General features: G+C 40.4%; 6 protein-coding genes and 1 long non-coding RNA gene across 11 annotated transcripts; 3 read left to right on the forward strand and 4 right to left on the reverse strand.

The window, feature by feature from the left end:
* Nucleotides 1-802: 802 nt before the first annotated feature.
* Nucleotides 803-33,425, reverse strand: LOC309695194. 3 transcript variants are annotated; one of them, XR_014273056.1, is made up of 5 exons: nucleotides 33,227-33,425; nucleotides 29,154-29,356; nucleotides 28,570-28,723; nucleotides 11,057-11,174; nucleotides 803-980 (listed from the first exon to the last, which is right to left on the reverse strand). It is a non-coding gene; the product is annotated as an uncharacterized lncRNA (long non-coding RNA). The 3 variants fall into 3 exon arrangements; XR_014273057.1 differs by lacking the exons at nucleotides 803-980; nucleotides 11,057-11,174 and adding an exon at nucleotides 23,121-24,010; XR_014273058.1 differs by lacking the exons at nucleotides 803-980; nucleotides 11,057-11,174 and adding an exon at nucleotides 26,092-26,177.
* LOC309696153 (nanos homolog 1-like) lies at nucleotides 20,279-22,096 on the forward strand. Its single transcript, XM_082517281.1, has one exon. It carries the CDS (start codon nucleotides 20,440-20,442, stop codon nucleotides 21,124-21,126), a length of 687 nt encoding a protein of 228 aa, XP_082373407.1. The 5' UTR covers nucleotides 20,279-20,439; the 3' UTR covers nucleotides 21,127-22,096.
* Nucleotides 23,998-28,558, forward strand: neff2 (neuronal intermediate filament family member 2). Its single transcript, XM_082515658.1, has 3 exons — nucleotides 23,998-26,216; nucleotides 26,685-26,809; nucleotides 26,965-28,558. The coding sequence occupies exons 1-3, from the start codon at nucleotides 25,209-25,211 to the stop codon at nucleotides 27,023-27,025; spliced, it is 1,194 nt and encodes a 397-aa protein (XP_082371784.1). The 5' UTR covers nucleotides 23,998-25,208; the 3' UTR covers nucleotides 27,026-28,558.
* A 53-nt stretch (nucleotides 33,426-33,478) lies between the features above and the next one.
* On the forward strand, nucleotides 33,479-35,211 carry mrps26 (mitochondrial ribosomal protein S26). Its single transcript, XM_082515663.1, has 4 exons — nucleotides 33,479-33,870; nucleotides 34,143-34,289; nucleotides 34,403-34,526; nucleotides 34,612-35,211. Exons 1-4 carry the CDS (start codon nucleotides 33,650-33,652, stop codon nucleotides 34,741-34,743), a joined length of 624 nt encoding a protein of 207 aa, XP_082371789.1. The 5' UTR covers nucleotides 33,479-33,649; the 3' UTR covers nucleotides 34,744-35,211.
* A 2,621-nt stretch (nucleotides 35,212-37,832) lies between these two features.
* loxl3b (lysyl oxidase-like 3b) lies at nucleotides 37,833-70,036 on the reverse strand. 3 transcript variants are annotated; one of them, XM_082515647.1, is made up of 16 exons: nucleotides 69,572-70,036; nucleotides 63,164-63,514; nucleotides 62,284-62,447; nucleotides 60,893-61,110; nucleotides 55,717-55,782; nucleotides 53,158-53,214; nucleotides 52,024-52,231; nucleotides 51,764-51,944; nucleotides 45,293-45,447; nucleotides 44,380-44,550; nucleotides 41,846-42,005; nucleotides 41,359-41,602; nucleotides 40,208-40,323; nucleotides 39,934-40,070; nucleotides 38,702-38,813; nucleotides 37,833-38,595 (listed from the first exon to the last, which is right to left on the reverse strand). In XM_082515647.1, the coding sequence occupies exons 2-16, from the start codon at nucleotides 63,504-63,506 to the stop codon at nucleotides 38,522-38,524; spliced, it is 2,406 nt and encodes an 801-aa protein (XP_082371773.1). In that variant the 5' UTR covers nucleotides 63,507-63,514; nucleotides 69,572-70,036; the 3' UTR covers nucleotides 37,833-38,521. The 3 variants fall into 3 exon arrangements, with proteins under 3 accessions (XP_082371773.1, XP_082371774.1, XP_082371775.1); XM_082515648.1 differs by lacking the exon at nucleotides 53,158-53,214 and having other exon boundaries at nucleotides 69,572-70,035; XM_082515649.1 differs by lacking the exons at nucleotides 53,158-53,214; nucleotides 55,717-55,782 and having other exon boundaries at nucleotides 69,572-70,033.
* A 1,407-nt stretch (nucleotides 70,037-71,443) lies between these two features.
* pank2 (pantothenate kinase 2) lies at nucleotides 71,444-77,482 on the reverse strand. The gene is made up of 7 exons (XM_082515655.1): nucleotides 77,076-77,482; nucleotides 76,192-76,544; nucleotides 75,391-75,644; nucleotides 74,419-74,595; nucleotides 73,942-74,065; nucleotides 73,241-73,366; nucleotides 71,444-73,145 (listed from the first exon to the last, which is right to left on the reverse strand). The coding sequence occupies exons 1-7, from the start codon at nucleotides 77,290-77,292 to the stop codon at nucleotides 73,095-73,097; spliced, it is 1,302 nt and encodes a 433-aa protein (XP_082371781.1). The 5' UTR covers nucleotides 77,293-77,482; the 3' UTR covers nucleotides 71,444-73,094.
* Nucleotides 77,483-78,133: 651 nt separating this feature from the next.
* Nucleotides 78,134-87,363, reverse strand: mavs (mitochondrial antiviral signaling protein). Its single transcript, XM_082515076.1, has 5 exons — nucleotides 87,265-87,363; nucleotides 84,548-84,670; nucleotides 83,840-84,020; nucleotides 82,033-82,766; nucleotides 78,134-81,038 (listed from the first exon to the last, which is right to left on the reverse strand). Exons 2-5 carry the CDS (start codon nucleotides 84,668-84,670, stop codon nucleotides 80,418-80,420), a joined length of 1,659 nt encoding a protein of 552 aa, XP_082371202.1. The 5' UTR covers nucleotides 87,265-87,363; the 3' UTR covers nucleotides 78,134-80,417.
* Nucleotides 87,364-102,577: the final 15,214 nt, after the last annotated feature.

Consider the following 102,577-nt stretch of genomic DNA (forward strand, 5'->3'; position numbering starts at 1 on the left):
ATAAAAGCAGCATATGTAGGGAAGAGCACTGTGTTGTGATTTATGAGTTGAATCATCATCAATTGGCAACTTCCTTACACATTTTAATGTCCTCTACATCACTGTGATTTTTACTTTCCACAATATTAGGTGAATCCAAGTGGAGAAAAGAGCAGAATAAAGACAGTATTCATCTTCTGAGGTAAGTCATTAGGATATCCTCAATCTTTCAGCTTTTCATGTACTTTGAAACTGAGTTTTATGGAGACCTGAAATGGAAATGTTCCTGCCTCTAAAGCACTTTAGAGGCAGCTTTAATGTGACAAAGACTAGAAATAAAATTGACTTCACAGTCAACATAAAGAGGTTCAGGCATTTTTGTCATTTCCAAAATAATTTATTATCTCAACTGAGTGGGCTACATACTGAACTTAGAGGACAGAAACAAAGTATCAATCGTATTGTTCTAGCATTGAACCAATACCAGCTTTAATAACGAACACCACAGATGTGGTGGAAAGGGAGAGTTGCATTACTGATGTGCAGCTAACAAATCTGCAGCAATAGAGTGATGCTATCATGTCAAAATCTGAGGCATGCTTCCAGCACCTTCTTGAATCTATGCTACAAAGAATTAAGGTTCTGAAGTCAAAAGGAGGCTAGCAAGGCTAAAAACGTGTCCGGTGAGTGCATACTGTTATAGAGACAGACGTTTTTGTCTTACCTCTATACCTTTATGTCATAGTAAGACATTTCAAAACACTGAAAAGCATTTTAAGAAAATACTAAAATGACTTGTTATTTTAAAAAAGAAGACGCTTAACATGCTTTAATCAAAACAATGACAACACGTGCATTTGGACCAATTATGTTGGACAAAGCCATTGTTTCACTCCTTAATAAACATGATTCCTGAGATCAACATAATGTTGTGATGGTAGCTGCACACCGTGGAGAGCCATCTGGTTGAGTGCAGTCTTTTTCCAACCCTTGGTGGATTCCTGTGAAATGAATACAGTAACTGCCACAATGAGAAATTGACCTTCCCTTTAATCTAGACAGAGGCCCCCTTAACAAGTTGAAATAGTGCAAACCCAATTAGGGAATTGATTGCTTGCTTTCATTTCCCTCATTTGCATCAGGGTCATATAGGGAAGATAAATTAATGCCTGGTCTTTTGTCCACACTGTCGTTGCTGCTTGAGAACTATTTATTGCTAAGAAATGAGCAGGGGGGAAAGTCTTTTGTCTCCCCTTGACAAACTCATCGGTGATAATCTTCAGTTAAACACCAAAAGAAGGAAAGACCTGCTGAAGCCTGAAGGTCCTCACAAGTTTTAATGTTGGGACAATTTGATGGATCATTTAAAGGACAATATGAGCCTTTGTGATTGTTTTAAAAGCTTATCCACAACCATTAATCACAAGACTATTCAAAAGAGGTTTATAAGTAGCAGAGGCTTAAAGAGAACCCTTTCTTTCTGCCACAAAAACAACACATTCGTCCATTTTTTCCACTCTCTTCTACTTCTTTTGTCTGTCTTTTGCACTCGGCTTCTAGCCCATTAGGCCCATTAGCTCCCATAAATTATGTAAACCTTTGGACAAGGCTTTAATTTAAAAAAGGCAGCTATTTCCTAAAGCAGCAGGGCCACTGTAGATTTTACACTTGCACACACAAAAGTAAAGAATGCATTTGTTTGTTTTGCTGTGGCTCAATGCACATTGAGTACCCTGTTAGTATTAATAGCTACAGCAGGTAAGTCTATGTTGGAATAAACTATAGAGCTTTGCCCTGTGGTAGGTTACTGTTGTAGTAAAGGTGGCTGACTCTTTAGGTTTTGGACACCAGTGGAGCTGAATGTTATAGAGACAACTGTTGCTTTTTGGCTTTTTCATGGGAACTCTTCACCATAAGAGAAATTTAAACCTTATCTGACATCATGTGCATATTATCTGTAGGCTTGTTTGTGGTTCCCAGAGGTTCAAAAAGTTGAATAGGAGACAGACCCTTTAGCACCTTTTTTACTTTTAAAGTGAGACTTCAAAGCTTTTTGATACAGTTAGAGATGAATCGGGGAATTGTAACAATCCCTCAGTTATGCTATGACACGCTCAGGATCCTGGGAGTCTCCCCATGATACACTGACGACTTCCCCTCTTCCTCTTTTCACTCTCAATGTGTTTATATCTTACTAACCTTTGTCTTCTCTCCCTCCCATACTTTGTTTTGTCCATCTTTGGTTTCCTTTTTTCTCTTCTTTTTCCCCTCACCACCCCACCCAAGTCTGGTGCTACCGGAGGGCTCTTGATAGAGGGGTGCCAAGCGCTCACTTATGGGGGGGAACATGTGATTCTGGAGGTTTTCTCTCTAATACTGTAGTCTTTACCTTCCAATGTAAAACACCTTGATGTGACTGTCGTTGTGAGCCCTTCTTGCTATGAGGCAACAGTGCTAAGCACGTTGTAATGAGTTTGTTCTATCTGAATAAAAACTAATTGGAATTCCTTTTTTTCAGGAATTGCCTGGATTGTTAGAAAAAGCCTCTAACAGTGTCTTTAATGTCTCTAAATGATATCCAGTAATATAGAGCTTCTAACGCATGCTGATAATGGGTAATATAAAAAAAAAACTGTGACATGGCTTTTATAGCACCCAAGTTTTTATGTTTCTGCATTCACATCTGTAATGCCCACTCCTGTTTTATTCATCTAAATAAATTATTCAAGTGTGCAGGCTTCTTTGTGTATATGTGCATAATCTGTATGTTTACACACACACACACACACATGCAGACTACAGGCTGCCGGGGAGGATAATGCCACTGACTTCCTTTGTTGTCCCCTGCTGATAAATGACAGTTTAAAGGTTGAATCTCACATCTCTCTCATCCCTTCCAGACGTGCGCAGGCACAAATTCTGAGCTCGTCACTGTGTTTTGGTCTTTGTCGATGTGATCGATTGAGAGATGGCAGGTATGGGGAGCGGGGCGGCATTAATACGATTAGAGGCTTGTAAACAAAGAAGGCCGCCGGGTTTTTCAAGGCCCCGCCGCTCACAGCGTGATGTAAAGCCGGGCATGCCTTCACCTGCGTTCCCTTCAAGTATTTACGTGACTTAACAGGGGCAGAAATATGTGGCTTCTGTGGAATCATTCAAACATGCAGTCGGGTTGTATTTCATCCAGCAATCGACCTGCATATCCGGAGGTAGCATGTTCAAGGCCATGAAAAATGTCACGGCCTGTAAATCCTCCCATTGTGGCCTGAAGGAGTTTGACTGCCAATAATTGATGCCCACTTCCATACATCACCAGTTCTCAGACCTGTAAAACACGAACGCTTCAAGTCTCACACGGACCTCGTCCAGTGGCTGTCTCCTGTTTTTTGTCAAAAACCAGAGATTAACGTGTACAACGGCGAGCAAAATAACGTCACCATTCATTTGCGGGTTATTCCTTGGATAGTGATTTATAACAGGAGACACTTGTAATAAAATGTAGCCCTCCAGGTTCCTATTTTTTCTTTTTTTTAACCAAACTGCATGCATCCTGTGCAAATGAAACCTGTTTCCTTTAATATAGATAATCCTGAGTGGCATGTCAGATCAGTTAAAGGCTTTCATTAACGAGAGCTGGTGTTTATAAAACCTGCACAGAACAGTAATTTCCTTCTGATGTTTTTCTCACTCATTCCTCTAAGACATCAATCTAGCCAAACCTATCCCGCCACCACACTAAGCTTTATTGTTTAAACACCTTGTGCAAGAAAAGTCAAACAAGGCAATTTGCTGTGTAATGTTTACCGCCCAGTTAAGAAGCACTGAGGAGGCTTGTTTATCTCTCTTTTGGTTGTAGAGCCTGTGTAGCAACCAGGATGTCTGGGACGATTTAAGACTTCCTCCTGCCCGCCTGCTCGCTTTGCCTGGTTGAAAATGCTGCAGAGGTTCCATCTATTTCTCCCGTTGTAATGAACCTCCCTGGGGGCCCCGGGCACACCATGTGAAGACGTCTTAGTACCAGAGCGATTCATTACCTTGGAAATGTGAGCTTTTGTTCCGTTTTCAGCAGAGCCCCATTAATCTTGGGCTGCCTCCTGGCATGCAGGCCAGGTACTGCTTAGGTAATTACAGTTAATCATCATTCAGACGTGCACATGGACCATGGGATCCTCAGCGGACTCAGCGAAGGAGCACGTGTCACCCTCCCCCTCGCTCCGTTGTTTACCTCTAACTGTAACCCTGCATCTCAGCTCCTTCTGTAACCAAATCGCCAGAGTTTTGATAATTGTGTCCAGTAAGATTTGGCTTTGCGCAACACTAAACATCCCAATCTCCGCTTTCCCACCCCCCACCTCAAACATATACGCTACCCAGCTGTCACTGCTGCACGAAGCCTACTGTTCACCTGCCGTTTGTGATTGTGATTAATGGACAGATTACAAGAAGGATGATTTTTCAGGAGCAACAAGCAGAAAGAGGCCATCTGTATTTTGGCTTCCTGCAGCCGAAGGACGTGCAGACGACTTCATCACTCAACATTATCGCTGTCTCTGAAAACTGCAAGAACCGTGGTAGATAAAATGTGCTTTTATGTAGGGTGGGAGGCTGATATGTATATTACTCAAAAAGCTGATTTGCACATAATCCAGCTGGCCATTGGATTCAAACCCAGGATATGTTATCAGTTTCTCTGATGACTATGATGATCATCACATCAAAATTTGTCCAACACTTTGGTATTTGATCATACACTTGGCCATTATTAGAAACATCTTTGGGTCATGGTCTAATTGTTTGGTTGCTTAAATGTTTTCACTTCCAACCTGAAATATCGTGGTTGAAATTTAAATCATTAATCCTGTTTATGCGACTTGATCTTGATGATGAAAGATTCATTCATCACATCACAAAACAACATAATAGGTTTCCTGTGCTGCTGTGAGTCATTTTCTACAAGTAAGTGTTGCACTTTTACAAAAGGTTACTATTTTATTATTTTACAACAACAAAAAAACACTTCATATGGTGCTCATTCCCAAAAGAATATCCATTCAAAGGCTTAAAAAAACCCTCTGAAGAATCTTTATCAGCTCACTGTCACATATTCCTCTAAAGAGCAGCCACAAACTCTCAGGGTATTGATTAACATTTTAGATGTGAGCTAAGAAGAGAAGCAGTGTGTGCTGTTCTGCCAGTAAAACATGCCCCAAATGGTTTGTTGTTTGAAATTTGAATGAAGATAAACTTGGCGATTAAAAGGCTTCAGCAGCAGAATGAGATTGTTCTATAGACTGGCTGACCTCCTTCAAGGGAACAAAAACGAGCCTAGACTAATTCAAAGAAGACGGTGATGTTGTTTGCTTTGCTTGATTGAAAATGTTTTTAAAAAGTAAACAAACATATGAGCAAAAAAATAAAACCCCAAAGAAACAACAAGCAAAAATACCAACCCCACCCGTTCAAGATTACAATGATCACAAAGTAGGCTGAGGACATTCAGGTCCCGTCTGCTGGAAATGAGAAATGAAAGAGGGCAGGGTCCCGTTATAAGATGTCAAAGGAGACGGGGGAAAAAAGCTTTTGTCAGGGCTGTTTCACACCTGTTGGGTTCTGTGTAGCGTATGCAAAGGAGGAAGACGCTGAAGATTTCCTAACAGTGTGTGTCTCTCCCATAGAGCCAAAAACCTTGTTGGATCCGTGTCAGATCAGATAACGCAGAAGGACAACAATTTGGCAGACAATGCCATTGAAAGGTAAGTATTCTAAACATCTTTTTTGCCTAGGTGCTGAGTCCAAACTCTGTTTGATATCAGCCACTGTCCCTTTAAACCTTCTTGTTCATAACAGTAAAAAGCCAAAGAAATGGCTCTTAGCCAGGTACAAAGACACTGATACTCGAGATGCACCGATTATATCAGAATAACAATTTGGCTTAAACATTTCCCCCCTTGTGCTTGCAAACAAAAGTCTTTATGAAGTCTTTCAGCTATTCAGCATTTAGTCATAGCCAGATTAATGTGTCAGACTATGAATGCTAGCGGTATCCAACTACCCACTGCACTAAATGACATGCTCTTTCATTTCCTCTCCACCAGGGATGTCAAACACATTTTTGATCTAAAGTGTGCCGGACCAGTGAAACTACATGATATCCATCCATGATAACCATTCACACTCTTCTTCACAAATGAGAATTACTGTGTGTCTGTGTAGTGAACTCACTGCAAAATCTAATTTCTATAGGTCGATAGTGTCATTTAATTGTTTAACTATTACTTAATTACTGTGGTAATTAGTGGTATGTCTTTATCAATAGGAAAACATGCAACACTTTTGAAAATAAAATGAGAAGTTTAAAATCTATGCACTCCAAATCTGTCTATGTGAGCAGGATTGGAGTCTTTGCTGGGCTAATTCCAGCCCCCGGGCCTTTTGTTTGACACCCTGCTCTCCACCCTTATGAGCTTACTAAATTCATTATAAGTCACTATTCCAGAGTTTCAAAATGTTCCCAATAAAGTGTTTAATTCTGTATGAGCAACACAGTAAATAACTGGACACCATATTTGTGCCCCATTCCTAAACTTGGTTTAAAAAACTCTTATGGGGCTTCCTGCTTTTGGATGTTTTGTGGGATTTATTCAGCGGGAATGATAAGGAATAACACGAGCCCATATCAGTAAAAATGTGAAGTATATAGAATAAGAATAACATAGAATAAAGACATTATCTTTGCTATTAGTTAGAGCGATGATTATGTAACGCTGTTTCAGCTTCTTTGACAGATTTCAGGGTTGAACGTTACAGGAAGGACAAGTTAAGATAACACCTTTCTCAGTGAGGCCTCGCCGGCTGTTTACTTTTGTGTCCTCGCCCCTGCCGCCTACAACCGCGAGACACCTGTCCCTTTGTGTGGCACTTTACACACACACACACGGTGTGCACACATATCCACTGAAACCTATGGGGGTTTCTGCCCAGTCATTTGGCACATTTTTGATGTTGAATCAAAAAAAAAAAAAGACAAAATGAGCGAACGAGTAGGGAGAGGGAGCAATCTAGGCTTTCCACTCCAGTGAAAGGCACTCTTTGTTGAGCACCCCCACGCACACACACACTCACACAACCATCCCTCCATTTCCACCCTTCAACCCCTCCCCTCTCTCCCCTCCAAAGCCTGGGTGGATTTTTCATTAAATGCTATCAGAAATGTGACTGGTCCTATTCATGGGCAGATGGAGGGCTGGCTGTGCGGCTGGAGACCAATGCCTTCACTGGAGAATGACAGGAATCTGGCCTGTAGGTGAAGATCCGGGCAGACTTTAAAGGACCTGATAAAGGAAGAATAAACAGCAGGAAGCTGCTCTTGTTTGCTTTTTATTTCCTCCTCACATTGCTATTTCCACTGTTATTTTTCTCTGTGTACGCAAGAGGTCCTTTTCCCAGTGCTTAATATGTTTGAAATATTCCTTCAGACTGACGTGTTCTCTCTCCGATTTTCTCCACTAAGTCCTCTTTTGTTTGCAGAGACAAGACAAACAACCTCACCTCTTTTACATTAAGTGGCAGGTCAGTGTTTTACTTGGCTCCTCCAAGTAAGACCTCCTCGTCCTCGTCCTCGCTTTCTTTTTTTCTCCTTTTAACGCTACTTAAGATTTAAGAGCACTCTCCCTAAACAAAACAACATATTGTCCCACTGTCGGCTCAGACAAACAAGGTGACTCGATCCATCCGCTGTTCATTTCTCACCAGAGGAAGCAGATGAACCTCTCATTATTGTTACAGAGCGCTCGATTATGTCACATGACAATGGGAGGCAGCGGGTTGGAAGAAAACACAAACAATGATTTCCGCAACAGCAATTTAATCCTCCGCCGTTAAAACCTGACACAAAGTGGACAAAGGCGAAGAGGCTGGCACGAATAAACCCCAAATCTGAAGATTAAGAGGGGAAAAAAGGGGGGAATCTTTTGTGTAAAAAGGCCCTTTATCTGCTTTTGAAGTCGGTGAGACCTGCCAGCCCATCCTCAGCTCCTCTTTGTAACCGGCCCCCATGTCCCACAGCAAACCACCGCCTCGCTTTCATCTGCCCGTCATCTTAGGGGGCAATTAATGCCATTCAGGTCTACATGCAGAGGGAGAGAGAGAGCGAGGAAGAGGGTGGGAAAGCTCATCTACTTGTTGAAGCAGGAACTTGACAACAGTTTAGCCTAGCCTAATTCGCTGCATACGAAGGAAGGCAAGGGAAGTTTCATGATCTGATCGAATTCCGCTCCCCTCTCCTCTCTCCTGTTTTTATTTATATTTGATTGGGGCTTCTGTTTACAGTGAAGCAGCGTGGAAGTCAGCCAGGCTGTTGCTTAATGAATATTTCACTGCCTCCACACAATAAGCCTCCCATGATAGCCCCGTGAATAAGGTCCCGCTCGGCTCTGCAATTCTGCCATGCAGTGTGCAATAACTCCGACTCGCGCTTGATGAAGCTGCGCGTGAGGAGAAGCCTCGGGTTTTACTGTTGACCTTTCTCGCTCTCTGCTGTAGTTCCTTTACTCTGGGGACTCCCACTGTTTCTCCTTTTGCTGCTCTAATGCAGTGGCCTGGGCCCCGGCGTCTCCGAGAGGCAGGGGAAATAAAGCCTCCATTTGCATTACGTAATTTCATGCATTATTCAGAGCTTCAGAGAATCATTTCACCTAGACAACTCCTCAGAGGGCAGTGAGGAGATAACTGTTAGTGACAGGACTGGCTCATGAAATGCAGTGGCTTAACCATGCAATCTGCAGATATTACCCTGGCCTCGATTGGAAACAGACACCGACACGCTTGCACAGATGCGCTCTTAGAGAAATACACACTGGCTCAGTTTCTCTTTCTTTCTTTGTTTTTTTTTTAATCGCCGAGGAGGAACAAGTGATATCAGATGCACATTTTCCTGCTATAGCTGTTTTATGGTGTTGTTGATGTTTCAAGGGGATTTCAAAAACCATGGAAAACTACAAAAGAGATAAGCAGTGCTATCTTTTTCTTCTTCTTCATGAAAAGAAAGCACAAAAGAGGGAAGGATTTTGAATACTGTTAGATAATGATGTTCTATTTCTGCTCGGTGCAGCTCTTCTGCAGCCTATTATGCGGTAGCCTTGTCAAAACGGGGTGCATGTAAAGATTTTATTGTCGTAATCTGTCTTTTTTTAATAGGCCGCATTAGTTTGAAAGTGAAGCTCACAGCAGCAGTGAGTCCATCACGAGGCAAAAAAGACTGGAGACAAGCCAATTAGTGCAATCAAACAGCCACTGGAGCTCGCAGAGCAGGCTGGATAGCGGAGCTGCTCAGAGAAACTGGACATAGTTTCTTTATTGTGCGTCGCTCACAACAGCACTGAACAGAGCCGCAGAAAGAGCTCGTAGCTCCAGTAGCTCTGCAGTTATCACAGGCAGAAAACACTGCAGCACAACGCTGCTGAGACATAAAGCCTTCCCCTTCTAATCATAGACAATAGAGTGTATTTCATTAAGCCAGATAATGGTGTGTGCATTTCATTACCATAGATAACTAGGAATATTTAGATGAGGGATGAGGTGCTCATAAAGCGCCAGTTGGTAGCCATGGTAACCTGGATCTTGGCAAACAAAAGAGTCGGGTAGAAATGTTTGCTAGGGGAAGGAAAGAAAAGGGGAGAAAAGAGGGAAGGAGGCAGACAGCGAGGAACCTCGGAGCTAAACACGGTCCCAGGCCAAAGCAACCAAGCCGAACGCTTCCATGTTGTTTTTCCTTCCTCCTCTCTGAAAGAGACTCAGGTGACCGCCGTGATCCTCCCTTTGTTCTCAAAAGTTAAATATTCTTCTCTCTGTAGGATACCCTGGATAATTACATGCTAATGTAGCCGCAGGCCAAATAATAAACTTAATCACCCAAATGTGGAAATCAATGTGCGGTAAGAAAACCTACCCATCCATCGAGCTCCGCTTCTGTGGTTATTACAACCCCCACGTGCCCCGTTCGCACTGCCAGTCAAACCTGACTTTATTTCGAGTGAATTTCAAATGGAGATGCTTTCAGACAATAAGAAGGGCCTTGGAGCCTAAATCAGTCCAAACCATGACCTTGACCTTGGGAGATGGTTTTTCATTCATCCTGTTTCAGGGCTGTCAGCTTGAGAACAAAAACCAGGATGGTTTATATTACTGTGGATGATGCTAAGGCAATAGAAATTCATTTCTTTTTGGCAGCGTGCAACATTAAGCTCTGCTCCACAGATGCGAGTCTATCATTGTTAATGTAGAAACATCATTTGGCAGCTCGAAAATTAAAGGTTGGAGTAAATGACAGCTCAATGCAGCTGATTTGGCACCGGCAAAATAAAACATTGATTACAGCCGCTCACATTTTTCATCATAAATTGCCCAGTCGAGCTTCTATACACTATAATTACAAGCTAAGTCACCACTGTTTCGAATAATTGAACAGATTAAAACATTCATTTTACGCCATCCTCTCACATATTCCTAAATGAACATTTTTTTTAAATGTGGCATCAGAAAACACGTACAGGAAAACTGCTTTAGTTCTAGTTGTTTTGCCATTTTTAGTTACTGCTTTCATTTACAGTACTGTGCAAAAGTCTTGAGCCAAATCTCATTTCAATATTTCTTCCAATTAAATGTAAAAACAAACAATCTTGAGCAGCAGTTCTCCAGGTTCTCTGCACAAACAAAAGAAGTCGTCTCAGCTCCAAAAAGCAATCTACAGCAGATGAACAGCATCTGAAAGTCATGCACTTAAGAAACAGGAAAACATCCAGTAAAAACCAAGAGATTCATCTGAACTGCCTTCTACATCAAAGCCTCATTGCAAATTGTCATACCACAGGACTTACACTGATACACTGTGATATTTTAGCACTTCTTCTCCACTCACCACTTTTCACTCCCCATGTATTTATACAGCATTTTGTATGGGACTAAAGTCACTAAAAGTCCAGGTCTAAGAAATACTGACTGTATATCAGTCTGAACCTGACACTCCTGTGACCAGAAACACTACAACAGATGATGCAGAAAAGAGAAAATAACTACACACCAGCTACACATGGAGTTCAGCCATTAGGTGAAAGCAGATAGGACTCCATATGGTGGGCGATCATTTTCTTGTTACCCCAGCACTCCACATTGGCAGGAATGTAGCACCGCTGTCAGACCTAAAAAAAAATCAGCTTTTTAAACATTTATTTATCCTGGGAGATCTTTTGGAGAGCATACTGAGTATGATTTCTCTAACACCCTGCTTCACATTCAGCTGCACTCATCCATATTTGGGGAGCCTGACTGCAACCTTGATCTGAAAAGCTTGAAGAGCAAATTCAGTTTTTGAGCTGCTATCTCTATTAACGTTTTAAGATCTCATAAAAAAAGGATTTGCATTCTAAGTAGCCTCATCAGGATTATGCATGATTTTAAATTGTATTTAATATAAGACTGGAAATTAGTTTAGACTGAATATGAGTTTCCAGATATGACGCTATGTCATCAAAACTCACTTTATAAATAATATTCACTACTAGCCTTGAAAAACACATCTGAAAATATGGGCTGTATGATGCACCAACTTGCACAGGGAGTATTCGCCCATTGTGAAAAAGCAGGGAGGAACCATTGTCCTGAGATGAGAAAACGATTTTCTCAGATAAACATGGGAAACCAACATGAAGTCTGATATTTCCAGTTAAAACAGGAATGAAACCACAGGTGAAAACACACACACAAACCACAATGAAGCCAGCCTGTGATAGTCAGTCATGATAATGTCGATTCCCCTGATGAAGTATGTGTGGGTGTGTTTGCAGCACCACACTCCAGTCTTGGCCCAGAGTAATAAGATCAGCCTGTTTGGGCCTGACAGGCTGAGCCTCTCTCAGGGTGGCCCATCTGGCCAGCGCCCAAGCCTCGGCGCCAGCCACCGGCTCTACTGTGCAGGGACCCATCTGTGGTCCTGTGTGGTATCGACCACAACACCACCAGGCCTGTTCTCATCTGCACATGGGTCCACCAGTCTGCATATACATGTGAGCTGCAGATGGGATCGTAGGTAAACTAACAACAGCAAATTGCTCTTAGTGATTGTTTTAACCTGAGGTTTGATAAGTACAGCAGAAGAAGAAGAGGAAAAGAACAGCGAAATGAAATGGGTAAATTTGAACCTCGAACTAGCATTAAGGTCACTAAAACATTTAAAGGTACATGCAGAAAGTCCAGCCTGCCATAGGTTTGAAGAACACGAGAAAGTATTCAAGATTACAAATTACAAGCTCCCACAACCCAAAGAACCCTAAAATGTCTGTGTACCTGACACCACAACAACACCACGCCCGGATGGATGATTCTGTAGATGTACCTACAGACAGGTGGATTTAATGTTGTGGTATATTTCCATACCATGAATAACTGTTTTCACATTTTATTTGAGTTGAGTTAAACAAGGGGTTTGTACCTCTTTAACTACTGAGATAAGCAAACTTTAGTAAAGTCCCAAACCTCCACCTCAATATAAAAGCTAGATCAAATGTGACTATGAAGTATCACATGATAGATGTACAAACCGAGAATGACTTTCCCATTCAGCTATTTAAGCCACAAACCCAAATGAACCCAAAGCTGTTCCCTTTAAGTTTACAGTTTCTTTGTAATTCAGTTTCAGGAAACCAAATGCAAGATGAGAGAGAGAGAGAGCACTGACATGACAGCAGCTGCATAGCTGAAAGATCACAAGAGACAGCCGAGCGTGTGCTGATAGGGCCAAGACACATCTGCCTCAGAGATCTAATGGTCTGGAGGTAGGAGGGATTGAGTTCACTGCATTTTAGAGCTAAACTAAAGGGTTTAAGCACGGAGCAAACAAAGGACAACACTTAACTTGCAATAAGCAGATAATCTCACAACTTCATACACAGTGCACTGAACTCACTTTTACTTTACACTGTAGATGCATGCATATGGCATTGTTAGCGGTGTAACCAAATTTATGTGCTTAATCAGTTAGCTTCCAGATGTAATGGGAATATCACCAAAATACTGGACTAGCTAAACAGAATGATAGCGCTAAATGCCTGAAATAGTTTTGTATATCACCCCCCAGCTGTCAGTTCACTACACTGAGTGGGCAGCTTGAAACAGTCTGTGTTCACCATATGTCAAGATTTTGAAACTGGTAAAGGAAAACTCTGACCTGCTAGTTGTCCTAGGTAGGGAAATTGCTATCATATTAACAGCAATACGCTGCAGACTATGATGAAAGTTTGTATGAAATTTCACGTTAAGCTATGCAAAAGCTCCTGAGGGTTTCTAGCCTGAACCAAAATGATAGACTTGGCTAACCAACTGCTTTTGCCACTGGCCAGTACACCAATTCAATTCAATTTTTCAGTTTAATTTATATAACACCACCCACAACATGAGTTACCTCAAGTGCTTTGTACTGTAAGGTAAAGACCCTTGAAAACCTCAACAATCAGACCACCCCTTGTGACCAAGCACTTGGCGACAGTGGGGAAAAAACAGGGGGCAGTTATCTGTTATCTCTGTGACCGGTTGGGGGTGAGGTGAGGGAAACAGGGCAAAACACATGCCATGGAAGAGAGACAGAGATTAATAATAATTAATGATTAAATGCAGATTGGTGTGTAAACACTTAGGTGTCAACCATCATCAGCAAGGAAAGTGCAACACAGACAAGACTTATTATTGACTCTAGTTCAACTCTTTCTGAGGCATCAGTTATTCATTTTTTTATTATCATGACTGTTTTAAAAGCTTTTTCTGAAAATTAATCTATGAGAAAAGTGTGAAACCAATATCTGTGCAGCTACTTTTTAAGTTTTAGGTCAATTGCGCTGACAATTTCTCTGCAGATCACCTCTGCAACTGAGAAATTCATTACTAAGACTTCAATCTCCACAGCACTGGAACCACAGGATATTAAACCTTTTACCTTTACAGTCTCACCATCTTATAGTGCTTTGTTACAAACCATTAAACTCAAGACGGCTGCATTTATTTAAAGCATCGGTGGCCACAATGGCAATTAAAGCCCAGGCATTATGCTCCAACCATAAAATAGATGTAAATATCAGCATTGTTTTAGCGGAGGCTCTTTCTAGCCTGGCTAAAACGCTACAAACGGACTTCAATCACCACGCAGCCCACTCGCCTGGCTGCACAGTTTAAAAGCTTGACACGATGTGTGGGACAATGGTGGCTCTCGAATGCATTGTGAAAATCAGGGCCAATGGAATTTTCCCTGCATCATTAAAAAGGGATTGGCCTGCTTACTGCGTCCATGGAAGTGCCGTTAGTTAACCCAACAAAGGTGCTCTGGCTGGACCCTCAGAGATGAAGGGCATCGCAGGGGCTCAGTGAATCCACTTCTAATCCCCTCTGCCCCATTGTACCGATACACTCTAAGCCCTTTGACCACTTCCCGCTCTAATCTGCAGATTTGGGTGAGTTAAACAAGTTTCTGATCCATGCCCCACAACGTCCCTTCTTCTCTTCCTCTGCTCTCCTTGTGGTGTCATGTTTAGTTACAGCCAGTGACCTCAGCAATGGTCCCTTATTTATTTATTTATTTTTATTTATATATATATTTAGGCAACTTTAAAATGGTAAATGGCCTGTATTTGTATAGCACTTTACTTAGTCCCTATGGACCCCAAAGCACTTTACACTACATTCACATACAGGTGATGGCAAACACAGCTGCCCTGGGGCACACCGACAGAGGCTGCCAGACACTGGCGCCACCTTGCCCTCTGACCACCACCAGTAAGCAACTGGTGAAGTGTCTTGCCCAAGGACACAACAACCGAGACTGTCCAAGCCAGGGCTCGAACTGGCAACCTTCTGATTACAAGACAAACTGCCAACTCTTGAGCCACCATCGCCCCATCATGGAAGGTACTTTGCAAAGCAGGCACAAAATGAAAAAGCTTCATCTGCCATTTTATATCATATTGTTGTTTTTACTTCATCTGCCTTTGTTTTTTATGTGGTGACATAGTAACACACTTTTGGCTTTTGGTCAGACAAAATTAGCCAACTGTAGGCTACACAATAGGGTTAAGCAAGCTATGATTTGTTGCCAAACAAACCCTTAATTTCAATTCAATTTCAATTCAGTTCATTTATACACCGTCAAATCCCAACAACAAGGTGCTTTATATTGTAAGGTAGACCCAACAATGATACATACAGAGAAAAACCTAACAATCATATGACCCCCCCCCCCCCCCCCCTATGAGCAAGCACTTTGGCGTCAGTGGGAAGGAAAAAGTCCCCTTTAATAGGAAGAAAACTCCAGCAGAACCAGGCTCAGAAAGAGGCGGCCATCTACAGAAATGACCTGGAATTAGCAATAATCCCAGCCTTTCTTTGAAGATGTGTAAAGTAAAAAAAGAAGAAAATTTGCTGATCTGCTGACTGTTTTATAATTTATCAATGAATCATTTTGCAATATCTGTATATAAAACAAAGAAACTGCCAAACTCCATTGGGATAAGGTGGAACCGTCGTAGGTTTGAGGTGTATGCCAGAGATATCGTTAATTTTAAAACACAATACATGGAACTGCTGATTAATTAGTCCAGCTCTCAATTTTAAGGAATGGATTTTAAAAAGTGTATCGTGGAATCAGCTTTAAATAAAAAAAAATGTCCACCAATCTCAAGGTGTACATGCAGATGAACAGTGCTTTCAGTCATACCACTTCAGCCATGTTGAGAGGGTATTAAGTACATGTGTGTGAATGCGTGAATGCGTGCTGTTGAGGGGAATGGGTGGAGTCTTGGGGTAAGTAATAGCAGGCGGCATTCAGCGAGTTGGTGGTCGTGACAAAGCACTTGACAGGGCGAAAGACACCCCCTAATTTCAGGCTGACCTTGGCTTGTTTAGCGCTCCCTATTGCTGCTGGTGACATTGACACGTGTCTGGGGTTGGGCTGAATCTAGGAGCTGGGGGTCTTGGGGGTGTGTGCAGATGGATGACCGTTAGGGGCGCAGGCTTATATTCCCACGAGAGGAGGCAGAGGTCAGGGATCAAAGCCCCAACTGATTCCCTACCCTAGTCTGTGTCTGGGGACAGACAGAGATTGGGAATGAAATGAAGCTCAGGCTGGCCACATTATGCAGTTTATGTAATTAATGCAGCGGCAGGAATGGCAGGGGTCGGCAGGAGCGGTGGGTGTTTGTGTGCATGTGTATGTTAGCATTGAAGGGAGTGTTGTGTGTGTCTCTTGTGCCAGGCTGCTGTAGCTTGCACAATGAAGCAGTGCAGCTGGCACAAGATTCACACACACACACACACACACACACAAACACACTAGAGTCTAGAGAGGTCTTTTAATTAACGGATTTGTTAATTTTCTATTCAACTTGACAGTGATGAATGGGGATGCAGCGGCTGCCCATCTCTGCCTCGGCTGTAGAGCAGACAGAGCTGCCTGGGAGGCCTCTGGGTACCATCATCTCACTCTGGAGCCGTATTTATGCATGAAGATTTTTTTTAACCCATTGCAAGCCAGAGTCCCTGCATTTATTGTAGCTTTATCTGTGTAAAACAAAGAAGAAAAAACACTAGCTGTGGCTCGCACTCCGCAATGAGCCTGTGTGGAGGCCAGACAGGGCTGTGAAGTAAACACAGTTAAACAATGGCCATATTTTATGTGAACAAAGCAACATTTGTTACTGCTGGTTGGCTACAATGGAAGTAGTGATTACTTATTGTTATCTTGGCCAGTTACCAGTTTAAGCTTATCATTCATTGTTTTCAAGTGACTCTTATTGCTTAAAATGTAAATGACACATTGAAACCTAGTAATTTACCACAGCATATTTCTTATCAATGACGTCCATTTAAACGCAAAATATAGCAGTAACAAAGGCAACGCCCCTTTGTGTTTTCCTTAGGAGCATATTGAATGTAAGAAAATCACATGTGCACAATGTTCGTTAATACGATAGGATATATCAGAGGTGACGATAGCGTTTGATCGTATTACTTCTGCTCTGACGTTACACTTTACACTCACGTTCCAAAAAACATAAATCAAGTACCGTAGGTTTATTCCATCTTTCAGAGAGCAGACCAGCACTGGGCTGCAACTATATTAAAGCTGCAGTAGATGACTACCAGTGATTTAAAATATGTTAGCTTCTCTTAAAGACGTAACATTTAAATCCACAATAAGAGCCACCTTGTTTTCTTTTGTCTTGCTGTGTGGGGTTTGCATGGCTTCACTGTGCCTGCTAGTGAAGCTGCTTCCTCCCACAGTAAAAGACATGCTCTGTGGTTAATTGGTGATTTCAAACTGGCCGTAGGTTTGGATGTGAGTGTGTGTGCTTGTCTCACTTTCTGTGTTGGCCCCATGACAGCTGGGATAGATTCTGGCAGCCCCGTAAGCTTAAGCTAAGAAAATGGATGCAGTTAACTGCACCATGACTTACTAACTAATCAAACATTTCTCTTCTTTACTGCTTTATTGTGTGAAGCACCTGTGAGCTGACCTGTCTTTTAAAAGGCTTTTTATAAATGAACTTGCCTATTCTCCTCTCATGCCAGAAACCTTTCTGCTGTTGCCCTGCTATAGTGTGAGTCTGAAATTAAATCTTCTAATGTAAAAATAAATAAATTTCATATTCATTATCAATACTTCCTTTGTTGCTGCCAAACACGTTTTGCATTAAGAATAATAAAGGGTAGGCCCAAAGCAGCAGAGCCACATGTCATATTGGCCCCCGCGCAATTTATCCATTGTGATATGGCAGCCATTCATCTTTTAAATGCTCTCTCATGATTTCCTTTGTGCATGCAGAGCTGGAGGTGACCTTGAAAAGAGACCATGTGGTGTATTCTGATGATAATTTATTCTCACATACAAGAAACTGTCTCGCTAACATGATTTTCTTCATGCTTTTGCGCCGTCTTACACTCACTGGAAACTTTTGCAGCAGCAGCGAATGTAATCGCTTTTAAAAGAAGCCTTCCCAGGATTTATAGGCCCGTGCAAATTTTGGATGCACGCATATTTTCTTGAAGATTTTGGCATGATTTAGAATGAAACTCACCCCCCCCCCCCTTTTGTGACCCAAATACAGGTCTTATTCCACAATATATATACCCAGCGGCTGAACATGAACCTATAAACAAGCACATTTATAAGGCGCACCAAAGTGGCTTACAAAACGACGCCGTTTCTGTTTTCCTGTAAACGAATCGCAGAATCATATCCACAGACTAAGTCTTAATCTGCAGCAGACCGTTACGGGTTTTATTTCATCAATGAAAACCACAGTCAGAAAATTAATCTGAGCTCCAATTTGAAAATATAAGACATGCAAATGACTTCTGTCTCAATTTTCACTGTCCTTAATATTTCACTTGAGGGTGTGACAAAAATAGTAACACTGTCATTGTCCCAGCAGTCGGGCCAGTTATCAAGCTCTTTTTTTGGGCGCCCTCCTTACAGGGCTTTGACTGACACACACACACACGCGTGCACACACACACACACACACAGATGTGGCACACTCCTTTTTAATGCATATTAATGAAGTTAAACGGCCTGCTACAGGGACGAGACAATGGAGCAGAGGAGGACTGGTTGTGAGCACCAAGCCGTGGGCTCAGGGGAAGCAGAACATGTGCAGCTTCATGCAGAAGTGACAGGTTCATCATCGGTGAAGGATGGAATCTGCTACAGTGGTCAAGCACAAGATGTTTTTTGTGTGTGCGCACTTAAAGGTCACTGCTTCTTGAGGCGTTACATGACTATGTCCTACACTTTTTGAATTTTCCTAGTTCCACTATGTGGCACTCTTTGATTTTTTGTCTCTTCAGCTACTGATGTATCCCCAACTCATTCAAACTAGAAAGTTATTGTCATTAAAGTTGTATAAGGCATTGCAAAAAACAAACTTTTGGGACTTTTAGTCTAAGGAACAAGCATTAGATCAATTCCCATATGCCCATATGCACAAAAGAGGTTTTGGTTGCTGTAGCGATTCCTCTATCCATATTGGTTATAAGACTCATTCATAATGTGATTCCAGTATGAGATATGGTAGGACAAAGTCTAATATGACCTATTCTTTAAGACACATCATAATCTATTGTTCAGGGCTTGTGACCTCCCTCCCTCCCTAAATCAAAGAGTTCCTACTTGTGACACCTTGTGACAGTTTTGGCATCTTTGTGACTTTTGCTTTTCAGGCTATGTTATATTGATATTAACAAGCCTCGATTCACAAGATGAAGATTAAAAAAGAAGCTAAACAAATATCTTATTTAATGTCATCAAAAGTGCAATAGAGCGCAGATGGAAAATTCAACCCTCCTGCCACGATTCTGTGGCTGTGGAGACAAATCTGAGAAAATAAGTCAAGTCTGCTGTGCTGAATTGAGTCTTTAAGAATGAAAATATAAGCATGTATCATTCAAATGTAAGGCGGTTTGTCGATTGGTGTGACACAAACAAGGCGAGATTATTCTTATGACTCTTGTGTTGCCCTCGGGATTCCCATATATTTGTTTGCCATTCACCTAGGGGTCATTTCTGACCCGAGGACAACACAAGGGTTAAATATGATGCTGGTCTGAGCAGCACTGTTATTAAAAACCAACCAACTACACAAATCCAGTTTGACAAATATCACAATATCTGCATGGATAACAACTTCACCAGGCTGCACTGTAAATCTTTGGTCAGAAAGATCATTCACACTGTTTAGAACCACAATCTGTACTCTCGGTGTGAACTGTTACCATCGGGAGGATGATACAGAATTCTGCAGAGCAGAATGACTTTTTAAGAACTCCTTTGACCCTCTATCACGTAAAATTTTAAAAAGCAGCTTAGAAAAAGTTGTGGAAACAAAAAATACACTGGAAGACAGGTCAAATCCACTCTGATCTATCTATCTATCTATCTATCTATCTATCTATCTATCTATCTATCTATCTATCTATCTATCTATCTATCTATCTATCTATCTATACTAAAAAGCAAAAGGGGGAAAGTAAATTGACAATATGTCATAAAACCAGTCACATCTTGAGTTCAACAGAGTAACAGCTGATTTCTTTCAAACCCAACCAACAGGGTAGCTTACTTTCTTTTAACACAAAGAGATTTCGGTGCTAATCGTCATATTATGGGAGGGGAAATGATTTCCTAGCTCAGTCACTCCCTGCTCTGTAGACCCTCCTATGGGGCCACAGAGAAAATCAACTTGAACCAAACCACGCCCCCGTGTTTTATTCTGGGCAACTTAACAGCGCCTGCATGCTCAATGTTCTGCAAAGTAGACCCAGCAGGAGCAGAGAGAGGAACCCTCCACTGGATCCTCATGCTGACAGCCATCCAATCCAAAACGCCTATTCACTAGTGTGGACGTTAAACTGTGCGGCTCTGACAGGATGGATTTCTTAGACCGCGGTTACCTGGACGCGCGGTCTCCTTATGATTACACCTTTAATTTTTGGAACGACTACCTCGGGCTGTCGACACTTGTCGCCAAAAATAAGATCAACAGTCCGCCCTTCAGCCCTAACTCTATAACCGAGTCTCTTAAAGCGACTTTGGGACTGGAGGACGATTCCCCGGTTTGCTCCTGCGTAATTGGGCACGGCAGGGACACCAACGACGGACCCTTGGACTGCTACTGCGCGGCCCCGAGCTCCCCGCCAATCTCTATCTATGATCTCAAAGAGCGCATCTCGCTTCTCAGGCCATACGAACACCTCGCTAGTGATTCGCAGCTGGGGGACAGAGATACCCCCTCGTACAAGGGAAGCTTCTCTGGCTTCGACCTGCTCGCCATGGACCGAAGACGCAAACAGGCTCAGAGGGGCAAACCGGAGCCCAAAGTGTGCGTCTTCTGTCGGAATAACGGCGCACCAGAGGAAGTTTACGGCACCCATATCCTGAAGACAGTGGACGGCAGAGTGCTTTGCCCCATCCTCCGGGCGTACACCTGCCCCCTCTGCAGTGCCAACGGTGACAATGCGCACACCATCAAGTACTGCCCGCTTTCTAAAGACCAGCCGAGCCAGAGAGTGGCAAAGGGGGGCAGAGCGATTGGCAAACGGCTGAAAATCTTCTGAGCGAGCAGATGAAGTTAATGACGTTTGAGTGGCACTGTCTGAAATTACTAATGTCTGTGGCAGTAAAATCGCTCCATTTGACGCACAAGACAAGTCTGGAAAAAGAAAGAAACGATCTGAAGAAATACGATTTCTATTCTTTTTTTTTTCTTTTTGTACATGTAACAGCTTCATTTCCAATGTTTCTGTCTATACTGTAACTGTGGGCACATAGTTTACACTTGGACGCACTGCGCGTAATATAACCCCCAGCACTCTTTAAAGACTTGGTGATTAAAAAAATGAACCAAAGTACTGTACAGATCGACCTGTGAATGATCGCCTTCATGCTATAATCAGAAGTTGCTGTGTTTCAAGTAACGCAGTGCCAGTGCAAACAGCCCAGCAGTCAGCGGGCTGCTCTTGCCAACATAAATGAATATGCAGCACTCCTGATATGAGGTGAATGTTTAGTCCCACAACCCATTGGCCCCATGGATGTAAGAAGTGTGACAGGCCGTGCAAGAGATGCAAGATCTACTTCTTTATGTCCTGCACATGTTTTTTCTCCCTTCCTTGAGATCTATGTTTTCTACCAAAGGAATACACTTTTTGTATTGCAACTTAGCCTAAAGGTAAATTTCTGTAGTTTATACGTCGCTCATGTCTGATATTCTTTATGTGATTTCGTGTAAATAGGTATCTTACACATTTCAAGTGAATGTAAAACACTGGAGGTGAGATCTGACTTTCATTTCTGTCATATAGTTCAAGTACACACACTGACTTGTTTTTGTTTTGTTTCTTTAAACGTGGAAATGTGCACCTGCAATTCTTGTAAACGTACAAACGATTTTAGCAATGAAAAGCCTGACATTCCAAAGTCTATCTGTCAACTAAAATGTTTTATGTACTTATTTTTACCTTATGTACCACTGGGAAATATATTCGCTGTAAATGACCTCTGAATAAACATGGGATTTGCAGATTTCTTTGACTGTACGAGACTCGCTGACACGATCATGATTATGGTAGCTGTAGGCAGAGCCTGCAGCAGGTGATGACAGCATCTTAAGTTGAGCGTATGCTGTCAAAGGTAAGTGGGGAAATACATTTATTCACAAAACTATTTCATCTGGAACCATCTACAGCTGCCACACTGACATGCAGTGCAACTGCGCCACCTAGTGCTCAAAGCCTTGAACGCTTGAATGCAGATATCACTAAAAACGTCTTTAGACAAAACTTTAAGTCATTCTTTCTCTTTTTATTTTTTAAATTTAGGGTCTATGTGTCTCTTTTAAAGTCCGCTCTGGTTGATAACATTTTTTAAGCGCTGATCTTATTACAGAAACCCCCTAAAATCTTCATTCAGATGAGTATGTTATTGTTTTCACATCCGCCAAGTAGGTCATGTGACCGGCTCAGTTTTCTGCCTAAGCATCTTTTTATTCATAGAATTTGTAAAAGAAACAAAAAACAAAAGAATAAAATAAAAAATAAAATCGGAGTTTCAAGTTTTGATCCAGGAATTTTTTAAGGGATTTATTATCGTCATGAGATGAGGTAAAATCATATATTATCTTATATGTACATGTAATATCGTCACAAATACATTAAATTAAAAAAACCCAAAAAACTGAAAGACGTTCTCTTGATGTTCTCAAGAAAATATTCCCAGCTCATCTGGATCCAGATATCCTACTGAATAAGGACTGGATCTAAGTTCATGTGTGGTGTGGAGGAATGCACTCTAGGACTGGTCTTTATTGCTTAAGTGAATATGGTACTTTAAATATGGAATTCACCCTTCCACACCTGAACCATGAAAGATTTCCCAAAAAATCTTTCAGGGGGGGCGCATGTGATATCATGTCATGGTTGAGGAAGCAGATAATATCACTTCACCCTCCACTGGTCACGGCAGATGGTTGGACGTCCCTGAGCCTGGTTCTGCTTGAGGTGTCTTCCTGTTAAATAAGAGATTTTCCTTCCCACTGTTGCCAGGTGCTTGCTCGTTTGATTATTATGTTTTCTTCTTTCTAGCTCTTTAACTTACAAAAACACTTAGAGGCGACTGTTGTTGTGACAACTGAATTATATAATATCATTAATGGCTGTGTTCAAACATCTCAGTGAGACATGACAGGACACGGAAACAAAAGCAGCATAAGGAGTCTGTTATTAAATGGTTTACATTTTAAAGCCTTATGTTTTCTTCTAAATCAAGACTATATTTTGTTCAGGATTATTCACAGACCCTTTTAGCCGAGAGCATTTTCATTGCAAAGAATTACAGCTGGTATTTGGCAGAAACTCCTAAATAAAACTTGTGCAGTAAAAGTCTATAGATTTCTGTAATAACTGTCACATATTTTATGAAAGATATTGGCAGTAACATTTTTGATATATAATGTTGTTTTTACAAATCAATTTGAATTGAGCTAACGCACTGACCACAGCAGAGACTTAGAAATTTAACACATTTTGCTTCTCTCTAATATAATAACACTTATGCATTTCACACAGAAATATGTAAAACAACAATCCAATAGCCTCTATTGGGGACTACAGTAAACTACAACGTTACCAATAATGTTACTTCCATGCGGTATAAAGGCCGAATGCTGCCACCTAGTGGCACCGTGTAGCTTATCAGTGTTTTTTAAGGTTTAAGTTAAAATGTGACGTTTAAAATACTCATAAAAGCACCAAAAAAAAAATAGTTTTCCCGCCTAATAAAAAAAACCCTTTAATATAAGCAATAAAGCATGGCACTTCATTCTCAAAATGTTTTGTGAGTATCTTGCCTTTCACAGGATGCTGGATGGATTCTCAAAGTTGTAACAGAGTTGTCTTTTTTTAAATGTTTTGCAGACCTTGCTGACATCTGTAGAAACATTTGCTGTGAAAAACAGAGTAAAGTGTTTTCTTTAATGGCCAATAAACATGAGCAGGAATTGTAACCATTCGCTAGATCAGCCTGATGCCTCTTTTTAAGTAAATACTAAGGCTGATTAGGCATAAACTCTGACTCATCTCTGAGTGTTAAACAGCCGGAGGGTTTCTGTGTGTCAGCACATACAGATACTGTAGCACTTTCTTCTTCAGTGGTGTCTCCCACACACACTGTCAGAGTCAGGACAGCTGAAGAACATCCCTGACTCATCAGTTTGCATTAATTAGATCAAACAGATATGTCTACAGACACTCTGGAAATAAAAGTAGTATAAGGGTAATTGTAGGAGGGTGTATATCTACAAAGATCTTTCACAGCAGCAGCACAGATGGCAGTTAAGAAAGACGACAATCTAGAGGAAACGTGAATAAGTAATTGTTTGTTAAATACCTCAAAAAGCAATAACCAACAATGAACCATGTGTTCAGTTCCTATTATTATTATTTTTTTAAATGTAGTACACGTCCACCACAAATCCATCTGATGTCATCTATGTATTCATCTCTGTAGTAATTATTAAATATTGTTCCCTGGAGCATTAAATGCTTTAAATAACTGTCTGTTCCTTATGGTATATGCCCTTATTCTCTCTATTACTAGTACTATTGATTTTCTCTGACTGGGTTGGGGAGAAGTCTTTGTTTCAAGTCATTTTCATATGTTCTATCCCAGGTTTCTTTTATATTTAATCTAAGCAAGTACCCTGCTTGATAATGCAATTGAGCCTGTGCTGAGCGTATAAAGTAAAATACCACCTTTGGGAATTTATAGAGGGATAACAATGATTGATTTCAATGCTATTTTGGAGCACATTAAATAAAAATCTGCCCTACTGCACATTCACTGCCTGCTGTGGCTGAAAGTGAATCTCCAAACCAAGCTGCTCTCGCTTCACTGCAGCAGCCTGCTATTGGCCTGGTGAATGCTGACAGCGCTGATGTTTCTCTGTGTTGGAGGGGGGGAGCAACGTGACTCTATAAAAGCTCAGGATCTGCAGCATCACTGAACTGGTGCAGTGCAAAAGCGCTCACTCATCCACACCGATGGTGTGCAGAACAAGGGGGACATAAAAAAAAAACCTTCTGAAACATACATTTCCTTTTCTTAAACAAACAAACAAAAAAATCCACAACAAAACTTCATCATGAGCTACGATTCCTTCTTCTCCACCCGCCGCCCTTGGGACAGCTACAAAGGCTCCCGAACCACCACCAAATCCTCCGTGTCTTCATCTCTCTACCCTTCTTCACGAGCTCCTCCATCTGGTAAGAGGATCCTAAGGACCTCCTCCTCTTCCTTTCCAGATGGATCTCAGAGGATGAACCTGGCTCAAGCCAGCTCTCTAAACACAGAGCTGCTGGGCCTGCGCTCCCAGGAGAGGGCACAGCTTGTGGACCTGAATGATCGATTCGCCACCTACATTGAGAAGGTGAGGCACCTCGAGCTGCAGAACCGAGCCCTACTGGCTGAACTAGATGCGCTGAAGAGGCGGCAGAACGATCCGTCCCGTCTGCAGGCGCTCTATGAAGGTGAGGCACGGAGTTTGAGGGCCATGATTGACTCAGAGAATGGGGAGAAGATGAGGATGGAGGCAGAGAAGGACTACCTGCGCGATGTGTATGAGCAGATGAAGGAGCGCTATGAGGAGGAGGCACAGCGGCGCATGGATGCCGAGGAGGCCCTGCAGAGGGCCAAAGAGGAGGCGAGCAGGGCCGTGGTCTACAACTGTGATGCAGAAGCCACTGTGGCCTCCCTGTGCGATGAGATGGTGTTCCTGAAGAAAGTCTTTGCAGAGGAGCAAGCAGAGCTGCAGGCCCAGCTGCAGGTGGCCAACATCAGCATAGACATGGAGGTGTCCCGGCCTGATCTGTCCACCGCGCTGCGAGACATCAGGGCTCAGTACGAGCGGCTGGCGCACAAGAACATGCAGGCCGCCGAGGAGTGGTACCAGAGCAAGTTTGCAAGCGTGGCAGAGATGGCCAGCAAAAACAACGAGGCCGTGCACGCCATCCGGGAGGAGACCATGGAGTACCGGAGACTGCTCCAGTCCCGCTCCTCGGAGATCGAGGCACTCCGGAATGTCATCGACTCCCTGAATAAGCAACTGGAAGATCTGGAAGAAACACAGGCGAAGGAGGTGGAAAAGTACCAGGTGAGGCAAAGAACCAGGGAAATTAGAGCCTGCATAGGGAGAATGGAGCTCAGCCTTATTCTCCAACATGCATTTTATTTTCAGACTTACAGCCTTCTTCCTTTGGCTATTTTTAGAGTCTTTCTTCTGAAATAGTGCTGCAGAGAACTGAAAAGGTGGTGTTTACATGGTTAACCAGCACAGCTAAAAAGGAAGCTCAGAAAGCAGCAAGAAGAAATGATGTTTCTTTCATCTACAGGATGACATGTAGATATATTCTCTGCAGCAGCTAACCCTCCCTGTGCTCTACTGCACAGCAGGAAATAATGACAGGCTCACAGTGCAGGTGAACGTCTGCAAAGTTAAAGTCGAAACAAACTGGGAGAGCACACCAAAGCAGCTACTCTCGCTTACCATTGCCCTGCTTGAAGCAGACTGTTGCTAACTGTGACACTTAAACTGAGCTGAAGTGGTTTTTTACTTTTACAGATGAGGATAAGTGAGCTGGAGCGCAATATTGCTGAAGCTAAGCAGGAGATGGCGCGCTACCTGAGAGAGTACCAAGACCTTCTCAATGTGAAGATGGCCCTTGACATTGAAATAGCAGCATACAGGTGACACACACCCTTCTTCCTGCTCATCTACACCGACAGTGTTTGTTTTCAGTAAAGTTTCATGATCTTTTTTCTTACTTTATCTTAATTTGTCTTACTTCAGCTATATATAAAGACATAAACAGCAAACAATCTGTTTTCCTTTACTTTCACAGGAAACTCCTGGAGGGGGAGGAGATTCGTCTGGCGTACCCTTCCCTTCCTGCTCTAAATTAAAACCCTAAATGCCACCGACCCTGGCATAAATCGAGTATATCTTCTTACCCGTTCATCTTTAAGCTGAACATCCTGAGAATTCCTCCCTAACATGACCTCTCTCCCTCTTTCATGCTCTTCCCTTCGCTTTCCCTGCAAAATTTATTTCATCTTTACCCAAAAAATCCCAAACTACAAATCAAAGCTCACCTTTCTCAAGACCGCTGTGCCCTTGTGCTAAACAAGAGGTCCACCAGAAGTCCCCCTTCTTCTACACACATTCTGACACTACACATCAAGTAGAAGGCAAACTGCGAAGGGCAGAGTGGCTGCACTGCATTAGTTACACGTCTGCGTTGGACAGCAGCGTTGTTTTGGTGGAGTTCCTCTCAGTCAGACACGTATGACATTCAAGACAACAGTAGAGTAAACCATCTGACCTTTCCGAACCCTCGTTGTGCAAACACCTGACCAATTGTTTGTTAACGAGGATGTAAAAAACCCAACCTATAACTCTCAGTGCTTGGATTTTATATGTGTTTGAGCTGATTTTCCTCAAGGAACTCTTCCAATCAATGAATGTCCTGCATCCCTGGTTTTGTAGTAGTAGTAGTTGTATTAGTAGTCAGTGAACCAGTAACCTTAAAATTTTCTTTTCATTATGTTATCGAGTCATTTGTGTCCTTTTTAGTTTGTCCTCCTCTGCATTGACGTCTACACAAAAGCTGTAAGCAACAAATCAGAGTGAATTTGGGCCTTCCTACTTTTCAGCAAAAACCAATCTGGACATTTAAATGCTGCAGAAGACTAATTGTTACTGGTTCCACCTTATGATCACGTACTGTGTCTTTGAGTCTAACTACACTAGATTTGTTTTGTCCTGTAAGTTCATTCCCAGCTAACCAGTGAAGCCAAAAGATAACTGCAGGAGCTCCTTGTTGTTTGTCTGCTGATCGTAGATCTATGTGGTGCTTTACATCTGTGAAAGTAATACAAAGTCTGCACCTGTAACTGGTGTACCTGTAACAGCCGGCAACAAGCTGAATAAACATATAACTCACCTGCAGCATGTGTCATATTTTTTAGTTTCATTTCACACCTTTAAAGATGTTTAGGAGACAAAAAGCTAAAGCACACACCCTGACATCAATGCAGCCTAATTTTAGCTCCAGATGCAAGTTAATAAACTTACCTGTTAGGCATTAGCAGTTGAATGACACCTTCTAATGTCCAAAATACATATTAAAGGTAAAAAAACTTTTAATCACCAATTTACAAAGCTCAACATCATTCCTTAGTAACACAAATGTGTCCAAAATAATGTCTCATTCAATCATATTTGGGGTTTTGTCAAATATTAAAGACATTCTGGGAAATTAGAAAATAAAATGTGCAGGAATGATAAAATAATTGCAACTACCATTTGATACCTGAGACCAGGTTTGTTTTTTTTATTTGTGTTTAAGGCTGCTGTAAATATCCTACTTGAAAATCCCATATAACAGTAACAATGGTGCCATTTTGCTGTTTAAGATTGCATTCCCACACAGTTTCTTTTTACTTACAGCGCTCAATGTCACCGACCGACACACAGCGGCACTGCACCATTTCCCATCATTCCATGCTGCTGGTAAGGCGTCTCTACCTGTAATGTGTTGATATATTGCCTCAGCAGGATCATCAGTCACCGGTCTGACATCAGGCGTCAAGCTGCTCAACCTTGAAAGAAAGAAGAAGAATCACGAAGACAACAAATGTATACATACAGCTATATTTCCTCTTAAGTGGGCTGAACTAATGAAGCTATTGCCTAAAAAGCTTTCAAAATACACATCAAAATTTGTTTCTTTCAATGTAAAGAAGCTTAACTACACATTTAATCTCTCAGATCTTTTTAAAGGTGTAATTTCAATAATACTTCCTGCAGTAAATTAAAGGAACATGTCAGCTGGGTTCACACTTTAAAGGAAATAAAGAAATGTAGGACAATTATTTGTGAATTCACAGAAACAATTCCATTACTTTTTAACAACTAGGAATTTTTATTGTAAATAGTGAACAGGAAGGAACGTTTCTGTTATTAAAATGAATACCACGAACAGAAAAACTAATTTTCCTGTAATTAACCTTCATCCAGAAGTCTACTTACTCTGGTGTATGACAGGTCATAAGTTATCTCTTCTTCAGTAAAAACACTAAAACCAAAAATTTAAAATACAGTTTAAGGTTCACCATAAATGGCCTCCTCCTCTGAAAGTTCCACATTTTCCACAAAGCTATCCACGGGCAGGACTGGACCCTTTTTGTCCATTTGACACCCCCTCTGACTTATAATTATTCACAATTCTTACGCTCTTTGGAAGAGCAGGTAATGGCCTTCTTTAAAAGCAAAGGTATAGAAATGGACAGTAAAAATATTGAGGGATGCCATCCTCTTCCGAGAAAAAATCAAATACCTGCCATTATCATTCGTTTTGTTAATAGAAAACAGAAAAAAGAACTGCTCAAGCAAGGAAGAAAGCTAAAAGGTACAAATGTTTATTTAAATGAACACCTAATCAAGAAAAATGCAGACATTGCAAGACAAGCAAGAATATTAAGAAAACAGAAGAAAATACAGTCAACTTGGACGTCAGACTGTAAAATATTCATTAAGTTAAATGGAACACCAGAGCAGGCTAAGGTTCTAGTCATCAAAGAGATGACGGAACTAGAAAAATATAACCGATAAATGCAAAGCAGTGCTAAATATGATGTGACCGTCCAAGTGCACAACCAACGCAGATGTCTGACAATTTTCAACTAACAACTCATATAGATATTGAAAATAAGACATTGATGTATGACAGCAACATAGATCCTGATTGTAATTTCTTTAACAATAAGACAAATGAATGCAATTATTATACAAATGAGCAACTTAAAAAGGAATTCAAGGTAGAACAGGGTATAACAATGGTTCACTTTAATAGTCGAAGCTTATATGCAAACTTTCAATCCATCAAAGACTACATAACACAGTTTGAACAGCCATTCAATGTGATAGCCATATCGGAGACCTGGATAACTCCTGGAAAAGAAGAAGACTTTAAAATAAATGGATATGAATTCCTTCATGTAGACAGGATCAACAAGAAAGGAGGTGGGGTGGCACTTTACATTGATAAAAACCTAAAGTACAAAAGAATGGGAAGAATGACAACTGTTATTGATGGAGTGATGGAATGTTTATCAGTGGAAATAATTATAGAAAAAAGGAAAAACCTAATTGTCAGTTGTATATATAGAACACCAGGATCTAAGATTGAGATATTTAAGGATAATATGGAGGACTTATTTACAAATATAAATCAGAAAAGAATGTTTATTTGTGGGGACTTTAATATTGACTTATTGAATCCAAATCATAATAAGAGTACAGAAGAATTTATTGATTCCATGTACAGCATAGGTTTATTTCCACTGATAACAAGACCGACCAGAATAACATCTCATTGTGCAACTCTATTAGATAATATATTTACAAATATAATAGAAGGAAAGATAAAAAGTGGGCTGTTAATCAATGATATAAGTGACCATTTACCAGTCTTTGCATCGTATAATTGCCATTATAAAGTGAACAACGATGGACATAAGATTATTTACAAAAGAATAAGAACAGAGAAGACCTTAAATTGTCTTAGAAATGAACTTTTAAAGCAAGATTGGAATATTGTATATGAACAAACAGAAGTTAATAAAGCTTACGAAGGATTTTTAAGAACATTTAACACATTACTTGATAAAAACTGCCCAGTAATTGAAATCAATAGGAAACACAACTATGCAGGAAGACCATGGATGACAAAAGGACTACAAAATGCCAGCAAAAAAAAGAATACCTTATATCGAGAATTCATAAAAAAGAGAACAATAGAAACTGAAATGAAGTATAAAACTTACAAAAATAAATTAACTAATATAATGAGATCCTGTAAAAGAGAGTATTACATTAAAAGGTTAGAACACAATAAAGATAACACAAGAGATATCTGGAATGTATTAAACAGAATAATCAAAAATGAATCAAGGAATAATGATTACCCTGGGTACTTTATAGAAGGGACAAGAAGTATTAATAACATGGAGGAGATAGTAAATGGCTTTAATGAATTCTTCGTAAACATAGGGCCAAAACTGGCAGAAGAAATAAAGGTTGATGGAATAGAAAGGGACACTGGTGAAAATATTGAAAGGAATAGTAGCTCAATGTTTTTAAGAGCAGTGGAAGAGAAAGAGATTTATGACATGGTTAGAGGACTTAAGAACAAAACCAGTACAGACTGGAATGATATTGATATGGTAACGGTAAAGACAGTTATTGATGGTATCGTAAAACCATTAAAATATATATTCAACTTGTCGTTTCAAAAAGGAGTTTTTCCACAAAAAATGAAAGTTGCTAAAGTTATTCCCATTTACAAAACCAGTGAAAGACATAATTTTACAAACTATAGACCAGTGTCAATACTCTCCCAGTTCTCTAAGATACTGGAAAAACTCTTCATAAAAAGATTTGATAGTTTTGTGGAAAAATATGAATTAATGACAGATAGTCAGTATGGGTTCAGAAACAACAGATCAACAGCTTTGGCACTGATAGATTTAATGGAAAAGATAACGGAATGTATGGATAATAAGAGGTATGCGCTTGGAGTTTTCTTAGATCTAAAGAAGGCGTTTGATACTGTTAATCATGAAATTCTATTAAAAAAACTGGAAAAGTACGGGTTTAGGGGAGTGGTTTTGGAATGGTTAAAAAGCTATGTAGGGAATAGGCAACAATATGTACAAATAAATGAATATAAATCTAATTTGATGGATATAGCTTGTGGAGTACCTCAAGGTTCAGTACTGGGTCCAAAAATGTTTATTATGTACTTAAATGATATCTGCAGAGTATCGGAGATTTTAAAGTTTGTAATATTTGCAGATGACACAAATATACTGTGTGCAGGTGGGGAATTGCCACAGGTTTTGGAAATGATCACACAGGAATTAACGATATTAAAGAAGTGGTTTGATATAAATAAATTATCATTGAATCTCGATAAAACCAAATTTATGTTGTTTGGAAACCAAAAGAAAAACATCGAAGTAGAAATATGTGTTGACAATGTATATTTAGAAAGAGTAAATGAAATAAAATTTCTTGGGGTGATCATTGACCACAAGCTCTGTTGGAAGCCACACATTACTTATGTTCGGGGGAAATTGGCACGGGGCATTGCCGTCCTGGGAAAAGCAAAGCATATGTTGGATCAGAAAGCACTGCACATTTTATACTGTGCTTTACTACTGCCATATATGAGCTACTGTGTAGAGGTCTGGGGAAACACATACAAAAGTAACACACAAACAATAACTATAATACAGAAAAGGGCCATTAGATTAATAAATAATGTAGGGTACAGGGACCATACAAATGCACTCTTTGTCAAAATGCAAGCTATTAAATTCCAAGACTTGGTGAAGCTTAAAACAGCGCAAATAATGTATAAAGTCAGAAATAAATTGCTTCCCAAAGAAATCTGTAAATTGTTCATAGAAAGAGAAGGTGGGTATAACTTAAGAGGGAAATGGAATTTAAAAATACAAAGTGCTAGAACAACTTTAAGAACTATGTCAATCTCAATTGCAGGAGTTAAATTATGGAACAGTCTAACAGAAGAAATAAAAGACAGTCAAAACATAAAACAGTTTAAAGTAAAATATAAAAACCTAATTTTAAATAAGTATAAGAATGAAGAAAACGGGGTTAACCCAGGACGGTAATGTTGCTGGTAATGGTGTTGCGGTTCTTTTTTGGTTGTTTTTTTGTTTTTTGTTTTGTTTTGGTTTGTTGTTTTTCCATAACTTGTGTATCTGCAAATATACACATTCTGTATTTTTCATATGAAAGAAACTATACTGTGGTGGGGCTTGCTAATTTCTTGTTTTTGATTTATGTATGTTATGTTTTGTTTTACTTCATATGTTTATATGTTTCATATGTTGTTTGTTTAATTTAAGACAAAAAAAATTAAATGAATGAGAGGTAAAACTTGAGGGGGTAGGGACAAATAAGTAAATACTTCAGCCTACTCCTTTTCAAACAAATAATGGAATGATATTTTGTAATGATTGTGAAGGCACATGTTTGAAATGTTTGAAATAAAAATGAACTGAACTGAACTGAACTGAAATACTCCACAAACGTGAAATTATTATCCCACTGAAAATGTCAATCCGAGAGATATCAATAAAATAATATAAAATATTTTTCGTAGAAATGGCTTTACTCTTGTGTCTCACGTTTAATATATTTAGAAAACAGCGTGTATTACGCTGTTTAACCTAGTTTGTTATCTTGATAACTATTGATAGCTTATTCTGTACCTAACTAACCTTTGCTAACCTGCAGGAGGCAGTCAAGCATGCGCAGCTCGTTCGTTGCTAATCACTTCCGCTGGTCAGAGGGCAGCAAAATGGCTGCCGTGTTAGGTCGATAACATTTGTTCCCTAATGTTAACCTAGACCGCAGATTTCAAACTCAAATGCTCTCATTAAGCGTTACATTTAGCATCTAGGAATCGGCACCTGTTCCCATATTTAGACGCTGACATGTTCCAGGTAATCGGCGGGAGGAGCGTGCAGGTGGCGCGGCTCTTAGCGCCCAGGAGTGCCGTGCTCGTGGAAGCTGTCCGGGGCCGAAAGTCTCGCACCGACCCGGTAGCCAAGTCCAAAGAAGGGCGAATCAAAGTGCCTCCCCCCGTCGATCCGGTGGAGATGGTAGTTCTCAAAGAGAGATACACGGAATACAAGCTGATCATGAGGGCGCTCCGGTACGTTTAAACGACAGTATGTCAAAATCAGTTTCCCGTGACAAATAGTCACTCCAACTTAGTGAGCTCCCCGTCAGTCTTAAAGATATTCTGTGTTGCTTTAAAAAAGCTGAACTCGAACACGACTTCGTAAACAATTTCTCGAACCTCTTACACACAAATCTGTGACTAAGAGTGTCTCAGAAACATGAAACGATACATGCTTGGTGTACTTTAAGATTTGGAGTAAAGACAGTGTGATTGGAGTATTTAGTTTTCTTTATGTGTGTCAGTTTGGAGTTTAAGGAGGAGGTGCTACGAAAGAAGTACGAGGAGGAGACGGGCTCCCAGGCGGAGGAGAGGGCGAGGCAGGAGGCGGAGGAGCACCGAGCCCTGATGGGCTGGAACAACGAGGAGAACCTGCGCATGCTGAAAGCCAGGTGAGCAGAAAAGATGATGACATGAATACACTCTTTGTGTCTTTCTTCCACTTGCAGAATGGAAACTGTCTCATTCTAAAAGTGATGTTTTTTGGGGGGGGAAATCATTTCAGAATTCTGAGGGTCCAGAAAGAAGCAGAGGAAGCTGAGCGCAAGAAGATTGAAGCTGCCATTCAGCGGGAACAGGAACAGCAAGAATTCATCAAAGAAAAAGAGAGGGAGATTTTGCAGCTGCAGGTAGGGGTTGTTTCTGCATCCAAACTATGCAAGTAGAGCAAAGGGAACATAGTGATAAACTGACAAAACTTTCATTTTCTTTCAGGAGGAAGTAAAGAACTTCATCACCACGGAGAACTTGGATCAACGAATCGAGGAGGCACTGGACAATCCAAAGAATTACAACTTTGCCGTTAACAAAGAAGGGAAAGTCATCAAACAGACAGTCCTGCAGTGAAACGACTGGATGCACAGACATGACTCTGTTGTGGTCCGGACTAATCCGGCAGTTCAGTGATCCAACTCCCTCTGGAGGAGCATTTCAACACCTTTAAGCTGGAAAAAAAATCTTCTTTTAAAAACATTTCCGGCGTGGCATCATCCGCTCACAGCTGGACCTAGTAGTTTCACCTCAAGGTCACACAGCCTTTATTTTCCCCATGTGTCTGCTTCATATGGTCCCTTATTTAAGTCATGCGTCACCACAACATGTAATCATTGCTGGCATTTGTCATGAGTTTTAGGGTAAATTAATGTAAACAGCATTGAAACGGCTGCTGAAGAACGGGACTTCATTTTTCTGCTTCATTTTGGAGGCTAAGGACCATTACACACCTACATGGTCAGGATCTGTTTATATTGACTTCATGATGATAACTGGTCTTTATGTTGAACCATGGTATTAAAATGCATTTTCTTACCTTGATTGCACATGAAATTTAATCTGATTTCAATATGCACAAAACTTAGGCGGGTCTCTCCCTAAAGGTTCAAAACCCCGATCTGTGCAAGTACAATCTGAGGTTCAATGTTAGCTCTACATTTCCTGTGTCAGGGATTATAGTCCAGTGAAATAATTAGCACGACTCAACAATGGTGCATTCTGCATGCTGAGTAGGATATTGAGTCGTATTATATACATGCATGCATCCTCTGGTAACACTGAGCAAGAGGTCTCATCCCATGTACCGCCATTCTGAGATAATGTTACCTGAGAGAACTTAGATTAAATCGGCTCAAAAGTAAAGCTCAGTCGCACAAGTAAAAATAGGACAGCAGCTTCCATGTAGCTACACAAACTATAAATGAATACATTAGTGGCTTGCGGTGACTAAATGTTTGTTCACGATCCGACTGAGCCTCTGTCAGTGACAGCAACTCCAGGGGTTTCGACTCAACTGGCTACCAGCTGATTGTATTCTGGTTATGTTCCTATACAAGAGGAAGGTTGCTGAGTGGAAAAGTAATCGTTACATGTGAATTTCTGTCTATGCAGACATCAAAAATATTGGATTTTCGATAATTTTTCACAGTTATTTGCTTTACTATCACAAACAGATTGCATGTAATTGCCAAATTGTTTGCCAATAGAAGCTTGATTCCATCTTACAACAACATTCATGGCAGTTTTGGTGACAATCTTATTTGCCATCCAAAATAAACCCCCCAAAACTGAAGTGAGATAACGTTATGTCACTGGATAAAACAGATTCTGACTAAATTTAACCGAGGACATAATTTAAAGTTGAAATTAAGGTGATAAATCATAATATATTTATTGCAATACTCAGCATATTGCAAAATGTTGAAATTTGCAATAATATATTGTGAGGTATCTGGCGAGTCCCACCTCTAAATGTTAAATCTGAACAAATTTTCAGATGGGGAGGTGTGTAAAAGTATCCCCAGTGACGCTCAGGCTTCAGGCTTCTTTTTAAAGGCTCCCTTTCAGCTTTTCAGCTTCCTTTTTCCTGCTTTTGGCTCCTTGTGATGTCAGTGAGAGTCCATATCCTCTCTTCTCAAACACAGCAGCCTCACCCACCTGCTGTTTACCCTTAAAGAGAGAGATGAGCTAGTATGGCTTGTTTCAGATAGATGACAGACCGAGGGGCTGCTCCAATAAGGATTAGTTTGAACTGTGAATGATGTAGAGCTACCCTAGTAAACCTTAGAGGGGGGAAAGAGATTGAGGCATCCACTTGGAGTGGATGCACTTTTAGCTGCAGCCCTCTGGGTGGCGCCCATCTCTCTGCATGGGCCTGTCTGATTACTCAGTAGAACATTAGCCAGCTTATGTGTGTGACACCGCTCTGCTGAAGCGGCGTAATCCTCTTCTGTTAGGCCAGGTGTGCAGGCTGATGAGATGATGATGACAGGCAAAAACCTCAAGAGAAACCCAAGCAGCCAGCAGCAGCTGAAGCAAGAAAAGGCCACCAATAACATTACATATAAACACAGAGTGTTCCTTTATTGTTTAGTAAACCTGGAGGATTTTCCTTGTTATTTCTTTTCATTTTTGGTCCTCATGCTGCATTGATAGAGTGCACAAAATGATTAGGAAATTCTGCATTTATCCTGTTATTCCCAAATAGCTTCATTTTTAAACCACGTTTCCATGATATCATACATATTAACCTGCTCTAATATGTAAGCAGAAACTTTCTATGGTTCCACCTTCTTCAGTGGATCCCGTACATTTTTGTTTCATATATTATGTATCACTGTACATTAAACATTTCTGTTATTAAGCAATTTCAAAGTGTTAGGAAGCTGCGATGGCCTTTTTTTTGTGTGTTTTCTTACACTATAGACACAATTAAGTGATTAATAATCACATTCAGATCTTACAAACAGGTGCATACCAGCTCTGCTGCTGAGCCGCTGCAATGTTGCGCACACGGTTGATGTGATTAGTAAGGGAGGTTAATGGGATTGTTCCACCGCGGGCAGTGAAGACTGAGATTAACAGTGGATTGATTTGAACTCTGGGCTTAGAAGCACACAGCTGACAACTGGTTTGAGAGCTCTGTCTTAGTCAGCCCACCTGATTTTCTTTTAATTTAACTGAGCAATCAGCCCTGTAGACCTCTTTGTCTATCTGCCAGATGGGTTGGAGGATTCCTGCCTGTCTTTATAAAATAGGCTTAGGTTAACAGATCATCTTTTGAAAAACTCATATATCTATCATACTTTAAATCAAAATGATCTTTGACCATAATCTGACTCTTTACTGCTGCAGTAGGTCATTGTTGGATTTGTGCAGTCAGCTGCTGGCTCAGTGCGAGGAACCAAAACAAAAGTGCTATTGTTCTGTTGGAGCATACCGTTGGAGCAGTGGTCCACATGACCACAAAATAATTGCGGGAAAAGTAAAATACCAGCATGATACAATACCAGAGACCATTTTTTTTGTAACACCAAAGTATGCTGCTTTTTTTCCACCGGTGTGGCTGGTATATCTGTAGCAGACTGTGTTTACAGGCACTGAAAACAGCTGCTTTACAGCTTCAGTATTGTTGCAGTGAATCATTCCCGGTCAAACGAGTCTCAGGAGGTTTTTCTCTGTTTTATTTGGTGCAGCAGACGTGATTACATCAGAGTAAATACAACAAATCTAACTGTAACTGTAGCTTTCTTTGGCCTTTGCCCATTAATCTCTCAAAGATTATTAAAGTACGTGTGTGCACTAAAGCTAACGATGGCCTCAAACTGGTCCAAATACTGCTGTTGACCCAGAATGATTCTTTAGTGCCTCCATGTTGGCAATAAATACATTCACAAAATACTGTAAACACAAAGGCAGATGTTATTACTTAAACAAGCGGTTTAAAAGCATCTCTGTATATATATATATCTGCAAAACATTGAAGCTTTTCTCTTTATGGTGATTTAAAAAAATGTAAAAAACCCAGTCATAACTCATAAACAGAACAGAATATAAAAGGTCGATCATACACAGGAGACTGTCTCACTGACTTTATAAAATTTTAATTTGCAGTAAAAATATAGCACGCACTCACCTCAGACTACACGAAAAATTACCACTTGAATATTCAAGTAAAATAATTCACACGTAGAGCACACGCTCGCTGCTTCAGTGACTACAAATCTAGAGATATGTGGCGGGGATCCGTTTTAGCACCTGAAGACAAAAGGTTTGTGTCTTTCTTTCTGAGTTAGTGAGGTGTATCTTTATTCCCGCTTTGGTTTCTAAGTTGCTGGGAAGTTACTGGCGATTAAGAAATCTTGTTATTCAGCTGTCCGGGATATTTCTCAAATCTCCTCTCTGCCTCCTCGCTCAATGCATCCCCTGCAGGGAGATCAAATAATCAGTAAAGGTGGTCAGAGATGCCAATAAGAGTACATTTTATTATCATTATCATTATCTGGTAGTCTCACTGCTTTCCACTGCTTACCAATGTGGCAGTTGTGGAACCAGATCCGATGTCCGTCGTACTTGCAGTTGCACTTCATGGCGTTGTTGGTGAAGTCGCTCTCAGCCACTTCATAGTTTGGATTGATTACAACCTGAACAGAGGAGAAGTATTAGATAAACTATTCCTACTCTGTTGGTTTTATGGTCAGACAAGCTGTGTGACCCAAAACTAAGTATACTAAGCACACGAAAATGCAGAATATATGCAGAATTGAGTATAAGAGAAGTTAAAGAGAAGAGTTCCCCATACAAAAAGAGCGATGAAGCTGTACTTTATTCCCTGGACCTGAAAACAGGACTTTCAAAGAAATAAAAAAAGAAAACTATGGAGATCAACTTTCTTAATCTGCCCTGTAGGTGTTATTATGTGTGGAGCTCTTTAAAAAATTAAGTACTTTTTTATTTCCTGCAGAGAAACACTGAGATTCAGTCCTGCGAAAAACAAAGGTAAGAAGCTAAGTATACCCCATGATTCAGTAGCTTGTAGAAACCATTTAGCAACAATAACATGAAGCAATAATCTGTGACTTTATCAGCCTCTCACGTCGTCGTGGAGGAATTTTGGCCCAATCTTCTCTGCAGCATTGTTTCGGTTTATTGAATCGCATGCACAGCACTCTTAAGGTGACACCACAGCATCTCAGTCAGGTTGAAGTGTTGACTTCTTTTCTTTGTCAACCATTCTGCTGTAGATTTGCTGCTGTGCTTGCGATCATTGTTCCATGACTCAGTTTTGGCCAAGTGTTAAGTTGTTGAACAGATGGCCTCACATTTGGCTCAAGATAGGCAAAGAGTCAAAACATCTCCATTTATAGAGATTGTCACACTTTGTTCAATCAACTCTTTGTACTACAATTAAATTCTGAAGAGGACATAGCCGTGTTGCCATGGCAATGCTTTGTTGTTGATTATGGCAATTTGTTTCTAACAGGTATAAGTGCAGTGGTAATAGATCTGCTGGCTTACTGAAGCTCCAGTATTAGCACGATAAACTGAAAGACGGCAGCTGAAGTACAATCAATCAAAGCATCATCTATCCTTGTTTGCCTTTACTAGCACTGAAATATATATATGAATCTGCCAAAGAGCTCTGAAACTGGCCTCATGTGGGTAAAACCAATCTGAACGTCACCATTTTTGCGGTTCTGTGCTTTGAATTTCCATTATAACTCTCTCAAATGGGTTTCTACACACTGAGTCCCACAGTCTCACCTGCATAATGTAATTTCCAGGTTTGATGTCTGTGATGTCAATCCACTGGCAGTCAATGTCATGACGGTACAAATCCCAGCAGCCCACGGTGATGCCCTGATCGCCAAAATTGGCGCACTCGTATCGTTTAGAAATGCCTTAATGTCCCAGAAGAAGAGACAGATTCAGTGAGATATGTTTGAAAGACTAGCAGCAATGCAAAAAGGTCGTTAGGGAATTTTCTGGTCATGTTTATTTGATAATAAATTCATTAAAAGGAAATCATCATTCTGACCTTCTTGACAGTCTGTGTCCTCCAGACAGAAACTGGCTTTGTGTCCCTCTGCCACTTTGGTACCGTTGGCATTCAGCAAATCATAGTGGGTAAATATATCCATACTGTGGTAGTGGCTGTATTTAATATAAAAAGAAGTAAATGTTATCTTTTATATCCTGTATTTCTCTTTTGATGACTGACCACACACTGATGTCCGTTATGGTATTTGCTTATATCTGGAATCTACATGGTGATAACAGGATGACTTTACAGGAATTTCTGACATGTTGTATATTTGGCAAAATGATAAAAACCAAAGATAACACAGGAAGTGCATTAGGTTGATGCCCATTCTAACAATGCAATACTAGGAGATGTTTTTAATAGATATACTAACGCCTCAAATATATGACCTGTGAACACTTATCCCCAAAGTCTAAACACTCAGTCAGTTCATACCAGTCATGTTACTGGATAAACACAATTGGTCCTCTGCTGTTATCTGAATAGCAGACATAAGCACCCTTCCTACCTTCTTTCCGCCAGTCTGAGCACATTTTTTGTTTCTCACAGACTAAACAAAAACACATAGACTGGAGTTATACTAGACTCTAGTCCTTTTTAAATGAAATAATAATAAACATAGTTATCTCCTATGTTCATTTGGTCAGTTTATTCATACCTACTTTTCTGCTTCAATGGTGAATTTTGTTTTAACACGATTTTGGGAACAGGAAGATACTCCCAAAACTGATTTACCAGTATGTGTGGATCACCTAACGTGTTATAAATATTTTTCTTTTCCTTTTTCAAATAAATCCAGATCAACTTAAGCAATTTGACTTTAATCCCAGACCTTAAAACAAGTAGGGAAAACCCCAACAACACATGATCTCATATGAGTGAGAAATTGGCGACTGTGAGGAGGAAGAACTCCCTTTTAACAGGATGAGACCTTAACAACGTGAACCTAAACAAAAGTTTCTTCCTTTGTCTTTCCACTGAGACTTTGAGAGTCAGAGACCTTCTGAAATTTTTGCTATAATAAAAAAAATTAAACTTCCACAAACTTATTTTGATTGAAATGCAAATCACTATTCGGGGTTTAACCTTTAATTCTTTAATCACATATTGAGGTTATTGTTTTCATAATAGACCTGGTTTCTTACCCGTGACAGGCGTGCCACACCCACGAGTGCCGTCCAGCTTTTGGCTTGAAGTCAGCGCGGCCGATGTTGTGGATCTGAGAGGAGAAGCGGAGCAAGCGGCGGTGTCCGTATGGCCAGTTGGCCTTCGCAGCTGATTTAGACAGGCAGTCCTCCTCTGCAGCGCAGTAGAGCATGTGCAGAGGGCGATCCTCGATATAAACTGTCTGCTCAACCAGAGAGGCATTCAGGACGAGGTCAGAGGCCGCTGGATAGAGAAGGAGGGTTAGGATTGAGATATGGTCCTCATTCTTTTTGTGGTAATACATGTGGTCTTTAAAGCACATCAAAGTCTTTCTCTTAATTTTAAAGAGTTATCCTTTCTTTTCTCTGCAGTTTGATGATTGCATTAAGGCTACTGAGTTTCATGAGGTCAGCAGAAGTTTAATCTTGCTGCAGATTTACATAAATATGAACAATCAAAGCTTTTGTTTGTCTCCGTGTCACTCACTCTCTGAGCAGATTACTCCCGCTGCAAACTTTGCTGCCGCTCTCTGGCAGCTGACAGTTTTGTGGTACTGGCACTGACTCAGAGCCATCTCATTTCCCATGCACTTCACACCGCTCATCACCATGTCTGTCACATTACTGCTGTCCCAATACCAGGTTTCCTTAAAGAGATATAACAAAACAGGCACACGTGCAAAGACAAAAAAAACAAAAAACACGGTGCGTCGATCAGGACAAAATCATTCGCAGACTGCTGCAGAGTTCAGTGCGCTATTACGTTCTGAAAAACAGATGTTCATGACTCATTTTTGGCCCCTGAATGAGGACACAGTGTAATGCTCACTTTATGACCACTTTGTTCAGATGCTAAGAGACTCAATAGTCTTTCTGCAAGGCTTCTCAACCTCACGCAACAATAGCCTAATCGAACCTTTAAATATAACGTGCAACAGTCACTCTCTAGTGATCAAAGTAGAAATCTGCCTCATTAACTGTAGTGGAAAATTCAATAGCACATCCTTGTAATTGTGCACATCGTTGTCCATTCTACCCATTTTTTATACTTTAGCCAGTGAAGTTGCACATCTGCACATTTTGCTTGGTTTTCTGCTTGGCTTCAAAATATCAGCAGTGAACTGGGATTCAAATTCTGTTGCACCAATAACTATGATCTACCTAGAATAACATTTTTAAGCAATATTGTTTACAAAAATTGGATTCTGCAAAGTTCAATTTTGAACTTCTACATATTTCTTACAAATAGCTTTTTGTAGGTTTGAATTGTTCACTTTATATCAGTCACTGTGACAAATATGAGGGTCTGAAGAGCTTCACTAGCTTTTAGAATTTTCTAAATGCTGTCAGTTAAATTCAGCAATTTGGGGGGGTTTTTTGGTCAGTTTTCCTGTGAGCTTTCCTCAGTTTTTACAGAAAGAAAGACAAAAGTTTATAGTAAGAAATGTAAAACACAACATACTTGTAATTCAAATCTATGTTTCTTCAACTTCATAGTGCTTCTACTGCAATCCTGAATATCACATCAGCAATATCACAGTCTGTGCTATCATTACTTGTGTGCATGTTTTGTTCATGTGTGATTTAAGTCTTCATTCCTACTTACAGTGATGGCATGCATGGAGTAGCCGAGCCCTAGCTGCCTGCAAACCACCATGGCTTCCTTTGTGGTCCAGCCTGTGCTGCACACTGTGCCCCACTTGGACCCAACCTGAACCTCCACCCGGCCCTCATAACTGCTCCGGCCGCCCACTATCCGGATCTGCAGAGTTTTCCTGCTGGGAGTCAGTGAGGGGACACACTTCCTGTCCTGTCTCTGAACTGTCTAAGCTAAACCTGTCAATGTTCATATCCAGTCCTCCCACAGTAGAAAGTGTGTTGTCGAAGCAGCAGTTTGGTTAGTCTTTTCTAGGCGATGAAAACATCGACATGGTTTCCACATGAGGTCACCACATCACTTTGGTGGCGAGCGGTTTTGGGTCAGATTAGAAGCTTCACTTGCACGAAAGTGTTTGTTTTGTTTTTTTCCCCAGACAGAGAAAGAAACATCTACCCATATGTAAATTATAATATGCTGTCACATGTTCATGAATGCATGCTCAAATATATTCTTAAAACATATACTGCAACAATTTAAGTCTACGTTAGTCATTACTACAAATGTTATATATTTGAGCATTTATGCACCAAAAGAAAAAAAAGCTGCACACTCAGTGGCCGTTTCATTTATTGCACTCTGTGGTGCGTGTGCCTGTGATGAGCTGAGTGCTTCATGATTATGTGCCGGTAAACATGCCCCTGCAGCTACTGCCAGAGAAGCTGGATTCAGCATCTCAGAAACAGAAAAACAGCTGCAACTTTTTTGAGGATGTCGGCATCTGGAGTTTACTACACTACTGTCTTTAAGGCGACAGAGTATTGGTGCCCGGAAGAAAATGGAAAGTCTCCTGTCCTCTTAGGCAACATGACCTACACAGCTAAAACTTCGAGTTTCATCAGAACGTAAGAAGGCAATGGAAAACTACCACATGAGAAGAAACAGGATTTTTTCTATGTATCCATCCTGACTGATTCAAGCAGTTAAGGATGATTTTGGTGATACAATTACAAAAATAATGGACTAGTACTTAAATGACAGCAACCATAGATCAGTAGTCCATTAGAAGACTGATTGTATGATTTCAAATCTAAATCTGCTACCACAGAATCCACCATTGCAGACCACATTTTAAATGCACCAGGCTCATGTGAGGCAAAATCTATGGCGTGAACACTCCCCAGTCTTAGATTCTGTCTATTTGAGTACACTGTTGCCTTGAATACAGTCAACTGCAGATACAGTCGTCTAAACAAGGAGTTTCTTCACTTTTAACAACACTGAAGCCTTAAAAACAAACTAAAATGAAAGGCCATTGGGTGTACATGACAGTATATTATATTTCCATATGATTTATATGTACCAAAAAAGACAACAGTTTACTCTGTTGCAGAATGTTGTCCTTGGCGGTGTTAATAACCTACTTGCAGGCCCTGGTTAGCGTAGCCCAAGCCCAGTTGCCTACAGGCCACCATGGCCTCCTTGGTGCTCCAGTTTTCACCACAGATCAGACCCCAGCTCTGTGTCCCATTAGGGTCCGAGGTCAGCACCTCGACACGGCCCTCATAGCGGGTTCGTCCTCCTGTGATTCGGATCTGTGCGGGACCAAGGGGTTAGGAACCACAAAGCAAAGTGTAGATGCACAAAGAGACGGGTTTTCTCTTGTGAACAACCTCTAATTATGTCTAAAATATTACAGGCTACTTCATGAAAAATCAATACATGTTTTACTACAGATGATAATTAATGAGATTACATTTTCTGAAGGTTTATTTTGATGATAGTATCTAATTTCAGGAGGTTTTAGCCCGCCGTCTGTGTGTATCTACACAAGGAGAAGTGTAACCAGAAATACTCGGGTTTCAGAAGAGGTCACTGCTGTCAGAAAAAGCTTTAGATTTTTTTAAAACATTTTGATTTGCTTTTTCAGCAACTCAACAAGGAAACTCATTCAAAGCAGACAAATGTGAAACTCAAACTGAGGATTTGGCCAGTGAGCTTTTTTGTGACAACAGTACCGAAGGATTATTGGTTGAGAACAGATGTGAGATTGTTCTTACTGTTAGCTCTAAATCTCACATTTTTGTGCACAAAGACGACTAAAGCAGCTTCTACTGAAGGCCAGAAAAGATATTAAAATAAACAGCGTGAAATAAGACAATATTTAACTTCTTTCCTATCCCCCCTGTAGAAGATAGAAACAATCTAAACATTCGAATCATTCAGCCTGTTTAGAAAAGTAAGTCTATTTGCTATGAATTCCATATAAAACAACAAGAATTTCTCAAATTAACAACTTTTAAATGAAACATTTTAGTGAGAAAGTTCAGGTCTGACCGAGGTCTCGAGGCCCATGTAAGGCACGTTGCAGCGAACAGCAGCGTCCTCTGAGTGCTGGCAGTTCTCTGATGTGATGTTTTTAACGGGGCAGTCCCAGATGGACCTCTCCTGCCCGAGGCACTTCACCTCATTCATGTAGATCGGACCCATTCCTGGACAAGCAGACAGACAGATGCACTGACAACTTTGAAGTTACTTTTGATAGTCTTTCAAGGTAAAATGATGAGACACATCCTACAGTATTTAAGAGCTTGGAAACACAACACATTTAGAGCTTCTGACGTAACAGATTTCAGTTATGGATGTTGTAGTTAATTATGGGGAAACCTTATCTGAAAACATTTTTTGACAAAAACTGAGGGTTTCACAAAAGTTTTAAATGGTACAAGATCTTTAAGCTGTATGTGGCGGCAACTGCAGTAATCACTGAGCCCCAAGGCAGTTAATTAGGAGTTTAAACCGATTTAGTACAATCCAGGTCACGACTGCTTTTTGGACCTTTCAAAAGGCTCAATCTGTTTTTGAGAAGCTCAGCCAATAAAGATGAAGAAGCACCCCAAACTAGCAGTACTGAAATTGTAGTCTTTGGATTTTATGGTGGTTATTATAATATACTTGATATGCTACAATATGCAGAATTAAAAGGTCTCTTTTTGCATGGCCTCCAAACTGTATGCAGTACTGAAACGAATACCGAGCTCACTTTTTAACATTGGTCAGCACCACCCTGCTTCATATTTACTCTCTAAACTCTCAGTCTGTCTCTGCAAGTCATGGCACCATGAGGTGATTGTGATGCGTAATTTCTGTGAAAGGAATTCCTTCGGCCGCACTCGTTTCCGACTTCAGTGACGTTCAGGAATGTTTCTTGGACTCGCTGAGCCAGGTGGTGGTCGGACAGGAGTCTGAACACACAGCAGAGGTCTGTTCCAGGAAGCATGACTGACAATGTCCGAGTGTAACCCTGCTCTGGATCCACAGCAGCTGATCGGAATGAATTTAATGAAAGAAGTGGCATAAAATATATTTGGAAGGTGCTTATCCCACAGCAGTTTTGCTATTTGAAGCCTCTATATAGACCCCAAGTAGGCCAGCCTGTGTTTGACCCATCACAATTTTGCCTTTTTGCTAAGAGGGAATTTTGCGAGGACCCCACAGTGGCCAGGCCACTGCTGAGGGTTGTGTGGGTCTGCCTATAAAGGCCTCAAACTTGAGTGACATTCCATTCTTAATCCATAGGGTTAAATATGATGTTGGCCGACCCTTTGCAGCTATAACAGCTTTGACTCTTTTGGGGAGGCTTTCCACAAGGTTCAGGAGTATGTTTATGGGAATTTCTGAACATTTTTTCAGAAGTGCATTTGTGAGGCCAGACACTGATCTTGGATGAGAAGGGCTTGCTGCTGTAGTTTATCCCAAAGGTGTTCTGTTGGGTTGAGAACAGGACTGTGCAAGCCAGTCAGGTTCTTCCATAAATTCTCCCATCCATGTCTTTATGGACCTTGCTTTGTGCACTGGTGTGCAGTTATGTTGGAACAGGAAGGGGCAATCCCCAAACTGTTCCCACAAAGTTGGCAGCATGAAAGTGTCCAAAATGTCTTGGTATGGTGAAGCATTAAGAGTTCCTTTCACTGGAGCTAAGGGACTGAGCCCAACTCCTGAAAAACAACCCCACACCATAACCCCCCTCCACCAAACTTTATATTTGGTACAGTGCAGTCAGACAAGTATGGTTCTCCTGGCAACCACCAAACACAGACTCGTACATTGAGTTGCCAGATGGAGAAGCATGATTCGTCCAGAAACATGTCTCCGCTGCTCTAGAATCCAGTGGCAACAGGCTTTACACCACTGCATCTGATGCTTTGAATTCTGCTTGCTGATATAAGGCTTGATGCAGCCATGGAAACCCATTCTATAAAGCTCTCCATCTTCTGTTCTTAAGGTAATCTGAAGGCCACATGAAGTTTGGAGGTCTGTAGTGATTGACTCTGCAGAAAGTTGGTGATCTCTGCACTCTATGCACCTCAGCATCTGCTGAATCCGCTCTTTGATTGTACTTGAGTTGCTGTTGTTCCCAATCGCTTCCACTTTGTTACAATACTACCAACAGCTGACTGTGGAATATTTAGTAGCAAAGCTGCACGTCTACATGCTTGATTTTACATACCTGTGGCCATGGAAGTGTTTGAAACAACTGAATTCAATGATTTGGATGGGTAAGTGAATACTTTTGATAATATAGGCTTTAAAATATTCCAGAGCCGGTGCTACCAACATCACCTCCAACAGAGGCAGACTGAGAAAACGTCTGCTGCATGTAATATTTTACAGGTAGAGTGCTGTTCAGATAAAAATAGTTATTTAAACAAATCAATTTGTCTTCACATTCATATGACAGATAAATCTTCTTTTTTTTCAGTACCGGTACTAGTTTTATTTTGTTGTATTTTTCCGCGACACCTTAAAGGCCGGTCCGTGGCGCAAAAAAGGTTGGGGACCGCTGATCTAGAGTACTGATCAATCATTTGGTCAGCAGCTAATAAGACAGATCTGAACAGACTTCAGTTAGTCCAGAACAAGGTGGCCAGATTAGTGTTAAGGTGTTCATACTATACAAATATTGATAAAAATGCATGATAAACAAGCTAAATTATACTATGGCTTACTTGTATTTTTGAAGAAAGCAATACTGGTAAACACACCATATTTTTTTTCTGCTCAGTTGCAATATCCAGATGAAATACATAACCGTAGTACACGATTTTCAACAAACCGCAATTTAGTAACTCCTCGAGTTAAAAGCAACTTTTTGAAAAACTCTGTTATATTTAGAGCAACTTTTTTATGCAATTAGAGAATTGGCTTCTATTCATAATTTTAAAAATCGCTTAAAAGCCCAATTAGGCAGCTTTTAATTCATTGTAAATACTGTAAGAGGGCAATGCCATTTGTAATGGAAATTTGTGTATTTTGTTTTGGTGTTATTGATATTTATATGCTTATATTTTCACAATTGTAAAACCTTACTGTGGATGTAAGAGCCAAATTATGTGGATATTTGGTATCCACTTTATTGTGTAACATTTTATTTGATTGTATTTGATGGTTTGGGCCCCATGAAGACTAGCAACCACTGCTGTGGAAGCTAATGTGGTTCCTTATAAATAAACAAATAAACAAATAAACATTGATCATGTAAAGGACATCCTGTGTCTTAAAAGTTGAAAAATCAAACTCAAGGCATGAACACGTGCCAGTGAGAAGAGCAAGATTTCAGAAATGAACCCAGAGTTTGTGTTGCTTTTCTGTCTGGAATGGAAAATCCAGAGTTTATCGCAGCTCAGGGTTAATGAATTCAATGTTTTGACTAAACCTGCTTTCTGGAAGACAGCCCAGGCCAACTTCTTCTGTGGTAGATATCATAATGTACACAAACTACAGCAGACATCCCCACCCAGCATTTCTGAGAGCGGGTGTGACGGGTGTGTTCTTTATGAAGCTGCAAGAAACTAATTGTATTATCTATGTGCAGCTGTTGTGTGTGTGTGGATTGGTTTTAGAAAATTCTTCGAAATTCAGCACCTTAAACGACCTAACAAAGGCGCAATTTGTTCACAAGGACATGCATTTCTTCACACATATACACAAAAAACTGCTTCATTCAGGATTCCCAACCTGCCTGCTCTAAGCCTTCAGTGAGGCTTTTGGAAGTAGATCAGCTTTTCAGCCAAATTTCAACAACTTTAATATTTTTCCTACAAGCCAAGGAAATGGACAAAGTGCAGACCAGGGAGTTTAGCTACAAAAATTATTACAATTGTTATTTAACAACACAACTCACCATAATCTATGCATATATTGTCATAGATTACATTTCTATATGTCTTCAGTGTACACACATCTTTGACTCTATGCAATGTCTTCTACACCTTGGCAGAAAAAGTCATTCTTGTTGCTCATGTGGAGCCCAGGTGGCCCAGACACATGCTGGCCTTATAAAACTGACTGCCTCGTCGTCACATGAAATGATCCATAGCCCAGCTGGAAAAAAAATACTTTTCTGCTCTAAAAGTGCCTGACCACCACTTAGGAATCACAAACACATAAAAAAAAAAAAGCTATTTAATGAATGGGGCACTCAGTCGGAGAATTAATGGATAAAACACACTATGAAAGGCCCATTATTGTAATGACTTCATCAGAAAATGCACAATACATTTACAGCTCTGTCTCTCATGTCCTCCATTCCTTCATTTTTATCTTTCTACAAGTGTAGCATTCCTTTACTTTTTCAAAAAGCTTCAAATGAGGATCCGTGTAGGAATGTTAAAGGCAGATTATCAGTTCTGCAGGTTGAAGCGATGATCTGAGAGATTAGAAGGCCAGAGACGGACAGCTGGCGACTGAAGTCCTCTCTGAAGACAGTTATAAACACATCCTGGCTTCAAAGAGATTTAATGCAAAAAAAAAAAACTCAAACAGAATCCACTCAATGATCAAAGTCTTATAAAATAATTTTTTTGAATCTGTACAAACATTTCTCTATAAATAACCTCTTCAGTTGAGTTAGATATCTACAATGGGGCAAAAAAGTATTTAGTCAGCCACCGATTGTGCAAGTTCCCCCACCTAAAATGATGACAGAGGTCAGTAATTTGCACCAGAGGTACACTTCAACTGTGAGAGACAGAATGTGAAAAAAAAATCCATGAATTCACATGGTAGGATTTGTAAAGAATTTATTCATAAATTAGGGTGGAAAATAAGTATTTGGTCACCTCAAACAAGGAAAATCTCTGGCTCTCACAGACCTGTAACGTCTTCTGTAAGAAGCTTTTCTGTCCCCCACTCGTTACCTGTATGAATGGCACCTGTTTGAACTCATCATCTGTATAAAAGACACCTGTCCACAGCCTCAAACAGTCAGACTCCAAACTCCGCCATGGCCAAGACCAAAGAGCTTTCGAAGGATACCAGGAAAAGTATTGTAGACCTGCACCAGACTGGGAAGAGTGAATCTACAATAGGCAAGCAGCTTGGTGTGAAAAAATCAACTGTGGGAGCAATCATCAGAAAATGGAAGACATACAAGACCACTGATAATCTCCCTCGATCTGGGGCTCCACGCAAGATCTCATCCCGTGGGGTCAAAATGATCATGAGAACGGTGAGCAAAGATCCCAGAACCACACGGGGGGGCCTGGTGAATGACCTGCAGAGAGCTGGGACCAAAGTAACAAAGGTCACCATCAGTAACACACTACAACGGCAGGGAATCAAATCCCGCAGTGCCAGACGTGTTCCGCTGCTGAAGCCAGTGCATGTCCAGGCCCGTCTGAAGTTTGCCAGAGAGCACATGGATGATACAGCAGAGGATTGGGAGAATGTCATGTGGTCAGATGAAACCAAAGTAGAACTTTTTGGTATAAACTCAACTCGTCGTGTTTGGAGGAAGAAGAATACTGAGTTGCATCCCAAGAACACCATACCTACTGTGAAGCATGGGGGTGGAAACATCATGCTATGGGGCTGTTTTTCTGCCAAGGGGACAGGACGACTGATCCGTGTTAAGGACAGAATGAATGGGGCCATGTATCGTGAGATTTTGAGCCAAAACCTCCTTCCATCAGTGAGAACTTTGAAGATGAAACGAGGCTGGGTCTTCCAACATGACAATGATCCAAAACACACCGCCCGGGCAACAAAGGAGTGGCTCCGTAAGAAGCATTTGAAAGTCCTGGAGTGGCCTAGCCAGTCTCCAGACCTCAACCCCATAGAAAATCTGTGGCGGGAGTTGAAAGTCCGTGTTGCTCGGCGACAGCCCCAAAACATCACTGCTCTCGAGAAGATCTGCATGGAGGAATGGGCCAAAATACCAGCTACTGTGTGTGCAAACCTGGTAAAGACCTATAGTAAACGTTTGACCTCTGTTATTGCCAACAAAGGTTATGTTACAAAGTATTGAGTTGTATTTTTGTTATTGACCAAATACTTATTTTCCACCCTGATTTACGAATAAATTCTTTACAAATCCTACCATGTGGATTCATGGATTTTTTTTTCACATTCTGTCTCTCACAGTTGAAGTGTACCTCTGGTGCAAATTACTGACCTCTGTCATCATTTTAGGTGGGGGAACTTGCACAATCGGTGGCTGACTAAATACTTTTTTGCCCCACTGTATATGTGGAACCAGATCAGGTAACTTTTAGATATGCACTGGTACTTTTCTATTAAATTTGAGCCCTCTGAAGCACTTTCTTACTACAAGCCTCATTCACCCAGTCACACACACAGGCACTTTTTATTATGCCAAAGTACTTGAAACCTAACATTCACACACTCACACTCTGATGAATGCATAGGGGGCAGCTTGGGTCTCAGTATCCCACTCAAGGATACTCTGACATGCAGATTGGAGGAGCCAAAGATCACCATTGTACAAACTTTTTAATCATTCCTGACCTTGACCCATGCGGGCACCGGTGAGAGCCTCCTTGGCGCTGCCAAAGCCGAGCTCCCTGCAGACAACGCTGGCCGACAGCAGATTCCAGCGGTCGTCGCACACAGTCCCCCACACGTTGTCTTTCAGCACCTCGACCCGACCCTCGCCTACCTTGGCACCTCCTTTCAGCCTCACATTGGTCTAAAGAACAAAGAGACACTTCACGTTATTCAACTATGCCAGCACATATCTGTGACCACTTCACAAAAAAATACTTTACCGAAATTTTCAGTTTCTTTTTCAAACCGCTGTTTTGCATGAACAGTGGCCCCGGCATGCAGCTAATGACAGCCGGCATGCCCCCTGCGCAGGAGGATGTGGCGTTTGGCTTGTTGAATTCCAGCGGACAGGCGGCCAGATGGACCTCTGTACCCGTACATGCCACAGAGTGAAGATGGAAGTTGTTCTTCTGACGTTCCAAATACAACCTGGAGGGAGCAGAAGCACGGGCAGGGACTGTGGTGAATGAAATACTGAGCGAATCAATACCCTGATTGTATTTATGGTACACAGAAAAAAAAAAAAAAAAAAAAATATATATATATATATATATATCACACACACACACACGCAATAATAAGAAATGTTGGTGTGGTTTGTTTTAAACACAAATAAAGATTATGATTATCACTTGGGTTAACAAAGATGTCACATTTTGGAAAATATTCATTACTCTGTCCTGCTGAACATTTTACAAGAGGATGTATAATCCATATACAATATATAGCTGTAGTTGGTTAGTGTAGCAACAAAGACCACCAACAGGAAACTTAAACGTGCACAAACTTAAATAAAATCTTGGCAAAGGTCTCTGCTTGGCTGAGAAAAAAAGTCAGGTAACCTTTTATAAAATAGCAAATGGTTTTTACATTTGCATTTTTCTACTGATTCACTCGATTCAGAGCACAGAGAACAGATCAGAGCCTGCTATTTTTTAGTCTTTGTGCTAAGCTACGCAGACTACCTGACTCTATGTGACAAAAGCTATTTCATCAGTATTTCAACACTAAAATGCTCTTTATAATAACAAATCTTTGGACATTCAACAACACAATCACATATACGGTACGCACACACATCTATGACAATTTCAATATTCAAAATTTTGTTGATTCTACTTCATTTTTTTTCATGTCAGTATGTCAGAGTTATTCTCTATAAGTATTCACATGCATGGGACAGGTTGTCATACTGGAGAGAATGAATCTGGTTTAGACAGTTTTTCTATTTTTGAAGAGGGGAAAATTCAATATTTTGGCTGCTTTTAGGCTAATCTGGCTGACTTTATTAGCATGTGTGTTGGTCTTTGCAGACAGGTTGAATTTCCCCACTTCGTTGTTCATTCTCAGATTACCTTTTGCCAGGGCTGCTCTGTTTAGACTTATTGATAGCTTTAGCTTTGGGTGTCTGCCTGCAAGGTAAAGATGGGTTAGAGTGCACAGTTAGGTGAAGAAAGTGATGTGACAAAGTGAAAAATCATTGTAACAAAGACTGCGTAATACATTATAGGGTGTTAGTACAGATACACTCTTCAAAAGGATGTGCCATATTCAACATAGAGGCTAAGCAACTGTCGTTACACAGTTATAAAACACTGTTTTACTGATGTAATGCAGAGTAAAAATGCACAAAAAGCCCACAGGCTAGTTGAACCAAGCACATCCTTCTTAGGTGAATTACAACAAAATTTCAACAAAAATAGACTGAAAACAAAACACAACAACATACAATGTTGGCCATTAGGGCAGAGACCCGACAGGTTTAATTAGCATTGACATAAGTAGATACACTTTATGGACAAAAGCATACTCAGATTTCGCCTTTCCTTTGTATACAGTTGGTGTGACGATGGTGGCCAGGAACAGAATAAATTGTGATACAGTTGGTATGTCCATATGCTTTGGGCCATAAAGTGTATCACATGTTTAACACGATCACTGACACATGGTTAGTACAAACTAAGCTACTGTGATTGATGTACTTTTATGTCAGTGTGAACTTTAAGGGTTTTTTTTTTTATACATGGTATGGCATTGCTTTATGTGTGGATGGGCTGCAAACAAAAAGCAGATGTGTCAGTTTCCTGCAGGTCTAATGGTTAAAGGTCACATGACAGTCCATACAGGGTCTGTGGGTAAAGGTGATCTGTGCTTTGTGTTGATGGATTTTTCTTTTAAATGTCAAAGAGTTTCTTACTTATCCCAAAAACTTCAAATGTCAAGAACTGAATCAAATAGAATCTGGAAATTGTAAATGTATTGTTTTAACCAGAAAAAAAAAGAGTATTTCAATGTTGCTCGATTGCCAAACTAATAAGAGCACCTTCACTGCTTCAATGTGAAATAAGAGTACGCAGCTTCCAGGTGGTGCTAATCAAAGGTACTTGATTAACTGATAGTCAGCGAGTATAAAAGTCTCTATAAAAGCAGAAGCTGGGGCAGGTTGCTAGTCCTTTGGACAGATCAGACCACAGTGGAAATGTCTGGCCACGATGCGCCATGTTTGGCAAAAACCAACCACAGCATATCAGCACAAGCGTCTCATACCTACTGTCAAGCACAGTGGTGAAGGTGATGATTTGGACTTTTTTGCAGCCACAGGACCCGAGCAGTCATTAGGTTCATGAGATCCTCTGTATACCAACGTATTATAAAGTCAGTTAAAGGTTGGCCAAAACGGGGTCATGTGTTGGGACAACAATCCCAAAAAATCTACAACACAATGACTGGAAAAAAAAACAACTATTTCAAGCTTTGGCATTGAAAACCACAAACTGGAAAAGGACAAATTTATTTATTCTGATCGTTTTGAGGGATTAGCTGACTTGAAGAAAAAAACCAGCATGGTCATTTAAGGTCCCCAACGCCCGGGCCACGGAGTTGTTTGGTTCCGGGCCACGAGAGTTGAGGCTCGGGTGTGAAATTTATGGTTTCGAGGGTTTTTAATCAGTTTTTCGTGTTATTTTTTTATTGTTTTTATCATTAACTCAGTTTCCCTGGGTCTTTTCCCGTGTGTTATGAGTAAATCTTCTTTTTTTTGGTACCGGTACCGGTTTTATTTTGTTGTATTTATCTGCGACACCTTAAAGGTTGGGGACTGCTGATTTAAGGTATATTCCTTCACACCACATTTATCTGTTAAGCTTAGCTATTCACTGTAATAATTCATTTTCCTCAGGAGCAAAAGTTTAACCTCAGGACACCAAAAAGTATCATGTAACACATCCAAAAACATCTGTGGTGCGACTTCCTAATACTCACATACCAGGATGAAACAGGATGAACTGGATAAAACAAACACTGTCAATTATTTGCAGATTCTACCAGATGCAGGTCACTTTCGGTTATATGAACTCTGCAGTCAAATGTCTGCGACTGCTTCAGTGTAAGAACCCAGGATGAAAAGTTGCTGACCTCCTCCAAAAAGCAGGCCATAATGAAGAATGGGATTTCCAGCTGTTGCATTAGATTTGGAGGACTAATGCATTAAAACAAACAGGCCTCTGACACTGCACAGATTGACAACATCTGTATCATCAAAAGATTCATTATGTGTTTTGTTATTAATACTGTGGAATGCTAAGAATTTTAGTAAGAATGGGTTTGTGCTGATGATATAAATATATAAAATTTAAGTAATATGCTTTGACTTAGGTATCATTCTCAATCTGTGCTGTCAGCAGACATGTTAAAAGACAGAAATGGGAAGAAAAGTACCTTAGCACAATGTACCACTACCCCTTCATATGCTCCACACAACATAATAATATGAGATTAGAGAGGGGAAGGGACAACTAGCTAAAAAGCAGGCACTGAGTGGTTATTTTCTACTCCAACTGGAAACCCACTACCAAAACTACAGTAAACAAGAGTGCAGACAGACATGGACAGCGGATTTTCCCATGACAGTGTACCTTCCACCGGCTGAAACATTAACCTTTGGCCTGGAGACCTTCTCAGCTGCTCGCTTTTTCAGACGTCTGTAACAGTGAGACAGCCAAATTCCATCACATGCAGGAGAGAAACGACATCCAAGCACACAATTCACACTAACACATACACAGGCTGTCTTTGGTCAATACACACATTTAGTTAAGCTAGTGAAGAGACAGTGGTGAGTAACAGTTCTAGCATTCTGTAAGTACACATACATACACAATGCGCACATGTGTGATAACAGCTGAAAGCAACTCTAACCGTTGAGAATTCATTAGTGCAATGGACATCCTCAGTAAGCATTTATCAACACAGTATTGGTTATTGACTAATATAGCACAGTTATATTTCATAGCTTGAGTGATAAAACAGCCTTGGCATGTCACAGATGTGTTACTCTACATGTGACCGTACGAAAAGATAATGCAGGGAAAAAAAGCTCGAGGTTGTGGTTATTTAGCTTGTCCAGCAGAGCGTTGCTGACTGCACTTTTTGCAATACTTAGCACCATGTGCAGCACATGTGGCAGAGCATGCATCCCAGCTGTGTGGCTGCTGTAACGCAGAGGCTTTACAATAAGTAATAAAATGAGTTTGTGAATTGCATAATGTAATTTATGTTTGTTTTTTTAGGGTTTTTTTACTCACTATAAATCAAAATCAGCGCCGGCTCCAAAAATCCATTTTAGTAAGGATTACCACTGAGAAAGGAATTTATTAGTTACTAGTGATTGCAGTTATTTATATTTGATGGTAATCTCCTGTATTTTGACTTCCACACGCTTCCACACTCATGGCCAGGAACCAACCAGTGCAGAGGCTTTGGAGATGTCCTTGCATGCAGGGCCTCAAAACAGCGCGTAGGCTGATGTGGCAAGTCTAATACTAATCAGTTTAAAATTTGGCTTAAACAGGAAATGGAGTCACAGCAAAGTTCACCACAAGGGGAAGAGCAGGGTTTGTTTTTTTACAGTTACAGCTGCAACATATAGAGACTGGTTTGCAAAGCTCTGCACAGCATATAAAGACTACTGGGTACTTGAATAGCTTGCAGACTGCCTGAGCAAAACAGATCAGGTATCAGTGACATCACACGTAGCACTGATTAGGTCAGCGTGAAAGGAGGAGTTTGAGATTTTCCAATTGGAAATGTAGAAAGGTGGTAGCTAAGCCAACAGTTAATGTGAGTTGGACCAGCTGTTATTAGCTTGGACCGGAGGCTGAGTTTTACTTTGCTGATCTAATCTAACGCTCACTTATCGCCTCAGCTTCGTTGCCACATTGTTTATGACTACACACAACTCAAGGTATTTTTAAGTAGTGAAGTATGACTACTGGAAGCTCTTTGTTCCATAAAATATCACCAAAAAGATGAACATTGTGACTCATTTCATGTCCTGGTAGTCTGTTCATTATCTTACCCAGACCCCCTTTCTATGACTCCAAACCTCCCCCCAAAGCCTCAGCCTTCACACGTGTCTGAGAGAAAACACACATTTCCCCTCGTACTACTGTGAACCGTCTGCAGGGGACGAATAAAACGTCCTTGAATGGAGTGCAGCCAGGAATGTCTGCAGTCGCTCTGGAGGGAATCACTGTTCTCATATAACACAGCAGGGTCTGCTCTATCCAGTCTACATAGTTTTAAAACAAAAAGAAAGGCCTGAAATTTGGCTTGATATATGACGTTGGAAGCAAAACATAAAAATCACAAGATAGGTTATGTTTTTTATTGCAATCATAAGACATCAACACTCCAGGTAAAATCTTAACTGGTAATTGTTGTGATAACACAAATCGGACTGTGGTTTCCATTCATGCACACAGTTAACAGTCACGTCAACTTCCTTTGCAAAGTACTGAGTACAGCCCAAGAAGTTTTTCAGCTTTGCAGTCTATCCAAAGAACAACAAAAACATCCTCTGAATGAAGAAATAGGAACCAGAAGAGAACAATCAGACACTCGTACAAAATGCTGAAGCTTTCCTCACACGAGCTGTGCTGCAGACAGCACATGCAGCGTTGGCAGGCGAAGTCTACACGCATTCCCTGTCACAGCCACAGTAAACAGCAGTCACTATAATGTCTGCTCTTTACTGTACACAGATTAAGATCTTGCTTGAGGTTTGGTCAAACTGTTGCCACTTTGGTTTACACACTAAAAGTGTGGGAATAATGTCAGAGAGGCTGCAGCAAATATCCCAAGTGAATGAGGGAAAGAGCAAGTTAGAGCCGCTGTTTACAAGCAGCCGGATTCCCACTGCTGGCACTGAGAAATAAACTTGGAAAAAGAAAGTCCGCTATAACTGAATTAGGGCTGCCACAAACGATTATTTTGATAGTCGACTAGTCACCGATTATTTTTGCGATTAGTCGACTAATCAGATCATCATCCATTAGACGTAAAACTACAGCTTATTGCACCAGCAGCATCTGCTCTTATATAACTATCATTAGCTTACAGCTTTAAGTGTTTAAGGTCTGTGCTAACTAAAAATAAAGACAAGATGATAGTTTATTAAATTTTAATGAAATTTGCAGATTGTTTCGGTGAAGTTTAATAAACTCCTTGCTATCTAAAATATAACAGGACACTGGAGTATATTCTGGAGCATCTCACACTTCTGATAATCAGCTGTCTGCTTGACGTTTATTCAGCTGTGTAAAAACTATAACTTTAATCTCAGACAAACTGATTTACTCAGGAACAAATAAAATACTAAAAAAAAAGCCAAACAATAACATTTTAAGTTATCTAAGTGACTCATATATATTTAACCTGAGTAGCGAAAGACGGCGGTGGGTTTGAAAACAATTTGCCGGGAGTCCGGTGTTCTCACGGCGCTAGTGAGCCTAGCCCCCGGCTCGCTAACGAGCTAGTGGGTAACAGATGTCTCCGAAAACGTCGGAGCGCTTTTGAAAATATGTGGTGTCCTGATAAACTGAGCCGATATTTGAGGTTTACACAGCTACATTCTCGCCTGAAAATATGTTAAACGTTTATTTTGTGACCCAGAAAGAATAATAAGAGTAACATTAAAACTAACTAGCTGCCGCCATTGTTGGAAACTGCGCTGGGCCGCGCTATGAATTCTGGGACACAGCTGCTTCTTCTTCTTCTTCTTCTTCTTCTTCTTCGGGGTTTAACGGTAGCTGACATCCTTGTACATGCAATGCTGCCATCTTCTGTTTCAGTCCGTTATTACACTCTTAAATCCTGCCACTTATTCCTGCGTCTTTTGTGATTGTACAAAGTTTCAAACGACGCGTCGACTATTAAATCAGTCGTCGACGATTTTGATAGTCGACGTAATCGTGACTAGTCGACAAATCGTGGCAGCCCTAAACTGAATACATTTTTATAGGCTGTGCAATTGGTTTCTCTTTCCTATCAATTTAAAAGAAGAGTTTGGTATTTTAAGAAGTATACATCTTCTTATTTTAGGGGGTTTGAGATTCATACAGTGGGGGAAATAATTTTTTGATCCCCTGTTGAATTTGTGACATTGTTCACTTGAAAATGAGCAATTTCTCATTTTTATGGTAGTTTCCTTTTAATGGAGAGAGGCAGAATATCAACCAAAAGTCCAGAAAAAACACATTAAATAAAGGTCGTAAAATGATTTGAAACAAGAATTTGATTCCCAAGCAAAACATCACTTAGTACATGGTGGGGTAGCCTTTGTTGGTAAGAACAGCAATCTCATGAGGGATTTTGTCCCAGTCCTTTTCACAGAAACCCTCTAAATCCTTTAGGTTTCATGACTCCACAGATTTTCTATAGGACTGAGGTCTTGAGACATTCTATGACCTTAATGTGGTTCTTCTTTATCCACTCCTTTGTTCACTTAGTGATACTTTTTGGGTCACCGTCATGCTGGAAAACCCATCCGCTACCTATCTTTAGGGTTCTGGCTGAGGGAAGGAGGTTCTCATCCAAGATATTACAGTACATATCTCCATCCACTGATCCCTCAATGCACTGAAGTAATCCTGAATCAACCCCAAAAGCATGTTTGCACCTCCGTGCTTGACTGTGAGGATGGTGTTCTTTGGGTTATACTCGGCATTTCTCTTCCTCCAAACATGGAAGGCTGATTTGTTGCCCAAGGGATCAGTTTTGTTTTCTTCTGTTAGCAGCACTTTCTCCCAAGCCTTGTCTGAATCATTTAGATGTTCTCTGGCAAGCTTAAGATAGGCCTCTGCATGTGCCTTCTTGAGCAGGTGAACCTTGCGGTCAGGCCAAGATTTCAATTATTACAGCACAGCGTGTTACCAATGGTGTTCTCAGTGACTGTGAGAACACCAATGCCTCCTCTCTTGGTGGTGAAGAGGTTGGAATTGAAGGAACTGATGGACAGGTGCTTCATACATATGCCAAGTTCAGATCTGTAATTCAATGATTGATTGATTGAAATCTATGTGCTGCATGGGCACAAAGACAATCTATGAGAGAAAGAATTTTGGCTGCTTGAAGAGGATCAAATACTTATTTCTCTCATTAACCTAAACATGTATGACTTTTATGTAATGTATTTTTTCTGGATTTGTGGTTGATATCCTGCCTCTCTCTGTTAAAATGAAAATACCATCAAAATAGAGCCTGTTCATTTCATTGGTAGTGAGCAAACTTACAAATTCAGCAGAAAATCAAACAATTATTTCCCCTACTCTGTCTTGGTCTTAAACATGAAGCTACTGCCAGCAGCCTTTAACATAAAGACCGAAAGTAGATGAAAGTAACAAAGGTGGAAGAACTGAAACAAGCGTCTAGGTCAAGCTTCACATTTACTATACAGACATGTGATCGTCTCATCTGAGTCTTGGCAACAAAACAAATGTCTTTCTCGAGATTAGTTGAAGATTATTATCAATAAATGGGGGATTTGCTTGTGTTTTTGCTGGTTTTTCTCAGGATCTTGGGTTTCTCCCACTATTAAAAAACATGCTAGTTTAAAATGGCCTATCTTGGCCTAAGACTCTCTCTCTCAAAAGACACCCTTTGTCTCCAGAGTTTCACTTTCTTGCTAAATAAAGGTTCCAAAAGCAACCAAAAGAAAAACACAAACATGCTTTCCCTTTTAAAGTAGTGTGGGGTCTCTCTTGCTGAAACGATATACACAAACAGCCTCATAACCTGATGCAATTCACTTACCTGTAGAAGTTTTTGTTGACCTTCCTCTCATGAGGGAACCCCAGCATGCCACAGACCACGTGGGTGTTTTTGGCTGTCCAGCCTACATCGCAGATCTGTGCCCAGCCATCTTTGTATTTCACCTCTACCACACCTTCCGTGATGGGCAGCTTCTTTTTGGCCACGCCAACCACTGGCCTGAGTCGCACCTCCTCGACTTTGTTCTCATCAACTTGTGCCTTGCAGAACAGGAATAAATAACAAATATATTTATTTATACAGGATCACAAGTTGCTCTTGGAGCTAAATTATATGGATGAAAGCTAAACTATTTATGAAACTTGTCCTGCATGAGAGGACCAGACTACACACTGACTCACGTCTGTACCGGACAGTATTTTTCAGGTCTCGTGCTCTCACTAACAGCTCACGAGTGGTAAACGTGACTCCGATTGCCAGCGATGCACTGACTCACTTCCGCTGCTGTTTATTTGGAAAAGAAAAATCTGGCTCTGGTCGTAGATTAAAGTCTGGATGCCACATTTAAGCAACCCTCACTCACAGCAACAAAGAAAAAGAGGGAAGATGGTCATGTATCTGAAAATCCACTCACTTATTCCTATGAAGCTTTTTGTATTTAATGCAATCTTCCTGTGTCATCTGCTCATTCAGTCTGTGAAGACGAGTCACCAGAATAACCTTGTTCACCTGGGACCATTCAGTTATGCAAACAACATCAAAGACAGAGACCGACTGGAAAAAAATCTCAGCCAGCAACCCACCTATGTGTGTGTCCTGAGAGGCTCTGAGTTGCACATCTTTATTTATTAAATGAGGGCATGGTTTAACTTTGAGCTTGACATTCATGTATTCTGCATAACGTAAGCCGAGGTGTTAGACGCAGAAGTCCTGCCTCAAGTACAGAAACTCATAAATGAACTGGTGACATCCATTTTTTCAAAATGCACATGAGTTTCACTGGCAATTGGTACGAAACACTTTTAAAACTACAAAACTACAGAGACCTAGATGAATGGTCAAATTAAACTACTTTACCTTCAAGCCTACGAAAGCATCATAGCCAGGAATTTACTGGATCAACAACAAAACAAGTGTTTTGCCCGGCTATAACTGACTGTAGCTGCTAAGTTTATTACAATTTTACCTCAGGAGTTTACACTTGGAGAAGCTTTTGCTTTCAGCAGGTTAGACACGTTATAGAAAAAGAGCTAATCAGCACCATGTGCACTAGCCACAGGTGGAGCTGCACAGAGGCGTTAGATTTCTTCCATGTGTGTAGTCCTTATATATCAAGTCTATAAACTGTGAAGAAAAAGGATTGTTTATAAACAAGTGACGGCTTCTTAATCGGCTCTAACTTAATCTCTCTTAAATATGTTTCGGCAACTTACATCAATAACATTCGAGTCCACGAAGCCGGGTATCCTCTCATCTTTGCAGACAACTCCGGCATCTTCATCGTGAGTGCAGTCGCTGTTGCCCCAGCCACGGGACTTGCAGAAGTCGATGCTCTTCTCACCTCCGTGACACTGCACGTTGTCCAGCCAGATTTTTCCTACGCAGGCGACAGACTGTTAGGGAAACTCCACCACACTCCCAGGAGGGAGAAAGCAATAAACCCAAACCTGGAAGTAGCACTTGTTTGCAACACTGGTGGCTAGGAAAAAACGTTTGCAGCTGCACTTACGATTTCGGTGGTTATAGTTTTATTAAAATCACTACAAGACTCTACAAGACTTTTTAAGGCTAGACACGGCGGCTTTCTAAGGTCGATCTAAATGCTAACATTGACGTCGTTACTTACACACAAAGGCAATGCTAACATGTTCATGGAAAGTACAGCTAGAGGTGATGGGAATGTTATTATTTTACAAATATTTATTCATAAACATCTGGAAACATACTGTTTTTTTATTGTGTAGGACCACAAAAAATTGTCCTAATGCACTTCCTAAAAAGTAAAGGCGTTTCACAGTTACTACAATTTAGGTAGTATACTGAGGTGAACAAAAATACAGCCCCAATTCAAAAAAAGTTGGGAAGCCGTGCAAATGGTAATAAAAACGATTCTACTCAATCATTTTCAACACATTACACACTGGGGAGTCTAGACAAACTAGATTTTATGTTGGCACATAATGTTGTTGGAAACAACTACTTTTCTGAACACCCTTATGTGTGTTACATCATGTAAAACACAAATGGATGATCACACTGTATATTTAACTGAATGCTGAAATTAGACACACTCATGGCTGAAGCCACCCTTACCTTGGCCTTTGCCATATTTAGCACTGTGGGTCCATCCTGTGGCTGAGACGAAGCCCAGATGGTGGCAAAGTACGTGGGCGTTAGCTATCGTGAAGTCGTCATCACAGATGGTTCCCCACGCTCCCTTGTAGAACAGCTCTATCCGGCCCTCGTTGTGTTTTCGAGGATATCCAGACAGTCTGACCTTTAGTCTTTCGGGCCGGGGGGATGGGGATGGTGTCGGTGTCGTTGTGGGCTTTGACGTGGCGGTGTTTGACGGTGTAGTTTGAGTTAAACAGTGAGGCAACCACAACCCAAGCAGGAGGCTGAACGCTAACTGCTGCTTGCATCTTGATTTATCCATTATTTCAGCTGCATATAAAGGAAGGTGCAAGAAAGTTATTATATACTTCACATTTAAGAAAACACAGAGAGAAAACACAACACAGATATCAGAGTTGTACTGATTTCTACAACTCGTTTTTCACTGGGAAAAAAGTCTGTCTGTGCTGTAATTACCAAATATTCCTTTACGTCAATTCAGACAGAGATTTAACTCTTTGAAGTATTTTTTTGAAAAAGTCGACCCCTCTTTCTTAGTTAGATCAGCTCCCACTCTAATATGGTTTCATTGACTGGTATAAAAAGGTGACCCCAGAATTTTAACCCTGATTCCTTGAAGAGTCTCTGGGTGCCCCAATGCAGTGTAATGAAAAAGTACTAACCCTCTCCAGGATTTCTTAGTTCTTTTTCCATATTTCTCACATTTTCACCCCTTTTTAAATCATGATTTAACTGAGAGTAACCACTATCCTCACACTGGTCTCTTTACCAGACCTGATGAATCCAAAACTCCCTGAAAAGAACTTGTCTGACAAAGTGATGTAGCTTAAAAGATCTCAAAAAAAGCAAAACATTATGCCACGAACTGAAGAAACAGCTGAGAAACCGAGTCATTGACATCTGTTAATCAGTGGAAAGGGTTACAAAACAATTTCAAATCCTTTGAGAAACCACAGTGAGAGTCCTTATTTACAAATTGAGAAAACTTGGAAAAGTGGTGAACCTCCCCAGGAGTGGCTGGCCTTACAACTTTACTCCAAAAGCACATCAACGACTCTTTCAGGAGAAGTTCACAAAAGAACCCAGAACGACATCTAAAGAACTGCAGGCCTTTACTCCGTTAAGATCAGTGCTCATGGTTCAACAATATGAAAGAAACTGGGCGAAAATGGCGTCCAATACAAAAACCACTGCTGACCAAAAAGAACACAAAGGCTCGTCTCACATTTCCCCAAAAAACATCTTGATGATCTCAAAGACTTTTGGGGAGGTATTCTGTGGACTGATGAAAAAGAAGTTGATCATTTTGGAAGGTTTGAGTCCTGCTACATCTGACATAAAACGAACGCAGTATTTCATAAAAACAGCCAAACATGGTGGTGGTAGTGTGATGGTCTGGGGCTGCTTTGCTGCTCTGTTGCTTCAGGACGTGGACTTGCTGTAATTGATGGGACAATGAATTCTACTGTCAAACAGAAAATAATGAAGGAGAATTTTTGGCAATGACTTCCTGCCCTGAAGCTCAAGCACACTTGATACCAGCAAGTCCACCTCTGATTGGCTCAAAAAACAAAACAAAATGAAGGTTTTGGAAAAGTCCAGATTAAACCAGATTGAGATTCTAGCTTGTGTGACCTTACACGGGCCGTTCATGCTCGAAAACCAAATATTCCCCCATAGCAACTTAAAAGATCGTGACTAGATATAAGAAATGCATGATTGCACTTCTTGCTGGAAAAAGTGACACAACGAGCTATTATGGTTAATGGTCATTTACCCCTTTTGCATAGGGCCACATAGGTCATATATATAACTTTTAAATAACTTTAAAATAAATGAAATCCTGATTTTCACAACTATATTCTGTATTTACTCAGGTTATTTCTGTCTAACATTAAATTTGTTTGATGAGCTGAAACGCGCAAGTTTGACAAACATGCAAAAAAATTAGGAAATCAGTAACTGCAACAGTATTTTCAGCACATCGCGCACAACACACAAACTGCTCGCCCTCAGTGTATTTTCTAAATAGCTGCAACTGCTGCTGAAAAAAGCGCCTCAAATATGCTCAACACATGGAAGGATTGATGTTGAGGGTGTAGAGTTGCTCCAGCAGTCTGATTCAAACCAGCTGGTTAATACTTGATTCTGATGTGTGTGGGGGTGGGAGGAGATCTTTTAAAAAGCACAGGCTTTAATGACCCCATGATCTGGCTGAATTTAAAGGCCACATGAATGTTTATATCTATTAAATTAATTAAAGTGTCCTTGTAGCTTTCTGTTCAACCTTTTTCAATTTGTGCGTGCTAATGTTTCACAATGCCGAACAGACAGTACTCTGGGTTAATAATTCATAAATTATTAATAAATGTTTTTTTCTATGAAATACCAAAAGTCTGATTTTTCTCAGAAAACCTCATTCTGCTCTTTTCGGCATAGGCCTGCTATTGATAACCTGACAGCCACGCTCCTTTTGAGCTTTCAGCGAGTGGACGTCTGTCCCTCCAGAGACACAAATGCAGCAGTGTGGTGTGTTTGTACAGAAACCACAAACTTAAGTTAACCTTTCCAAAACATGATCTAAGGCTGAGTACATCGTCTGAGTCCAATTTCACGCCGAATGGAAGGACACACACATTCACAGTTGGTCAGAAGAGGCTTTTAACGGCATAGCCAGCACGTCTGAAGCTGCTTATTTGTGTGTTCTGTGTCTTGAATCGTTCTCAAAAATATTTTTTAAGAAGAAAATCAAATGAAAACACTGTTTCCTTACATTCGGGTAGTTAGCAGAGCATATAGCTGCAAATGTTTCCCTTACAGAATAATAAACTGACGTTTACACACTTCCTTGCAGACATTTGTTGTTTTAGAATTTGTCTTCTTATTCTGTCAGACACACAACTTGAAAGTTGTTTCGCTTCTTGACTATGGTCTGTGAGACCCAGTGAGGCTTGTAAGGATGTGTGTGCTGAGCAGATGGAAGCTGGAAACTAAGAAGGACTGAACGAGTTTGATTCATGAGTTTGGCTACAATGAATGAGTTTGATGAGACACATCAAAGCCAGAAGAGTTACTGACTCTTTGCATATTTTCATTAAATATTTTTAGTGGGTGACAAACTTGGACTACATAATTGTCTCCTTTACTGCAGAATGATGCTGTTATAATATGTGCATATAGGTTGAGCATGGCCTTCCTTGGAATGGATGCTATTTAGGTGGAAGTATTTGTTTATATTATATGTCCTTTAGCATTAATGATGTCTTCACAGATGCACAAGTTATTCACGCCTTGTGAGGTAATGAACTGTTAAAGGTTCATGGATGCTGGCTTTTGAAATATGAGGTGCTAACAAGCCAGATGCTCTTCAGCACCAGAGGATGTGGTATCAACTATTTACAGATTTTCATTTTCTTATCATAGAGCAGACATGAGAGCTGAGAATCTTTTGCCCATGTCAGTTGTATACAGGAAGCCCTAAATTCTCTGTAATTTCAAGCTAAGAAATATTTTTGAACCATTTTCCCATCCTGACTATGACTTTGGAGAACTCAGGATCTCTGGAATGCTTCCCCCCCTCTCCCCAACCATTTTACTGGCCTGATTCTAATCAACTTCATTGTTAGCGTGTTAGTTTCTTTAGTTAGCATCACACAGTTTCACATAGTTTCAACACAGGATACATTTTTGAACTACTTTTTGCATTTTGCATTAAATGATTTGCTTCATTGTATTTTGTTCCCCGTTTTTTTGGGGTTTCTTTTGCAGATTATTATAGAGTAAAGGTTGTAAACAAGGTAAGTTTTGCTAAAATATGTGGCAGACCAACACTAACATTTTAACTCTGTTGTAAACATCCATCAGAGTTTACAGACAGCTTCCTGTTTTTAGACATACACATAATTTTTGTGTGTAAAGACCTATTATTATCACCATTTCAAATGTGCTAACTTTTGTCAGTAGTTTAAACCATTTACAACCCGCTGTGTGTCTTTGCCTTTACTATTGCAAAAATCACCATGTTTTCAGATGTCAGGCAGTACTTTGGTCAGTATAGAGTTATCATAATTGACAGACATGACACCCAACAAAAATAATGACCTCCAGGTTACGTGACATAGAATCATCCCCATATGGAAGCAAGGATACAGAACCATGCAAAGGTATTAGGCCACCCTTAATTTCTTTATGTCTTTGAAGGAAAATGAGAACTAGGTGCTGGGACTTATTAAAAGCTGTGTAAAGATAAATACAAACATAATATAGACTTTGTACAATTATAACAAGCCTGAAAAGCAATATTTGTCTGTCTACAACTTAGCCTGAACTCTCTTAGACAGGCTTTCCTTAAGTAGTCTCCAGGAATAGTTCTCCGGGCTTCTCAAAGGCCATTCAAAGCACTTTGGATGTTGGCTGCCTTTTGTTGTGTTCCCTGTCAAAGATGATCCCACACTGCTTCAGTAACGCTGAGGTCTGCACTCGGGGGAAGCCAATCTTTTTCTATTCAGGTATGTTTTAGTGGGTTGACAGTGTCTTTGGGATCATTGTCATGGAGATAAATTAAGCAGTTGCCAATCAGATGCTTTCCAGATTTTACCACATGGAAGATCAGATCTGATGATGTTTTTCTGTTTATAATTCCATCAGTTTCGATGAGACCTCCAACTCCACTGGCTGAATTCCAGCCCCAAACCATGACAGAGCCTCCACTGTGTTTTACAGATGGCTGTAAAACACTGTTGTACTTCTTTCCTGATCACCTCTGTACATGTTGACAGTGGTTTGAACCAAACATTTCCAACTTGGATTCCTGACTTCATATTACTGATTTGTCTCTGATTTTCAGTGTAGTTTTCGTATAATTTGGTATACCTTAACCTTTTCTGTTATTGATTAAGGATGCAAAACGTAGCTACTGGTCATCTACTCTAGATAGCTTTATTTTAGGCCACTTTTGCGTTTGTCCTCCACTTTCCTCAATTTTTTAAAGAACACACTGCACACCATGCCACGTTTTCAGCCAACAGCTATTTGGGAAGTACCCAGACTGTGCAAAGATACTATTTTATGCCAGCCAAACTGTGTTATCTTTGAGAAATAAACAAATTATGTGTTTTTGCAACAGCAAGAAAATATCTAAAGATACCATTTAAAACCAGTTATTTGGTAAACTGTCTGTCATGTATAGACACAAAATAGATTCATCCATTGAGCTGGGTGGAAGACCTCCAGAAAGCCTGAAGAACTAGTGGAGTACAAACAATAACTAGTTATTTTCTGGTTTCTGTAGCCTTTGTTAAAAAAGAACCTCGATACAAAGTCTGAATCTGATGTTTCTGATCCAATCACCCATTTTCTCATCCTAATGTTTCTATTTCTATCATCAAAGCAGCCACTCTCCATACCAATGTGCTCATGGATCATGTCTTGTGAAAGGCTCAAATCAACCGGGCAGCAGTTCACCAAATCAGCACAGCTCTGACTCACCCACATACACAACACTCTTGGCCATTATAAAGTCTTACCCTGCACAACATCATGCCCACATTCCCACCAAAAGCCACACATATCTCATTCTTAATCTCTAAATACTTGCAGAAATCTGTACTGTGCTGTACTTTCACAGACTGAAAATAAACTAGCATTTTGAGCTCTATGGGCTAAAAAAAAGATTTCCCTGCCTTTTTGCAACATGCTATTGACTTTTGGGGTACTTTGTGAAACTTTATACTAAGAATAGTCCAGATGAGCCACAAGGAGTTGGATGGATGGAGGACAAAACTGACCCATAAGCCCGTTTCAATAAAGCAGCACAACATGGAAATCTGTGGTGGCTAAACATTTCCTGGACATTTTGACACAGTGCAGTTTAAGTATGTTGGCATTCTGGTTCATCTAAGTGCTAAGCAAGGAGTTGGACTATTTAATCTGGATGATTAACTGGCTGTTAAAAGCATCTGAGCACAAATCAATTTATCAATATCTTAATATAAAAAGGATTCACAGTATTATTATTATTATTATTATTTTTAAATCTCAGTAAATGGTTCTTCAAATCCAGATCCACATCAGCACCTCACACCACGCAGGAAGTTTCTTGTGAATGGACAGACGGATTTTTCCGAAGTCACTGTTTGTCTTTCCTGTCGCAACATTCCTCACATGTTTGATTCTGCATCCCAAAAACTGCTCAGAGAAACAGCCTGTTTTACCACTCTGCGTACTGGGAGACCATACCTACGGCGCAGACGGTAAGGTAGCTTCACGGCTTTCAAATAATACAGTATAGTTTTTGTTTTAAATCCAGACTATGACTTGTGTAAAAAATTGCATCAAATAATCTGACTAATCATGAAGTAGTCTTACCTTATAATGCCACGGCGGAAAGGTTACAGCGGGTCTATTGGAGAGAGGGAGATGTGTCCTGAAGTTTATTAACTGAACCCAAAGTCAGAGGAAGCATAAAATCCCAGTTCTTGTGCTAAATCGCCCCCTCCATCAGACACAGGTTTCATTTGTAGGGCAGTGGTCCACCTTCTTCAAACGTTGTTGTCCGTAAATTGGCAGCTGCCCTCACCCGAGGAGGAGGAGGAGGAGGAGGGTACGGGACTGAAGGGGGCTGGATTTTTTTTTTCCCCTGGAAAGACACAGACTCTTTCATGGATGGTTCTGTAACAGACTGTCTTGCCTTTCGTAACTTCAAAAAAAAAAGAAAAGAAAAAAAATCACTTCGCCAATTTCACTCAGAGCCTACGTGTCTGTTAAAGCGCACAACGTGTCAGCTGCAGATTTACAACCGGGGTTAAAAATGTGCGACCACATCGACAGTTCCAGCTGTAATGCCTCTGCTAATGGTTTTTGCAATCCACTTGATGTTACCAGTAGTGCTGGCCAAGTAGTACTTGGTACATTAAATCCTCCTCCGATTATATCTTGAAAAGAAACTGACCAAACTGCATAGACTGTCTGTGCCAAATGGAATAAAGATACACTTTAAGATTTTATATCAACCAAGATGAGACAGACATTTCTGTCAAGTTAAAGGAGGCGGGTGCGTTTTGGTAGGTTTAAACCAGCCAAGACAAAAATAAATAAATAAACAAAATAAATTATGTATTAAATATTTTCAGTGGTAAATCACTAAAATACTGGAATTTGTTCTGTTGGAAATTTTGGTATCGATCCCCAGTATTGCTGATACCAACACTGATAGTTTTAACCTTTAAAAACAGCGTATGTAGTAGAGATTAGTAAGTCATGATTTATATGATGAATCAGCATAAATTCACACATTTTGGACACATTTTAATGACCACAAATTTATCACTGTGATTCTTTTTATTTTTACACAGCTTTCAGCTTTTCATGTATTTTGAACCTGGCATCTTTGGAGACCTGGAAAGTTGGTTAAATGTGCTATAAGATATACATAAAATAGCCGTGACAGTCAAGACAACAAATGTTCAGACATTTTTCAAAGTGCTTGCTTGAGGTGCATTTTTATTAGCAATCCCATACCAATAACATCACTGGTATTGATTCTATCAATATTTTTGATCGATCTGCCCAGCTCTATAAAACATGCATTCACTTACCTGAGGCGAAGTTGTTCCTTAGTGCCACGCCAGTGACTCTTTAAAATTTTCTACACTTATTGTATCCCACTATTTGGCACTTGTCAGGTTAAGTAATAGAAAAACAAAACGTCCCACAAACGCAACTTATGCAAAGTCCCAGAAACAGCTAGAAGACCAACTAGCTTATAGAGCAACTAGATGTAGCTTATTGTTAGCTTAGCATGAACAGTAGAAAGCAAAAACCTGGCTATGGCCAAGCATGAAATTTACCCACAACCTCATTAGTTTTTAAGCTGTGCAACACACTATAGCATAATATACTGCAGTATAACAAGTGCCATTTTAAAGAGTAGCTGTTTAGTAGCCAAGCTAATCTGTAAACACATAATTTCCTTAAAGTAACCTGATTTTCATTATTCTGAAGTGGCTGGTTGAACCTTTTAGCTTAGCTACAAACTCAGCCATCTCCAAGTAAAAATAAATTTTAAAAACGAACAACTTGTCATTTAAATATCCCCAAATGATATGTCCACGTGTAGTTAGAAACATGAAGAGTTTGCCAAGTTGGTATTTAATTAGGGAAATTCAATAAGAAACGTGACATTATTCTATTACAAAAAAAGTACAAAGTTTTCTTTGTATAAGCAAAAGGAGAGAGAGCTTGAAAAACACAAGTTTTAATTTTAAAAATCGCATGGCTGAATACTGTACTGTATTTGGTACAAAAACATGTGAGGCACTTCATTTAAAATCAGCTTAGTGTATCTACAACTTGCTCATAGATCTCTAATAACTGACACCTGAAAAACCGTGTCTGCAGCTATTTACCAAGTCGTCTCTTCACTGCTTAGATTAATTTTATTGACCCATAATCGATGGATGGACTCGTTACTAAACAGAAAACAATAAAACCGGACAGATAATGAAATTCTAACAGTGTTTCAGTTTTCTCAGTTCAACTTTGATATAATCTTAATAATGAACGATCGTCACAGCAAGTAGTACATTCACTCAATATTTGAGTGCTTACTGAATAGGAAAAACCTAAACTGGGATCACAGCGTTTAAACACCTCTGTTGTTGGGAATCAATCAAGTTTCTGCTTTAAAATGCCCGTTTTATTTATGTGAATGATGCCACGACTATTACCTGTACTTCACATGCTCATTCATCAATATTTGTCTAATCAATTGCTCTGATTTCTCTGTAGGAATAGACTGGTTCAAGAACAGCTGACACCCAGCAGTGCAGATATCCTAATACACAACACCGTTTTTGATTACCAGCACTGAAATCTCAACTGGGAAGAGCATTTTAAGAGTGCTATATCACTCTTCACTGAGGCAGAAATCATATAGAAATGTTATATAATCTATAACAGTAACAGATCTGCTTAAAATAGTGGCCTGAAATGTATTTTTCTTTTCTGTTAAATATTTTCATTTCAAATCCAACAGTGACATTGAAATGTTACATAATAAAACAGACAGAAAAGAAAAAACAAAAAGTAAATGGTTGTAATTTTTTGCAGTGTTAAAGCTTATCAAGGCCACCAGGTGGATGGGAGTTCCATCAGGTTAATAACAGAAACACTAAACTCAATTCATTATGAATTCATCATTTATTACATTACAGTTTTAGAGAGCAGTTACTAACTCCTAAGGTAAAGCTGATACTTTCTTTTTCTAAGAATAACCAGCAGTTGTTTCCATTCAAAACTGTAAAAAAGCTCAATTTTTCTAATGCCAGAGAAAGCATTTAAAATACATTGTGTCTGAAATTAAGTTGGTGATTTTATAGTCATTTTCTAAAATTTAAGCCACATCACACTAACGAATTATACTTTCATTACTTCTTCCATCCACCTGGTCCCACCTTGGGTAACATACAGTTAAAAATGATAGCAAATATTTGGACAAGAACCTGATACCCACTGAGGGGTAAAGAAAGTCAACATGACAGGACTGCCTGCTGAAAAGTACTTTTTAAATGAAGTGTTTCAGGCAACCCCGGTGAATTTCTTTGAGGTGCTTCAGACTAAACGTGGCTCATTTCTGCAGAGTCCTGCATACAATAACTGTCAGCTTTGCTGTGTACAACTTCATGGCAGGAAACCGGTTTATTTCATCTACTGACCAAAATAGCAGATGTGTAGAAAAACCTAGAAGTGAATTTCACCACTTAACAAACTTTACAAGATTTACCAGCAACTGGTTGGTGGCTGGAATAACATCTCACACTGGAACTAACTGGTAACAGTCTAAAGTGCTAATGGTCTTTGCAGCAGATTGACAGGTACTTCTTTGGGTGGATTAGGACGGATGCAGAAGCTCTAACAGGGCTCCAACTGCACCAAAGTAACCCTAAAAACAGCAACAAATGGCACAAGGTGGCAGTTAGAAGTTAGAAGATACTATACATGTGGTCTTTGATGGGAGTAAGGGGTAAACTTACTAACCTCATGGCGAAGGAAGAGTGCCTTGAGCTGACCTTTAGACCAGTAGTCCATGGCATAAGCCAACAGCTTCATAGAGAGGGTGTTCACTCTTAGGAAGTTCCCAACAAACAACACAGTCTCGATGTTCTTTACAAAAAAAAAAAAACAAGAATAGGAATGTAAACTATTAGTGCCTAAACAACTGATGAGAGACACCAGAGTTTTAGAATAACTGATATCACACTAGAAAAACAAGGGAAATAATGTAACTCATTCATAGCTCAAGGAAAGAAGATCCACAATGCAGTTTACCTCCTCTACGCCTTCATAGCCCTGTACAATGCTGCTTGATCAAGACGGCACAAGGCAGCACCGTAAAGAGGCTGAACGCAAAGAGGAAACAGACAGTAGGAACTGCAGGGGGCAGACTGTTCAACAGAGGAAGACAAAAAAACCTCCTCAAACCTTTTTATAGTTGTGCAACTGGGAACACAAATCCTAATTCCTTGCAGTCTCTGAATGAACAATGAGGTAGATGGTAGCATATATAGTCTGTAAGTGTAGCTGATTTGATCATTTAGAGGCTACACAGCATCCTCCATCCATCTAGGTGGCTCACCTGACAGTTTTACATCATATATATCTGCAATCGCGGCATTAAGACTCACAGTGCAACAAATGCACACTTAAGGTGTGGCTGTTACATTGTCATCACTACTAACCTCATTCAGAGCACACATTCTGGTGATGGAGCCGATGTTATTGGTGATGGTGACCAGTGTTGCCCTGGCCAGGTCCTCTTTAGAAACAGACTCCCTCTTATCTTTAGACATCATGTTGCCGAAACTGCCAAAGCAAGGCAAGATTTATGTTTGGAAGGTCGCTCAATTTTAGAAGCTGAGCAATTATAATTCTGCCTTTGACGTACAGCAATACTGAACATCTTATAAACAACACCAAAGCGGACAGAATACGTCAAAGTACATTCGTTTTTAAGACAGATATAGCTAAACATTGAAAGCTGCAGTGATGGATCTGTAATTTAGAGCTTACTTTTTTACTAAATTTCAATTGTGAGATTCAAAATTAAGTAAACTTAGCACAGTCCTGGTTCCTTGAATCATCTACTTATGCTGGAACATATCACAAACAGGGTTGTGATATAAAGAATGAACAAAGGCAGCAGCTTTAAAACGCACCTTGAGGCCACAGCCCAGCCTGGCAGCCCAAACCTCTCATAGTCCCCTCCATAGATGTCTCGCACCAGCTTGTCCACACGCGTGCTCTCCCCCTGAGAAGCCATTTCTAAGGCTTCCTCAAATGTAGAGCAGCCGGTCAGCAGGCAACACAGGCCAAGGAAGGTCCCACCACCAAGGCTGTGAACACATGCAAAGTGACATGTAAGGTGTATGTAAATCAAGACATCTTAGAGTAAAATAAAGTGTTTAGGTTCTGAAATTACAGGGGAAAGACACGTCTATGCATTAGAGACTGCTCATTCAAATACATGAGTTCTTTCCCAGTACAGAGGACAGAGGGCCATTATGTGGAGAAAGAAACAAGCATTCATGAGTCCCTTTCAAAGCCAGCAGACAGAAAAACCACATGTGAAAACAAACTAGAGGGCAGACTACAAAGGATTTTTTTCTCCCTCTACCTAAAGAAAAAAAAAAAGACTATAATTGACCATTTTAAATGTACGGACTAAATCCAGAACGAATGAATTATTTTTTGTCAAGAAAGCAGTTTGTAATGAAAGTGGAAGGTAACGGGAACGTCACACAAAGGCACCGACTCGACTGGACTGCACCTTCCTGAATCACATTAGTCTGGTGTCACGTAGTTTACCCTTTGCTAGTGTCACAATGCTCTTCTCTAATTCATCTTCCTCTCTTAGGACCAAGGGCTGAAACTAAAAAAAAAGAAGGATGAAACGTAGGAAAACCCAGCCGGTGCCCATGCTAGTCATGGCCTTTTAGACCTCAAAAGTTGCACTTCACCTAACCTGTAATATCCAAACGTAACCCAAGATTATCAAATTACATTTAATACACAAGTTCGCTTTAAGGTTACTAAATGTAGGCGAATGCTATTTTCCACTTCACTCCTACTCACTTCCCAATAGCACAGAACCTGTTAAGCATCTCATCTGCCATCCAGCTCATCATTACCTGGTCCCAGTGACTCGTTTGTAGTTGTTCTCAGAGTAGACTGCCAGGATACTGACCCCAGACCCTATATTGACCAGCAGCAGAGGATAAGGATTCTCCAGTGTACATGGCTTCTGGACACAGTGGTCTGGGTCTGCAGGATTTTCAAAGTAGTAACACTCTGAGGGACCGCTAGACATCACCGAGTCGAGGTACAGCACCCCCCGAATCAAACAGTCCAGCTCATCCAGCTTGTGAAGCTCCAGGTCAGCCATCTTTGTTTTTCCCCCGAAAGGAGAGAGGGAAAAAAAAAGAAGTGGGAGAAGGAGCAGAGATAACATCAGAAAAGTGATGTGGTCTGGAGAATACAGAAGCAGGAAAGTGGATGATGGGGAGGGGATAGGGACAAAGATCAGTGAGCAGGCATTTTTATTATAATATAATAAAAATAATTTAATTTGTCCAATTAAATCAGTTCATTGGAAAGTGAGTATGTGTGTGTGTGTGTACATGTTTGCTCAACTTCCAACACATTTGTGCTTAGATGAAGCCAAAAACAGTGCTACAATTCATGGCTCATCTCATGATCTTTACTGACCCTAGACTGCCAGCCCCACCCAGCAGAAGTAGCATGTTCTCGGTCTCACCAATCTCTCCAGTGTTTCCAATGGATATTGTTTGCGCCGTCTCTATGCTCATCTCATTTGCCTGCCCCCCACCCCTCCTGATCGACCAAGGCAAATAGCTTTTATTCCAATCTATACCCAACGCCCTACAAGATAACCCCCCACCCCCCAAAACAGAGCACAACAGCAGACCCACCATACGGAAATCAGACTCAAACTTGTACGCCCCCCCTCCGGTGGCGCACAGGGTGGTGTGAAGGCTGGAGAAGTGCTTGTCGCGGCCCATCTGCAGGAAGGCTGGGAGGTCGTGCGTGGGAAAGCGAATAAAGTGCAGGTTGCCCTTCCTGCCGCACAGCGTCAGGTCCTGCAGCTCCAGGTGAACGTCCCTGATGCCAGTCTTGCCATAGGCGGTGTTGGAGGTCAGGTAGCGCCGGATGCTCTTCAGATTCTCCACCTCTTCTTGCTCCTCTTCCGCTGTGATGTCTTTGGGCTCAAAGTAAACGAGCTTCACCAGAGTGCCTCCGATGTCCATCCCAAACCAGGGGAATGCTACATTATGTGAGATAACACATGCAAAACTGATGTTCACCCTCGTTTTTGTAAATAAAAATATTTTGCACATTGATGAAAAATACATACATCTACAAATATAAAATATTTATGGTAAATGGCACATATAAAGCTGAGTTTTCAGCGTTCACCCAGATGATGGCAAAGCTGCTTCATCCATAGATGCAACAGTACAGTGTGTACCGCTAACGCCATCTTGTTGCAAAAAGGAAAAAAAAAAAGATTCTGGCTATGTGCTGCCACTACAGCCCACCAATAATAAATACATCGGATGCCAAATTAGTCACACATTTGCTATAAACCAAGTACAGTGGAAGGCCAGCGCAAATATACATTTTTTTAATTTATGTGACCAACTGCGGGGTTTTCTTGCCAAACCTATATTATCAACAGCGACTGTCTTTAATGGGGAACGCCTCTGATTTTTTTTTTATTTTTTATTGTAGACATACAGCAGCCCCCTTTTCCCAGTAAATACACCAAGCCCACGCTGCCAACATTAACACATACGCGGCCTCGTTTTCTTCACAGAGTCGTGTCGATGCCTCGTCGCCGACTGGGAAGTCCGCCGGTCGGATGTGGCCCTTCCTGCGGTAGTGGCACTCTCACTGTTGGGCTCGTTTCTGAAATGAACGGGCATCTCCTTGTCGGACCGCGGCTGCTTCGAGGGCGTTTCGTTTTCGTCAATAATATCATCGTCGTCTCGCTGGTGGCCATTGAACGCCATTGAAATGACTAATTAGCTACATATAGGCTGACTGCTCGGTCAAATGAAACCAAATGATTTATGAGGACAATGAATTTTGAAGCTCAACGAGGTAGCTAATTAGGTAGCTAAGTAGCTAACAGTCCTTTGAAAAGGCTGGGCTACATGTCCTTTTTGTGTTCGCTGTCAAGACAGAGGTGGGCGGGGCTAACGTGTTAGTGAAGGACGCAACGACCAATCAAACGGCGACATTGACAGTCGGGAAAACGGTTTATAAAAAGAGGCTGATGTCACTTTTTTTCTTCATAGTATGAAAAACGTGATGTCTGGGAGTAGAAAATAGGTTAAATATACACAAGTCAAACTTTGTATTGTTCTGTTGTCTCTTATTCAAAACTCTTATTTAAATAGCGCAAATAAAAAAAATAGGAAAAAATAAACTTGAACTTTGAAAACTAAAGTAATATATAGAACAAATAACCGTAGTTTTAGTATTCAGTTATATTATAAAATATAAAATATAAAACTAAGACGAAACTAATAAAAAAAATAAACTAAAACATTTAAACAACAGACTGAAAAAAAGCAAACCAACTGAAACTAAGATGAAATAAAAACAAAGTCAAAACGAAAGGGAAAAAATTACAAATTACATAACTATCTTATATTACAGACACATTGACAGAAGCATAGTTTTAGAGGCATTACTAGTAACACAATTTCATGAAATACAGTAAATATAATGAGACAATCTGAATTTTATTTCATGGCCTATTATGCCTGATTATATGCAACTATTTCCTAAAGGAATTCAGTGGTTACAGTTTAAAAAACAAAAAATAAAACAAAACAAAAACATACATCTTTTCAGAAATTCAAGTTTATTGATGTGAATATAAATTTTAGGAACTTTTACATTTTTACAGATTACATAACCACATGAACTGTAATTATGTCATCACCTCAGCAGCTCAAAAAGGCTCTTAAAAAGTGCAAAAGATTTTCCTTAAAATTTCATTATTGACATAACTATGTACAATAAAACCTCTCAACTTACAGAACAAACCTAAACAGGTTTTTATTTAAAGGAGAAAAATCATCTATTGACGACTTAAATGTTGAATCAAACATTTGCACCATATAAGACAACCTTAGGCTTAAATTGTGCCAATTGTTGCAAAAGTAGGTGCCAGTTGCAAAATATAGTTATTGACATTTTCTAACCGTAAAATAACATCGATTAAATTTAAACACACATTTAGATACATGAAAGCAGAAGAGGACACGTGTCAAACGCCATAGACAAACACCCCGGTTATGATACAACTATCACTGCCATGATACGAAAACACTTACCTGCTGTTTATAAAAAAAAAAAAAAATTATGCAGGGATTAGCTGACTGACTGCTTGATTGCTGAGTGTTTTTTTTTTTTATGTTAACAGCACATCAATCTTTCTTAAAATAAGTAATTAGGTATCTATATAGGACTTGGAGAAGGCATTCGACCGTGTCCCTCGGGGTGTCCTGTGGGAGGTGCTGCGGGAGTATGGGGTGTCTGGCCCATTGCTACGGGCCATTCGATCCCTGTACAACCGTTGCAGGAGCTTGGTTCGCAATGCCAGCAGTAAGTCTGACTCGTTCCCGGTGGGTGATGGGCTCCGCCAGGGCTGCCCTTTGTCACCGATTTTGTTCATCATTTTTATGGACAGGATTTCTAGGCGCAGCCAAGTGGCGGAGGGCTTTCACTTTGGTGGCCTCAGAATCTCATCTCTGCTCTTCGCAGATGATGTGGTTCTGTTGGCTTCATCGGGTGAGGGCCTACAGCTCGCACTGGAACGGTTCGCAGCAGAGCGTGAAGCAGCGGGAATGAGGATCAGCACCTCCAAATCTGAGGCCATGGTTCTCAGCCGGAAAAGGGTGGAGTGCCCACTCCGGGTCGGGGACGAGTTCCTGCCCCAAGTGGAGGAGTTCAAGTATCTCGGGGTCTTGTTCGCGAGTGATGGGAGAAGGGAGCCGGAGATCGACAGACGGATTGGTGCTGCGGCTGCAGTGATGCGGGCGCTGCACCGGTCCGTCGTGGTGAAGAGGGAGCTGAGTGTAAAAGCGAAGCTCTCAATTTACCGGTCGATCTACGTCCCTACCCTCACCTATGGCCACGAGCTGTGGGTAGTGACCGAAAGAACGAGATCGCGGATACAAGCGGCAGAAATGAGCTTCCTCCGAAGGGTGGCTGGCCTCTCCCTTAGAGATAGGGTGAGAAGTTCGGCCATCCAGGAGGGGCTCAGAGTAGAGCCGCTGCTCCTCCACATCGAAAGGAGCCAGCTGAGGTGGTTCGGGCATCTGACAAGGATGCCTCCTGGGTGAGGTGTTCCAGGCATGTCCCACCGGGAGGAGGCCCCGGGGCAGACCCAGGACACACTGGAGAGATTATATCTCTCGGCTGGCCTGGGAACGCCTTGGTGTTCCCCCGGATAAACTGGAGGTGGTGGCTGGGGAGAGGGAGGTCTGGGCCTCTCTGCTTAGGCTGCTGCCCCCGCGACCCGGCCTCGGATAAAGATGGATGGTATCTATATAGCACATATATATATAAATATTTACAAATAAATACATTTAAAGCCATATTTCCCCACTATGAATAGGGGAAAACAAAGAATTTACACTGTGGTGAACTACTGGTACTCCTGCCTCCACAGTCCCCAGCAAGCCAAACTCAGGTCCTTGATTCATTAACTCATGCTGGATGACAGCCAACAGTCTTATCTAGCTTGTCAGAGAACATGCAAACAATGATTAATACACGCCTTTAAAAAAAACACACATTTGCATCGCACAAGTGCATAAATAACCTGAGATTGTAACCCAGTTCTATGAAGTGACCCGACTAGAATAGTAAGGGTAGACTTAGTTTTTGTTCCCTATAGTCAACCTCACTCAATAATAAAGACATAAAATGTCAAACTTAAGAGCAGAATGGTCATTAGTGACGTGATCAAAGGTCTGCAGAGCCAGCTGTAATTACTGTAGGTAATTATTAAACTGCTGCCTCATGCCAACCCATGGCAGTGATTTCATTAAGGCACCTAAAATCCTTTTCAAAAGCCTTAAAGTCTAATCTTCTCTTTCATTCCAGGTATTATATCCCCTTATTTGTTAAACCTCCACACCATCAGCATTGCACAGGCACCCACTCCTGCAGCGGCCAGAATGTACTTTGCGTTAGGTGATTGGCTGAGACAGGTCCACGGAGCTGAAGTATCTGCTAGCTCTTCTCCTGCTTTGAAGGTGGTGTTTAAACTCCCAGAATCAGCAGCAGCATGTGGGAATGACGGTGGTGCCGAGGAGATTTCTTTGGCCGTTTCACCATTGACGTCTAGGTTAGGGATAGATGGCTCACCGGACGCATGTATCACCAGCTCCTGTGTTTCAAAGCTTTGACACGGCGACTCAAACTGGTTCTCCTCAGGTTCGTTATGGTTGAGATTAGCGAAGCCGGTCTCCTGGCATGGCAGTGGCGTGACTGTAGTAACTGTGGAGTCGAAAGAGGACACGTCATCCGGTGGAGCTTCACTTATTTCCAGACGCTCAGTGTTGCCCGAGTAGGGCTGCGGCTCTGAGCTGGACGCGAGGATGGTAGGACTGGGTTGATTTTGCGGTTGGATGCTGACGAGTTGCCCTGGCTTGCTCAGACAAACATCATCATTAAGAGAGGCCTCCATCACTGGAGTACCAGGCCTGGGGGAGGCTTCAGCTGCAGTTTCAACAATCTGGGGGGGAAATTCATAACAGAGGTCAATTTTATTGCCAAACTGCAATTTTTCAATGTCCTAACTTTCAGGTATGTGTAAAAGCTTATAGGTTCGTTAAAAGCACCTATATGGAGGTCTGGTAATAACACTAATACATACTACTGTCAAAAATGCTAACTTAAGTTTCCATTAAATATATTACATGTCATACAGGAGAACTTTTATACCGGATTTTCTCACTTGTACACGTTTAATTGTATTCTAGAATATTTTCCTCTCTGACATTTTGAATGAACTCATCATTACCAAAAGTTTACAAATAAATGTGCAGGATGGGTTTTATGAAAAGATGCCTTGTGAAAGATTAGGCCTATAAGACTGCTAGAAATTGTTTTTGTGTGTGTGCCTTCCAGTTTTTTTGTATACCCTGCAGTAATGTGAGCATGTGGCTTAATGGCACACGTCCAGTGGTGTTATGCCCTTCCAGTGACTGTCAGCTGGAGACTTTTACTCGCCAGAAAATACAGTAATGTCCCAACAAAGGTCGAACTAGCAAGGCCCTTTAAAAAATTACACATTTTTCAACATACTTTTTAGGGTTCAAGGATATACACAATATACAGTAGTTGGATCATTAAAAAAAAGTTACTTACTTACAAAAAGAAGAAAAGGCTACAATCGTACTGCAATACTATTAGCAAAGGTTATTTTTGTATGTATTTGGAAACAATTGTAGCAACCCTTTGCATGTTCTCTGTCCACAGATTACTGTTCTTAGTATAATTAATTTAATGTAACTTTATATTTATAGAAATGAAATTTCTCTAGAAAAGAGAGAAAAAAAATGCCGAGTATACCACCCAAAGAAACCACAGAGGTAAAGCTTCTCATTTTGAACGAAATGCTGCCTAAGGTGGTTTAAGCACCAAGCTAAGTTAAGTGAATATCAGACAGCACTGTTGCAGGAGGTGCCATTATTCAAGTCTTAAAATGATCATATTTTAGTATTCACCTGTGTAGAAGGAGGCCCAGAAATCTCTTCAGGCTGTGAGACAGCATCAGGATTTTTGTTCAATGGAGGAGTGCTGTCCTGGACCGGAGGCTTCTCTGGGGTCCTTGTGTAGAAAGAGGGTCCATCAGTCACATCAGAGTTGATCTGGGCTTCAGGTGGACTCTCTGGCTCCTTGTTCTTTTTGGTAATCCTGCTTCTGAGAGGATCGGCTTCATGGTGTTCAGTTGGATGTGGTGGTGGAGGAGTGGTTTCCCTGTTGACAGTAATGGCACCATCTCCAGAGCCCACCTGAGCTCCAGCAGCAATATTTTGGATATCTGATTCAGAGTTTTCCTCTGGCTCCTTGCGAAAATTAATTCCTCTCTCTGTGGATGTCACCCGAATGTGTGTGGTCTTGGGGGAAGCAGGAGGTGTTGATGGAGGATGTGCCACTTCAATCTGTGTTGACTTTGGAGGCTCAGGGACAGGCTCAGGTGGGGAAACAACTTTGGGACCTGGGTCTGCAGCACTCTGGGGGGTTTGTGGCAGTGTTGGAATTTTCGGAGAGGGTGGGGCCTGGATAGCTGGCTCTGGGGGAGCTGGAGGAGCTGAAGGAGCTGCAGGAGCTACAGCTGGCAGAGCTAGAGCATCCCGACTGTTATCACCACTCTCTGGAATGGGCAGATGACCGGCAGATGGTGCCGGGTGGACGTGTGCCGTGACAACAGACGTTGGAGAGGAGCTGGGGTTGGAATCTAGGGCAAAGGAAACAGTTCTGCTATTTAAATCTCTCATGACATCCTATCAGTAAATCTCTGTGAAATCCTGAAGGACTACCTAAATGTGAAACTATACAGAAATGAATTTGTCATGAACTCTGCGATGCTGCATATACACATATATATACATTTTCATTTTAAAAATGAAAATCTATATATTTATTCTATATGCAACACGCTCTGCATAGTGTTCTTCAAAAAGGAATCCATTTAAATTGTAACAGTTTTCCAAGCAGTGTTTACAAATGATGAATCCAATATACTTTAGTCTTGGATCTAAACAAACAGAGTAATGTTTGTTGTATAATAATGTATATATAATCACTTTTCTGAGCGACTGTAAACATGTTTGGGTTGAAACATATTTGCATTATCTGCACAAGCTGTTTATGTTTCGGAGAAGGTTGAGTTCAAACTGTCATTTCCAGCACGCTGAGTAATCCAACAAACCAGGACATAAAAAAAAAATAATAATCTGGTCTAGATTAGCAAAAACACAGGATGTATTACAGCATGTCATTACTTATTTGATAAAAATGGTGCCAACAATGGAGAAATTGCTTGTGAAAACATTTTGCAGAAATAACTTCTATTACTTTCTGTATGACTATCAGTCTCTCACATTGTTCTTCCACCCTTCTTCACAGCGTCACTTCAGTTTACTGCGGTTTGCAGGCATTCAACTTTTCAGTTTTCTACTTGTCAATAGGTGTTTTCACTGAAGAACTTCAGAAATGACTTTGAACCGTTCCCATACTGTTGGACAGGAACAGGATCATTGCTGATGTCTTTCCTCTGGGGAACTGGTTACATACCTGAATGCTTCAGATTTAAAAATGGCCTTTATCAACTGCTTTTGTAGAGGTTTTCACACTTGCTACTTAGTAATTCACACATTACCTCTGCTCTATAGCTTAGTTTTTGTTATATAAATACTGACAAGTGTGCTTTGTCATGTCAAAAGTGTGTACCAAGACTGTATCCGTTACTGCTTGCATAAACTTCAACACTATCATGTACGGTGCTGGGTAAATTATTTGGCAACTTACTGTTAACATCTGTTAGAGCGTTGTATTCTGCTCTGATGTCCGCTGCAATGGTTCTCTTCTCACATGCCTCAAGCGCCTCAATGAACTGCTCGGGCCAGTTTTCTCTTCTTTTCAGGCAGTCCAAAAGAAGCATCATGCCTTGATAATTCCCACTTGTCTCAGTTTTTGCCTCAATGACGTCCTAAGATTTGTTAAAAAATAGATCAAGTGAGAAAACAAACTCAGTTTAATAGATAACAGACAAATCATCAGTAGTTTAGTCTTTAAAATATGCCTTTACCAGTGCTAATGCCCTTTACTGTTCGGTTATCAATAAACAACCAACCAATCAACCACAAAGCTAATTTAATCAGTGACACTAGTGTGTTTACCAAAACAACAAATGTAATTTTTACAGTGAGAGTCGTGCAAGGAATAGCAAAATAGTTTGAGGCCTTTTTTGGGGTTGCCTAACTAACAAGGCTTGTACTGCTCGATGTGTTTCCATAGGAGCATTAAATAGTCATTAAAGACAGCAAATAATAGGTTGGTTTAAATGAACACTTTCTGATTTAAATAAAGAAATGCAGGCTACTGTATTTAAACACAGTTCACATGTAGCTATACAACATGGTAATATACAGAAAAGAAGGTATCAGACTGAGTATACTTGGGGTGCATCTAAACAGAACAACAAAATTCTTAGTCTGAGAGCTTTCTGAAACATACCCTGTCGTAAGCAGTCAGGCAAGGCAGATGCATCATTATTTCTCTCGGTTTCACCTTGGAAACGATGATTGCCATATTCCGCCGTATGTATCCATCGTACAGTTTGTCACTGGCAAACGACATCTGGAAAAGTCAAAGGGCAAAAATATTACAAATGTTTACTTTTGTTATCAACTCTCAGATTCTACAGCTGCACACCCAGATAAACACTTTACTACATTTCAAAATGTCAGATAACACCATTTTATATTTTATTTTTTTAGCCTCACTACAAATGATGTGTGAAAGTACCCTAAAAGTGAAACCATGAAACCGGATTGAAAAGCACAGTGAGGGGATTCTTTTCCAATGAAAGTGAAAGTGAAAGAGAAAATGCAAGCAAAGGGCAGCAAAGGAGGGAAATTGCTTTTCTTTCATTTAGAAACCTCTTTTTTCCTTTTAGTCTTGACAAAGCCAAAAATCACCTCCCAAAGGGAATAATACACTCGTAGTATCAAGGTTGCAGCCGCCTGGAGTAAGAAGAAAGAAAGCAGGCTCCACTAATCACTGATTAATCATCTGCAGGATTTAATACCTGACTTTCCAATGTGCAGTATTAAGCCCCCGTTCTAAAACACGGTTGCATATTTTTAGGGTCAAATGAAGGCTTGGGATCACTTATTTGTGTTGAATACACTTTAAGCCCTTTCATTTGTTTTTACCTAAACAGCTAGATTAGCATCTGCTATGAGGGGGGAGTCATTTTCACAGAATATCAGTGTCACTGCCAGAGATGGGCAGTAACGCGTTACTGTAATCTGATTACTTTTCGAGTAACGAGTAAAGTAAGGGATTACTATTGCAAAAACGGTAATTAGATTACCGTTACTTTCCCGTAGGAACGCTGCGTTACTGCGTTACTAAAACCGTGATTTTTTGCGAGAATGTCTCATGACAGTGACATAAGCGAGTGCACCGTTAGTGACAGCAGCTGTGTGCAGATCAACAATGGATCACATATCGATTGTGGGAGAGAGTATGAGCGTGCAGCGTTTAAAGCGTGGAAGTACTGACCTTACTTTGAGTTTGATTCCATAAAAAGTGACAAAAACATTAGCGTCCATCGTGCGTGAGAAGAAAACTTCTTTTTACAGCGAAAAAAACCCTAAACTTCCAAGCAAGCACCGAGTGCGCAAGGACGTAATGGGAAACTCACAGAGAAACTCGCGGATTCTTCAACTGACCGCGGCACACCTGCACCAGGGTAAACCTCCGCCTACCGCAGTCCTGCTTTGCAGGTGAAAATAGAGCAACAGGACCGCTAGTCTTTGACTTTATTTATTTTCTGCTGTGTTTTACTTGCATCTATTTGAAAGACTGAGTGTAAACACAAGAAATATTTTATTTTATGTGCTGGAATGTGCAGAAAATAGTTTTACATGTTAAACTAATTTATTCAAGTCAGAGAATGTTGCATATAATTAAATTTTTGCTTGATGCATAAAGTTAAAAGATTAAAACTGATAAAACAAGTTTTAAAAAGAGAGTTTTCCATTTGATTACATTTTGTATGATGGATTATGCAGAAAAAGTAGAATTGGGCTGAAAGATCTATCGCTTTATCAGCTATTCAGGTTGTAAATCGTGTTTTTAAAAAGTAACTAAGTAATTAATTACTTTTGAAAATAAGTAATCAGTAAAGTAACGGGATTACTTTTTGTGGAAGTAATCGATAATTAGTTACTGATTACTTTTTTCAAGTAACTTGACCAACACTGGTCACTGCTAGCTTTAAAAAAAAAAAAAAAAAAAAGATATGAGACTCTAAAGTTCTGAATAAATGTGGGACATCAGCAAAAGCAGTCTGCCTGTGGCTCAAAACGGAAGTGATGTCAGGGGGAGCAAACAAAGAGCAAAGTCTTCCTGGCTGTCTTAATAGCCCACAGAGGACATAGTTTACCTGACAGGTAGACAAAGTGTTGAACCTTAAGATTAAACAGGAAGAAGTTTTGAGAGTGTGCATTATTTCCAAGCTGGCGTCTAAGTATAAAGCGAGGAAAGATTGTAGATTAACAAGACAAGGAAGGACACAAAAATGCACCTTGACACAAGGACAGATTCTGAACAGCTGAGCCCAATGAATGACCTCTAATGTGGCAGGTCATTTCTTGCCAATATCCAAGTCTCAGGATCAAGTTTCATAGACAGTTCTGGTCCAGTAAGATATTACCACCGCAGCTATTTTAGTCCAATAAAAACTCTCAAGACAAAAAGAGGTCACAAGAAAGAAAGAAAGACATTGAGACGTTTGTTGGGTAATAACTGCTCCAACCCGTTTTGGAGGAAAACACCCAAAGAAGGTCAGGAAGGAGGAAATAGGGTGCACACAAACTACACGTACGACCGCGTGTCAGCTACTGCAATATCACGTTAAACTTTCAAATCTACTTTGGGGGTCAAACAATTCGCGACACGAAGTTTGCAAATAAATCTAAAAAGGCTACACAGCCACATCACACAGAAAGGACTGACACCTGCCTGTAAATGATCGAAACCTGTCTGAAATAACCGAGTATGTGCTAACTAAATGGAAATAACAGTCAACTGCTGCCAACAAGAAATTAGACACGACACTCTCCAGCTAAAATGAATTGCTAACATTAGAGCTAAAACATCGTGTTGAGCAGCACGATTAATTTAGCTTCATAAATCGTAATGTTACATAATGTAGTGCTCACCTTTACTTTTTCGTGTCCCTGCAGCTCGTCACTCCCTTTCTACAGCAATTCCTGCACTCAGTAAAAACCTGCGTCCTCTTCGTCTTCTCACACACACATCTGCTCAGCGGTTTCCCCCCACGAGGGCTCCCTCCTGCTCTCCTATTGGAAAACAGCGCCATCAATCAAATATTGGGCCAATAGAAACTGCAATGAAGATGTAATGAAGGCGTGGCTTGCTTATACTTGACCCTAACCCTGACCTTTCTTCTGCTGTGATGGACGGCAGCCGTATTACATTGGATCTCGATTTCTGGTTTACATCTGTCCCTAATCCTTGATCCTAATCTGTGCACTCACTCACACACACACGCTGCTGTTTTCAATAGCATTTTAAAGCTGCTGCTGAATAGGGTCCAGCGTGTGGCAAGGAGAAAGCCATTGTTAACAGAAAACCATAAGAAGCCCCGTTTGCAGTTTGCCACAAGCCATGTGGAAGAAGCTGCTCTGGTCAGACGAGACCAAAATGGAACTTTTTGGCCATAATGCAAATGCTATGTGTGGCAGAAAACTAACACTGCACATAACTCTGAACACACCATCCCCACTGTCAGATATGGTGGTGGCAGCATCATGCTCTCGGGGTGCTTCTCTTCAGCAGGGACAGGGAAGCTGGTCAGAGTTGATGGGAAGATGGATGGAGCCAAATACAGGGCAGTCTTGGAAGAAAACCTCTTGGAGTCTGCAAAAGACTTGAGACTGGGGCGGAGGTTCACCTTCCAGCAGGACAACGACCCTAAACATAAAGCCAGGGCAACAATGGAATGGTTTAAAACAAAACATATCCATGTGTTAGACTGGCCCAGTCAAAGTCCAGATCTAAATCCAATCGAGAATCTGTGGCAAGATCTGAAAACTGCTGTTCACAAACGCTGTCCATCTAATCTGACTGAGCTGGAGCTGTTTTGCAAAGAAGAATGGGCAAAGATTTCAGTCTGTAGATGTGCAAAGCTGGTAGAGACATACACTAAAAGACTGGCAGCTGTAACTGCAGCAAAAGGTGGTTCTACAAAGTATTGACTAAGGGGGCTGAATAATTACGCACACCCCACTTTGCAGTTATTTATTTGTAAAAAAAAAGTTTGGGATCATGTATGATTTTCGTTCCACTTCTCACGTGTGCACCACTTTGTGTTGGTCTTTCACGTGGAATTTCAATAACATTGATTCATGTTTGTGGCTGTAATGTGACAAAATGTGGAAAAGCTCAAGGGGGCCGAATACTTTTGCAAGCCACTGTACATATCAGAAATGGTCTCAGTGGAAGGGTGGCCTTCAAAAAGCCATTTTAAGGTAAGAAAACAGGGAGAGGCAGAGTTATTACAAATTACACAAGAACTGGACTGAAATTCAGTGGCAACAGATTTATGGAATGAATCAATATTGGATTTTTTAAAATTCAAATCATTGTCAGTGTGTATGCAGGAGGTTGGAGAGTGGTACAACAGTCAGCGTTGTACCATGTAAAACATGCTGGCGACTCTGTTATAGTTTGGGGCGGTATTTTAGTCAGTGGTGTTGGGGATCTTGCCAAAATTAATGGCATTTAATTACCACTGGATTTGGATCCACATACAATACTATCTTGAAAACATCCAACTGGCAACAATTTAATAAAAGCATACGATACAATAAAAACACAAGAGCATGAACCTCAGCATTACTGAAGCAGTGTGGGATCCTCTTGATAGAGAACAGAACAAAAGCAGCCAAAATCCAATGAAGAGCTTTGAATGCCCTTTAAGAAGCCCGGAGAAACATTTCTAAACACTCAAGCTCGTTAGAATTGCACAAACTCTGCTTTTGTCCTATTTTTCTAGAGGCTAAAGCTAAAGCGGAGAGAAAGCTTTCACTTGTTTTGCTACATGCAGGGCAATGAACTGCTGAAAGAGCTGCAGTTGCAATAATCCATTTTCTTGAGTGAGTTTGAAGTCCATTGTTGCACCTATACCTGCACTTTTATAGTTATATCTCAGCTAAATAAACTGTAGTTCTCACACTATTTTCACACTAAACTTAAGTTTGTCAAAGGATAATAAGAAAGTGAAAGCAGCAAACAGGTTTGTTAGAGTCATAAAAAATAAAACAGTTTTAGCACAGAAGAAGCAAAATCAAAGCAAGTCAAACTTAAATCTTGGCATATGCTTATTTTAAACCAGAAGGTGGAGCTAGTTGCTCACTCTCAGAGGCTTACTGCTTATTTAAGGTCCCGAGGGATGTGTTTAAAGATAAGGTCGCCCTTAGCGTGACAGTATCGTGTCATGAACATGTTTCTCTGTGTTAAAAACATTAAAAGTGATACAAATTACCGGAGGAATTTGAACATTTGTAACATTAACTAGTTTATAAGACACTTACTGCACTACAACAAAGGTTTTATAGTATAAATGTTTTAAAACTGCAGTAAGTGAAAGTACATTCCACAGATGATGCTTCATTGTAACTGCGCTCGCAGCTTTGAGTTGATATCTCTCAAAGTACGTGAGGAAAAAAAACGTTTCGTTGTCTTGGCACATTCATTTCCTGCAAATATATATTAACTTTTTTTCAGTTTTCCTTATTAAACTGCAACTACAGGAACTCCAGCTTTCTAATTTCACACATTACGATTAGTTTTCTCTCCACAGGGGGAATCATTACTCTGCCAGTGAAACACTATTCTATTGTCTTCCACTACTCTCAGGGGAACTTTGTCAAGTCTGGAGTCACAAATGTAATTTCTCTCAGCATGGGGTCGGAGGTCACACATTTATTTTAAAACCTGGAATAACAGTTTTTTGTTGTTGTTTTTGTATCCACTCGGGGGCAGTCAAAATAAACTGTGAACACGAGACAAGAAAAAGACTGAAAATATCTGCTTGTTACAATCAGAAGAATGAGAAATGTGTGTATAAAGAACCTTGAAGCTGCAATGACACATTTCACATTATCATTAGAAAATGGATTTCCTTCTGTTGTTTCTTCCTCCTCATTTACACTATATATAACCCAGGGTTATGGGTGGAAATATTCAATAAGTCAAATCCAAGTCAAATGTACAGATCATTCATTCCAAGCAGAAAATATAAAATTACAGTTTTGGAAAGTCCAGCTGAGAAAGCAATTATTATTTTTCTTTTGCAGAAACATTTGCAGATGTTCGTGGGATCACTGTCCTGTTGCATGGCCTCACATTTGACTCCAGAAGATGAGATTCTTACTTTGTACTAATCACTGTATGATTTGTGTAGCATCAGTGGGTGGAGCCAGCCTGTGATGTCTTTTAGTACATTCCTTTTAGATGTTTCTGCAAATGTGGTGGCGCTCTTTGTCTGTTCATCGCTATTTAAAGTGTTCGTTTTGAACTACTGGACTGTGAATGAAAAAACAGGTCACAGCCAGGCAATCCCAGGAGAGACAAAGAGAGGCTGAAACACAGTTGTGTTCAATCAGCTGGAGCATGAAGAAATCCAGATGTGTTGTATGAAATTGAGACAGGTTATTATTATAATTAGACAATACTCCTCCTCACTTTGGGCCTAGAGAGCATGGTTTAGCATGAAAAATATCTATGAAAGCAAATTGGATGTTTCATTCCTTTGTAATCCTTTTAATCCTCTGTTAATGACTCACAAATAATCTAAAGTAGTGAAAATCACCTCCTTAAAAGCCTAACTGTTTGGTAACATGTAGGATTATAATTGTGAAAAATCTGGTATTTACTGTAAGAAATTTACTGTTTTATTGGACAAACCCTCCGTAGCAGGAGGAGGACACAGAAAGGCAAATAAAGCCACAGTATGAGCCCAAGGCAACATCACCAGCCCATCACAGTTGAATAGGGGGGCAGCATGTACATCTAAATAAAAGAGAAGGACTGTACTCTTGTCACAGCCCCTTGGCTGTTAAAAAAAAACAAACACAAAGTACAGCATCTTGCATGACAGGCATGTTGAAAAGAATGGCTATGTCAGACTTCAGTCATTGAGACTGAAAAATGAAGCTAAAGCGAATGAAGCTGCAAATGACAACTTACTGCTCCAGCATGTCAACAATGAAGGTTCAAAATGTGTCATCAGAGACCAGAGGGTGAAATCACAGTGGCTCTGTCCATTTTACATGAAATATATGATTCCATGTCAAAAAAAAAAAAAAAAAAAAAAAATGGGGGCAATATACCCCCCACAAAAAAGCCCAAGAAGACAAAAATTCAAGTCATAACGTTAAAGGTTTCACAGAATTAACCTTTAAGGACCATTCCTGACTTCCTAAGCCTTGGAGATGATGAACCTGGGGTGAACCCTTGTGGCTCTGTGGAGCCATAATTAGACAACTGCAGGATTAGCCCCACATGGAAAAGAGCCAAGAAATCTGTGAACCAGGTTAATGACTACGGTTTCTTTTTTGTTCAAATACAGCTGCATCCTTCAGAGGGGACAAGGAAACAGGAAGGAGGCAGACGTGGCTTTTTGCTGAGAACTCCAACCTGATTATCCACTAAGTGGTTAGAGATTATGAATGCCTTAACCGTATGTGCTTCTGATCTGCATCCTGAAAAGCTCAGACATGCACTTACATCACCAGGGTCATAAGTTGGATCTCTGCTATAAAAGAGAGACATAAAGGCAAATTGTTACATAAACAAAAATGGTTATGCAGTTAGTTGGGGCAGAAAATGCCCCGGTGAAAAACTGATCCCCCTTAATAAAGCCACATGGACATTAAATCCTAGCCAAATCAACAATAGGAAAAAAAAGGAGCATAATGCGATCAGCAGATTTGTAAGCATTAGATAAATGTAATGTTGTAAAGGCCAAACTGTAGCCCTGCATGAAATGATTGGCTATGAGTCAGCGGACTAAAATCGTCATTACCTGGATCGTTAGGTTGAGTTCTGCTGACTGTAGGGAGCGCTGCAATCACAACTGAAATGTTTAATCAAACAAGCATGAAGGAATATAAAAGTAAATGTAAAAACTGTCAAATAAACTCTAATTTTCATGTTCTTCTTTTTTGTCCCTTTACAAACTGTTTTCTAAATTACTCCTGTTGGCCCAAATAATGAGCCATAAATCGTAGCTGTAATGAAAAAAATTGTTGTTGTTTTTTCATTTCTTAGGGTCTGGGGAGCATTACAGTGAACTTTACCACCCTGCTGCTTGTTTACTAAAATATAAATGTCCTGGGCAGTGTTTTTATTCTAGGATTAAATGAAAATCTGCTATTACCCTCAGAGATGTTGGAACTGCCTGCCAGATGTGATGCAACACTAGCCTCGTTTTAAAAGAGTTCTGTAAAGCCACTGATAAGGCTGATAAGGCTCTCTCTCCTTCTCTTTTTCAGATCGATAGATAGATCAAGGGTGTCAAACCTAAGGCCCGGGGGCCGGAACTGGTTCGGCAAATACTCCAATCCAGCCCAACTGGTTCAAAATATGATAGGGGGACTTTGGACTTTCAACTGTATTTTCATAGGTTTTGCAGCTTTTCCTACTAAAAAAGACCTGTCCAATCATATTCATATGAATTTAGTAATAAATAATTGGTTAAATGATAAAAAAACATAGGTCAAAAAAAAAAAAAAAGGAAAAAGAAAAGAAGGAAAGCAAGCAAGAAACTTTCTGTGAATTAGAAAAGAAGTTTCTGGCCAGTAAGAAATCACATGTTTTTCTGTAATCATACACATTTATTACTTACAATTTCAATTCTTTATCATGTAGGAAAACTGTAATGAACAGTGCATCCTGTAACTATTCACAGCATTGTACTTGTTCCATATTTTGTCATGTCACAGCCTTTTTGTATTAAATTCATTTTTCACCTAAACATTCTATACACAGTACCCCATAATAACAAAGTGCAAAATGTTTACTTGAAATTCTCAAAAATGTATTAAAATTAAACTGACTAGAGTGATTGGACATGATTTGCAAAAGCACTCACATGTCTATATAAGGCACCATAGTTGACAATGCGTGTTAGAGCACAAACCCAGCCATGAGGTCCAAGGAATGCTCTTTAGACCTCAGAGACAGGAATGCACTGAGAAACAGATCTGGGGGAAAACTTCTGCTGCACTGAGGATCCCAATAATGACCTCGTTGGCCTCCATGATCTGCAAATGGAAGACATTTACAACCACCTGGACTCTTACGTGGCAGCCTGGGCAACCTGAGGAATCAGGGTAGAATCAGGCTTCAATCAATCCACCAATCGGGCTTGTTTGGTATAGTGGCCAGTCCTCAATAAAAGGCATACGACAGCCAGCCACATGTTTGACAAAGGAACCCGCTTTGAATTTCTGCTAATAATGCCCTTTGTATGGATTGATAACATCTGAAGCGGGAGGGCAAAGGACACCTGAAAGCCTCTGAGACTACGGGAAACAAAATTCTCTGGGGTGATGAAACAAAGATTTACGTTTTTTTGCTTGAATGCCAAGTGTCACATCTGGAGTAAACCAGCCAGTGCTCATAACCTGGCATCACTACAGTGAAGCATGGTGAGGGCAGCATTATACTGGGGGGAAAAGTAATGCAGCAATGTACAGAGACATCCTATATGATAACGTGCTCCAGGACTTCAACGGGACAACAACCCCAAGCACACAGTCAAGATAACAAAAAAGTGGTTTGGGGAGCACTCTGTGAGCGCCCTGCCAGAGCCCAGACTTACATCTCATTTGTAACACTCAAGCATGAACAACATTTACTCTATGAAAAGGTCCCATATTTTACAATAATGATTACTTTGAGTGCATTAGATTAAGTAGTTTACATAGGTTTAAGCAGTAGTTAATTAGTAAAATCTTATAAAACATACACCCTTTAATTAACACAGGAGAAAAAAGAATTTACATAAAATGAGGGAATAATGCTGCACATATCTCTATCAAAACTGACTGACTGACAAAAAAGGTCTGTTATTTGGTTTAGTATCCTAGGATGTTGAAAACCCCTAAAAATAAAGTGAATATAAAACCAAATGACCCAGGGGCAGACATTAGGAGACATGGTCTACTGCCAATGAATAAATTATGTGCAAGAGCACAAGCATACTGAAGAGCTTTAGAGGCTCATTTTTTTCCTCTTCAACCTGTAACCTTTCTTTTCACTCAGGCAGACTAAAATGTCAAATTTGCCGGGGCGTTGGAGCCACAGGCGGCCTCTGCTTTACTGGTAAACACACAGATGACTAAAAGCAGGTTTCTTTTCACAACCACTCAAAGGTTAGACTGTTGACGCAACTGATGTGGGTTAATGGTGGTGCTGGTGACCGCCTGACTATCCACATCCATCTCTACTAAGCTGTAATAATCTGTCAAGAAATTATAATTATTATTTAAATATAAAAAGCATATATATACATCCTTGCATTTGAGTTTTGAAACTGTTTTTATTGTGCCACATTTTTATTTATTTGTTCTTTATCTTTTGCATTTCTCTATTTAGTCTTATTTAGTTTTGGCACAAGGGTTTAAATTTTTGTGTTGGACAGCTGCAAGCCCAGACTGTCTTCTTTCCCTTCAGATGCTCATATGGCTCAGCATCAGTGGCAGATGGTAGGATGGTAGCAAAATGGGGAGAGAGAGGGAGCTCTGGCATCAGGCAGTACCAACTCTTGGTCTAAGAGCTTGAACTGATACAGCTCAGGTCCATGATACTCCTCCGCTACCATAATTACTGCTTCAGGGGATACTACAGGAGAAGAGCAGAGACCTCAAAAGATGTGACAGAAGTTCCGTCTGATTATTTCTCTGGCCTGATGATTGCTGAGTAATTTGTGCCTCTACATTTAGATCTCTTCTCATACCCCCTAATAGTCACCATTTCATTGAATAACCAGAAACTACTTTGTAGCCAAAAGGATTTACACCCTAATGAACTTGACCGACCCTCCGTTTTTAATCCATAGGGTTTAATGTGATGTTGGTCAAACATTTGCAGCTATAAAGGCTTCAGCTCTTTTGGAAAGGCTTTCCACAAGGCTAAGGAGCGTTTATGTTTGACCGTTCTTCCAGAAATGCATTTGTGAGGACAGAGACTGATATTGGATGAGAAGACGTGATTCACAGTCTCCACTATAATCCATTCTAAATGTGTTCTACAGCTCTCTCCACAACAGCACAGATACAGGTCGGTTCTTTGAAGCAGGTGTTTATTGCTCGAGTCTTTCTCTGATACTTCTGTACTACAAAACACATTAGGAACATCACACAGTTCTCAGCATGTATGCACATGAAATAAAGCACAAGACAATTGTACCCAAAAAATAGCAAAATGCTTCATTCCCGCTTGATTTGCAAAGAGGCCATTAAACTTTGTCTGACTGAAAATGTAAACCTTTAATACAACATAGCAGAGCTGACCTGCAGTCCATGAGGGAGTGTCACGGTCTGCGGAGACCGAGTGAAGGTGTGTGTGGACCCAGGCGTGGACACAGGCAAGGAGACGGAAATAACTTTAAACAAGGGCGAGCCTTTTATTATGGCTGAATAACAGAAAAGAAAGCAAGGCAGTAAGGACAGGGGCGAAACTTAAACTGGAACCTAAACTGGGGAAACTAAAAACTGTGACGACTATGAACAAGACTGTGCTAGAACATGAAAGAACTATGAAACACATACAAGAACAAGCAACATGAACATGACATTACATGAAGGGTGGAACACAGACGACGCAACACTGACAAAGAGAAACACGGGACTTAAATACACTGAGGGATAACGGGGGGAATGAGACAGAAGGAGAGCACACCTGAGAGTAATCTGACAAGACCAAGAGGAAGCAAAACTTACAATTTTTTACTACTGATAGGACACAGACTTTCAAAGTAAAACAGGAAACAGAACAGAGGCAGACTTGACTAGGGGATACAGCTGACAGGGGAGACAGCGACCATGGAACAGAAACAGAAACCAAAAGACTAGAAAAGATAAACTGTGACAAAATCAAATTCAATAATGATACAAAACTCAAAACACTGCCAGTTCATTCTTGTGAGAAATATTAACCTACTTCTTAAAATTCCTTAATGGTGACAGAACTGTAACACATGAGTTTACAGTATATTCGTACAGCTTTTTGGGATGAGAGAAGAAAATGTCATTCCTGCATCGCTGTTCGCTGCATCGTTGTTTACAGATGCTTTGCCTAAGACTTTCTGCATGATCCTGAGATGATAGTATTAGGTAAGCACATGGTTTGCTGTTTTTTAAGACATAATGTAGTATTTGATGATGAGTCTAAATCTGACGTCGGTCATATGGTCTAGATGTCATGGTGCCTGGGTCATTAACCCAGTGCATTGAGTTTGTATGGGTTTATGATGTATTTCTGACATTTTAACCTGGTATTATTTCCCTGTGCGCCTTAGTTTAGTTATCCATGTCTCTAGCTCTTAGTTCTTTGTCTGATTTAGTTAGTTCCCTTTCATGTCCAGTCTGTCCCTGTCTCATCTGTGTCTATGTGTGTATGTTGTAGTGTTCGTGTTTGTCGCTTCTGTTTTGTTAGTCTCAGTCTCGTCTGCATTAAGCTCAATTTTGCTTCGTCTTTCTTGTCAAGCCTAATTTGTTCCTTCTGTGTTCCCCAGCTGTTTCCACTCTTATCACCCTACAGTGTATATATGTCTCAGTCTCCTATTGTCCATTGTCGTGATCTCCCTCTGTGTCTCCTGTTGGTTTGGAAGTTTCTGCTTTATTTTCAATCTTCTCAGTACAGTCTTTGTATTTCAGTTCTTTGTGTTTTAAGGTTAGTCTTGTCTCAGAGTCCTGCACCTTGGGTCCTCACTCTGCTTGCCTCACACAACTTACTATGACACTAGAATTAATTTCCATCAAGAACAATTAAGCTATCTATAAATAAATCAGTGGCCTGTAACACTTAGCCCCATTTTGAGACGTGGTTTCACCCTTTGGTTTACTTCACCATTTAAAAGCTGATTACTCATAATGCATCTTCAATGAAGAAGGTAAGAAAAGTGTTGTCGTGACCACTGGTGGTTGACCAGGTTTTGTAAAGAAAATAAAAAGATCCATTAGCTGTTTGCCCACCTGCTCCTAAACAAGACAAACCTGTGGTTAGTCATCTATGCCAAACAGTTCCAGAGGAAACCATTTAGGACGAGTAAAATGGAAATTTTTGGTTAATGCACTTTAGAAGAAGTGGCAAATGCTAAGAAACAGCTGCTCTAACCAACTTATTTTTTTATAGAGGGGCTTTTTATCTTCAGTTTATACTCAAAAGATAAGAGAGGAAGCTCAATACAAGTGTCTTCTTCAGGAGGTGTCCTTTATGTTCCCAGCTGGAGGGCTGGAACCATGCCTTTTCTGTACTGGAGGATTTAATCTGTATCTTCACCTTACTCAAGGCTTTCATTTACGAAATACCAAAGCCTGGTATCCAAGGTTGGCAGACCTGTACAGCCATTTCCAAGACTTCCATTTTTATTTTTTTTTAAATGCACAAAATATGATGGCATGTTATTGTGTCTGCAGCGTTTCTCTGATTGAACTCATTTAGAAGCAGCTGTTGGATAAAAATGGGACACTTTCAGAGAAAAATGTCTAACATTCTGCTTATGCTGTGAGTCTGCAGCAGGAAGCGGCAGATGAGTGGGAAACAAGAGGAGGAAGGCTTTGCCCTTTAAAGAAATAAACAGGACAAACAGAACTTAATGATAGATCTATGGTCGCCATGGTGTCGTGGCGCTCATAGCAGGTAGTTAATTGGTGGCTGTTCTGTGTTGGCTGGGAGCTCGTGTCTTGGCTGTGGAAGCAGAGTTGGACAAAGCTCAGAAGGACACTGCACAGCTGGAAGACAGGAATATCCATCTGCTTTCTGATCTCAGGCAGAAAGTGAAAATCAGCTTGTGGACTCTTTAATGAATTTATCTCATTAAAATGTGTTCAGACAACAAATTAAAAATACAATCATATCATTATACAAGGCTGTACACATATTTTTTCTCCAAACAATAAGGATAGAGGAGAAATGCAAACAAAGTATATTCTAGCCCGGAACAAACCATCAAAGGTATGTAAAGAATTTGCTTCAAACTGATTCCTAAACCCACCTAAACTGAGAATGAGTGGGTTTTACTTCAAAGGTAAAACTTCCCAGTTAACCTTGATGTTACATCAGGTATATAGAAGCTACTTCCAGATCCTCCTTTACTCACAAAGGGTTGCCATTGCTGGTAGCGCTGCATATTTGATTTAGCAGGTTATCTTGACCTTCCTGATACAAGCACACAGGGATTTATATCTCCTCCTGATCTCTATCCAGGGACCTTTTGCATGTGTAAACCACTACAATATGGAGCCAAATGTTCAAGTCAATTGACTATGGAGCCACTGCAGTAGTGACAGAAACCAAAGCCTGCGAAGAATCGCTATGAGACACGCTCAAAAGAAGCGAAGGATTCATCTAAGAGAAAAAAAGATGCAAGGTAATGTGTGTTTTAATCCAATGACTCTTATAAAACTGTAGATTTGTGTTAGCTATTAGCCATTTACAGTTAGCTTGTTGCTTTGCTGGTGGTTCGTCATGTTATTGTGTTTTATGAGGCATTTTTTGAGCTTTTGCAGTTTTTTTATTTTTCTGTTCTATTGTTATTAAACTTCCACTGTGTTTTGTGTGCTGTTGAAGCATTTGTCTATTTGCTAGCATTTCCAAAGTTGCAGTGCACTTGATGTCTCAGGGTCACCTGTTACAAATGGAGACTTTTCACCCAGGAAGCCATTCCCTGGGCATAACAGCAAAGGGAAATCTACACCTTGTTGTGTGTCTTTCCAAAGTGGAAATGCTCCATCAGAAACAAAGATGTTAAGCTAGGTTCCTTGGTAGTTAGAAGAAGCTCATGGTATGGAAGATGAGCAAGCAATTGTACTGAGGTTGACTGAAAGGCTAAAAGCTGAATTGCTATTCTGGATTTGACCATCATTACCAGGAGAACTAAAGTGAAAAAGTCCTTGTTAATGTAGAATCACTGTGGAAACCAGAGTATAGGAGCTTTGAGAACAATATGTGTACTATCCATGGACTATCCTACAGTCGCCTTGAGAGGTCAAAACACCAGTCATTAGGAAATTTGTATTGTGTACTTTCTACATCCTTTGTGTTTTATTCAACTTCTCTTGTGTTTTGTGTGCTTTTGCACTGTTTTTTTCTTTTTTATTTGCTGGTGTTTTCTTAGGTGGCAGAGCATTTGAGCTCTCAGATAATGAAAAAAAAGTAAAGCAAAAAGCATAAATACAATAAAATGACAGTTTTTTAAATAATTAAATATGACAAATTTTCTTTGAGACACATAACATTGTTGAACATTTCATCATCTTGTTACCAAGAGGATTTTTACGGATGTGTCTGTTTGTGACAGGCACCCTAATCACACTTGACACAACAATTATGAAACTGACACTTGCCAGAGACAGATGGACAGGTGCTCTGCAGCTGAGACTGTAGTTGCTGTCTAACCGTGAAATTCTGCCACAGATCTTAGCCAACAGGTCATCAGAGCGGGGCCTCAAGTAACGCTCTCTCATGACAGTCATGTCGACACAGTTGCTGCAGAAACATCGTGTGCCTCTGGATGATACTATAAAGCCACACACAGCAGTGCTTCCAGCATAACTGGAACTTTCACAACAGGTGCCAGGCAGCAACTCTGTAAACAAATTTCTGGACATGATCCTGTACAAAAGGAAAATTAGACTTCAGTCATTTAGATGCATTTTGCCAAGATGCTGCTAAACAGTGTGCACATTCAAAACACATCACATCAGGTCTAGTTTGGTATTTTTGGAATTAATGTACATTTCAAATGTCACTAAAGCTACATTACCTTAAGAATATTTAGCAAAGTAGCAAGCAACACTTTATTATTACTTTATTATTATGTCAATTAATCCTTCTTTTATAAAACTCATTCAGTCTCTTATATACAAATTCTTATTTTTTACTTTTTGTAATTTGTCAGAAGTTTCAATAAATACTACACTTTAAAACAAATGTATTTCAATTATTTCATAGTTCAGGCTTTAAAGCAGGGGTGGGCAACTCCAGGCCTCGAGAGCCGGTGTCCCTGCAGGTTTTAGATGTGTCCTTGAACCAACACAGCTGATTTAAATGGCTAAATTAGCTCCTCAACATGTCCTGAAGTTCACCAGAGGCCTGGTAAAGAACTAATCATGTGATTCAGGTGTGTTGACCCAAGGTGAGCTCTAAAACCTGCAGGACACCGGCCCTCGAGACCTGGAATTGCCCACCCCTGCTTTAAAGGGATATTCCAACTTGTTATACTAAGAAAATAGTCTGTTTTGTGTTAGACTGCTCCCTCTTACTATTGCTTCTCTGTGCAGTGTTCACCTGCTGCATCACTGAGTGTGCTTGGTCCTCTGTATCAGCCCATCATAGCAGCTGTGCCATCAGTTGCAAGCCAATAGCACAAAAACAATAACATTTTTTTCCTGAGATGTCCTGCATAACCATGCTTTCTCACAGCATCACAACTCTGAAGCATGATGCTAAAAAAACATTTAGTGGAGCGAATAATTTTCCCCCCACTGGGGATATAAAAATAATTCAGCAGAGGCAAAGATATCTAGATCAGAGGGCAGGAAAAAGGTTTGATGTTGGTTTGTTTAGTCTCATCTTGAGTGGGCACTCCACTCAGGTTATCCTGTTCTAGGTGTTCAAACAAGCAGCAACTGATGGTGTCTGCAGTTAAGACCTAGCAGAGCATCTCAAGATACTGTGTTACTTTGTCCAGTTATTTTTTAACATCTGAAAATGGGGCACTATGTATCAATTCCAAATGCAATACTGTGGTTAAACCCCTTAAATAAAAGCACAAAGTCTGCCCTTCAATCCCATCTTGAATAATATAAAATCATTGAAGATGGGATTGAAGTGCAGAGGCAAAATGACAAATAATGCACCTAATTGTATTTTAAACTGGGTTGAAAATAATTGTTAATGACACTAATGACACTGTCTGTGTCATTGCTGTTTACTCCCAGATTGTTACGTTTGCTGTTCAAGCCTATAATTTTCAACCAAATAGAATTGGACATATGAATAGCGTATCAGGCACGGGTGCTGACATCCATGCTTTCCTGTGACAGATTGGCTAGTTCACTGAGCCACAGGGAAAAAATAAAACATGCACAATGGCCCCGGAGCTGCAGGTGAATTATTCATCCTATGCATGTGTCACACTTGTCAGTACTTTTACAATATTTTCAGGCCACTTATGCAAAAGGTTGCAAATTAGAACAAAAGAATTAAATAGGTCCATAGTGACCGATGTCAGGAATCGTATTTCAGAGGTTAAAAAAAATCTGATAATAATCAACCTACCAATATTTATTTAGTCACCTTTTAGATGTAAACACATAACCTGTAAATGACTTATTAAAGCAGGATTCAAGAAGTGTAATGACTATGTGTGGTAGTTTCTTTGTGATAACCAAGAATCAGAGCTGCAAAAATGGAGTAGAAATCAGTGTGAAAAAGTGTTTCTGATTTCCTGGGGTTTTTTTGTATGTTTGTCACACTAGAATGTTTCAAATGATCAAACAAATTTAAATAACACAAGTAAACATAAAATGCAGTTTCTACATGTAGATGTTTATTATCAAGGGGGAAAATACATGGCCCTGTGTGAAAAAGTGATTGTCCCTAAACCTAATAACATGTTGGTCCACACTTAGCTGCAACAACTGCAATCAAGCTTTTGTGATAACTGGCAATGAAGTTTTTTCAACTGTGTGGAGGAATTTTGTCACCCTCATCTTTGCAGAATTGTTGTAATTCATCCACATCGGAGAGTACTGCTGTATTGAGGTCATGCCACAGCATCTCAATCAGATTCAGGTCAGGAGCCTTTGACTAAGCCACTCCAAAGTCTTCATTTTGTTTTTCTTAAGCCATTCAGAGGTGGACTTGCTCGTATGTTTTGGATCATTGTCCTGCTGCAGAACCCAAGTGTGCTTTAGCTTGAGGCCGCGCAAATTCTCCTTCATGTTTTAGTAGATGCAGAATTCATGGTTCCATGTGCCACAGCAAGTCTATCAGGTCCTGAGGCAGTAAAACAAACAAAGAGTATCACACTACCACCATCATATTTTACTGTTAGTATGATGCTCCTTTCCTAAAATGCTGTGGTACTTTCAAACACACCTTACAAAAAGTTCAACTTTAACAGGCTCATCAAAACACAAAATGAGGGAACATATTTTGTAAGAATGGTGCTTCGTTCCCACTGTAGAGTTCCAGAGACTTGGAGTATCACTA

This window comes from Aulonocara stuartgranti (genome assembly GCF_965226115.1).
Source record: "Aulonocara stuartgranti genome assembly, chromosome: 19".
Classification (NCBI taxonomy): Eukaryota; Metazoa; Chordata; class Actinopteri; order Cichliformes; family Cichlidae; genus Aulonocara; species Aulonocara stuartgranti.

What these genes read in the sequence shown, in the direction of transcription:
- LOC309696153 (XM_082517281.1), top strand. Translation starts at nt 20,440, where the DNA reads ATGGATTTCTTAGACCGCGGTTACCTGGACGCGCGGTCTCCTTATGAT.
- neff2 (XM_082515658.1), top strand. Translation starts at nt 25,209, where the DNA reads ATGAGCTACGATTCCTTCTTCTCCACCCGCCGCCCTTGGGACAGCTAC. An exon ending in AGGAGGTGGAAAAGTACCAG is followed by an intron (nt 26,217 to 26,684) that starts GTGAGGCAAAGA and finishes TTACTTTTACAG; the next exon opens with ATGAGGATAAGTGAGCTGGA. An exon ending in ATTGAAATAGCAGCATACAG is followed by an intron (nt 26,810 to 26,964) that starts GTGACACACACC and finishes TTACTTTCACAG; the next exon opens with GAAACTCCTGGAGGGGGAGG.
- mrps26 (XM_082515663.1), top strand. Translation starts at nt 33,650, where the DNA reads ATGTTCCAGGTAATCGGCGGGAGGAGCGTGCAGGTGGCGCGGCTCTTA. An exon ending in CTGATCATGAGGGCGCTCCG is followed by an intron (nt 33,871 to 34,142) that starts GTACGTTTAAAC and finishes TATGTGTGTCAG; the next exon opens with TTTGGAGTTTAAGGAGGAGG. An exon ending in GGGAGATTTTGCAGCTGCAG is followed by an intron (nt 34,527 to 34,611) that starts GTAGGGGTTGTT and finishes ATTTTCTTTCAG; the next exon opens with GAGGAAGTAAAGAACTTCAT.
- loxl3b (XM_082515647.1), bottom strand. Translation starts at nt 63,506, where the DNA reads ATGGATAAATCAAGATGCAAGCAGCAGTTAGCGTTCAGCCTCCTGCTT. An exon ending in CGGTGCCCGCATGGGTCAAG is followed by an intron (nt 45,448 to 51,763) that starts GTCAGGAATGAT and finishes CTGCTTGTCCAG; the next exon opens with GAATGGGTCCGATCTACATG. An exon ending in CTGGAAATTACATTATGCAG is followed by an intron (nt 38,814 to 39,933) that starts GTGAGACTGTGG and finishes TCCTCTGTTCAG; the next exon opens with GTTGTAATCAATCCAAACTA.
- pank2 (XM_082515655.1), bottom strand. Translation starts at nt 77,292, where the DNA reads ATGGCGTTCAATGGCCACCAGCGAGACGACGATGATATTATTGACGAA. An exon ending in TTGAGTCTGATTTCCGTATG is followed by an intron (nt 75,645 to 76,191) that starts GTGGGTCTGCTG and finishes GGAAAAACAAAG; the next exon opens with ATGGCTGACCTGGAGCTTCA. An exon ending in GGCTGGGCTGTGGCCTCAAG is followed by an intron (nt 74,066 to 74,418) that starts GTGCGTTTTAAA and finishes TTGCTTTGGCAG; the next exon opens with TTTCGGCAACATGATGTCTA.
- mavs (XM_082515076.1), bottom strand. Translation starts at nt 84,670, where the DNA reads ATGTCGTTTGCCAGTGACAAACTGTACGATGGATACATACGGCGGAAT. An exon ending in GCCTGACTGCTTACGACAGG is followed by an intron (nt 84,021 to 84,547) that starts GTATGTTTCAGA and finishes AACAAATCTTAG; the next exon opens with GACGTCATTGAGGCAAAAAC. An exon ending in CTGGGCCTCCTTCTACACAG is followed by an intron (nt 81,039 to 82,032) that starts GTGAATACTAAA and finishes TTTCCCCCCCAG; the next exon opens with ATTGTTGAAACTGCAGCTGA.